This window comes from Phasianus colchicus, chromosome 3 (assembly GCF_987193195.1).
Source record: "Phasianus colchicus chromosome 3, bPhaCol1.hap1.1, whole genome shotgun sequence".
In the NCBI taxonomy this organism is placed as follows: domain Eukaryota; kingdom Metazoa; phylum Chordata; class Aves; order Galliformes; family Phasianidae; genus Phasianus; species Phasianus colchicus.
Window position 1 is genome coordinate 30,118,854 of NC_143438.1, and position 144,179 is coordinate 30,263,032.

At 39.2% G+C, this 144,179-nt stretch overlaps 3 protein-coding genes and 1 long non-coding RNA gene across 7 annotated transcripts in view; 2 read left to right on the top strand and 2 right to left on the bottom strand.

Annotated features, from left to right (window-relative positions):
- The first annotated feature begins 9,738 nt into the window (after positions 1 to 9,738).
- On the top strand, positions 9,739 to 52,815 carry RPRD1A (regulation of nuclear pre-mRNA domain containing 1A). Of its 2 annotated transcripts, XM_090137201.1 has the most exons (8): positions 9,739 to 10,249; positions 21,803 to 21,932; positions 22,611 to 22,717; positions 22,800 to 22,894; positions 24,218 to 24,344; positions 24,442 to 24,617; positions 47,749 to 47,916; positions 50,577 to 52,804. In XM_090137201.1, exons 1-7 carry the CDS (start codon positions 10,099 to 10,101, stop codon positions 47,896 to 47,898), a joined length of 936 nt encoding a protein of 311 aa, XP_089993327.1. In that variant the 5' UTR covers positions 9,739 to 10,098; the 3' UTR covers positions 47,899 to 47,916; positions 50,577 to 52,804. The 2 variants fall into 2 exon arrangements, with proteins under 2 accessions (XP_089993327.1, XP_031445014.1); XM_031589154.2 differs by having other exon boundaries at positions 9,740 to 10,249; positions 47,749 to 52,815.
- Positions 52,816 to 54,181: 1,366 nt separating this feature from the next.
- Positions 54,182 to 61,050, bottom strand: RMP24 (ribonuclease MRP subunit p24). 3 transcript variants are annotated; one of them, XM_090137202.1, is made up of 5 exons: positions 60,920 to 61,050; positions 60,646 to 60,839; positions 59,287 to 59,486; positions 56,298 to 56,506; positions 54,182 to 55,900 (listed from the first exon to the last, which is right to left on the bottom strand). In XM_090137202.1, exons 1-5 carry the CDS (start codon positions 60,988 to 60,990, stop codon positions 55,747 to 55,749), a joined length of 828 nt encoding a protein of 275 aa, XP_089993328.1. In that variant the 5' UTR covers positions 60,991 to 61,050; the 3' UTR covers positions 54,182 to 55,746. The 3 variants fall into 3 exon arrangements, with proteins under 3 accessions (XP_089993328.1, XP_089993329.1, XP_031445013.2); XM_090137203.1 differs by having other exon boundaries at positions 60,934 to 61,029; XM_031589153.2 differs by having other exon boundaries at positions 54,183 to 55,900; positions 60,817 to 60,839.
- A 55,379-nt stretch (positions 61,051 to 116,429) lies between these two features.
- LOC149918490 (uncharacterized) lies at positions 116,430 to 123,235 on the bottom strand. The gene is made up of 4 exons (XM_090137204.1): positions 123,165 to 123,235; positions 119,564 to 119,656; positions 118,786 to 118,900; positions 116,430 to 116,585 (listed from the first exon to the last, which is right to left on the bottom strand). The coding sequence occupies exons 1-4, from the start codon at positions 123,222 to 123,224 to the stop codon at positions 116,518 to 116,520; spliced, it is 336 nt and encodes a 111-aa protein (XP_089993330.1). The 5' UTR covers positions 123,225 to 123,235; the 3' UTR covers positions 116,430 to 116,517.
- An 11,593-nt stretch (positions 123,236 to 134,828) lies between these two features.
- The window catches only part of LOC149918491 (uncharacterized), a 24,150-nt gene continuing 14,799 nt past the window's right edge, over positions 134,829 to 144,179 (top strand). Inside the window, exon 1 of the long non-coding RNA XR_016465058.1 lies at positions 134,829 to 134,890. This is a non-coding gene — a long non-coding RNA (uncharacterized LOC149918491). The remainder of the gene's footprint in view (positions 134,891 to 144,179) is intronic.

Here is a 144,179-nt window from a genome sequence, read left to right on the forward strand (position 1 = left end):
TCTACTAGGCAGTATTACTGCACCATTGGCAGGTCAAGGGAAGTGATTCTTGCCCTTTGCTTGGCACTTGTGAGACTATGCCTGGAGATGTGCCTGTCCTTGTCTTCTTCTGTACTGACATAAAAGCAAAAGTCTGAGAAAATCTCATGAAGGGACATGAGAGTGGTTCAGGTGACATGCAAAGAAAGGCCAAGGAATTGAGTTTTTTTGGCTTGATGAAAAGGTTACAGAAGGATCTAATTTCAGTATTCAGTTACGACATAAACGAGCTCTACACTTTTTCTGAGGGTGTACAGGGACTGCCTGAAAGGTTGTAAATGAGTTGTAGCTAATGAACAAGATAGGAATGAAAATTTATCTGCCATTTCTAAACCACTACTGACATCTAGTTTCCAAGAAAAATATTAGCAGTTATGTTAGCACTGAAACTTAGAAAATAGATCAGACTATTTACAATGCTACAAATTCAGTTATTTGAATGATCTGGATAGAAAAGTCCCAAATCCATAGATTTTGGTAATAAAAATATGTGCATTTAATTCCATTCCACATTTGAGAATGTGTCTTCTCACTGGAAAGCACTGACATCATATCATCTCAGACATTTCTATGTCTGTGTCTGTGCTGTCAAGCTAAATCATGAATTGCTCATTAAGGGCTGACTTCTTGATTGTCCAAGCATATTAACATGCACTCATGTGACCTTATGGGTGCTGGCTCCTTAAATAGGAAATCTTGGACTTGATTTGGCAGGTGCTGATTCATGTTTAAGTCTTACTCTCTCAGACAAGTGATATGTAATTGGTCTAACTTCATAGAATCATAGAATGGCTTGGGTTGGAAGGAACTATAACGATCACCTAGTTCCAACACCCCTGCTGTAGGCAGGGTTGCTGCCCACTAGATCAGGCTGCCCAGGGCTATAGCAAACCCAGTCTTTAACACCTCCAAGGCTGGGGTATCTACAGCATCTCTGGACATTTTGTTCCAGTGCCTCACCACCCACTGAGGAAAATATTTCACCCTTTTAGTTTAAAGCCACTCACCCTTGTCCTATCACTATCAGATTGTGTAAAAAGTTTGTCTCCCCTGTTTAAAAGCTTTCTCCATGGCTACAATAAGGCCTCCCTGGAGCCTTCTCTCCTTCAAGCTAAATAAACCCAACCCCTTCAACCTTTCTTCATAGGTGAAGTACTCCAGCCCTTTGATCATTTTCATGGACTTCCTCTGGATCTACTCCAACAGCTCCACATCTTTCTTGTACTGGGGGTCTCAAGTCTGGATGGAGAACTCCAGATAAAGCCTCACAAGGGCAGAATAGAGGGGGGCAATGACCCTCCCCTCCCTACTGACCACCCCTCTTTTGATGCAGCCCAGGATACTGTTGGCTTTCTGGGCTGCAAGAGCACAGTGCTGGCTCATGTCCAGCTTTTTGTCCATCAAGATCAGAGTCCTTCTCTGCAGGGCTGCTCTCAGTGAGTTCTGCCAATCTGTTCTCTCACATCTGGGATTGCTTCAATCCAAGTGTAACTTCTTTTACTTGAATTTGTTGAACCTCATTATTTAACCTCATTATTTTTTTGTGGGCCCACTTTTCAAGCCTCTGGATGGCATCTCTTCTTTCTATCGTATAAGCTGCACCACTCAGCTTGCTGTCATCAGCCAGCTTGCTTGAGCTGCTCTGCTTTGCAGTGTTCCAAAGATGCTGGAGTGCTACAAAAGACTTTGAGTCTCCTTCCCCTCACACTGGCTCCAGTTCTGACCAGACATCAGTGCCAAGGAAGATATGACACAGCACACTGTCTCTGTCAGCCGGAAAATGGGAAATGTCAGATGCCTTCAGGCAGCCAGTTTCCCAGAATTGCTACAGCACCCTCCCTTTCATACCCTGCTTTCAAACTTTTCTGCCTCCCGCCCATTACTTCACAAGAAAAAATGAAAGTCCCTCTTTCATAGAGATGAGGGGCATTTTCTCTAAATGGGCAGCAGCTGTGGTCAGATGTGACAGGATGGGAGAACTATCCAGTGATGAAGCATATTGTGGCCTGGACCAACACCAGATAATGTCAGCATGAGTGTTCACCACATTATAAGCTGTACAAGTCTGAATAAACACAGACTTTTTATTGCATTTATAGCTGACTCCGATACAGAACTGGTTTTTCATTACCACTCTGAGACGATGTTTTGAGTCAGATATGACAAAATGATACCACAGAGAACAAGTACAGCTGATGACCATACCACTAACAACTATGAGTAAAACTGAGACACGTTAGAGTCATGTTGCTGAGGATATTGCAAAAGCAACCCAAGAACTCTGTATCTCGCACAGGCTTCCTTCCTGCATACCCTTTCCTTATTTATTGTTCTTTGCTCAAAGAGCAGGCTCAGAAAGACAGTTTTAGGATGAACAGATAAATATCCCTGGGAAACAGCCATCTATCAACCACAGGTGTGCTTTTATTGCAAGGAAGACAGGAGCTGGCAGGCGATTTCATCCATGGACCCCCAGGCATTTGGGGAAAGTGTGACTACTGAAGTCATTGATATTTTTGGCAGCGTAACTGATGATTGGCATGTAGAATATATGGGTGATGGCTCTTCACACCTACATAGTAGACGCTAGTAGCAGACTTTACTATCTCTGCCTACTCATTGTTCAGTACAAAGTTGGGGTTAAGCATCCCCCAGAAGAAAAAATGTCTTCTCTTTTTGGTATGAGACTGGAAAAAATGTTTAGCCCTCTGCCAGGTGGTACGCCTTCGCCTATTACAGAAGATGCAGCTCATTCTCAGGTGAATGCAGAGCCTATTGTTCAAAGTATCACTGACCTTCTGAGCAAGCTGCATTTTGTGGAAATGGCTCTGTGTGGTCACTGATCATCTAGGATAAACAGGTTCTCATTTACAGTGACTACTGAAGGACCACACTGACATACAAGTTAATCTGAGGTGCTTAAATGATAGGAGAGTAACCTTGTATAGCTGGACAACCTATCATGCTATTTGGATTCAAATGAAGCCAGACAAGTAACATAAACCCTGCAGTGTTGATTTGTACTTAAGTGTGTGAAAGTACAAACCAAGTTGTACATGTACATCACTCAGCAAATGCGAATAGCACGGTATGTAGACACAGCCTAGAGCACTACTCCACAGTCCTGTGCAGGGTCATTTATGAGATCAGACAAGTCTGGACAAGGGTTTATCCAGCCGGGTCTTGAAAATCTGCAAGAATAGAAACCACACAACCTTATTGGGCAAACTGATCAACTGACTGACCACGGTGAGGGAAGGGCAAAAAAAAAGAAGCTTTTCTATATATTTCTAGTTAGAATCTTCAATTTCAGTTTATGATCATTGTCTGACAGCCTCTCGTCGTGCATATCCATGAAAAGCCTGGTTCCATTTTCTCAGTAATCTCTTTGTAAGTACTGGAAAGTTGCCATTAGGTTCCCCCCAAAGCCTTATCCAAGTCTAGTTCCCTCAGTCTCTCCTTTTGGGTTCTGTGCTCTAACCATCATAGCAGCCTCCTGCTGGACTTGCTCAAGTTTGCAAACATTTTTCCTGAACTAGGGGAGATCAAAACTGAATGCATTACTCTAGATGTGGTTTGATGAGTGCCAAGTAAAGGTGAATAAGCTCTTCTCTCAACCCTCTGGCTACAGTATGCTGGCAGTTACCATATTCAAAAACCATGAGCTGAGCATACAGAATAACGAAAAAAAAAATACAGTGTTTACTTCCTACAGCTGAATGATCTCAGAGCAATGTGTCCTCTGCTGGGTCACAAATGTGAACTAGCCCATTCCTTTTTATTTAAAATAAAACTTAAATTTGCATTTTCCAAAATTTCAAAGAACATTCTACACCTACTATCTCAATACATCATTAAGTTTTCCTTTTGTTTGCAAAGATAGCACTATTTATTGTTAGGAATGTGCTTTATTACTGTGACTAAGAGCTATATATACTCTAGGGCACATATTAATGATCCATTAATATATTGCTCAGACGTTTAAAATTACTCAGCCTAATGTTTCATGCCTTCCTGCACACCTGAGTTAATACATACCCTGAAGTGCTTTCTTGCCGAGTTACAGCACTCTCTTTTCTAAGGAAAACTGGGACTTGACTGCACCCATATATTAATCACAGTGTATGTTTTCATAGTATGACTTCACTTAGAAGTGTAATGATGAAGATGCTGGATCTACATAGCTGTTCTGGCTGAATGCCTGACACAGGAAACAGGGAAGGTTTTCAGCAGATGTCTTTACATCTCCACCACAGAGAGCTAAAGAAATAATAGAAATGCTAGGGATAAATTTTTTGATTGTGCAATCTATCTTACTGTATAAAAAATGGGAATCCCTTGCTGGACCATATATACGTATCTCTGTAAGTGGTTGCTGTTAATCTCTTCAGCAACAAATAACTGCTGCATTTCATAAATTACATTAAAAGGTGAAGTGCTTTGTGGCAGGAACTCATTATTCACCCCAAGATTTTTGGCTCCAGTGGGCAGCTCCTGTAGCTGACTTGAATGGGCTTCTTCCTTCTATTTAAGCTTTCTTTTGTTCTCTGACTGCAGGACTTCAAGTTGATTCTCTCCCTTTATTTCTCCAGTTTCTGTCAGGGATTTACCTTCTTGTTATACAGTTAACAAATATGTTTGATGTTTCTGAAGGAATGACTCAGATGAATCACCATCACTCAATCAGGAATTACTTTACAGCTATGTTTCAGAGTCTTCACTTTTTGTTCCTTTGTCTATCCTTACTGGGATATGCAACCAGGATGGTTTCCATAGATTTAGGATGGAGGTGCACAAGCATACTGTAACAGACAGAAAAGTATTTAAAGTGTGAAACTCCAGAAACTGTTATACTGAGATATATTAAAGACCCTGGATGTTCTGAATGCTCAGAACAGTAAAACAGAACTAGTAAGTCTGTGATATATTTTTAAGATCCAGGCAGCAGCAACTGGTGTGCTGACTGACACAAATTCTCAGGCAGGAAACAAGATTAGAGAAAGCCCATTCCTCCTTTAAAATCACCATATCTCCTGAATGGGACAATTTGAGAGAAAAAAAAAGCTACAAAAAGATAAAAATGACAAAACACCTCATACAGGGCAAGGTATGTTCTCTGTTCTGAAGCAAGATCTGGTTTCAGTTTATGTTTATAGCAAGGAGTCACCAGGCAGAAGAGGAAAGTATTGAATAAGTGTCTGGACCATCTTAAATTTGTACACGGCTGATCAACTATGTCTCCTAAACAACTATACACAGATTGTTTTACTGCTCTATGTAATGAAGTCAAATAAGGGTTCCTAAATAATTCCAGTGAAGCACAGAATATTCCCAAAGCTAAATAAATCATCCAGGACTTCAAGATAAAATGGCTTATAAAGGTGATAGCTGTCTGGGGGGAATACCTGAGTGGAGTGCCCTCAAGGAAGCAATCAAAGTTAAAATTGATTCTGAAACTAAGACATGTTCATATCATCAAACCATGAAATGAGATACTTGGGCTCTGTGAACAGCAAAGTAGTCAGGTGGTATCCATATTTATTTTATATAGCATATATTTATGGAATGCAGTGGTACAGCGCTGCTCTATAGAGCAATCTCATGGAATCCTCCAGACTTCACTGGAGCTCAATGACTTCAGCTGCATCTTCCAAAAGAAGATCACAGAATCACAGAACCACAGAATGGCCAGGGTTGGAAGGGACCTCAAGGACCATGAATCTCCAACCTCCCTGCCACATGCAGGGCCACCAACCTCCTCATGTAATGCTAGACCAAAGATGATTGATTGATTGATTGATTGATATAGCATAACCTGGTTTGGATCAGCTAAATTGTGCTAAAAAAAATCTTGACAAAAGGATGTGCACGCATTATAAAATTCAAAAGACAGATTATGAACAAAGGCAAACAGAAAAGTCTGCCCCAGGTATAGGCAAAGTACTATTCCAAGTAATATGTGCAAATGGAGTGTCTGAGGCGTGCCAGGCTCTCTCTGCCATGGGACAGAAGGGAAGAAGTGAAAAGACAGCTGGGACAGAGAGCCTGCAGAAGAAAATTTGTTAATTCCCACTGCTAAAAGAATAGAAGAAGTGGTGCCTGCTGCTTTGTGAGGGGCCCTCTGCTTCTTCAGCAGCACCACAGAACACTCAAGGGCAGGCTATTTTTGTGATAGTGGCAGAAGTACTGCAGGTAACTGGGCTATGACCATTTTGTTGCTCTGGGCACTCTTTCAACCAATGCAAACTGCATTCTTTGCCCAGTCCTTCAGCTTCGTCTGGCTTCCCTATCTTCATCCTGCAATCTAATTCTTCCTTTTCTTTTCAGCTTCAGAGAAAAACACTTTAACCCATATTACCTTATCTTTTAGTTTTCTACCTTTAAAAAACACTTGTTGATAAGTCTTGGGGCAGTTTCATTTTGATCATGGCTCCAAGAGTATCGAGAGCTAAGCCCAGCCACATTTCCTGAAGGGCAAATCCAAGGAATAGAGATCAGTGTTCTGATGATAAACTGAGGTGATTTGGGCAGATGATGTGCACAAGTACAGGCTTGTGCCTGGGAATGATTGCTTTTGGGAGAGTACTCTAGCACAGTCAAGACATTATGTGTCCCAGCATCTTGGCAAAGCAAACTCTTCTCTTTGAACTGACTGGATGACTGAAATGCTCAGGTATTTGGAAAACAAACAAACAAAGAAAAAACAAGATGCAGTGATGTGGACTGGTACTTTTTCGATTCTTTTATTTTTTTCCACAATGCACCATCAGCTCTCCTAGTGCTTTAACACTCCCTGTGATTCTCTCAAGGTAACAGAACTCAAAACTTAGATGTCCTTGGGTGAGAGAAAATGAAAAACATAAAATCTACTTCATTTAGAAATAAAACAATTACTAACTATAGTTATGTTATTATATTATATATATATAATATATATCTAAATAATACAATATCTGTATCTTAGTGTGAATAAGTTTTATTTATAAATAGCACATTCTGTGAGGATGCAGTAGAGCCTCTAGGTAGCTTCAGTCTGAAAGTTAATTACAGCTTTGAAGTATCTGGAGATTTCAGTTCTCTTGTTCTACAAAAATATCAACTAAGTAATTTTTCCACAGCCATTATCTTAAACTTGCATTGGATTCACCCCACAAGGAGCAGGAGAACACAGCTGGCTACCACCAATCCATGGTGATCAAACAAAAGGGAAACAGAGCATAATTTTATTCTTAGGAACAGAGGAAATGTGTTTTTACAGTTTGAACACAGGAATGGGTGAAAGAAAACATCTATTTGCAAGTCTGCCCCTGTGGACACAGGTGAACTTTCCAAAGGCAGGTGAATAATTCATGCACTGTTTCTGAATTAAAGCTGAGATTTTCAAAACTCCACAGCAAACCAACCTGTGAATACTGCCTGTCTGAGATTCACTTTACTTTGTGTAAATCTCATGGTAAATTTCCATGCACTGAGTGGATAAGCATGGCTTTCAAAATTAGATTACTGATGCAAGCATTTATGATTACAAATTTAATATGTGCTATAAAGATTTATGAGGAAACTAAAATCTCAGTTTTGCTGTACAGTACAAGTTATATTATGAACAGATTATAAATCACTCCCTTCGCATTTAAATATATTCATTCACAGAATAAATATCTATCTCTGGGGATTCATTCCTGTTTGTTTTTTCTTATCTTTCCTGCTTTAACTTCTAAATTTTACAGTTTGTTGCCAAGCACTTTTTAAACCAGTCTTGTAGGTGAGAAAAATGCTTCTTGTTCCACAGTCATCCAAACGTTTTCCCATTAATGTCAGAATACGTGCCTCTCAAAAGCCATATTTGAATGATAGGTACTAAATTACCATTCATATTTCATTTTTCTAATGCATGCACTTCTGTTTGCTCTGTACTGATTTTACTTCACTGGCCAGTTCTACTTGACCAGAGTGTCCTCTGCTGTACATTCCAAAAATAGCAGTGTATTAGAATTTCTTCCATTCTTGGTGATCAAAATGAAGTAAACTGAGAGAAAATGAGGCTAATTGGAGATCTCTAAAGATCATCACTTACCTTTCTCTCTCAAGCACATTTCTTTAAAATTCCTTCTAGTTACCACAGATACATCTATTTTTTTGTGAACAGAATTCACGTGAAAACCTCCTAACATTCCCCATTCACCATTCACAAATGTTTAATTTTTTTGTTGTTTGAAATGGAATATTTCACCAAGAACGAGTATTAGGAAAAAGTAATCATCTGGGACATCGTCTGAATGTTAGACATGAGATATAGAGAAAATTTTGTTAAATTTTAAAGTATGGGGTTTTTTTGTTTGTTTTTTAACTAGCTTTCTGCTGTTTAGTGATGACAAACTGGATGTGTGAAAGGAACATTCTGTTTAAAGAGTGGATGTCCCAATAGTAAGTTATATGCACGTTAAACATGTATGAGCTTAAATGCATTACTGCTCTTTCTGAGAAGAAATCTTTCCTAATATCCAACCTGAACCTCTCCTGGTGCAACTTAAGGCCATTACCTCTCGTTCCATCACTGTTAACAGGGAGAAGAGCCTGACCCCCACCTCACACCTCATCACAACCTCCCATCAGGTTATTGTAGAGAGTGGTAAGGTCTCCCCTGAGCCTCCTCTTCTCCAGACTCAACAATCCCAGTTCCCTCAGCAGCTCCCCATAAGACATGCTCCAGACTCTTCAGAGCTTCATTGCCCTTATCTGGACATGCTCCAGGGCCTCAATATCTTCCTTGTAGTGAAGGGTCCAAAGCTGAGCACAGTAATCAAGGTGCAGCTCACCAGTCAAGAGTACAGAGGGATGATCACTTCCCTGCTCCTGCTGGCAACACTGTTTCTGATACAAGCTAGGATGTAATTGGTATTCTTGGCCACATGGAAACAACGGTTCCATTGGAACCTGGAAACAGCTGGCTCACATTCAGCTGGCTGTTGACTAACACCCCAGATCCTTTTCCCCCAGATAGCTTTCCAACTGCTCTGCCCCAAGCCTGTTGCAATGCATGGGATCATTATGGCTGAAGTGCAGGACTCGGCACTTGGTCTTGTTAAAGCTCACACATTTGGACTCAGCCCATTGATCCAGCCTGTCCAAATCCCTGTTGGGCCTTCCTACACTCAGGCAAATCAACGCTTCCTCCCAACCTGGTATCACCCCACATACTGACTAAGGGTGCACTCAAACTCCTTGTCCATGTCATCAATAAAGATATTAGACAGGACTGGCCCCAATACCAACCCCCCAGTGGAACACCACTAGTGATTGGTTGTCCGCTGCGTTTGGATAGTGGAATCCCATCAGAAGACAGTTAATGCCAGAGACTTATACAAACAAAATAAAACAGCACACACACAAGAAAGAAGCCACAAAATTTTAAAGAGTGAGGCCAGACTGATTTGTGAAGGCTGCAGTGCAAACACGTAATGCTATGCACCCTGAAGAGCTTCTTAACCTGCGAGGGGAAAGCAGCTGGTATGCCTGGGGTGCCTCGGGCCTTATTCGTGTCAGTTTTTTGTTATTTCCCAGAACCACAAGAAGACCCTCCCAACTTTTTTTTTTTTCTTCTTTGCTTTCCACACGTCACAGCCCTCAGGCCTTGTCAGAGCATCCCTCTAAAAGAGACACTCGGCCAGGAAAGAAACCCAGCCCCGCCGGAGAAAGCGAACGCCCGGGGGGAGCGGTGGTCGCGCACCGAAGCTGCGCGAAACGCACCGTCGGCCATCGCGCTCCGAGAGGGGCGGGAACCGCACAGCGCCCACCCCCATCAGCCGCCTTTCGGGCCTCTGCCGGAAGTGAGGGAAGAAGGAGAAGGGAGGCGGAGCCGGGCGGCTCTCCGGGAGGTTCGTTCGCCGCCATTTTGCAGCGCCGGCCCGTTGGACCGCGCGGAAGTGGCGGCCGGCGAGGCGGGAAGGGACGGGGCTCGGCCGGCTCCTCCCCCGCTGGGGCGGAGAGGCGGGGACTGAGCGGGGCCGGGCCGCGCCGCAGCCGCGCTGGTGGGGGTGGCAGGGCCGAGCGGGGCTCGGAATGTCGGCGTTCTCGGAGGCGGCGCTGGAGCGGAAGCTGTCGGAGCTCAGCAACTCGCAGCAGAGCGTGCAGACCCTGAGCCTGTGGCTCATCCATCACCGCAAGCACTCGGCGCTCATCGTCAGCGTGTGGGAACGGGAGCTGCGGAAAGGTGAGGCTCCGCTGCGGGGTGGGGCCTCCCCCGGGGAGGCGGCTGTGGAAGGAGCGGCCCGGCCTCGGGGCGCGGCTGCCTGGGGAGGGGGTCGGGCTGCGTGGGCCCTCGAGCCCGGGATGGAGGCAGGGGGAGAGAAAGGGCGGGCCCGGGAGTCTGGGAGAGCGGAGCTGCAGGGGCGGGTGCGAGCCCCGGGGTGTCAGAGTGCTGGGAGGTGCTGTTCCTCTCTTTTTTCCTCCCCTCCCTCTCCTCCTCCCTCCCTCCCTCGGCGAGTTGTTTCTTAGGAGGCCGATGGTTGGCTTCCTCCTCTTACAGAGCGATAGAAGGCAGTGAGAAAAGGGAAAAAAGGTGGTATGCGAGGGCTTTAAATACTGGTAGTTAAGGTTCTTCCAAGATGCCAGGTCTTGGGTAGTCTTTCATCATTAATAACGCTGGTAACTACTATCTCTTTGTCCCCTTACGCCAGCAACTATTCATGTCGGGCAGATGAAGATGGATGTAGCAGTTTAATGTGTCCTAAAGGATACTTTATTGCCAGGTGGATAGTATTGATGCTAACCTAATAGGCGTGTTTATTTCTTTTAACTGTATTAAATATTTGGTGTCCAGCGTGCAGCCTTAGTTACTTAAATGGTTTTCCTTTTAACAGCAAAGAGCTTTGAGTTCTTTCTGAGGTTGAAATGAAAAAATGGCATGGGAGGCCATTGACCCTCCTAGAAAATAACTTTATCTTGATTCCTTTAAATATAAGTAAGTCACTTGCAAGGAATTTGCCTGGCTTTAGAAAATGTTACTGTCTTCAAATAGCTCCCTTTGGATTCTGTTATTATATAGGTCTTTAAGGGGAAAAGTAAGTGGATAGGTTTTCAAGTGAAGAGGAAAAATAAAGCAAAGTCACTATAGAACTTAAGGAAGAGAAACTACTACCTTAGTTTCGAGTGTCTAAGAGGGCTGATTGACCCGCAGAAATGATGTGCATTAGAATACAAAGAGTGGCTGGTTCATCATTACTTCTCATTTAGAGCACATAACTTCATAACAAACTAACTGAACTGCCCTTAAAATAATATCTTGACTATGCAGCAGTACTTAACTTTGGAATATAGTATGGAAATAGATTCCTGTCAGTTCTGTAGGTTTTCAGATGGCTACTGTATTTTTATTTAAAATAGGCTTTTCTGATGAAATGTTGCTTTTTTGAGGTTTTAAGCCTGCTTTTTTTTTTTTCTGTCATGTTATGGATATCTTAATCCATAAATTGGATTGAGTCTGTTACAAATGAATTCCTGAAAAGAAATGCATATTTGCTGGTATATTTCATCTTATAGAGGGGAAAAAAAAAACAAACATTTTCAGTGTATGGCTCTTTGGAAGTATTTTCTTCATGTTCTGTAATAAATGAATGGCTCTTACATTTTCAAGGGGGTCTAGAGAAACAGTTTCAATGTCTGGTGCTCTAAAAGATATCAAAAAGGTGCCTTAAACTAATTGGCATTCAGCTAGAGGTTTCATTGTTTGTCTTGATAGTATGCACAGTACTAGCTCATAAAATGCTCAGCTCTCAACTTCAGTATTAGTATATTTTTCCTGTTACACTATTTGTGTGATTGGAGAAACAAAATGCTCAAAACATGACTAAATGCTTAGAGATGTCATTAAGAGGCAAAGATAATGATCTTCTTAAAGCAAAGTATTCCCGTGAGCTCTTTTCTTAGCTTTCAGTATCTGGCTTCTACTTCTAAGTCTGTTTTGAAGATGTAGGTCAAGAGCTTCAGAGACACGTAGCTGCTATGAGGGCTGCTCCAAAAGCAGTGCCTCCAGTTGCATTATGTTGGCCCACAATGTCAGAGGTGGATGTTGATAGTATGGCAGTAGAGGTTGAACCTTTCCACCAATATTCTGTTAAACTTTATTGCTGTGTGACACATGGCAGCAGAGGGACAGTCTGAAAAAATGGTGTCTGAAATGGAAGTGCATGAAGCAAAGACTTATCCTTGTGTTCTTCCATGTAGACAGAATTGCACCTACTGACATACTGCTGAACATTGATGGAGACCAACCAGTAGGTGTGAGCACAGTGAGGCAGGGGGTGGTACATTTCAGCAGTGGCAACAGTGATGTGAAAGACAAGCCACACACAGCTGTCACAGCACAAAATGAAGAGCATCTTGATTAGCTCATCCATGCAAATCAGCAGATTACGACCAGGGAACTGGAATATCAGCTTCAATGTGTTAGAGGTGGCCATATTGGAATATTGTGAAGCTTGTGTCTGGTGGGTCCTGTGAATGCTCAGTTTCCTAGATTGCATCATCAGTGGTGAGGTCATGTGGTGTCACCTCCGTGAGCTGGAGTCAAAATGGCAATCGATGGTGACGCATGAATTCCACATCAAAGAAAAAGTTCAAGATGCAGCTCTTAGCAGGTAAAGTGATTTGTACCATTTTTGGGGGGATAGGAAAGATGTGATCCTTTTGGATTTCATGGAACCTGGACAAACTATCAACTCTGACTGCTACATTGTGATGCTATTTAAGGGGGAAGACACCAACTTCTAGAGTCTGGCCAGAGGAGAAGACAACCTTTTACTTGCAACCAGTTTGAAGACTGTGGAGCATGTTGCCAGTCTTGGCTGGACTGTCCTGTCACACCCACTATATCATCTGGATTTGGTGCCTTCTGACCTGCATCTATTTGGGCTAATGAAACTTGGGTTGCATATGGAGAACATTCCTAGCAATGACACCATCATAGCAGCTGTAAAACAGTGGGTCACCTCCACTGGTGCAGATTTTTACAAGTGTGGCACACTTTGCTGGCAAAAGTGCATAGCTAATGGTGATGGCTGTGTTGAAAAATAGTGTTTTGTAGCTGAAAGTTTTCTCTGTCAGTTACTGTGTTTTATCTATCTGTTGCAGTTAATAAAATAAATAGGAGGCATTACTTTTGAAGCAACCTACATATAGTTATTTTTATCTTCCCTTTGCTGTAGTGTCATTCAGTTTTTGCTGCTTCAAAGCACAATTTTTCTCATGATTTCTTTGGAAACTAGCCCTCAGGGGTGTGTGAAAAGCATGTCATAACCTAACTCTGGCAGGAGAAAGCTCCTTTCAAGGTCCTGGTCATCTTCTGTGTCATTAGGCTGTATGTAAAGTGCTTCTTTCATATGTTGCTCTGTCAACTCGTGAAGCTAGCTTGGCTAAAGCATCACGAAGTTGAGTGCTGGCAGTGATGCCATGAGTAATTTTGATGCTCCTGACTTGCCCATTCTTCAAATCATAGAAATGTGATTTCTGTCCTATCAGAGTAAATCGGGCTCTATTTGGGGAATGTGAACACAAATAATTGGTATTGTCTGTCACTATTGCTAGCCTGTTTTTTTCCTGGATGTAGAAGTTAGATCTTGCCTTTTTGGAATTTTATTTCCTTCAGTTGTGTCACCTTTTTTTAAATTATTGCTCCCTTCTCCAGACCTTTCTTCAAGTCTGTCTCCTTTCAGGCTGGAGAAAGATTATGCTACAGTATTGCACAGTTGACTGTGTTGAACAGAATACAGTGCATTTCTTATTTTTTCCAGATGCTTTCATTTTGGTTAAAAGTCCTTGTTTCAGATGAGATTGCTTGAACTTCTTTAAGGTATTCATTCAAACAAGTACTAGGTTCATCATTCTTTCATTCCTAAACATTTGGTGCTAATTTTTTTACTTTCAAAATAGTTGCTGCCTTTACATCATGTTGCAGTGGAGGTGAAGAGAGAGCATTTCTAATGTGCATGTAACTTAGGCAACGCAGATGCTGGGCAACATAAAACTGTAGTTTCTTTCTGTTTACCTGGATACTTGATAATCTTCAGGCCCTGTTCTAGGGTGTCTTCACAGGTCTGTACAACTTCCTATAGAAGTTTTATGTATTTATTTACTGGCTGTTTGTGTTCTACAGAAATATTGGTAACTGTGGATTGTCAGAGACTCCTAGTAACTTTTGCAAGAATATGCAAGTAAAGGATCTTCATTAAATTATAGATAGAAGAAATCATAGAATCATAGAATTGCTCAGGTTGGAAAAGACCTTAAAGGTCATCAAGTCCAACCACAACCTAACCATACTACCCTAACTCTAATACCCCTCCACTAAATCATGTCCCTGAGCACCACATCCAAACAAAACACATGCAGGGATGGTGACTCAACCACCTCCCTGGGGAGCCTATTCCAGTGCTTAACAACCCTTTCTGTAAAGAAGTTTTTCCTGATGTCCAATCTGAAGTTACCGTGGCACAACTTGAGGCCACTCCTCATCCTGTCACCAGTGAGAAGGGACCAACCCCGCTCTTGCTGTACGCAATTTTCAGATACTTGAAGAGAGCAGTAAGGCCTCCCCTCAGCCTCCTCTTCCCCAGTTTCTAAGGCCTTAATGTAGGAGGTGGGGCATACTGTTTAATGGCTGACTTCTAATGTATGCTAATGAAAGTAACTTTGTCACTTTAGAATGAAGCTGTGGCAGAGCTGCTGCCCAGCCTGAGATATTAAGTACTCCTGATTCTTCATCTGCTCAGAACTACTCAGGTGTGACTGTGGGTACAGTGTGTTTTAGCACAGGCGTGCCCAACCTTCTTGCTTCCCTGGACCATATTGAATGAAGAGAATTAGGCTGCATATGAAATATATGATATAATTAATGTATATAATGTATATGGTTGGACTGGATGATCTTGGTGTTTCTGTGATTGTGTGATACAAGTAACAGAACTTTCAGTTTTTGTATTTATTATTAAAAGATAACAAAAAAAAGGGCAACAAAAAACATAAAACCTGGTGAGTTGGACATGCATATTTTAGTGTGTATAGTGTTTTTTTCTTTTCAGTTATGCAATATACTAGCTGTCTTATTTTTGTGGTTAATGGAGGATTGATCCTTTAGTTCATTGATGAATAAAATAATAAGAGTATGCACCAAATGTGTTTGACTTTAATTACAACTGTTACAACAAAGATTTTTCCTATTTTGACAGAAAGCAGGGGTCTTTAGTGACAACAGAGTAGCTTGTTTTCTTCTCTGCTAGTGGTTAAACTTTTTGTTTAATTTTTGTTAGAGGTTTCATGCACCATGTGGCTTTCCTGTGCTCAAGATGTAACAAAAACAGTAATTTATTTCTAAATAGGTAAATTCCTTAATGGAAAGCTAGTGCCCATGCAAATGGTACTGAGGATAGTATCCCAACTTTAGGCTTTTGGCTGTTAGCACTGGATTACTCTGATCATGAGTCTGAATTGTTCTGAATTTCATTTTTGATTTATGTAGTAAACATATTGATGAGGATACTTTTTCAGTACTGCATTTCTGACATGTCTTACTGATGTCAAAATCTATTATGCAGTTTGGATTTCTATTCTAGATTAATTTTGTCCCCTATACCTCACCACCCCCACTGTAAAAGATTTTTTTTCCTTATGTCCAACCTAAATCTACCCTCTTTTAAGCTCGAAGTCGTCTCTCCTTGTTCTGTCACCACAGACCCTGCTGAAGAGTGTGTCCTCTTCTTTCCTGTGGCCCTCCCTTTAGATATTGAAAGGCCAGTATCTTGACAGTTGAATTTAGTTGAGTCTTAAGCTTGCTTATTAGTTAAGTTGGACTAGTTAATTAATCATAATGTGAATACATCAACCAAAACTGAAATGTAAATAATGGGCCCATTAAAACTGTAGATGTTATGTGCTCTTAAAGGGATTGTCTTACAGGCTGTTGTTTAACTACATAGGGCAATGCACATAGACTACTGTTGTTTAAGCCTGCAGCTACTGATTGCCTGCTGAAAAAACTCCTGGGAACATTTTTAAGGTTCTTCTGAGTGGGAGACTAAGACTTTTTCTTTGTATTTGCAGATCAGATATATTTTCTTGCATCGATCTGTTCTTTCCAGATTTCAGGATTCTTGGCACCTGTAGATGTTTGGTTGTATGTTTTTTTTTTTTTTTTTTTTAATGGAAACTTCAATTCCATAATTCAGTATCAGGTTTCAAGGGAGTGGTAAGCACTTTTTCAGTATGCTCTCTCTTGTGCTTGTGGAAATTGCTAAAGGTTTGACTTTGGAGGAAACACCCATGGTGCTGCTTATTTCATGCTCCAGTTAGTTGCATTTAATACCTTCTTTACTGTAAATTCATTTTCTTTTAGCTTTTCTAAGTCCAGTTATGTCACTCGATATTTACATCCTAATGATTTCTTAATAGATTTGTTGCATATTGTCCTTAATTTCACATTCAGATATCTGTTTTCTGAAAGCCTGACATGGCATCTCTTAGATCAGTCAGTCTCAGAAATGATGCTGAAATTCCATATTAACAACTGATTTCTTGTTTTGGCTGTCACCTCTTTCACAACCTGATCTTTGTCTTCACTGCAAAGCTTATCCAGGTTCTAAGAACTATTGTATATCTTCTTTGAGACAGCTGCAGCTTATGCTGGTACATAAGGTTATATTTTTAGCATTTGAACAGTAGGTAAAAGGATAGTCAAGTTTGTTATGCTCAAGCTCTTTTATATATGTGTGATGAAGTCATTCAGTGATATAAGAAGCAAATATTTTTGCTTATTTCTAATTTTTATTTTTGTATTTGTCTGCAGCTGCTGCTGGGATGTATGCTTATGTTTGGACCCTCGCTCGTTCTAGCTGTTGGCTTTGATGCAGTGTATTTTTCTGAATCTTGTATCTGTTGTGGCAGTTGCTCAATGCTCCAGAAAACTGTAAGGTAGACATTGTCCCAGCCAGGCAGTGAAGGAGTTAATTTGGTTCTTATGTTCACGCAACTCAAGGTACACAAAGTGCTACAGGATGTTTCTCCAGAATAACTGTGTTGGAATGGTTTATTTGGTTTGTGACTGACTCCCTTGCGTCCCTTTGGTAATTGGATGCTGGTGGCCTCTTTCCCAGCTATGGCTGTAGGCTGTTTCCTTTCACTATTAGCCTTCAAACCCAAAACTAGATATCTGGGCCATCAAACCTTGGACTTGCATTGTGTAGGTAATATCCACTTAGAAAAGAAGGACAATGATTCTCACACCTTGATCACGTTCAACAGGAGAATTAGATGACTCTGCAGTATTGCACAGTTGCTTTAACGTGTTCATGATAGAAGGTTAATGAATTTTCAGTTTATGTGCTGATCTTGTAACAGCACTTCTGTGGGTTACCTTATCTTTAAATGTTCTTTTCTGATGATGGCCTCTTGAATTACTTTTTACAGATGTGCTTTCAATCATGGCTCCAGAAAGTGCTGCCCTTAGTCAGCTTGCTTGAATACACGGGTTAGTTCACAGTGAGCTTGCACTCAAGTTTCAGTGCTGTTTAACTTGAAAAGATAAGCTGGTACAAAAAGCTTGAATGCTTGTCAGGTATGTAGAAAGATGTCATTCACGCTCTCATGCAAAGATATGAAGCATGTTATGACACAGGAAATGACCTGATATTGTTATACTGTGCTATATATCTGTAGACTAACATAATTAAAAAAAAAATTGAATGAAATTCTTATCTAAAACCATATTAGAGGACTTCAGTAAAAAAAAAAAATGCGGTTAGAGCTGTTAATTGGTGTGGGTTTTTAACTAACTGCTGCTCTTTATTTCAAAACCTCTTGTTAAATATTATTTTCAGTTGAGGTCAGTTGACATAGCAAAACCATTAACATTTTCAGATGGGTCAATGGTCCATTAACTTGTAATGCATTTTAAGTGAAAATCTGTGCTGCCTGCGTGCTTTTTTTGTGTGTGTGTTTCTTCTGATATGTCTGGGGTGGCAAATAACTCATGGATGTACTGGAAGGAGTCCAGCAGAGTGCTATCAAGATGATCAGGGGAGTGAACACCTGTCCTAGGAGTAGAGGGTGAGGGAGTTGGGACTGTTCAGGTTGAGGAGAGGAGCCTTGGAGAATTACGTCAGTGTCTAAAAGGCCTAAAGGGGCTGGTGCAGGGAAGGTGGAGCCAGGCTCTTTTAAGTGGTGTCCAGCACCAGGAAAAGAGACAGTGGGAACAAACTGAAACACAGGAGGTTCCCTCTGAGCATGAGGCACTTCTGTGCTGTATGGGTAAAATAGCATTGGCACAGGTTCCCCAGAGAGACTGTAGATTCTCCTCCTTGAAGATTTTCAGAAGCAGCCTGGACATGGGCCTGATCACTGTGCTCTGGATAGCCCTGCTGGAGCAGAGGTTGGAGCAGGTGGACCCAGAGGGCCCTGCCAACCTCAGCCATGCTGTGAGTCTCTGAAGTATCTTTCAGTTCTAGGGAGGTAGGGGTAAAACAGCATGAAACAGATGGGCCTGTTTCTAGTCATCTTCATGGGAACTCAATTTCCAGTGCCGGAAGGTAAACCTGGAGAAGACAAATAAGTGTAATTATTGATTACCAGAGTTAACCTTAGTGAACATGACCACCATACTGCCTTACCGGGTAAAGTTCTTCCAAGAGTACTAAAGTTTCTTGCACTGAAGTGATGGCTCTTCGGCATCACAGTTCTCCAAGTACTGTGGGCTCAAGCATGCAATGTCAGGGGATCTGTGTTGGACTGGAAGAGAGCCAGAAGATCCTAAGCAAGATTAAGAAGTATGCGTTCCTAAGAGGCATAGATCATCCAAAGTTAAGACTTGGTAATGAATGCTAAGTCTCTCCAGGGTGGCTGCCTTATTATCTTAGTTGCAGGTGAAATACCATGAGTATCTGCAGAGTATTCAGTGCAATTAAGTGTAAAGTATGTTTTTGAAGCAGGCTTGATTTCTGCTGCCAGGTGTTTACCCTCATAAGTGTCATTATGGATGCTTTAAGAGAAATCTGTTTAGTATGGCCCTTATACCAACCAGCACAATGGGTCTGTTAAAAGATTTCAGAATCTGGTACTTCTGAGAGCTGCTTTGGTGTCTGTGGAAGAGGCAACGTGTTAAATCTGAGGTAAGTAGGAGAGTTATGTGACCACTGCACAGTTTCTGAAAATTGGAATCAGTCCAACCTGGATTCATAATAATTTAATGTTTGCAGACTGTGCTGTTAGTGTACCAATGACTCTATGGGCTAGTTACTTTTAGCACTGTATAGTCTAGTATTACATACCATGCAGATTCTTCTTTAGCCTAAGATCGTACACAGCTTTCTTTCATTTCCTTTTAAGAGTGCTTTTTTCTACTAACCTTGCCTGGCACCGAGGACACTTCTTCTTGTTTAAATATGCAAACTGCTCTGTGATCCATCTTGGTATATCAAATCCCAGGGTGTAAAGTTATCATCACTGTTGCTGAAGAGAGATGCTTTAATCAGATTTTTTCAGAATAGGTCTGGTCTGGGATTTAATTTTGTATTTCAGGCTTCAGTAGTTAATTTGCTGTCATGGTAGCAATAGAACGCCTTGTTTTTCTCAGCTGAGAGTTGTCAACCCCATTTGCTAAAGATTACGTTGCATATTTGTGTGTGAGGAAGAGTGATGGTAGGTCAGTATGTAACTGCTGAAGATGTAGAAGTTAAAAGGAACCGTTCTAGAGATAGGTATACATTTTAAGCCTCCAGTTTTGCACATAGCATTCTTATAACAGGAGGAATTAAATTTTACTTTGCAATACTTTTTATGAACGTAAAGGTGAAATTCATAAAGGCTGGGTTTCTAACCAAAGCCAGAGCAGGCTTAACCGTGTTTTAAGGATCTTTGTTTATTTAATATATATTTGTTACAATTAAGCAGCAGAGGAAGACTGAAAAAGTAATACCAGAGGAAACAAGCTTGAAAGTGAAATTGAGTTTTAGCATGCAAACACTGTGCACTGGTCTGCTTATTGTGGAGAATAGACAAAGTATGGTCTTTGTGAGATTGCAGCCATTTGATTTCAAAGCACTGCATACATCTCCAGTCTTTCTTTGGTGACTCAGGTGATTTGGTTACTTGCTGAAGGCAAGAAAGGTGAGATCTGTCACAAATAAGTTGCATCACTGAGGACTGAAACATCATTTTTCTATGAAAGGGGCAGACAAGGTGCTAACCTTCCTGCAGTTCAGAGCTTGTAGTATGTGGTGAGCTATCTCCAATTAGAATTGTAGCCCTAATTCTTAGTTCCTTTGAGAAACTGGGGGGACTGGGGTCAGCTCTAAGTAGTGATTTATTTTGTTGCAGCCACGAGATAAACTGTGTTTTCTAAGACTCCCTTTTTGAATAGTTAAAATCTTTCTACATGTAAACTGTGATTTACCTGCAACATAGGTAAAAGGTGTATTAGTGTATTTCCAGATAGCTGCTTTTTTTACCTTAATACAGTTTTTTTCACTTTATCCAAATTTCTATTTTCTTGGACAGACATGTCCAACAAGTGTATAGGAAACAATCAATATTCCAAGCAGAAATCCCTCACAGGAGTCTTGCTGTAGTGCAGAATTCCACTTAGAATGGAATTATCTCAGCATTGATTTTGTGTATGTGTGTAAAATGGGTGGTTCTCTGGTTTGTTTGAGAGATTGGAATGGAAACTAACAAAATAAAATTGTCCTGGGAACTGGAGTTTAAAAATTTCTAGGTTGTTTTTTATAACTGTGCTTGAAAGGGTAGAAACTATTAAATCTTTTCCTTCTTCAAGAGAAACTACATTTTAAAGAGAGAGCGTGTATACTGAGGTTGTGTGATAGTTACAGATATTGAAGAGTTTTCTGTTATTAACACAAGATTAGAAGTATTGAAATAAGAGTTGCAGCTCTGAGGAAATCCATAAACTCATGAAAACTAGATTACGTGTGATGGTAAGTTAAAATAACTGAGTAAAAATGGAAAATACATGCATGAAGTGGAAGCTTTCATTCTATTGCAGATTGATGAGATAGGGGTGACATGCTTGAAGTACTTGAAAAGAGAGCTACAGTAGTCGGAAAGCAATTTTTGAAAATGTTTTCATGAGGTTACAGTTGCATGCACATAAATGTTTTAGTGATCAGGCAGTGAGTAGAGTATCAAAGTAGCATGGAGAACTTGATTAAAAATTGACTATTCAGTTTGCTCAAACATGAAAATAAGGAATTGTCATATAAGGCTGAGTGAAGTTCAAACCAGAAAAGTGTTGTTCAGGTGAATGATAGTGGACCTGTACAGCTCCTTGTTAGAGGGCTTCAGTGGGAGTAAGAAACTCATGTGTCTCAAAGGTGAGCTGAAGTTCTTGGAAGAAATTGATGAAGGCTTCCAAATAGTCCGTGTACATCAGGCTCAGGAAAACACCTGAAAGCCTGAAGAACACTTTTTTTTATATACTTGCTTCTGGAAATAGAGATAGAGGGAACTTGTGTCACAAAGGAGGAAGAATCTGAGCTAACAGTTGCACAGAGATCTTGGTCATACACTAGTTCTTTTTTTCTTCTGCACATTTATAAATATAAAATTGAAATGAAATATCGTGATAATGAGAATAGGAAGAAGACCATTTAATTTGGCTTTTGCATTTATATAGCAATGGAAGAACAGATGTTCTGGATAAACTGGTGTTTCTAATTATGTATTACTAATATTCCGTTTTATTTATTGTTCTCTTTTTCATTAGCAAAACCAAATAGGAAGCTGACATTCCTGTACTTGGCCAATGATGTCATACAGAACAGCAAAAGGAAAGGACCGGAATTTACAAAAGACTTTGCTCCAGTAATAGTGGAGGCTTTTAAGCATGTTTCAAGGTAGAGTATGCTGTTATGTGCAGTGCCCTTCATTGTATTTTGGCAGATTAGTTCTCGGTTCAACCATCTGACCCAGGTAGTCCTTGTCTGCTAGTGCTGTACTTGGAAGTCTCATTAATATTACTAGTGTTCTTTTGATCTTGAGTAGTCTTAATGCTGTTAGATAAAGTTATGTAGTAAACTCATCTGTGTTCAATCATTTTTCCCTCAGGAAACTTAGAAGTGCTTTATTTTAAGGTTTTTTATCTGCAATTATATGCTACAGCAATCTGGTATGTCTCATTACTGGTGTTCGTGATGTGTTTTTTTCAGCTGACTATTCTTGTTGTATTAGAACAATGGAGAACTTTGGTACAGAATTATTTTCATATGGTGCTCTAGAGCAGTTCATCAAAAAAGAAGTGCAGCTTTTGTGTAATGGGAATATAGACATAGAATGGATTGAACAAACTAAAATAGAAACGGGATTGGGCACTCAGTTTTTGTTGCTGTTAATGCACTTGCTGAAACGCCTTGAATTGGTCTTTTCTGTAAACTGTGGCTTTGATATTTTCTGACGTTATTGAACTTCTCATACTTTAAGGCATACCAAGATCCTTCTGTGAAAGATAATCATACTGTAGTGCAATTGTGATGTATTTTCACCTCATGTTCATTTTTCTTTTTTTCTTGTTACAGTGAGTCTGATGAAAGTTGTAAAAAGCACCTTGGCCGAGTGCTCTCTATCTGGGAAGAAAGGTCTGTTTATGAAAATGATGTATTAGAACAACTTAGGCAAGCTTTGTGTAAGTATTTTGTTTATATATGAAAATTCAGCATCTTGTTTGAGGAGTCAGAGAAATCAAATTTCAGTTTGTTTTCATTTAGATGGAGACAGAAAGGTGAAGAAGCGTACATATGAACAGATAAAAGTTGATGAAAATAACTGTTCACCTCGAAGTTCTCCTACTGACCCTCCACAGGTAAAACAACATTTATAAAATTCTGGTTTTGCATATGGTTTTGTAGATAATTTTTCAAGTGCCCTTATTTTTGGATGGCCTCTGCTTTTCTTTTGAATAACTTCTATGGAGAGAGATGACCACACCCTTTTCTTTAGTGCAAGTGGCTGAACAACATCCCAGTAGCATACGAGATTTCTCCAGTCTATGCTCAACTGTGTTTTATGACCTGTATTAGCTTTGTAAGGAGAAACTGCTGTGATTTTTACCTGTCCATGCAACCTTGAGGTAAAATGAATCTTACTGGCTACATCAGTTTGTTTCCTGACGATACCTCTTGCTGGAAATCTTCGTTCTTCTGTGGAAGTGGTAGCTTAACATTTACATTGATTTTTTTGTTTAGGACTATAAAGGAACTATTGGCTCTGCAACACCTTCTAACATTGAAGTTTCTGAAAAGTAATGAAAAAATTCATCTGTCATTTGCTATCTCTTTGTGAGGTGTAATCCACCAAAGGTGGTGGACTATGTTTAACTTCAAGCCTCATGAAACTTCTTTCTTGAAGTATCTCAGGTTACAGGTTAAGACACTGAACATGCTGTAACTTCAGTAAGATTGACACAAAAACAAAGAAAATGTATGAACTATATACCCTGCTCTGCCCATTTTAGAATTTTAGCATTAGCTTTGATAGTGTTTTAGGTTCTCTTTTGATTTCTGGTGTGGTAATAAGTAACACATGTAACTGGAATAAGATTTATAGCATTTACCAATGAAATATCTTTCAGTGTTGCAGTCATGATGCTTGAGTAAGGCAAAATAGAAACAAACCTTGCTCTGACTTTTAGAATTTGTGGTGTTTTTTTGGTTTTTTTTTTTTGTGCTACTGTCCCATTTCAAAAGGTTTTTGTTACAGCAAGGAATGACTCCTGAAATAATCATGATTTAGTATGTTTCTATGTAACAGCTTACTTCCAAAGGAAGTGCATTGGTCTAGTGTGGACTAATGAGACAAAAGTACAAGAAAATAGTTTAAAAAATGTGTATAAAATGAAGGGTACTGTAAAATAATAATTACTGTCAAAAATAGAATATAAGTAGTCCTATGCTAAGGACTTCAATGAAAAATCTGTTTTAGGAAGGTGATCTATAAAACTAAGGAATACTGCAACATTTGTCCAAAGTTTTTTTGTCTGAGAGGGAATAGAGTGTTGATATGGTGCTGATATCATAAATGCTTTTAAAAACACCATTAAATTGATTCCATAACCTTGTTGTGAAATGCTGTTTTATAGTAGGATTTCTTTATTTAAACGAGTCTTCAATCTTGCATGCTTTTTCAGACCATGGATCTCATTAGAGCATTGCAAGAACTAGAAAATGCTGCTTCTGGGGATGCAGCAGTTCATCAGAGGATAGCTTCTTTGCCCATAGAGGTCCAAGATGTGTCCCTGTTAGACAGGATAACAGGTGAGGGTTGGGGGTCCAGTAACTGAAATGCTCTTATGCAAACTCAGTGAGATAGGATGAAGTCATGCTTTACCTGTTTCTCTCTGCTTGCTTTTAGACAAGGAATCTGGAGAGCAACTTTCCAAAATGGTAGACGATGCATGTATGTTGCTGGCGGATTACAATGGCAGGTTGGCAGCTGAAATAGATGATAGGAAACAGCTAACTCGAATGTTGTCAGACTTTCTACGATGTCAAAAAGAATTTCTTGCAGAGAAGGAACATAAGCTGGAAGTGCGTATTGTTTTGTTTTAGTCCGTTCTTTTGATAAAGCTTGATCTTGCAAATGTTTTTAGCTTGCCTAAACAACTTTTCTCTTCAAAGGTAAATACCAGCTAGATCTTTGTTTCCAGCACTTTCTTAACAAGATTTCTTTGGTTCTCACATTCTAACTCTATTAAATCAGAAGAACAGTAGGTAATATTACAGTTGTGATCATTTCAGTGTTTGTCTTTGTTTTTTAGCATGTTCAGTCTGTGTGATAAGTAAAGGCTTAGTTTTATTTGTGCAGACAGGAAGTCTTATCTTTAGCAGAATGAACTTAATTCTTCACAGAATACAATTTTTCTTGTTCTTCTCATTGTTGTAGGTTTTAACTACGTATTATAGGCTTAATTTCCTTTTTGTGAAGAGGATTGATCTTTCTGATAATTCCGTGTTTGTGAAGTTGCTTACAGAATAAGAATTGAATTACTGGTTTCAACATAACTTTTTAACCTGACTCAAAGATACATTAGTAAAACACTTCTGAGCATCAATTACAGCTGTCTGTCAGCATTTTCAGCTGTAGGGGGCAGTAGAATGGGACAAATAATTAATAAAAGAAGGGTAAAGATTGAAGAGATCAACGTGAATGGATGATCTACTAAGTTATTCCAGTGCTTACTGTTATCAGTCACCAGTTTTCCTTACCTACTGCATAATAACTGCCAAGACTGCTGGTGAATTTTACACCTTTCAGAAATAGATCATAATTTCATGTCTGTTCCTTCCCTAATCCATTATCTGAAATTTGAGATGTAGGTTCAAGCCCTAACCAACCTATTTGGATGTTACAGCAGTAAAATTGAAACTGCATCATTTTGCACGGGGAGGAGGTAGCTGTACAGTTGCAGTATCCTATCCTGTAACCGTAGCATATGCATGTAGTCCTTATGTGGTACACAAATTAATTGCTTTTCAGGTCTCGTGTAACAGGCCTATCGTAAAAGATTTCTTCACATTGTGGTTTCTTTACTGTTTTGTAACATCATAACTTGAACACAAGTTTTGTAGCGTCTTGGTTCAGATGCATCGCAAACAGTATTTTCCTGAAGTTGTCTTTCCTAGAGTACTGTTTCCTGACCTTTGCTCTTGTGCCTCACAGAAAAGCAATTGATGAAGGTTTTTCCTGTCAGCTTCACTGTATTTATCCTTACCTGAGGGAAGAATATCAACCAACTTCATGTAAGATAGATGTTATGCATGATAGTTTTGATTGCAGTAGCAAATATCCAGCTGGTCAACGGAACCTGAAAGAACAGGAAACCTTAAGCTTTTCATCACCTGCTCTATCTTCCATGTGTGTATATAATGTGTTTGAAGGACATAGTCCCACTGTAGTACTTTGGGAACAATCATCTTCTTTTTGTAGATTGTTACTTGCAATTACACCTATATATACAGGCTACTGATTTAGTGAATTGCTTGAAAGGTAGTGACTTTAGTCCTTCAGACAAGTTGATACTTCTGTGGAAGCCAACGTTTGATTAATCAAGAATTGCAAATGGAGTGCAGCTTTGAACATGTTTCACTCTTGTTGGAAGTTTTCAACAAATATAAAATGGTTTAACTTCCCAATATTGCTAGGTCAGTGAGTTCATTTAAGAAAAGTAGCTTTAAGAAAAGTAGCTGTAGTTCATAACTAGTACCCGTGCTGTCGTGGTCTTCAAACTCAGTTGCTTGGCTGAATTATTTAAATAGCTAAAGAATCTCATTTTAATACAGCACACTTCCAGTTTTGGACTGGTTTCAGTGGCCTTTCCTTACAAAGGGGGAGACAGTAGACTACAATGTCTTTTTTTTAACAAATGAAATGCTAGGGTGTTGAGGTATACTCTAAGAATGTTTTTAGACTGATCATTGTGGTATAAATACAAGTGACTAAAAAAAAAACACCTGTGAAAAGATAGTGTTATCTCAAGGTGCTAATAAAAGAGCTGAGAGACAGGAAAAACACAACAAATCTTAGGAATCGAACTTCTAAACTTGTGTTGAGGTAAGTGAAGTGACTTCTTTTATACTCGCTACCAGTAGTGCCTTTTTGTTTGTGAACTGCAGGCTGATTAACATTCTGAAGCTTTGAAATGCAAAATCGACATGTCTTCATGATAATGTCCATAGTCAGTGGACTGAATTTCTCTTTTTATGTTCTCTTTAAAGAGTGGATATTTTCTGGTGTAAATATCAATTGCCTGCAGCTAGATGTGTTCATTTTATCAAGCAAGGACTGTATTTTTGCAGTCTTAGGAAGCACCATACCTCATACCGAGCCTTATTTTTTGGCTTGAGATGTGAAATAGCACTGGAAAAAGGGCTTGTTGTCTAGTTGTTTGAGAACATATTTCCTGAACTGTATGTTTCTAGACTTTGACTTCCAAGTTTAATTTCTGGTAAAATTCATTTTCTAGACAAGGATAGTTCTTTTGTTAGTCTTCTGACTATTGACATTCTTTTGAGCATAAAATGCTTTCTGGGTAGTAACATAGGAAGAAATTTAATTCTTGATGAATTAGTATTATCCATCTGTCAGTATTTTTGAAATCCTACCCAATTGCTGTGTCCAACACCCAGTTGTGTTTACAAACAAGTGGTTATATTATTTTTGATTTCTAGAAATGTCACCTGCTGTTGACCTGGTTTAAAAATTAGTATTAGCATTTCCAGAGAACTTTCACTGTCTTAAAACTATGGACTAGAGCTTTTTAGACCTAAATTTGCAGGTCTTTTTGTTAATGTTCTGAAGCAAATTTACAGGTAAGTAACTTGTAATAACCGAACTTTGCATGAATACAGGAAATTTTGACAACAAATAAATACATGGACTGTCATTTCTGCATCAAAATTTAACCATACTGCTTAGTAGGTGAATTTCATAAAACTACTGTGGGTAAGTAGTATTGTTTTTAACTCTTAAGTCATTTTTCTTTAACATCTGTCTAGCTTCTGTTGCAGGTGGTGGCCATGGACCTATCTTCTAATGATGTCACCATCCCTTAGTATACACATCCTGCTACAAATAAATTTAAGAATCAAAATCTTGTATTGTCTGTTGTTTTTGGAAACTAAAGGGGAGGAATTCTTTAACTGCTCATACTAAACCTCTGTTATTGTCATCTATCTTCTCACAAACATTACTGAATTTGTACCTGATCACAAACAATACTGAATTTAGGCGTGAGATGGCTCTGATGAATACTATCCATTCTTTTTTCTTGAAGACCAAAGCTTTCACATGGTTGTTCCTAAAATTTGGAAGTTTGGTTAAATCGTTTGAAGTTCCAGATGCAAAAATCTGAGTGTCGCTTGTGTTGAAATCACCTTTACCCAAAGTGAAGTGCTGTGAAAACGGGACTTTCAGACTTCAGCTTTTTAACCTACACCTTTACTTACTGGACTTAGTTGAACATCAGAAGTAAGTGATGGATATAGAACTTATCCATTGCAATCACAGTAAAGAACTTTCATTTTATTGTTGGAAATTATTTTGTATGTAGCAGAAAAGGTGTATTTTACAATTGCTCTTATGCCCCTTCTGGAAACTCCCCCATATTTAGGATTCTTCTAAAGAGATTCTTCCCCTTTTTGTAAGATTTTTTTTTTTAAACTAAATAAAAAGAAGGTTCAGGGTACTGTAGTTTTATCTGGAAACTTGTGTAAGATTTATAGACAGGTGTTATTATTCCTGAACTTAAAAATGGAAATTTTTGCAGAAAGAGTCTGTAAGAATTTTTTTTTCGGATCTTTGAGGACTAATATTTCTTATTTTTTACTTGTTTGATTCACTCCTCCCTTTCTGCCTCCTTGTTGAGCCCCTGTACTGCCCCTATTGCTTTTCCCTAGTATTTGAACAGAAGTGTTTATTAGTCCATCGATCTCACTGAAGCCTGGGAAGGAGCTATACCAAACTTATGTCTAGGTGCCCTCATTTCCATGTGGTAAAGATTGTCCTATAGACATTCTGAATGTAACATGGCCTTAGAAATACAAGCTGACAGGAGGTCCACTTGATTTACTGTTGCTTTGGTTTTGCATTTTCTACAATCTCATTGATTACAGAGTAGATAGACTCTTACTAAATTTCAAATAAAATCTTTGATAATGCAGAATCTTTTATGACTTACCAGCAAGCATTAGCAGAAGGTAACACTTTTTTTCTAAAAAAAAAAAAAAGAAAAAAAAAGCCACCTCTTCTCTTTTACTGTTTAGAAATACAACATTGCTACACTTAGCATATCCTGGATGACCTAGTTTTGTTTTGTTGTTGTTGTTTTTTTTTTTTTTACATAAGGTTTGTAGCTGTTTACACCTTAAATTTGGAAATATTCTTCTCACAAAATCCAAGTTGTTATGGATGAAGTGCTCTGCTGGGAGGCCTCTGTGTTTCAGCAGATTATATTTGATTAAGATGTCTGCTTTTCTTTTCTTGCATTCCTTATTTTATACGTAAACAATATTCACATCCTTACATTTACACATCTGTTTATAATTGTGGTTACTTAGCATATAATATGCTCAATGCATTTTTATTTCACAATTGAGCTTTATAGCTCAGTATAACTTATCTATAACTTGTCTTCTTGGGAAATTTAATTTTGTCGTTGAATTTTATGGGTAAAATGTAGCTTTGGAGTCAAAAGATTTCTTTTGCTCTGTACATTTCCAGGTTAATGGCGAAGAACATTAAGCTAAGAATTTAAGGATATGAGTGGTGTATTATAACAGGCCTTTGGTTTTCAGGCTTTTTTTTTTCTTAGTGCAAGACTGTTCTACTGATTTTTTTTCTACTATGGCTTTAGTTAACAGTAGGGGCATCAAAGGATCTTGTGCTTTCTTTTTTTTTTTTTTTTCCTCATACTTACTTAGTATCTTTTGTATATAAGCTTGTTTCTGTCTGTGTTAAGTGAACTTAGAATGCCATGTTTAGTCATGTACTGTTCAAATCCACTTGGAATAATTGGGTTTAATTCCTAAACCTTGCAGTTGGGCAGCTGATGTGTTCCGCTGTCCTTTGGTTGAAGGTGAGGAAGGCTGATTTTTAGCATGAATTCTACACTGCTTTTTGTTTTAGGGTGGAATCTCTGCAGCATTGTAGGTGATCTGTAAATTCCTAACTGTGGCAGAACTGCAGTAACTTGAGTTAATCTTGAATTAGAACTGAACTGTGCTGTAACTGTTATTAATAGTGCAATGATTACAGAGCTATTAGTTGAGAAATATTAGGAATTTATCAAGATTTATCCATACTAAACAGGACTGTTTTGAGTATTCTAGATCATCTGATACTTTCTTGGAAACAAGTCTTTGTGTAAGTAGTGATAGACAGACATTGTTCTCTGTTGTGGTCTGTTTTGATGTTTTCAATCATATTCATTTCTGTTCAGGGTTAAAGCTCAAGGAATTTAATCTGGCTTAACGCTTTCAGTTCAGGATTGTACATGATTTCTGCAGAAAGAGATAAGTTATTCTTGAGTGGGGGAGAATGGGACGTTGGACTCCTTTGTAGTTAAAAATAAATAAATAAATAATAAAGCAGAGAGGCTTCATCAGACTTTCTTTGCTTGATGTTGGCCTGCACAATAGTCTTCACTATAATTTATTTGTTTTATCTTTTGAGGAATGTTTTTAGCCGTGATCCATCAGGAGAAGATTGTAGATGAAGGATCTCTAATAAACAGATTCACTTTATTCTAGTTCTCTTTATAGGCTGTACAAAATGAAATTGGATTTAGAAACAGACTTTTGTGTTTAGAGATTTGTGTAGACCAGTTCCTGTTTGAGATGCTTCAAAGTTCCTGCTTGAGATGTAACATAAATGTCTTGAAGTTCTAGTCATCTTAAAGTTTAACTAAACAATGCAAGTCCTTTACTGAATATAGCCACTGATGTTCGGAGAAAAATAAAATCCAGTGAGCTCATTGGCTTGTATTACCGGAAGGTGATTGGAAAGAGTTCAGCAATTGCTACAGTATCCAAAGTTTACTTGAAGTTAAAATATTTGAACGAAATGGTTTAAAGCAAGATAGACACATTCCTTATCTGTGGAAGAAGTAGCTAAGCATGTTTACAAAATTGTTAACTCATTTTTGTTTTGAATGTAGTTGTATGTTTCCATAAGCATTTTATGCCTCTACCAAAAAGTGGCAGGATACAGTTGAAGAAGTGAAGTTTTGTAGAACTGATTTGTGGGATTGGAGTGGAGAACAGCAGCTCTTAAGTCAAATACAACAAAGTCAAGTTTGTCGGTGATTTTGTTTTCTTTGCTGTACCTATTTTATGAGAATAGTATTTATTTGTATCAGTTCTTATGGCAAGCCTACAAGTGCTCTGTGCTTGTCTAATGAGTGTCAATATATTTTATAGTGACTAGCAATTGGAGTCTCAGACACATGGTACATAATTTCCCAGTTTGTATCTAAAGGAGTGTTAGACTTCAGAGTTCTTTATTCTCAGCACAACAGAAGCATTTGAAGACTTCTGCTTTCTCAGTTAATTTACCAGTGATTTGAGTAAAGATCCTGGCTTTTCAAACAGATTGGGCAAGTTTTAGATTATACTTTGATCATTCCTGTAAAATAAGGATAACCTTTTACTGCAGTTCATCATGTTTTAAGGCATTGCTTATCACATTATTCCAAAATCAAAGTACCTTAAATGATAAAAATGTTATAACTTTTGTATTCAGGAAACTTTTATTTAATCCATTTACTATTTGTGAAGAGTGGATTTTTTTTTTTAAATGTCACTCTGCAGCCTACCCTTAACTGTTCATTTAACGAAAAACAAAGTAAAAGTACACAGATACTTATGATCTGGGGTATCTTTTGAATTCTTCTCTATAAACCTACAGGGGAAAGATACTGGTTGTATCTAGGTGAGACTTGCTGCTGTTAACGAGTCCTTTAGACTCGTTAGTCCTGGCTGTTGTAAGCCAAAACCAAAATGATTTAATCTATTTGTCATCTTCAGGATAACAGGTTTTACAGGTATGTAATGGATTATTTTTTATGCAAACAAACATCTGAGAGAATTGGAAAGTGATGATGGAATAATCGATGCAATATGCTTTATCTAGAAGTACTTCTTGAGTTTTTGAAGGACAGCTGGAAACTGGACAATGACTTTTGGGTGATTTCTTCAGTAGATGTTCTTTGCATTGATCAGGCACATTGCTTTGCTGAAAGAATCTGGATTTAAGAAGCATTGAAACTCTAGCACCTATTTTTGTCAGCACTGATCACGTTGTGCTTTTTTTTTTAGTAAAGGTGTAGTCTTAATTAGAGGTCTTAATTTTGTTGCTTTTCACTAGAACCTGAATGGAATGGACAGAAATACCGTTCAGGTTCAAATAAACTTAATTTTACAGATCAAAACCATCACATTTATACGTCTAAGTGTACCTGTGCCATTTTACTTAAGAACCAGAACTGACTATATGTGAATTTTAAGGAGAGCTTGAAGAGTAATACTGATAAAGTGGGTCAATTCACGGAGCATTAAGCCAAGAAAGCCAGCTGAGAGACAATGAAAACTGTTAAGGAAAACCATGATTCCCTTGACTTGGCTGCTGCTGGAAGAAATCAATTTCTTAAAATGTGCTCTATGTCTCTGTTAAAGCATGTAGGTGAAATAGCATTTTGGAGAATCTTCCATTTCATCTTGTCAGTAGCTTCTGGAGTTTAAGATTGGCTTTAGTTGAGGATAGTTTAAAAACTCCAGCACTCACTATAACTTTTTCTTGAAGCTGAATCCTTACACTTTGCACTGTGTAACCAAATGTTAAAATACCAGTTTCAGTAGCAGTGAGGAAACAGTGTAATAATCCACGTTTGTTGCCCAGATTTGTGTCTCAGCTTAATAGCTATGGAAAGGAGATGAGAAGTTCTGCCATAGGAGTGCTTTTTTTCACTTGGTAGGGTTGTAAAGTGATCCTTTCACTTTCCTTAAAGTTTAATTCCAGACCAATATAAAGAAGAAAAAAACCCTTACTTCTGCATTTAGATTAAAACAGTTGATGTTTTTCAGTTCTGACAAAAGAATAGTGAGTTAGTCTGCTTTGGAGTTGTTAAAGCTTTTCCCCTGTCAAAATCTGGAAAGCTGTGGACTAAAAATGGTGGAAGTGAAAAGTAGAATACAGGGAAACAACTTATGATGACATATAAATTCTGTAAAGGATAGTAATAGAAGTCTGTATGGTGTCTTGGAGTTACATTCTGGTATGTAGTATGAAAATGTATCTCCAGGGTAAAAAATGCAGTAAGTTGACTCGTAGAGAGAACAAAACTTTTTTTTTCTAACATTTCCGGGCTGGTGCTGGCAGTGATTAGTGGAAAAAGGGAGCATGTTGCAATTACGGTAGGTTTGTTAGTATTGTTTTTATCTGGCTTCTCAGGAGAATGAAACTAAAGCAGTCATGCTATCAATCCACCATCTCTTCTTTTATTGGCCTGGGAAACAAATTTAAAAGTAACTTATTTCCTTAGGTTTGGTAGATTTATTTTTGTAAGTGGATACCAAAGTACTATTTTAATAGTGTTTTTCCTTCTATCTGCTGTCCAGTCATTGTGTGAAGCTTGGAACCAGCCATAAGCTCCACTACTTCATGCCAAAACAATGAATTGTGGGATATAGAAGACATTAGGGGTATTAGGATGGGGAGGGAAGAGTTGGAACGGGCACACTGTCTGGGAGTTATGCTGAGATAGAAAGCTGAGCTAACTGGTATGGGATTGGGAGGATTAGCTGCTTATTTTTAGGAATCAAACACCATCATTGTTCACTAAACAGTTTTCTACCCCATGCTGTCCCATTTTGAATAGTGCTACTGAGGGTGAAAATATTTGCATGTGATAATAGAGCTGAAAAAGAAAATACTTCTCTAAAATTGTTAGTCGGAAGAGACTGTTTTGAGCTTCTCTGCTCAACTTTGCTAGCTGCTTTATCTTTGCTAGCTTTGCTTCATTATTAGATGAAATCTTGTTTTTGCAAAAGCACCTTTCTAATTAATTTTTGTCATCTGTGAAATGGACCTCTTGACGTGTTCTCAGTGTTTTTGGTAACTTAAAAGTAAGTTATCAATTCAAACTGATATAAAAAACTGTTCACGTAGTTACCAAGTACACTGATCTGTCAGGAAAATGAAGAAAAATCTGCTATCGTTCCTTTCTCCAAATGAAGAAGAGCTTCAGTATTTGTAATAGGTTCTTACATACTTAAATATCTGGAACACTTTACTATTGAAATATTAAGGAAATTTTAATGACTTGTTCCTTGCAGTATTACACCACCCACCCATTTTAACTCCCCCCCCCCAGAAAAACAGCAACAAGAATTCAAAACAAAGTAAACACAAAAAAGCTTTTTACAGAGGAGGAAGAAAATTGGCTTCTTAGGTAGAAAATTTAGTGAAGAACATGAGCCATATGTTTTACATTTTTGTTAGCAAACAAAACAAGGACTTTGAAGACATAAATTAACATTGGCAACATTATCTGTTGCTAGAAATTCAGAATAGTTTCTTGGTGCAGATGTGATCGGTTATCTGCACAGGATTTGTTTGCCATGGCTGCAGCTTTGTAAGTGAGGAAACAGTTTTGAAGTTGTGAGGCATCATGTGCAGTGGTTTTAAAGTCCTGCTGCATGCAGTGTTTGGCTGTGGAAAACATGTAATGGCTACTTTGTTAGTCATTACATTGTGTAAGAAAGAGTGTCAAATTTTTGAAGATATGAACTGGAAAGCATTAGTATGTGGTTGGGTTTTAAGTTCACCATTGAAAAGATTTTTGAAGTAACTTCTGAAAGCAGTGCATTAGCACTATGTAAAAAACAGCAGCAGAACAACAAGAAGGTTGGAGAAGGAAGATATACATCTGACTGTTACAGCTCAAGTACATGCTTTCTCTAGTTGTTCAGATGTTAGACTCTTAGTACCCTTCTCCATTCCTAATTACATTATGTTCTTGTTTAATCCTTTCTTTCTCTTAAATCACTAACTTTCAGATAAGATTCGTTTTATTCTGGTCCAAAGGTTAATTTTTGTAGTTGTTCAAGAGTTCTGCCTATAAATGAGTTATTGAATTGTTTGTGAAGTTTTGAGCTACTACTAACTTATTTAAATTGAGCATTTGAGTTATCCTGATGTGATAAATGTATAAGCCCTTCAGATTATGAAGACAGGTTAAAGCAGAAGATCTAATAGACGATAAGTTTTACACTGTAATGCTGCAAACAACATTTTAATGTAACTTAAGTCTAGGCTGCTAGTAAGCACAGTAGGAGGAATTATTCTGCAAGGACAAAAAATAAAAATTCAGTAGTTTTCCACATCACATCCTAATTCTCTACTTGTGGTTTGTCCCATTGTTATTTCTTTTTTCCTCTAGTCACTTTATTTTCTCACCGTACTGTGGTCAGTAAGAAAATGCTGAGCATCTCCTCTTCCTTCACCCTTCCCATCTTGGCTTCGGTTGTCTTCATACATACCAGGACTCAACTGTGAAGCTGAATCAGATGCTGCTTGTTGCTTAAGGGATCACAGGATCAAGATGAAATCTGGTTTAAGTTTTTCAGATATTCTAGAAGCATCATACAGTCTCCCATTTAAAGTAGCCTGTTTTCAGATGGAGATGGAGATGATTAACATCCATCAGCCTTTATGATCTGTGGTTGGAAAGTGATGGTCATCTCTAACATCAGCGTATTTAATAGTAAAGCAAGCTGTGACATCATTAGGCCAACTTCATTCATGAGTGCTTCGCCCACCAGATTCTATGAATCATTTGATTATATATATAAAAAAGCCACAGATTTTTATTTTAACAGATAGTTAATGGGAAACTTCTGGCCACATCTTTATAGTTTTTCATTTGTTTATGACTACATAATAACCAGTATAAGGAATGGATGCTGCATTTACGAGTAAATCACCTCTCCCTTTTCTCCCATTTTCTACTTTCTATCCTAGGAAAACTTTATATTTTTGATGACAGAGGGGATGGCTTTATTTTTTTGTTTGTTTGTTTTTAGAGGAATATATTTAAGCAACCTTTGTTTTGATAGAGAAACTGCCACTGTCATAGTGTTACATACACTATTTAGCAAAAGCAATTTAGAAAGCCAGATCTTTCTTGTGCTTGCTCTTTCAGGCCACTTAGTGAAACAAGTGTCATTTCCAGTAGAGAAACCCATCATTTAGTATAGAAAGATACTAGGTACAAATCCTATGGAGAGAACTAAACTTTGTGTACATATATTAACTTGCTCTCACCTATAACACAGCTATAGTGTTATTTGAAGATGCAGGAGTGGCAAGTCCCGGTTTAAAATGTTCTTATCTGTGGAAGAAACCAGATGTTCTTGCTAAGCCAATTCATTTCAAAGCCTTTTTACCCCTAGGCTGAAAGACAGTGGAATAAAGTGCAAACACAGAGCATAAAGTACAGTCACTGTGCATACTGGGTTGTTCCTGGGGGACCTGTACAAACTGGCCATGCTCCACCATCTGAGAAGCTACTGCAATTTTATCCAGTGCATGTCTGCTTCTTTTTCAGACATGTTATATTCAGGAACTTTTATTTCCTCATTTTCTCCATTTCTTTCTGTGCCATAATGTTATCTTAGAACACAGATGGCAGGAAAAGGTTTAGTGGGGCTAAGGTACTTTCCAGAAAGTAATCTTTAACTCTCTACTCCTTTGTTTTGGTTTCCTGACTCTTCTGCAATTAATATGGACTGTCAGTGAATTCTCTTAGTGCAGTAGGAGGAGGTCATCCTTCTGCCACTGAAAATGCAACAGATGGTTTTTTCTGCAGGCATTTTATACTGTCCTTTGAATTTCTGAAAACAAAGAACCTTTATAATTTGTTGTTGGTTTTTTTCCTCCTGGATGATTCATGTCTTCTGCCTTGTGCTGAGAAAAACATCAAAGTTAATTTTGTGGAATACAGATCTTCCTTTATTCCCAGCCCCCAGTACATTAGAATTGTTATTTTTAATACTAATTCTTAAGTCCTGCAGGAAACCTGTATTATCAGGCTAATCAGTGCTTGTAGGTTTGGACTCCAGAGTCTCATGCAACTGTTTTCAAGCCAGGTAGTTGAAAATTATTGTTTTGCTGTGCAAAACAAAATGATTATTTTTCAAATTCTAAGTTTCAAGATAAAGAAGCTTATTGTCACTGTGCTGACTAGGAGTATCTCATTTATTTCATTCCCATCTTCTGTGCCCTCTGCTTACACATGTATAACTTGGCAGATATCCTAATCCCGAATCCTTGAAGCCATGCTGGAAAGCAGCCACTGTAGTCAGTGAAAATTAATGTTCTTTTCATGCAACATGCTCGGAGAGCATAGTGCACAGCAGCGGTTGTAGGTTATAACTTTATGCTTCTGTTCAACATTAAGCAATAATTCTGAGGCCTGCATGGGTATTGCCAGATGCAAGCTGTAAAACAGTGCTGATGACTTTAACTTCAGTTTTGGAGTTACCTGTGAGTCATCTCTGTGATTCATCATCTTCTGATGTCTGAAAAACTAACAATTGGTTTAGACAGTAATTTAAAAATACCAGAAATTTACAGTAGCTGCTGTTAAAAAGCAGAAGTAATAAAGACTGAGATGTACAATGTAGGTTTTAGCTATCTTCAGTTATAAAATGTTCAAGCACCGCATTAACTTCATTTGTTGCATCTGGCAAAGACTTAGCATTTAAATATGTACATTCTTTTTAATTTCTAAAAAACAATTGTACTATGGGTGAGAACAGTACTGTGCTGGTCTGACAGATCTGTGAGATCTGAACTTACATTAAAACTGTTTCCATATGAGACACCTCTGCACTGTCTACAAAATATTCAACATCAAAAATGAGTTCTCTCAAGCTGTTGCATGCAAAATCATTTGCTTGCTCAAGCACACTGCCTCCTTTTTCATGGCACATGTTGGTTCAATGACACTTTCTTGTGGTATTCTGTTAATCTAGCAGAAATATGCTCTGCACTGTTGCTGTTTTCAACATAGACATTAAAGACTACTGGGAAAGGTATTTGGTTTGATTTTAGCCCTGTTGTCTTGAATCTTTTCTGCAAAAACAGCAAGTTGCTTTCCGTGAACAGTGGCAGAAGTGTGTTTGTGTAGCTGTAGCTGGTCCTTTTTAGCTGCAAGGGATGGGCAGTATGCCCTCTCAATGCCAGCAGCAGCTGTGTGCCCTCAGGCTGCACTGGACTTGCTGAGTTTTTGCAGTGCTGGGGACTGAACTGAGCTCCCCATAGTGATTGAGGCCTCACCAGGCCTGCTCACCCCTTCTGCTCACTGTGCCTGTCTCGCTTAGTTTTCCACTCTCAGGTGGTTTCACAGGGTGCCAGTAGAGAAATCACCTTTTGCTTTACAAAGTGAGATCTCCCAAAATCGTTTTTTAATATATGGTGTCATATATATACAGTCATTCTTTAAGGCTGCATCTCTTGCTTCGGTACAAGACTTTGTATTTTATTGTAGATAATTATTAAATCATTTACCATGTATGTACTTCGGATTTAGAGCTGTTTGTTATCCTGTATCTCTTCAACTACACATGGCCCTTTGCATGACGGTTACAGTGCAGAGTGAAAGCGAGGTGGCATACCCATGCTTGATACTCAAGCCCTGTACCTCAGAGCAGGCTGAAAAAGATACCCAGAACACATATGTGCTGTTCTTCATAAGCAGTTTCTCTGTGCCTCAACTGATTTCATCCGACAGACCACAAATGATAGAATGTGTTCTGGCAGGCTGGTTTTGCAGTGCCCTAGAGCCTCCCAGGGCAGCATGTGGCACAGAAGCCAGTGCTTATAGCTCTTGTCCAAAACGTGGCCTCAGGATCAGACCTGCTAGTTTTGTTCTCTTCATCATCAGTAATCATCTGCTGGCAGTTTCCCAGTCATTGGATGTGAGACTTAGTTTATTATTATTTTTTTTATTTTTCTTTCTAATTTATTTATTTTATTTCTTATCACATATTCATGGAATATCTGGAGGTGTGTTCTTAAGGTCAGGGCAGGCTTAATTAGCTAAAGTGTAAGTAGAGAAGAAATGAATGAGTATTTAACAAAATCTGAAATTGTCCTACAACACATGTATTCAATTTGTTTTCTACTCAGTTTGCCAGAGTGGTAAGCCTATTCTGCAGCAAGAGTATGGCTTATATTGCTATTTCAGTTCTTATTTTATCTGGGAATTTCAAGCTTGCCAGAGAAATGAGACAAATGTAATTATTTGTTTTCTAGTCTGAATTTCAAATCTGATAAAACCCACATACTTGCCTACTTTCCTAAGGTATTGTAAGGAAAAACACAGTTTAGAGAATTTTTAGTTCTTATTTTAGTATGTAGAAATGGAAGTAGAGCCAAAGATCTTCTGGAACATTTAATACAAATGAAAATAGTGTCAGGTTTGTGAGACTGAATTTTCTATGAATAAGAGAGAAATTTGGATTGTCTGTCATGCAAAAAAAAAATCTAGAGTAGAATACTAGGTAACTTGCATACTATATGCAAGAAATACTTGGAAAATCGAGGAATTTAAGATATTTGCTACTTTTTGTAACTCATTTTTTTTGAGCACCATCAAAATCAAGAGTCAAAAGTACATACAGGAAAGGAGCTGATTAAAATATTTCAGAGTTCAGATTATTTTATTACTACCTACTGAATAATCATAAATTGCAGTTAATAGAATCTATCAGAAGGATCAGAATTTTGAAACCTTTTAATGATTCTTCCCTGTTTCTCTCCATTCCAAAATTACATTTATTACAAATGGGATGTAAATGGAAAGAACTAGAGTACCTTTTCCAGTATTTGCATTTTTCCTTTGGGAAACATCTGTTGATTTACTTGGATTTTATTTGCAGGTTTCTTAGCAATATTGTACTTAATTAACTATGCTCTCCAGGTGATCTGATCCTCAAAGGTTACTTCATCTGTGCTTGGTTAAAAACCCAGACCTATAAAACAAAACCCATAAGTATCTTAGAGCTTTTATATGAGCAAGGGCAATCATTTTAAAGACCTTTTTAGTGAAGTACCGGTGGTTGGGATGGATGAAAGATGTTTTAATGAGCTAAGGCAGCAGAGATAGAAATGATCACTAACCTTCAGTGCATGTTTACTTCCATTACTAGATCACAGAAAGATGTGCATTAGTGACATTATCTCTGCTTGTCGGCTTTGGAGAAGAAAATAGGAAAATAGTTCATAATGGAAAAGAAAGCAGTGTAAATAATTGTCCTTGTTTTATTTGATGTTGTTTATTTGTTCTTTGTCCTGCTTTCTGATGGTACTTTTTCTTCTCTGATTGCTTATGATTTCTACCATGGCAATCTCTTTCTACAACCTCTTTATTATAAAATAAAAATATAGTGATTTGACTAATTCAGAATTGGGCTAATAATGGGGAAAAAAAAAAAAAAAAAGAAAAGAAAAGAGAGAGAGAGAGTGAACATGCCAAATTTGCTGCCTGATTATTATTATTTTTTTCCTCATAGGAGATTTAATTTTCAAGTTTTCTTGTAACTGCTCTGTGTTCTCAATTGATATCACTTCCCTTATGCACAGCTTTCTTATATGTATGTCAGGATACCCACTGTTGGTGTGTTGTACCCTTAATCCAGCACTATCTTTCTTAACACTCCCATACCCATCACTGAGCACTGGATTTGAAGCATCTATTTCACACTCATAAAAATAGAAACAAAATTACATTGCAGTTTGTCTTACACAGGCAATTATTGTCATTAGTCATGTAAGCTACAGTTTCATTTCTCAAGTGATGCTGAGCACTTTCAACTACCATTAAAGTAAATCAGACTTGGGAATACTCATCTTTCATCTGCAACTAAATCTTCCTTAGATTCCATATCTACAAAATGGATATCCATCGACCTACTTAATGAAATTGTGCAATGAATTGACAAGTATGATATGAAACTGTCTAGCTGATCAAATCTACTGGGGTACAATCATTGGATGATCCCATGGTATTTCATGGTTTATTTTGAGATCCACTCTTTAAAATCACTAAGAAATAGCCACACGCTCTTCAGATTGCGTAAGGATAGCTTATGAAATGAGAAAATAAGTGGAAGATGAAAATAAGTAGTTTGCAGAGCTTGTTCCAAATGCCTTTAGACCAGTGTACACAGTTAGACCTGGTCAGTAGTATTTGGCCCAATTGTAGCAGAAAGTTGAGGTCTTCCACCTGTACTTTCCACTTGAAATATGATGAATTTTACATTGCAAGTCAGTAGAACGCTTTTGATTCAAATATTTTTCATACCTCTTTTTCTTTTTTGCCTACACAAATTTACAAATGTATACTATGTACAGTAAATATTTGAGCCTGAAGACTTCACACAGTTGTTCCTAAATACATTAAATACATTGCTAAGGACATGTTTTTTTTTCCAATAGACCGTAAAATTTTCTCATGCATAGATTCCTTTGAAGTTGAACCCTGATATACTATAATTTTAATTTCTTTCAGAGTATTTGTGAATAGATGAAACTTTAGGAAGTTATCTTGAAGCCTGAGGCCACTTCATTTTTTATTTTATCATTTTCAGAACTTTTCTGTTTTATCCCTTGTGTGTCCTTACCAGAGTATCAGCTTGAATATTTGAGCTCAGTTGCACTGAACTGTACTGAAGTGCCTGATTCCTTGCTATCAGAAGTTCTTCAGAACTTTGTTCAATTAAACAAGATTTTAAGCTTACAAATTCAGAGTAATTTAAACATCTCTTGGAACTGTGTACCTTCAAGTTTATTATAATGGTTATATTTTTAACCAGGTAAAAATCCCATATTGGATGATAATACAAGAAAACAAATTTAACTTCAAGCAGGTATCCTGAGGAACGTATCTGTCATTCTCAAATGTTTTCAATCCTGTAACAGATTCTCTAATTTAGTTGGTAAATGGTAATTTATTTTATTACTATGGACCTTTTATGATTGAATGTAAATATAAACCAAGTAGACCTAGTAATAATGCTTGTAAGTAAGCCTACAAGTCCCTGTTTTCTTCAACTTTCCCAAAAACTGACAAACTTTTGCTAACAAGGTTTACAAGGATAAAGCTTAAGATGAGTTTGTAATGAAACAACCATTAAAAATGACCTTTCCTTTGAGATGACATTATTAATGTTCTTTCTCAAAGTATAATGGAGTGAGGAAACTGTTCTTTTTGTCAGGGGCAGCCATTTTATTATGCAAATAAAAATCAGTGTGGATTTAATGAAATTACAAGCCATTGGAAAAAAAATCTTACTTTTAATATGTTTATCAGTGACTTTTTAGACATTATTGACTTCCACAAAGAGCTTTCTTACTAGAGAGTTTTTTTGTAGCTTGAGCAAGAGAGGACTTCTCCTGTGATTGCAGCTGTAGAGTGCTAGTCTCTAGGCTGGCCATGGACCAAAGATGTGGTATGAGAACAGAGAATTTCTTCCTTAGGTCAGTAGTTCTGTGAGTCTGAGTAACAGGGAAGAGAACAAGAGCCTCTAGAGCCTGGCACTGGGAGCCACAGATTAAGAAGGAATCAGGACTAGAGTTACATTGAAGAATGGAATAGGGTACAGAGCCTGGCCATGGAAGAAAAAAGATCAGCTCACTGAGAAGAGGGGGAGTGACTGACCGAGAAAACAAAGCATCATGACAAAGCATCATCTGATGTAGATACTATGTAGGCAGAGAACAGACAGGCTGAATAAAGGATTGTGGAGAAATACATGGAACTGGAACCAGAAGCAGCCAAGCCTGCAGACCAAGTGGTAAGTGCAGACCAAGACTGGAGAGGGAGGAATTCACGTATAGGAGGAGAATACAGGCATAACAGTGGATAAGAGAGGCATTGAACAGCCTTGTTGGACAGAGATTTGTTCAGTGAAGAGTGCTTGGGGAACAGGGATAGAGACTAGGAGTAAAGACTGGAGTAAGTGAGGTCAGACCCAAGGCTAGGCTGGAAGGAGATGAACAAAGAAGTTGTATTTTGAAGGAGTGGGAAGAACAGTTTGTGACCACTCTGAAGGCCTTTGTGTTTTTGGTACTTACCCTTCAGATGGGAAATATCTTGGTAAAATGTGTAGCTTGAAGATCTGTAGTGTATTCATTTGTCATCAAAAGTTGCTTAATGCAGCCCCTGAGATGGTCACTGAATTAGCTTGTGTGTTTCAGACTTCTGAGTTCATTGTTTCTTGTTGCTTCATTTGCAAACAAGCCGAGGAGTCTATAATATTTTAAGTTAATTTTTAAAATTTGCTTTGAAGTGTTAAATTCTTGGCAATTTAAATTATTAAAAAACCCCTAGATACTGCAAATTAGAGGATGCATTACCAGCTCAAATACATTTCCTGAAGAACAAATTGTGTTTTGTAATGGTGAAGTATGCCTTTAGGAAACCTATAAGAATATTAGTAAATCTGTACAGAGCAGAATTTGGATATCGTACTTAAGACAATACATAGAATGCCATGAGATGACTAAAGCAGTCACTGCTGCTCATTGTTTGAGTGCTATTTATTTTGCACCAAATGTGGTAAGGCCTGATGGCAAACTGATGTGGATGGCAAACTGGCAAGTGGAAGCTTACTTCCAGAAATCTGTTTTGAGCTAACAGGCAGTGGTTATGGTAATGGAAGATTATCCAAGACAGTCCTATGTGATTTTTTTAAATGTTAGCTTGCGTATGGTGGATACAGATTTATTCAGACTCTGTTCAGTGCTTTAAATTATGTTATTTTAGTATATTGTAAATCCTTAACAAATAAGCTGAGCTTTTAATCATACTGGTGTGTGATGTGAGTCATGTCATGTTTTTAAGGACAGCACAGAATTTAGCTGTGCTCTTATATTTTCTGGAGTGATAGCAAGTCTTACCTGGCACCTCTAAGTCTAGTTGTGCTTTCTTGCACAAAAAAGCCCCAACTAGGTGTGACATTAACTTAAACATAACTGCTGTGTGTCTGAACCCTAACATTGAGATATCAGGATGTACTTGCCTTTGTCTGAACCTTTGCAGGTTGTTAGCAATGCACACAGCCTTTGTTCTGTGGTACAAGGCCTATGTCTGCACCTGAGTTTGAGAGGTTGGAACTGGCCTTGAAAGTCAGTGGTCTCAAACCAATGTACCCACCACCACAGAAGCATATGTATTCTCATGCCCAAAACTTTTGATAACTTTTTAGCCTGTTTAGGTTTGTTTTTTGCCCTTTGTGTTATGAGTGTTGATTTGCACCTTACCTGTTGTGTTTTTTCACTTGTTTGTTTTTTCCTATGACCAGTAAGAGTGCAGATTAACTATCTGTGTTTTCTTTGGATCTTTAATTCCTTCTTTGGAGTCAGGCATGGTGAGGTTTTTAGTTTGTTTGCTTTTCTTTCCCTTTTAATGTATTTGCTACCACACAAATTGGTATTTTGATGCACACAGTAGCAGTTGTGATCAGATGGGAGATCAGGGTCATTTTAATGTTGAGAAGGGAACACATTGCCATTACGTTCCAAGTAGCACATCTTTAGCTGAAGCACATCTGTAAGGTAATTGCAGAAACTCTAGATTAAGGTCTGTTTCAACCTATTTCAGTTGGCCTTCCCACGTTTTTATTTTTCATAATGTTAGTAGTATCTAATTAATCTAAAATTACTTGGCTTTCTTGCTTGCTTTTTGCTTTTTTTTTTTTTTTTTTTTTCTCTCAGTAGAGAAATGCTGTTAGTCTACATGTTGGATCCGTATATTCTTAGCATTAGATTCACAAAATATCCGTATTTAATGCTGTCAAGTAATGGAGACTGTAGGAATCTGTGGAATTCCAATTAGCAAAACAAGTTGTTCTCATTATCACATTAATTTATTTTATGATTGGAAGTACCACAGATTATTACTTGAAAGTAAGCTTAGCTTAGGCCACTGAAGAAATTGAAGATAATTTAATTGTATACACCAAGTTGTCCGTATATCCTAAGAATAAAATTGTCCATAGACAGCCAGTGATGGAAAATATGCACTGTAGCAGAAGAAAACATTCTGCTTCTGTTTGTCCTTGACTGTTTGAAGTAAATAGCTTGAATCTTGCCTCATTCACATAGAGGTAATTTGAAGTATATGTTGAAGTCAACATAATGAAAATGAAACTGAAGTTCTCCATGAGGATTTCTGTAGCTAGGAGTATGGGTAAATTGTTGCTCAGTTGTATAGCATTCAGCATTTTCATTGGAACAGTTGTATCAAAAGAACCCTACTTATTCTCATTCCTCGTCTTCTGCTTCAATTGCCAAGACAAGCTCTCAGCAGATATATTTAGGAATATGGATTTATATACACATGCATAATATTATTATACAAACATAAGGCTTGTATTTGCAACTGGTACTTATGTTGAGTACTTAATGCTTTCTCACAGTCCAGGACTATATCAGCAAACTTCAAATTATATAAGCAAACTCTTTCTGAATTGATTAATGATTTTATCTAGAGTTTAACTCTGCAAAGCAGCCCCTTCAAAAATAATTCAAAACTACTAGGTCATGCTTTTAAAATTATCCCTCTTTTGAACCTGCTCTTCACTCATGAAAACTGGTCATCTTCAGTGATTTCTAGAATAGCTTTGGAAGGGCAAGGAAAAAATGTGCCTTGGAGGAGGTGAATAATATTTCTACCCCAGGGAGAAATTCTCATATAAATGTAATTTGTAGTCACAGATCTGACATATGGCTTGCATTACCAGAATTGTATTAAAGTTGTACTTAATAGCTTTTTGGTACATTAGTAATGTAGTGAAATCTAAAGCCCTATTTATTTTTTTATATATTCTGGTCTTGTATTATTGCTGTGTCTTTGACCAAGGTTTCTCAATGGTCTCTATTTCTAGGAAGGCACAACGAGTGTATTTTGACTCCCTGGAAGCGTGTATTGCTAAAGGTGTTAGCCAGGGAAGTGTGTAAGGGTTAGTACACAGGAGGACTGAATTAATGACAGGAATCTGCCATCAGTAATATCGATGGAGCTGATATTCACTAGGCAGTAGGTCTTAGGTGAAATTTACATGGAAAATGCTGGATGTCAGAAATGTGATGTTACTATGAAATAATTTATTATTGGCAAAAGGCAAGTTTAATGGAGTCGAGCAACCAGTAATCTAATTTAAGGCACATTTCAGGTTTGTAGTAAAATCCTGAGAGAATATAGCTGCTAAGTTTGATTGGTGCATATTTGCCAAGCATCATGCTTTGAACTTACAGAGGGGTGCTAATTTGCTGCTTCCCAGTTCTGTGTGGAAAGAGTGTACTCAGTCGAGATTCAGCGGAATCAGGCAGCACTCACAGGAATTATTTTATAGCTAATGTTTTATTATTATTATTGTTGTGTTTTTTTTTTTTACTAATTTTAAGCTTATTGAGCTTATTTGATTCTGCACAGAGTTTCACTCATCTTCTCTCTACTGCAGGATATCTTTCTCAGCTGAGCCCAGTGAAGTATTCATTGCCTTTGAGTATGACTGTATGAGGGCACAGTGTCAGGATACAGTCCTTTATATCCACCGCCACTTGGTGAAATCACTTACACCAGTGAGGATGTTTTGGATAAATGAGAACAAGTAATTGTTTTCCTAGGAAAAATATACTTGCAATTGTAAGGTTCTTTTTTATCATCTGCATCATGAAAGAACACTGTTTTGCCTTGTATACAGTCACCAAACGTTTAAAGTTCTGCAGGCTGTGCATCTTTGTTATTTTCATTGTGTTTAATAACCCATAGGACTGATCTGTATGTAATTACTAAATTTTAAACCTTTGTTCTTTCTATGTGGAGTTTTAATTTTATTTTCTGTTTATTTTAAGAAGTGCATTACATTCTCATTAAGAATTTAAGATTTTTTGCGGTTCTACTACTGCCCTTGGGAAGGGGCCACACAGCCACGTAGAGCAGCAAACTTTCTATTCATGTGTATTGGAGCTTGTCCAGGAATTTGGTTGTGCTCTATTATGTAACATTTGTACTTCTATATGGGGTTCTACACTACCAAAAGGACTTTTTCTATTCTTTCTTTTTATTTCAGTCTATTAACAGTGTAGACAAATGTTTAAATTTGTGTTTAACTATTTCTTATTATTCCCAGCTATTCCCTAACTGCAGCAAAATTTGCAAGCAGATTAGAAAGCACCTACATTTCGTATGTTATGAAATACGGTGTATTTTCATGCTTTGCTTGCTAATGCTTAGTGTCTCCAGTGAAAAATGTTTCCAGGTCTTTCAAGTGTAAATGATCCTATAAACAGCAATCTGATCTTCTTACACTTTGGAATAACTGTTTTTATTTTATGCGTGCTGCTGTTCTTCTCCATAATGTCTAGTGTAGGTAAGCACAAGCTATATTAAAGTGCACTGCTTTGCAGTGTTAGATACTTTATCTTGAATAATGTTGTTTCATGTAACAAGTGCCTATCGTGTATGAATTACAAGTGGTTTGGTCTGTGTTTCAATACAGTGTGAAGTCCTCAATCTCCAATTCATGAAGTTTCTGAAAATTCAGGGCTAGATTCATAAAGTCAATGAAACAATATGATATTTATTATGAATGTTAATACCAAATATTTATGAATGGTCGGATTGGTGGGGCTTGTCATGGTCAGATGGTATTTGGTGTCTTTGGTTTTTTCATCAGTACAAAGTGAAAGTAACTTCTTTGACATCAGTGAGTTTATCCTCCCATACTCTGTGAGCATTAGTAGAATATGTATGTGTTTTAACTATCCTTAATGGAGTTTCTAAGAATAATCCCATTCTAGTTGCATGGAAAGATGTGTAATTGGGTTAATTAGGATTGTTTTCCTTGTTTAATGTTTATGAACTTACAATATTCAAAGTGAAAAAAAATCCCATAGTTACCCTCCCGAAGTCAGATGACAGAGCTGATGACTCCACCTCCAAAGTAATCCAGTTTTCTGTGTTCTCTCCTATTTAGAGATATTGAGTCATCTAACTTGCTTAAGGAATGCTTTAATTTGGATACTGGCAAAGGCAATAAAAACAAGGGATTGTATTTGTAGATGAATCTCTTGATGAATTCTTTTACATTACAGGAATACAAACGCAAGCTAGCCAGAGTGTCCCAAGTACGGAAAGAACTCAGAACACGCATCCAGAACCTGCCTGACCTCTCTCGACTTCCCAACGTCACGGGCAGCCACGTGCACCTACCATTTGCAGGAGACATCTACAGTGATGACTGATTGCAGGAATACCCTTCCGTAACCTCTACTTTTCTGTGAAATGAGGGGTAGGTCAGACTGATTGGTACTCTTGTAGTATTATTTTTGTATATTGTTGGAGAGTGTCAGTAAAAATACTCTAATAATTTATTAAAAAATGATTTAAAAAGCTGATTTGTTTACTATTTTATTGGCAAATGAACATGAGGGTACATTTATAGAAAGTGGCATCTGCATCTATTATATTAAAGAATGGGTAACTATCTTATCTTTTGTACAGATTTTGGTTGGGTGCCCTGTAAAAAAAAAAAAAAAGAAAGAAAAAAAAAAAAAAACTTGCTAAGATTTTTTCCTATGTACCCTATATTTAGTGTAGATCAACATGTAATCAGAGCATACTTCTAACTTGAAACGTTTCAGTTGCTAGTGAGGGAGTGAAACATGGAAACCACAAGCTTATGTTTGCAAGATTAATGCAATTTAAAATTAAACCTTAAATAATAATAATACCTTAAAATAAGTCAGGTGGTTTATTTTGATGTAAATTTTAGTAACCAATTTTCCATTGGAAAATATTAATCATGTTACACCGAGTAGATCTTTAAATGACTCAAAATGTTGCAGTGTGTTAGTACCATTTAAAAGTCAGCTAAAGAAACTATACAACTGACCATTTTAATTAGATTTCAAAATTGGAACTTTTCTTTTTACAGCTGCTTAGTTTCTAAATTGGGGGACCATTCAATTATACTCCAATCCCTTTCTGGAACACCTGTCTCGGACTAAAAAGGTTAATTCCAGAAATGTGAAGCCATTTTACAACTTCAATTAAATTGGAAGGTCATTCTGTGAACTATCCCAATTGTTAAATGCCCATTACTAAATCTGATGATGCTGTATACCATTTATACATGCAGCAGCACTGCACAGCCAAGTGGTAAGCTGTATGGAAGCTCTAGGCCCAGCCGCCCTCTTCCACTGAGAAACCCCAGGGTCAGCAGAGGCTCCACCTCTCCAGCAAATATTTCTAGATCTTGATGGTCTTTTCTCACAGGGAAGAGAGGAGATGGTTCAGGCCAGTGTTTGAGTTGAACCATGGAAAATTATTGCAGAGTGTGTTTTTTAAAACAACAAACACAACCAGCCAACCTTTTTCCTGTCACAAATGTGTTACTCATCAATAGGCACTCAAGCTTGTGAAAATTCCTTGTTTCCGTATGATGCACCAGCTTTTAACTTCACTTAAGAATCCAAAGATATAGACAGGCATGTAGAGGATTGACAGGAAGTTTACATTTTTCAGTCATCTGGAATTAGACACTTAGTTGTTGAGGAATGATTCAAAAAATGCCTACCTGTATACTTTGGCATTTAGATGACCTTAAAAACCTAGTCTGCAAGTGTTTTGAGTTTGATGGATCATCTGAGTATTCATTAATAACATTTTGTGCATGGATTTGCTCATTTGCATCAGCTGAGTTCAGAGTTCACAGGCTTATCATTCCCTTCTATATGAAAGCAAATTTTAAAAAGTAATCTATTTTTCATTTTCAAAAACTGCAACAATTCAGAATAGTGATGAATTAGATTTCAATTAAATAAGAAAAAAAAGGAAAAACAAAAAACCAAAAAAACCAACAAGCTCTTGACCAAGCATTCCAGAGCACGCAATGTAAGAATATTAATGTCATCACAAATTCTAACTGCTGACAAGAAGGAATGCTGAACATAGCTCATGTGGGCTCACTGATTGTCCAAAATTTGTAAGTTAATTATCGTTAATCCAGAAGTGTTTCTTTAGCTTAGATCTAATATGTGAAATTAAGTAACACTTATTGCCATCTTTTCAGCTTACATTTATGCTGAGAAAATGAACATGCAGATAATATTTATGCAGTTTTAATATTTTTGTGCAGTTTGTTAAAACCGAGCTTGTAACTTTTAGAAATCTGTGTATGTGCATTACAGCTGTGGTTCAAGTTCAGCTTTGCTAAAGATCAGCATTGAATTTATCACAAGTATTAAAATAATATAACCCACTAAGAACTATAAAACAAATAATAGAACAGGAAGGATAAATAGCGAGTTCACTGTTGAATCCCATCTGTGGAAACTGTTTGTATCCAGAGGTGATGACAGGTGTGGTGCCATGGCTTGCTACAGCCCATTGAAGGATCTAAGTCATGGATACTCAAAACCACAGGGAATATATTAAGCTATCTATTCTAATGAACCACTTTGAAGGGGAAATTGGTACTGTCTGAAATAGCTATGAGTAAAACATAAATTGGTGAAAAGTCAGCATTTGGGAAATTTTCTGTATTTTTTTTGTTGTTGTTGTTGAAAATGAATTTCACACCATTTCTGCTTATAATCACAATCATATTCCATATCTTTTTAAGAGTATGTTGATTATTTTCCATTCCAAAGCTGACTTCCAAAGCTTCACAGGAATACAAAGGCAATTATGACTTTTAAGTAAGATTCAGCTGTCTTAATTGTTAGATTCTTTTTCTCAGCCTCCCAAACAGACTTTGTTTCATCTGTGGGAACTCTTACGATAGTCATAGCTGGGGCTTCAAATTAAATTGAAAAAAACAGACTTATTTACTGAATGACTTCTTGAAGTTTGAAGTCTTGGAAAGACCTGAAAGTTGCTGTTCTGCCTTCAAGGTTTTTCCTTAACTTGTAAATCTTAGATTCTTGGAGGCAGAACTTTTTCTATTTGATGTTCCATGGAGGGATCCTTAGCTGTCTTTCCCACTCCTCTGTATGAAGCACTGCGCATCACACCAGGACTCCTACTACCTTAATTAAAATATAATGAAATAGAATGCTGAATTTCCTTGACTTCTCAAGAGAATTTAAAAAGCTACAACACTTACTTCACTAGGTTTGTTTTGCTGTTTGTAGTGTTATCTTTGTAATAATGTTGCTTATCTAAAGATAATGCAGAACTGACAAAAGAATTAGGAAAAATCTCTACTTTTTTTCTCATTGTATATAAGTTTTAATTTTGAAAGAGTGTTATTTTATGTACATATTTTTTCTTTATTTTACTGCATTAATTGTTTACTTCAAGGAGTATTTCATAGTTGTTCTTTTGGAAATTATCCCTCAAAATTTGTTTGGAAAAGAGGACTTACCAAAGGTAAATGTCACTCTTACAGCAGGTGTCTTATGTTAGTGGCTGAATGGTATGTTGTTGGTTTTTTTTTTTATTATTATTTCTACGGGAAAGGCATTGTGTATCAACTAGTTAGAAGATTTATACTGTAACTGCAATAGTATAGTAGGAAATAACATGTTATGATACAAATGCAGCCCTGTAGTATCAAAGGATACCTCCAAATTCTCAGGTTCCAAAGCTTATTGTGTATACTTCTGACATCTCAGGAAGAAAAGAGGCTGGGTGGGGAAAGTGAGTGCCTAGAAGCTAAAAGGGGAAGAAAATGCCTGAGTAGGAATGAGAAGCAAAATAAATGTCAGTGCTTGTCAAAAATGGAAATCATAGTGTGAAACTGAGCAGCACAGTGTTTTTTACCTGTTGATGGATTATACAATGGAACTACTCTGGGAGTGTTACCACACTGTGAAACATGCTCATCTCTTCTAATGTGGTATGACTCTGCCCACACCAGAATGCCCACCCTACAAAAGGCACAAATATGAAATGTCTGAACATGTTTCATTTAATAATAAATCCTAATAATCAGATTATTTGCTTCACTATATTGCACTTTCATTGAGCATTCTTTGAAAAAAAAGCAAAGACAATCCTGCAGCTCTTTGCCGTGTGAGAATGCTCACCTTGGAGGTCACTGGGACTGCTTGCGTATTCTAGTGTTTGCAGGTTCAAGCTGTATTTTTGCAAAATGTTTTGACTACCAAGAACATTACCCCACTTCTCTTAGAAGTAAATGTGAAACCCTTAATTATAACAATTATGGTTCTTAGAAACTGTGTTTCATTGCTCCTTTTGAAAATTAAAGTATATACTGAGGTAACATTAGCTTGTCCCTCTCACTCAGTTAATGTTTGTGGTAATACATTGAAGCACCTTGGCTAATCCCTATGAACACAAGCCAAATTTCATGCTTATTGTGTATTTTATGTGAGTAGTCTTCTGAATGTCAAACAGAGATATTTCATTATATTAAATATACATTCCTGTTTTTCTGAAGTTTTAAAAGATAATATTTTAGGATTTTAGAAACAAATATTCTCTCCCTTGCCAGTGGCAGCTCAGCCTGGTCATTTAGTGATTGCCCCAATCACTGTCTAGGATGCAGTAGTCCTCTGCACAGATGAACACAGAGATCACACGTAGGCTTGATCTGCCCTCTGCAGAGGAGCTCTCTATCAACCTTCTGAAATGTGAGCAAATAGATTCATGTTTTTTCTTCTTTGGAAAGATTGGTGAAATAGGAAACCGGCACATCTAAAATTTGGCTGCTACGTTTATAAATATTTAGGGCCAGTTCTGCTCATTGCTCATGCATATAATAACAGTGACTATTCCTGCAAGCAAAGAAAGAAGATTCAAATGTAATGTCTAAATAAAATGGAATATATATATTTTTTTCATAAATGACCAGTTTTGTCTCAACTCCTATTTCAGTGTGTCGTTCATCTTAAGTAGATCTCTTCCATCATGTTATTTAGAAATCTAATTCTGATTTCATCTTTACAACATTTAAAGTATCCTACTAAGCATGATTTTGTGGGAATTTGCAGAAGTTCAATAGCACTCTTGTTACTTGTTTGCAACAGAAATAGACACGTTTGTTAAAACCTAACCAGAAAAGTTTGATATGTAAAGATGTTTCATTATTGTGTTCTTCTGACAGATTGTGTAATCCTTGTGTAATTTATGTCCTTAAAATAACACCTGTATCTATGCTTTCATATTTAATACAATAAAACATTGTTGTAAAATATCTTTGAAATCACTGTTTATTTTCTTGCCTATTCAAACTCATTTTATGTAGTGGCAATTCTGCTGCCTATACTTAAGAGGAAACCATAGTGATGCTGAGGAAATAATTAATATTAACTTTGAAGGTCATTACTCTCAGTATTTTTATTTTGTACAATAAGCTGAAAATTTTCAATGAGAAGAAGTAATATATTAAGAAGTCTGGGATCCTATTTCTAAAACTGCAATTATTTTAAAAAGAAATACTGCTGATAGACCATCTAGCTTGGTCAAACTTTGTCTCTTTGAAGTGGGGACTGGGTGTGAGGTTCTATTTGTGCTATGACAGTTTGAGATTCCCAATATATAAAAATGGGAAAATGACTCAAAATGATGTTCCAAAATAAATAAGCTTCAGTTGAGGTGTTTATATCAAGCCACATTTTGTAACATTTTCACTATGTGGTATTATCATGCTTCTAGTATCAAAGATAACTGTATACCCAAAGGTGTATGCCAAATTCTGAACCTTCTTGGTTTTGCTTTACAAAGTCTTGGTAAAATGGTGGTCTCACTGAAATCAGTGTCGTTTCCTCTCTGTAGAGATGTTCTTCCAGCTGTGCATACATAAATGATTAACGCTGCATAGCAGGCATTTAATGGAGGCTCAGTAATAGTCTGTTGCAGCCAACAATTAACCTTCAGTGTTTCAAGTGCAGAAATGTAATATACTCTGATGTGAACACGAGATGGATGTCTGTACATATGTATATATATACACAATGAATGTGTTATATGGGTAATAGTATGCTTATGTACACCACATATGTAGGTATGTTTTCCAATATGTGGATTCTGTGGTAGCCCAGGAACAGAAAAAAAAAATTCATTAGACACTTAAAATAACACAAAAAGCACTTCAGATGATAGAGAACATCAAAACAGTTTCTGTCCAGTATTTTGAAATGTATTTGTAAAATAAGGAATGGCATGTACTTTACCATGGGAAAAAAAAAAAATGAAGTAAGAAAAAAGTAAGCTTGTTATCTTGTAATACTGACTCCTTATAAGAATGCATTTGAACTTTTATGACTACTGTGATTGTCACATAGATATGACTCAGAGCATGTAGGGGAACTAACAGTTGTGCCTTGAACTGGTGACAGCACCTGGTGAAGGAGTGTGGCTGGCCTGGGGGGGAAAAGCCGACTTGTTTGCACCTGTGTTCCCCATGTGAGCAGAAGGGGTGGAGCCACCCTGGGCTCACATAAGGATCAGCCATGGAGGGGAGAGCTACTCTAGGATCTGGACTGCTTCCTGAGCAGAACAGCCACTTCAGTGTTGGGTGAGTTCCATTCTTCTTTGTGTATGCGTCTGTTGGCCTACCCACAAATACTTTGCCTGGTATCCCTAAGATACCTAGATCCCTAAGAATTATCAGAAGCAATTTTGCTTCTTCATAAGCAGAATAGAGCATACAGAAATACACCTGCTGTGAATAATACCTGAAGCTTGGTGCCTGACATCCACCTTATCCCTTCTTGGGGATGTGTACTAAAGATTAATTCAAATGGTGCTGTGGACAGATCACCATTACTAGTAGGACCATGTTAGCTGTGACATCAGAGTGGGTCTTCCTTGCTTTTATCCAAAATCTATTGTATTGGCTAGAAAAAAAAAAAGTGGTTTATGCACTCTAAGACCATTCAGTGTTGCATAAAAGGCACGGTAAGAAGGGACAGTTAGCAGATACACTTCAAAGATGTACTCCTGATTTGACCTGAAACAGCATCCTATAGTAGAGCAGATAGACGGATACCCACACATCTTTGCTTAAGCCTTACAGAAAGCAGAACAGTAGTTTAAGTCATGTGCACAATAAAAAACAAAAATTTATTTACGAGATCTATTTTACAAACACTTTTTTTTCTTTGGAAATACAAATTCTCCATCAACAAGATGGAGATATTTTTATACAGGACTGGATTATAAACATAGTAACAATGGATGGATTAATGTGAAGCTCTTAGCTGCAAAAGATGCTAACTTGTCTGTGTTTTGATCTAGGAATTGAGTTACTTTGATCCTACAATTAAGTAAGAAACCCACTGATGTGAACCTTTCAGAACTACTGTATAACAGCATAGGAAATTCAGAAAGGTCACATACTGATCTTTGAGACTGTCAGTAAAATTTGCAACATGCTATTCTCCCCTGCCAAGAATTGCTTTTAAGTCTGCCAATATACTTGCTCGTTATATTTCTCAAATAGCGCTCCCTGAATCCTAAATACTTAAAGGAAATAATTGAAAATAATAATTAAGAAAAAAAATCCACAGAACTTTAAAACGAAGAACCGAAGTGTTTTTAACTAATTGAGTCTTTTTTTCAGAGGGGAAACCATAAGCACAACCATAAGGCTGTAAAATCACTCCTGAATAGTGACTTTTTATTGTCCTTTCTCCTCTCTGTGCAGAACCGAACACATAGAATTAGACAGTGGAGGCTGCTTTAACCTTGACAATCTTCTACTCACATCATAATGTTTTAGTACAAGGCGCTGACTGCTGTGCAAGGCAAACCTACTTTTTCAGACAAAAGTTCAGAAAGCAGTGACTGTGAAGCCTACTGCCTGGCAACACTGAAAGATATAAGACAGTCTCTCCTTAGCTGTTTTTAGAAGAGACAAAAACAACCCATTTTGGTAGCATCAGAGCAGTCAGAAAGGAAACGTCCTGCATTTTTCATGACCATGCTACTCTCATAGCAGTAACAGTTTAGTGTGGAGCTGTGAGTAGGTAAGGAGAATAACCTGCAGCACAGTGCAGCCTTAGCAGGCTCTGTGTTCCCCACCTGGAAGTCCAAATCACAGAGAACATTCATAAGAAAATCACCAGTCATTTATTAAAATCGGAATAGTATTTACTGCTGTAATTATTATTACTCTGAAACTAAAGTAAAGTCAGGAAGGCTTTCAAATCCACCTTCTGGATTTTCTCTTTTTCTTCTAGGTTAAGCATCCGTTTTAGCTTAGTAAAGTGAAATTTGGAGTTTCGGGGAGTCCTGGAAATGGAACTGGTTGTCGCCTGTCCAGATACACAAGTTCTGAAAAAATTAAGACACAAATATCTTACAAGGTGAGAAATTGTAATTAATATTGAGTAGCTATGAAAGTGGATAAATGTAGTATTAAGTTAATTTTTTGAATGTAAATAGTGTATTTTCATATGAAGGCGAGCAGTTGGAAGTATAATTTTCTTATGCAAATTTTAAGCTGGACCTTTTACATTAATGACAAAAACACAGTTGAGCATTCTTGTGGTCACTTTTTATCAGAATCCTTAAGAACTGTGAAGTCAAAATGGATTTCCTTAACAGACATCTAGTTATCAATTAAAAGTTTAAGTGACAGACATACAATCAGTACATTACTTCCTTTCCCAACAAGATGTATAACATTCTACTCAGTCAGGAACCAGTTAGAATAGAGAGAAACAGTTACCTGGAGAGTGATGAAGGAGTGTTCCCTTTGGATCCCAACCTACTGCAGCTTGCAGGTGTCATTTTGTTTGCAGACTGGATTTTTACATCTGGTGTCTTCAGGCTGGATTCAATAGTTGGAGTGCCTGAGTTATGGATCTTGGTAGCCAGAAAATCCCTGCTTTTACCATAATGTCTTGTTGTTTTGTTGCATGAGTTACAAGTAACAAGCTATGGAAAAAATAAAGTATCAATCACTCTACCAGTCTTTTCCCTTTTATTTTTCAAAGCCATTGTAAGAATTATTCAAACTGTTCTCCAATTATCAGAACATATTTGCTAAAGTGAATACAGAGATATTTAAAAGACACTATTTATACTTAATGTTTTCATTCAGACTTCCCAAGCCAAACACATCCCATAGATTTATCTAGAGATTACTCTAATTCCTCAGGAGACCCTTAACTCTGAATGTAACGTAGTGCAGAACAAAAAACAAAACAACACAAAGCACAATACATCCAGTTCAGGTGCTATCTTAAATATATATTAGTGGTATTCACATTTTGCTGAAAAATGATATATAAATTGATCAAAACTTATTGGTGTGTTCTGCCTCTACTGAAGTTCTATTACACACTCTCCAAAATCTCGAGATAAAATATTTAACTTACTGAACTCTCAAAAATAGACATCTATAACTAGTAACAGCAGGAGGAGGCTTTCTAATAATGCAAAAATACTTCTTACAATAAATAGGAAGCTTTATCCATTTTGCATGTTTACTATAAGGACCCTCCAGCAGCACAGCGTGTAGCAGAGGTGCAGCAGAACAGATAACATCAGAGAGTCTCAGACTGCCAGACATTCCTAATATTGCCTACTACCATGGCAACCCCTCTTATTAAGGAACATGGGAGTAATACATTCCGGCAAGTTTTTGAGGCACAGAGTTACACTGACTGAAAAACACTAGATGTTTCTGAATGATTACGAAGAATTCAATGTAAAAATGCCCAAGTGAAGTTTTCAGGTAAGTGTTTTGAGGATGTCTATACTGTCAGACTAACAAACTAAAAAAAGAGAGTTAATCAACTAATACACCTCAGGTCTGATGTATTTTTAGCTCTCCTGAAATTCAGGGAAGAAAAAAACCAACACAGCATCTCATGTTCATTTAATACTCTATGGAATATAAATGGAGGTGAGTGCCTAACAGTGCAGGAATCAGCAGGATACCATAGCAGAGCACAGCTGCTTTGCACTTCCTAAACAGCACATACAGTTAACTCCAGAAAGGTATCATAAGCACAACCTGTGATACTGTTGCTTGGATTAATTCTCAGTCATACTTGAATTCTCATTTTCACAAGGCTCAGGTATAAGATTACAGGGATCTACATTGCTAATTTTGAAAGCTGTCAGTATCTGACAGTATTTTAAATACTTAATACCAGAAAAATTTAAATCATAATTCACAGCACAAATGCAAACAGAACTGAGCAGAACACAAGTGCAGCAAATTGTAATTAACTCCCAAGATTAGAATATTACCCGGTGTTTAAACTGTCCCTATTTAAAACTGAATCTTAAACTACTCATATGAATGCATAACGCATCCTAAGAATCTCTCCAGTTACAGAATAAATTTAAGAGCCCACAATAATTCCTTAGGATGCTGTTCATCAACTGTCTAAAGAGAGAGATCTGAATGCACACTAAACATTTGTGATCTTGTAGCGAAGAAATAAAGCAAAGCTTTCAGTTCCTCGATAACCTTTATCTCGCTCTTTTTGCTGGTCAACCATGATGTAAAATTTGGAAAGAGTAGCACTAAGGGTGCCTATCTGAAGTGCCCTTTTAGCCACAAGACCTGGTGACATCTATGGTATTTCCTCAGTTTGTGTTAATGACTCTTTAGTAACTTTTGATGTAGCAAATTTTACTCCCTAAACCCACAGGCTCTCTTCAAAGAAAATGCCAAATGTGCCACAGCAGGGTGCTGCCTTGTTTAGTAAGACATCCATTCACAAATTATTTAAACAACATTAAATGCATGTTACCATTCTTCAAAGCATTTACAGCTTATAATCTTCAGTAATTTTAGGAAAAAGAACTGAACCTCCACAAGCAACATTAACTACTTTAAATTCTATATGTGGTTTAGTTTTGAAAGACCTATACATTTTAATATCCAGCCAAACTTAAAAAATTCTTTGTGTTTAAAATGTAACAATGATCTTTTGTAGGCATGATTGCTACATAAATAAGATAAATGATGCCAAGCTTGTACACTGAGCATGAGTGATAAAACTGAAAAAAACTGACAATCTGTCACTTAAGCCCTTCTTCAGAGCTGAAACAAAGGCAATAAACATCAAAGTACATCACTCTGGCAAAACCAGCCTTGCTTCAGTCAATGGCATGTTCTTCTCAGGTACATTTTGGGGGGATTCTTAGGAACAGATTTCTAAGAATTCTAATAATTCAGCATCTGCACTGCTTTATTGAGACTCTACATCTATTGGAGTTGCACGGCCCCAATTTTACTATATAAATAGGAAAAATAAATACAAAATCAACAGTCATAAATCTGCCACTTCTGCAAAGTTATGCAAATGATACAGTAGCTGATAGTTAAAATGCTGGAGCTTCCAAGGAAGAAATCATTGAATTTTCAGCAAGATTTCAAGACATCTGCACAAAGATCACAAGAAATACGTTTGCGTAGATTCTCTGATGAAAAGGGAGGAAGATGGGAGAGAGAAGAAAATAAAAGATTTCTACTTTTATCATTGTCCCCTTGATCTACTGTAGAGGGTAGACTTCAAACATTTTGATTGTGAACATGAACAGAAGTTATTCCAAAAGGAAAAGAAAAATTACGTGCTTGTGAAAAAAGAAATACATGTGAGTTCCACTTCTAAGAGAAAAATTTTCATATCTTCTTTTTTATGCAACTAAAAGGTTTCAAGGAAATCTCTAATACGTGGCAGTTTAAATACCCTTACCAGAACACTTTTGGAGTCCCTGTACTTTTTCAAAAGCTTTAGCTGTTTCATATTGAGTTTGTAGTTCTTTGCCTCTCGTTTAAGAATTTTCTCTATCTGAGGGGTCACTTTCATCTTTGGCTTGAGCCGCACCCGGTAGCTGTCAGGAACCAGGAACTGGAAGCAGTAAGGACATATTCTCTCTTTTCCAAATTGTTCATCTACAGATAAGCAAAGTTAAAAGAGTAAAACTCAAGTAATTATGTTCTGTAGACAAACATTAAAAAGGGTACACTTTCATTTTAACAGTTCCTAAGTAGTTGTGTTTTTACTATATTTTTCATCTGGAACGTGAAGACGTGCTGAGCATGAGTAAGTTTTAACAAAGTTCTAAACCACAGCCTCCCCTGTGAGGACAGGCTGAGAGAGCTGGGACTTTTCAGCCTGGTAAAGACCTTTTTATGAGGGCATGTAGTGAGACAATGATGTGAAATGGTTTTAAACTGGCAGAGGGTAGATTTAGACTAGATGTCAGCAAGAAATTCTTTACTGTGAGGGTGGTGAGGCACTGGAGCAAGTTGCCCAGTGAGGTTGTGGATGCCCCCTCCCTGGAAGCATTGAAGGCCAGGCTGGATGGGGCTTTGAGCAATTTGGTCTAGAGGGAGGTGTCCCTCTGCAGGGGATTGGAATTAGATGATCTTAAAGGTTCCTTCCAACCCAAACCATTCTGTGATTGTATGAATTCATGTTAAGTCTGTGCACTGCAGAAGTTCACACAAGAAATAACAGTACATTATACTGGAAAAATGCAATCCTCTTCTAAAAGTCTTCAGTGACAGAAACTCGTAACTCCGCATGGAGCTCCCGAGGGCACTTTTTTTTTGTCTGATCAGTGACACCAAGCCTTGTGAAGCATTCTGCCTCTTTCACAGAATCATCTGACTTGGAAGATAACTTTAAAGGCCATCTGGTCCAACTCTCCCGCAAAGAACAGGGACATCTCCAGCAGATCAGGATGCTCAGAGCCCCATCCATCCTGACCTTGAGTGTCTCCAGGCATGGGCATCCACCACCTCTCCGGGCAACCTGTGCCAGCACTTTGCTATCTTTATTGTAAAGAAATAAAATTTCATTATATTCTCTAAACCTCCCTTCTTTTAGTTTGAAACCCTTTTCCCTTTTCCTATGGCAACAGACCGTGCTAAAGAGTCTGTCCCCTGTTTTCCTACAGCCCCAAGTGCAAGAAAGTGATAGTACCTCAGATTGGGTTGAAAACACACTAATAATAATAATAATCCAGACTGTTAAATCTGAGGAGTGTGTTGCTGCACCTGCCTCAGCATTTCCTGCTGCCAGAGCTGCACTCAAGCAACAAAACACCTGGAATTCTCTGCATAGCAAGCGCATCATTCCTAACGCAGGCCCTGAATGTGCTGTGAGGGCAGAGCAGAAGCGATGGGAATACGGGGAAAAGGGGGAAGTCAGTCCCCATCCTCAAAGCTACGCTTGCGCCGTCCGCACACCGCCGTCTGGCCCGAGCCCCACACTCGCCTCGGCAGCTGCTCAGCGTCCACCTGTGGGGAAAACACACTGTCAGGCCGGCTCCGCCCGCCCCACTTCCCGTCGCGAACCCCAGCCCGCCCCGGCCGCTCACAGCAGGAACCGCGCCTGGCCCGGGCAGGTGCCCGCCAGCTGCCTCGCGGCCGCCTCCAAGAAGCGCGGCATCACGCCGCCCGCCCCGCCGGAAGCCGATGCCCGGCAGCTCCGGCGGCGCGCTGTGCAGCGCTCCGGTGAGCCTGGCGGATACCGCGGCTGCAGCTTCCTGGTTCCGGGGCAGAAGCGGCGGGCTGCACGGCCTAAGCCGGGGTTTAAAACGCATTAAAAAGCATTAAAACGCTTTGGCTTTTCCGTGTTTGATGTGTGCTTTATTAATTCCCTCGGCCCCGTTCATTTGCCAGACAAGCTTTTTCTTTGATCTGTTGGTAATGGTGCTCACTTAGGCATTCATCTGAGCAGGCTTCTTCAGTATACTACCGAGGAATGTGAATAAAAATAATTATTTCTTATTTTCCAACACGGAGTAGCTGAGGGCTTCAGAAAAGGGGAGAAAAAAGAATTCTCTGTGCTTTCTTTCAGAGGAGAGCTTTACAGTACAGTCAATAACTCTGGAGTTGGTGATGAAATGTTCATAATGATGACAATTAGAGCCCCTGCTGGCTTTATTTTTGATTTAATATAAAATTTGGGATGGACTTTTTCACATTACTTCCACTACTTGTTCAACTTGGAGAAGAGAAGGCTGTGAGGAAACCTCATTGCAGCCTTCCAGTATTTAAAAGGGGATTATAAACAGGAGGAGAATCGACTTGTTTCTTGGGTAGATAGTGATAGGACAAGGGGGAATGGTTTTAAGCTCGAGGAGGGAAGGTTTAGACTGGATGTCAGGGGGAAGTTCTTTACAGAGAGAGTGGTAAGGTGCTAGAACAGGCTGCCCAGAGAGGCTGTGGATGCTCCATTCCTAGAGGTGTTCAAGGCCAGATTGGATGGGGCCATGGGCAGCCTGGTCTGGTACCAGATCTAGAGGTTGGTGGCCCAGGGGAGTTGAAACCTGATGATCCTTGAGGTCCTTTCGAATCCAAGCTGTTCTATGCTTATGTGTTTTTTGTCACAGAGTTGATGACAGTTTCAGTGTCCTGACTTTCCTGAGTCACAGAGCGGGAATGCCTCATAAGACCTGTGTAAAACCAAACCTTCATCAGCCAACAGATCTTGGGCAAATAAAATACACCAAATTAATAGAAATGGGGGGAAATTGGAAAAAAAAAAAAAAAAAAAAAAAAAGTCTTTTTGGAAAATCAAAAATAATAGCATCACTTGGTTCAGGTGCTGCCTGCCTTGGCTAACAAGCACTGTGCCACAATAGTTAAGCACAGACTGATACAACACAAAGGGTTCATTTGTATATCTTTTTCTGTACCTGCTCTTGCCCTCTTCTTATCCTTCCTTTTGCTTCCCCTCTGTCTCTTCCAGTCTCTCTGAAACACAAATAAATTTTATTTTTCTGCTCATCCAACTGGGCTCAGCCATTCCCTTTCTCCCTCTAGTTCTCTCTGTGTTATAGATGATCTTTGTTGTAAAAGCAGTGCAAACAGCATCTCCCAGTGCCATCCCCATTCTTGTGTTGCTTGTCCTAATGCATGCCTCATGAGATGGAAACCACGTTCCTCGCATTAGGTGTAATGCTGAATGTGCTACATCAATAACGCTGGAACCAGGGGGCAATAGCAATGGACAGCTCAGGGGCTCTCTCTGGGTCTGATCCTGCACAACTCCCTCCAGAAGTCAGTATTTCTGTGCACCCAGTGCTGCCAGGGCCACATCTTTAAATTCCTCAGCTCCCTTCTGAAGTATTAGTGGAATCAGAGGGGAGAATTCACCCACATCTCAAGGCAGGCTCAATTCATCTCTACTTTATCCTGGCTTGTCATCACCAAAAGCACATTAGCAGACCTATGCAGTTAACTACTTCCTGCTGTTGTTTGGTGTTCTGTAGTTAGCACGGCAGACTGTCAAGCTGTAAATCTTGCCCGGTGTTCTGTAACAGAGAAAAAAACAGAATGATTTGTGTTGACTTTGGGATGTCGTGCATCATTATTGATCGGAGGGAGGCAGTGAGAAAAGCATGCCGTCTATTTGTTGCTCGCCGCTCGTCCCGGAAGGTGGTGGTAGCTGGTAGTCAGTAGAGGGCAATAGAGAAATACGGTTCGTGGTACCTAAAGGATTTGAAACAGTGATTATGTGTTTACAAAAAAAAAAAAAGGAAAAAAAAAGAAAGAAAGAAAAAGAAGAAGAGCCGGGAGGATAGGTTGTTCAGTTTACTACTGGAGACCTGACTGTGACAAAGCATCGGGAAAACATTTTTAAGGGAGGAAGGAATTGCTGCGGCAGCATCTCCGAGTCTCTCCTTTTTCTCCTCAGAGTTACATAGGATAACTTGGCCAGAACTTACTGATGACTGCACGGTCAGCGGAGCTCGGAATGGGAAATGCAGGAAGGCACTCTTTGGCAGGAGCAGAAGAGGAGGCATTTCAAAGATCCTGCAGGTGACCGAGGTGAGCAAACTAACAGCTTCTCTTTGAGTGAGACCATAGGTGTTCAGTCAGCCGTGTAAAGTCATGAGCAAATGGAGTAATTGACATTATGAGAGAATTTTGCTTTTTATGGCACGCTGGTATAAGACTCGTTTTATCTTGGAAAAAAGCAGATAGTGATGCTTCGGGGATAAGCACTTTTGAGCATATGTTATTTTGCTTAAACTGGTGGCTTGTTCTGTGTGTAACATTTTTTATTAGCACTGTTTGAAACACGGTTATCATTTTACAGTGTTTGTGGACTATACTTCCTAGATTCTAGCTTGTAGGGAAATACATAAAGGATAATACGAGACTATTTTTGTTCCTTTTAGAGGGGATTTTTAATAAGCTTTTGGAAAAATGTGACTTGGAGATTTAGATAAATTTATTAAGAGATTTTGAATGCATGGTGAGAATGCTCTCAGATTTTCCAAAGGCTATATTGTCAGAAGGATACTGAGAAGTGATAGCAAAGACTATAGCAGTAACAAAAAGAGTTAATCCACAGAAATAAGCAGGCTAATGGAAGGTCTGGGAGGCAGGAAAAAAAAACAAGCAACTAAATTAAGAATTAAGCATATGAAATACTTTTCTGTTGCCAAGATCTCAGCTGGTGTCACCATAACACTTGGAAATTATCCTCAGGATGCTAGGAGCCATTAAAGCAGCACAGATTATCAGAGGATAAACTTCCACTTCGGCTGCCACTGGTACCAGAAGTGACCAATAAGAAACATGTGAGAAATGAAAGATGAAGAATTGGAGCATTGACATTCTGGGGATATCACAGAGCAAGTGCAAGGGTATGTAGAGGTCAGTCAGACAGTACCCATCTGAAATAAGGCAGGATGATAAATAAAAGAGGTAAATCATATTTTAAAAACATACTATGAGCTTCAAAAAGCTAATTAAGGGAAATACTATCTTCTGTTCTTCCTGAACCAGAATTTATTTTGTAAGTGTCGGGATAGGTAAGGAAATGACACAATGATTTGTCTGTGTTTTGTGTGTCAAAATGTGTAAAAGATTAACATGTTGATTGTTTGTTTATTCATTGTTTAGAATGTAGCTTCCTTAGAGCATGTGCCTGAGGCAAGGGAAAGATAACATATATAGAACTTGTCACTATTTTCTGTGGGTTGGCAACATCCATCTGACAGGGGAGGGACTCAATGAATATCATAATCCCCTCTGTTTTGAAACCTACAAGTTCAAACTCCAGTCTCCATTTTTTTCTTTTCTTATTCCATTTCCAGTGCTCTAGATTTTCTTGTGAACCTACATATATGTTCTCTGGAAAGATAATAGAAATTAGCAGTGGTCTTGAGCAAAAACCCCAGAGAGAAGGATAACTGCAGTTTGAGGAAATCCATACTTGTGTACCAACCCCTCTTTAAAGTAGTCTGTGATGGGAGTGATTAGTTCCTGATCTAAAATGACAAGCTGTGGGACAACAAACATTCTCTTACAGGTGATACCTATTTTCAGCATAATTAACAAAATTGCCTGGTGGTGGTTGCTGAAGAGTTTTCTCTTGGGTTGTTTCATAACAGTTGTGACCAAAGGAATTCTTATAGTGGGGAGCCACATGGATCGGTGGCTGGGATTGAAAAATGGGAGATGATATTGCTTTTTTGTGTGACTTTATGGTATGTGTGAGGCCTTTTTCAGATCAGCTTATGAAGTGGTAGAAGGGGTGCCATGCCCACACTAAGGACCAGGCCTTGAATGGCAGGCAGGATGTGCAAGGAGCCTTGGTGTATGGAAGTCATGGGACAGACCATGGTCTGAATGCAGTGTCTTCCATGATGTAAAAAAAGTAAAAGATGCACCTTTGTCAGTTCTGCGTGAGACTTCTTGTTACCTTGAGGGATAAGAAATTACTTCTTCATCTTCATTTACAAAATAGTTGTCTGAAAGAGTTGACATTTCAAGCAGAAGTTCCACTTGCAAGAAAAGGTGTTGCTAATTAATATGTTAATTATCATGCTAGCCTGTTTGCTTAATGAGACATGAAATGGTCCCTACTGTTAGGAACGTCACTGTGCACAGGAATTTGTCCCAAGCTCTCCGGGTCATTTAGTGCTGTGCTGCAGAACAACCCAAGGCTGCTACTTCAGCCTTTTGCCAAAATAGGAACACTTTATTTTCTGATGAGTCATCTGGGTTTCACTCAGATCCTGTAAGATTCCACCACCCTGTTCTTCCTTGCTGTGTAGTCCAGTCCCTTCCCTAGAGGCCTGCTTTCCTGGCCAAGAGATTGATGGTATTCTCTCTAGCAACTGTTGGCTCCCTTCCTTAATTAATCTTGAGGGGACTGCTGATGAAAGATATGGGGCATTTCCCCTCTTACTGGAGTAGGGCATGCAGCATTCCTGGCCTGCAGTATGGCAGAGCAGTGCTGGCAACTGAGCTGAAGTTTGCCACACACTGTGCTAAATGCTACCTGCTTAGAGTCAGATAGGGAACTAGGTCAACCAAAAGGAGCAGCTGTAGGCGTTTTGCAAATTGGCTGTATTTACTGATGAACACCACAGAAGAACTACCTGTTTCAGGAGAAAAGTCTTCCTATCTTGTGGTTGTTTTTTTGTTATTTTTTTCCTTCTGGTGCAGGATGGGAAGAAGGGAAGTCTTTATTTTTAATTTTTTTTCACCTTAAGTTTGTTTCCTTTTTATTGTGAGTCACTTGTTCTAAGGTGGCACAAGTTTGAGCAGGAGGCTGGATCAGACAGCCTCTAGATGTTTCCATCCTTAACCTGTAATTTTCAACACTCGTGCTGTAATTTCTGACTCTTCCTGACTACACATTGCCAAGGAGAGGGAAAAAAAAGAGGTATTTTATGGTCTTTTTTCCTGAGTAATATTTTATTTATTTAAAAGTGAACATGAGGTAACAAAAACCAGGTACTTCAAATAAATAGCTGTGCCATATAATAGCTATGTATGGCAGTCAGGTCTAGGTGTTTGTACATTTTTTCAGAAAACTCTCGTTTTCATGGTGATTAAAAGAAATGTTATTATGCAGAAATTTAGTCAGCTGAGGAATAAACAGTTAGAAGGCTATGTTCCCTACTGCAATAGAAAAATGGCTTTCACACCTATTTATAGCATTCAGAGTTGGTTTAATATCTGAGAAGCTGCCATCGGTGCTTGTTCTTCCAGTTTTATTCTTGGAGAGTCGGATAGCAAAATAGGATGGAACATTTACTGCTAAAGTATGTGAAGCATTCTGAACTTGAAAGATTCCTAGCAGTTTTCGTGTAATCAGTTTTGTCTGAGTTCATTCAAATTTAAACTATTTGCCCAGCTGACATCCTTGATTCATCATCCTAGCTGAGACGAGATCTTCAAGCCATTTACAAAATCTAAACAAACCTATGTTCCATTAGCTTCAATCATAAAGGTGATAAATATGCAGAAAATTTAAATCTTTAGAGATGACAAAGATGGATATAGGTTAGACACAAGGAAGGTAACAGAGAGTATCGAACTGATGCTTTGAGTGAACTTTAAACCAGAGTTTCACAGCCAAATGCGAGTGGGTGATGCATTGCTCCTTATTTCCTCCAAAGCTGCTGCTGAGGCACAGTGGTAGCACAGCATATTTTATCTGTATTGGAAAGACAGCACATGGGTCTTCATTGCTATTAATGTGGCACCACCACCCAAACTTATTCCTCTCTTAAAGGAAAAACTAAAATGAGAAGGATGTAACTACTTCATGAGCCTGAAGCATCTAAAGAGGAAGAACTCCACATGATAGTAATTCAATCAGTCTCTGCAGTATTAGTGTCCTGACTGCTGATGGAATATGTCTTCAGTGAGGCCTGTAAGGCAGCCGTATAGTTCTCATGGAAAGGAGCTCACCTTTCTAAGTTGGCCTGCATGCAGTGCCCTTATCCTTACTGTGTTCCTCTAAAGTTTGTCCAGAAAACAAAACAGCAAGGGATAGATGGTGCAATTTTGTCTACAGCCTCAGAGCTCTCTGCTTCAGCATCCCAAGTCAGAAGTAGTCCTATGCACACACATTAATCAAAAACTGCCATTGGAGTTGTCATTAACTTAACACATGGGGAGGGGCTGATTCAATCTCAGTCTTCCTCAGAAGGCTCATAGCCATATGTTTTTATGTGTTCTTTTTATTATTACTAGATAAGGCTAAGAGCAGTATTCATGTATGGTCTGCATCAAACTCCTGAAAAGTCTGATCCTTTTTGCCCACTGTGAGGAAAGTATCTGTTTTCCTTCTTTTGAAAGGTCATTTTAAAGTGACCTGCCTGATGGCGTGATAGGAATAACCGGTTTGACAAACATACTTAGTTTGTGTAAATGAAAATTATTTTTTTCCTTACTATGTCCTTAAGCAATGTTTTTTCTGATGAAAACATTTGTTTTATTGGTCGCAGTCTTCCTCCTAAGCTAGTCTGATAGCTCTGCATCCCTTAGAACTGTTTGGAAAAATAAAGCTGCTTATCATAAGAGAATAAGTAAAAGAAAGCACGATGGAAAGCCTAAAGGAATAAAGGTCCAGATAGAGATACACTCACAGGTCCATTTGTCAGAGTGCCTGGTGGCTCTCTGCTGCTCTTCCGTTTGCTCTGCTGGTTAATCATTTGCTTGAGTGCCCAGGTACCATGGTGAGGGACACAACACCAGTGCCACAGACTCAGCATGCAGCATATTCATTAAAACATTATTTTTGAAAGGAAACCCAAAATAAACACAGCTTATGAAAATCCTCAGCATAGCAAACACTGCAGTTTACTTTCCTCTCTGACAATACAGATTAACATCTTAGCATATAGACTTCTTGCTCCCATTTTTTGTTTTTCTTTCTGCTGTTGATATTCACAGCTTTCCATGAAAATGTAAGTAGTCTGAAAGGCTTCAAACTTCTTCCATGTGTCAGGTATAGTACTTTTGTGCATTGGCCTTTCTGTGTAGCTATTCTGATATTTGTTCTGTTGCCATCAGTATTCAAATCAGAGAAAGAGCCTTGAAATAAGAGCTGAAAACATCTTTGGTGTATTAAACACCAAGAGTTAGCTAGTGAGACCTATGTGAAACAAGGGGTATAAAGATCTTACTTTGAAAGTCCCAGCTAGCAACTAAAATGAGTGATGGAATGCCAACTGACCAACTCTTCTTCCTTCTCCAAATATGAAACCTTCTGTCTGAAGAGCTCCAATGAAGCATCTCTTCTGTAGATCTTATCCTCTCACAGACCTCTGTTGCTTCTGTTTCTTTTTATAGAGCCATGCTATTTATAGCTCTGTTTGAATATTTATGGTGGCCACCACTGGAAAGTTAGTACTGAGCAATAGTTTCCTACAGAGAACGTTATGCATTAGCATCCCTCCAAGATAACTGCATAAAATATAAAAACAAATTTACATCTTTATCATGATTACCTTATGAGTTTTCTCCTGCTTCTGATATTTTGCTCACTTGCTTCACTTTTCTCTGAATGCTGGTGCATGGAGCAGGTTGAACTGGCAATGTGTGAGCCTCCAGCATGTAACATGCCCAGGAGACAGACTGAGCGATAGAGGAAGGAACCAGAGATACATGTAAGGTATGCATCGACTGGAGCTGGGCAATTGTTCCTCAGACTCTATGATCATAAAAGCTAGCTTTAATTTTTGTTGCAGCTCTCAGGAAATGGGAAGGACTTCCTTTCTCTTCTCTATTTCCCTTCCATGATAAAAAAGTGCCAAACATTTTGTTCAGGCCTATCTTACCATCTGCTCTGTCAGCAATTAGCTCACCAATCGGTGTGGGCCAAGTTCTGTTAATATCTAGCAAAAGCACACAGAAAAGCTCAAAACTCAGACAGTAAGGCAGAGAAGTTGATTCTGTTTGTCTGCCTGACATGGGGTAGGAAGAGCCTGTGATGCACCACTTGCCTACAATTGGAGACATAAACAGTTTGCCATTTGAGTCAACCATCTTAGAGATACCAACACCAAAAGACTACAGTAAAGGCAATCCCCATATCTCCATCCTTCTGCCGTATAAAAGCTTTCCACTTTGGCACAACGCTTCAACTTTCTATGGATCCACAGATTATTATAAACCCTACTGGTGCAGGAACTCTGTTCTGGTCTAGCATTTTACTGGAGAGAAAAAATAGCCCTTGAGGAAAGCAGAGGATAATCATTGCTTGTATTCTGTGTTTCTGCAGGCTCCAGGAGCCTGAAGGTAGAATCACTTCCCTCTCCTAATAGAAAATTGGGCCAGACTGCACAGGAAGGCACCAAACAAGTTGCACGGTAATACTGTAGGGTATCAAAGTAATAACACCTTAACAATTCTGGTGCTTGTAGTATGATTTCAAAACTGAGCTTTGGTATCAGAATCAGCAGACTACTGCTACTGTGATGACAATTGTCTACAGTGCAGTTTTCCTAAAAAAGGCTTTTGTTGCTGTGATGTTGCCAGCCATACAGGCACTCCTTCCTGCCACCCACATCTTTTCCATTGTTCTGATGTAATTTCTTTGGTGTTTCTTTGCATCAAATCTGAGGGGTATTCAGTGATGCTCACAGGTACAGTTCAATTAATTCCCTCACCCTTTCCTTCTGGAAGGTGTTCCATTTTTGAGAACCACTTTAGGAACACCTGCAAGTTAAGCCTGGATAAAGGTGTCTCTTCCTGCCAGCAGATTTGTGCACTCATATTTTCCATGGCCTATTATCTGGAACTTGGCAGGCCTTTGCAATCTTTCCTAGGTATACAGTTCTCAGTTAATCACCATTATTTTGTGGGCTGAAGTGAAAATAAGCCTGAACTGAGAATGCTGAGCTGAACTCAAATCCAGACTTCTCCAAGCCCAGAGCTGGGAGTTTTAATTTGGCCCTTAATGGGCTATGATCCAGTTACAGAATTAGGTTTTGAGCCAGAAGGACATCTAAGTTCTGTGACATTCATATAAATATGCCAGCTTTGTGTTCATCATGTGTTTACAGCCTGCTATTCTTTTCTAACTAGTGGCATTTTCCTTTTCAGCTACAGTGAGAGAAGCCATATTTTTTTTACCATTGATGTTACTTTGATACCATATGATGGTGACAAAATCTGAAGATGTAAAAGCACAGTAAACACTCAGATACAACTATCCGATGTGATGAATGGAGAAAGTGTTTATATCGGTTCAAACATTTGTTATTCACTTTTCCATCCTCAAACAGTAGTTTCAGCTTAAGACAGTAGGCCCAAATCAAGCTGAGTTTAAGTTTTCCAAATGCCTTGTTAACAGGCATTGATACACCTGCAATTAAGCAGATAAATAAAGGAAAAAATAAACAGATAAAGAAAGGAAAACAGTAACCTGGGCTAGAGCTGAAAGAGTCAATAAAGAACTAAGAAAATTAGCTTCAACAATGCTGAAGTTGCATTTAATTTTTCAGTTTCTTTTCTGTTTGCCAGTTCTCTAAATAAGTGCAAAAAAAAAAACCCAAAATCAAACCAAACCAAACCAAACCAAAACAAAAAAACAACCACCCAACCAACCAAACAAAAAAAACATATAAAATGTATTTTAAAGATGAATATAAGGATTAGAGCATGTAATACTAACTTTGGAAAACTGCAACTCTATTTCTGACATCATTTTTAACCACATCATTTGTGGTTAAGAGAAAACTGCATTATTTTTGTGGATTGCTGGAAAAATAGATGTGATTCTCACTTGATCCATTCTCATCCTGACAGGCTGACTTGGAAATTTTTAGTTTCAAAGAATGTAAATATGTCTGAGTGAGTTTATACGGGGCAGATGGATTTTCAGGAAAACGCATCCAATTTGATAGACTTCCAGAAAAAAAAACTCACAAAACTGGCAGAAGACAAAGTACCTTTGTGTGAATGTTTGCTAGTCCCACTGAAGTTGATGCTACTTTGGGAACTGTCTTCAGTTGAGATCAAGGTTTTGGTTATAAGCTTGTGTGAGTGTTGCAAATGAAGGTACTGATCATTAAAGCTGTGTCAGCTTCTCAGCAATGAACTGATGTTCTTTTTGGCTTAAGTTCAATGTTCTTTGAACAAGGAGCCTTGATTTACATTAAGTGTTTCTCAGCTATTCTTGTGGGGATATTAAGTTGCTGTCTTGTTTCTGTTTGTGAAGCCACCAAAGAAATAAGCAAAAAGGAAAGGAAAAAAAAAAAGGGAAAAAAAAAAACCAAACAAACAAACCCAACAACCAACCAACCAACCAAGCCAAAAAACACAGGTGTAAGTCTGGTGGCTGCTGTTGAATGTGTTTGTCCTTCCCTCTTGCAGCTGCAAAACCCACAGCTTTGCAGGTGGGTCATCCTTATAGCTCTCTTTCAGACTGTTAACAATCTTGCTTCACTGATCGGCCAACAACTGTATCCTAAACTGTGCTTGCACTTGTTTCCTCTTCCTTGGGAATAAACAGTTATGTCTGAAAAGGGAATTGACAAAAGCCAAAGTTCCACGCCCAACCTAGCCCAGTGATATGAATGAAATCACATTTTCTTGATGCTTGTGGAATGAAAGTGGCAGCTGTTACCATGGAAATCGTCAATTTCTGAAAGAAGTTTTGAGGAGGCAGAATATCACCACTAATCTAAGAGTCTGCAGTCAAGACAAAAGGTTAAAGTTGGAGATGCACTAATTAGGAGATAGCTGTGTCCCTGTTAATGTGAGGATGGATACAAAGGAATTCTGTTTAGTAAAATGCTGTTGTCCTGCCTAATCACTGGAATCTATTGTTTTGGATACAGAACACTGATTAGATTAATCCTCAGTACAAATCTGCTAATTTGTGTTAAAATAGGGTAATGGGTAAAATAGGTACTATATGCTGGGAAGATTCTTTTAAACACTTTGTTAAAAAACAAACAAACAAACAACTTTTTAAGGGTTAAGTGTTCTCATCCCCTTTTTAAATACGTTTTCCTAGGCTTTGTTCTATATTTTGCAAGCAATTATGTCTTCTCTGTCCTTTTCTCTGTCCTCAACACATTTTCTGAGGTGCTGAAATTACTATGGTTCTTCAGATTTCTCCTTAAATGTGCTAAAATTGTTATCAGCAAACAGAGAAAAGGCTTTGTTATTTCCGCTGCGCTTCCTCTGTTGATTGACTGTGCCATGACAAAGTGAATAATATAGTAAAATCATCATCGACAAACAGGAATTTTTTGAGCTAGATTCTCTCTGTTTTTACCAAGTACCAAATATTCCCTGTCTTCAGAATGGCTGCATTTCTCCACAAGAGCTAAAAGTATGGCAACACACTACTTTTAATTTTCCCAGCTTTAGAGCACTAAAATGCCATCTGAGGAACTGTTAAAGCATCTAATAAAAAATTTAAAATAATTCCACAATTTGCCCTGGATTATTTCACAAAAGGCTTAATTATTCTTCATTAAAACTCCTGTTGATTAAATTTGTGTGAGCTCTAGCTATTCAAATAGTCTTGGGCCCAGCGTTCTTCTATTTATTTATTTTCACTTACAAGTAGCCTGTATTATTGCAAAAGCCTTTATCTGTGTAATTAGTTTTACATGGATTTCTTAATGAAGACAGTACGTGGAAATGGAATATAGTAAATGTTGTTAGATATGTCAAAATGACACCAGCAGCATCTCAAGACAGTAAACATATTGCCATGACATTATCTTTGGAAGAGTTAAGGGACGTTCTGTGACTTATGGATACAGACAATGCATCTAGACAGTTATAAAGAGCGTCATTCTCATAACATGTGATATTTCCAACTAAATATCAAGCTCCAGATTGAAGGCTGTAGTTTTGCTCTAGCTCTTCAAGTTTGAAGACTGTTGGAGAAACTCATAGCCATATTGCCAGGCACCTTCTTTATGGCCTAAATGAATTTATGGCTTGTATACTGCTATTTTTCTTTCCCATGCTATCGCTACTCTTTATATTGAATTGCACTTTTCTCAGTTGTATTTATCCTCCTCAAACCATTTCTGGGCAGTAATTACTTTCTTTGCATTTGTATTGCTGAACAACTATGAACTAAGAAACTTGGCTCTGTTAGCATCTTTGGATGGAGTATCACGATTCACTCACTCATTTTAGAAGCTCTCTTCTGCATTGTTCTCCATCTGAGATCATCTTTCTTGAATGTGTGTAAGATTTCAGATGTGGTATGACCACACTTTGGACATTATCAGTAATGTCTCTTAGGTTCTATTGAAAGTCTTCCTCCTCATGTCTAAAAGTCCCACTTGCCTTTGTCACAAAAGCATCATGTTACCCATTTAATCATCCTCATTTGTTCTACCTGTTCATCTCCTCACTTGCAATTGAACTTTCTGCACATGGCTCTCCTGATTGCCTCATTTCTATGGCTCTCATCTTCAAGTTGTTTTATTTGTGTAGTTTCACTACTCTTCTGCACTGGGAGTACAAGAGTACCCAGGTACAAGGGCTCCTGGATCTCAAAGATTGACATCTGTGAAAGGACAGCAGAGAAACCCCAGGATGAATCCTGAAGATCCTCACTGCTAGACCTTCATGTATTTTATTTGATGTATCCCTTTTTTAATAGCACTTACTTGTTATTTCTTCTCTTTTAGCTGTTTTATAATCACCAAGTAAGTCTCTTCCTTAGTCTTCAGATTCTTTAGTAGTGTCTAACTGTATCATATCTAATGTTGTGGACAGCCCTGCCCACAACAAAGGAGATGAAACTGGAGGACTGTTAAGGTTCCTTCTAAGTCAAGCCATTCTATGATTCTCTGAAAACGTGTTTTAAGGCCTTGCATACTGCTGAGGTCAAATGTAATAACTTGTCATGTTCAGTCTGCTGCCTTCACAGAATCACAGAATTGCCAGGGTTGGAGCCTTCTCTCATTTTTCTTGCAATTTCTCTTTCAATGTAAAGAAACTATATTTACTGTTTTTCAGTTTCACTCCCAATGTGATGATGCTATTAAAGATATATGCCACTGGATCAGCACTACCTGTGTCAGAATTTTTTAGAACTCATGGTCAATGGTCATAGAATCACAGAATGGCTGGTGTTGGAAAGGACCTCAAGGATCATGAAGCTCCAACCCCCCTGCCGCAGGCAGGGCTGTCAACCTCCCCACTTAATACTAGAACAGGCTGCCCAGGGCCCCATCCAACCTGGCCTTGAACATCTTCAGGGATGGGGCATCCACAGCCAGCCTTTCTGGTCAGAAGTTTAACCACACTGCAAGCTTGGTGCATTTTACTTTTCAAATTACGTTTCTATGTTAGCTGTGGTGATTTCTATTTGCATACCCACATCTATTCACCTTATTTTTGTCTTAAAATCCAACTTAATCCTTTTTATTGAAAGCTATGGAGAAATACTTATTCAGAGCCTTTCCTTATCTTGTGTTTAGCATCTGCTCCATCTTTCCTCCATAGCAGCACAGCATTTTTCCTTGTCTTTTTTATTTAACTTACTGAGAGCCTTTTAATATTTGTTTTCATATCCTTTGTGAGATCTAACTCAGTTAGGTTCTTGGCAGTTCAAACTTTATCTTTGTACTTCCCGACCTCTCAGATGTTTTTAGCTTGTGGAAAGTACCTTTGGCATTCTGTACGGACTCTACTTATTTCCAGTACCTTCTTTTTGACACAGTTATTCAATGAGGTTATGTGTGGGATCTCTTTGCATAAGGTCCTGCTAGCTGCTGGCAGACACTTTGTAAAAGCTACTTGTTCAATTTACTGTCTCTTTTCTCAATAACAATATAGACATAATGAGAAATCTTAAATGTCCTTTTTATTGCCCTTTTACAATGTGAGTGCAGTTCTTAAGTTCATATGCCAACCTTGCTTCTCTCTTACATAAATAATCCTACTAATGTCATAATTAAAACTATGGAGGTTATTTGTGTGAGAAAAAAAGGTCTACATTCCTCCAAAAGTACCTTCACCAGGTGCAGTATTTTCACACAGTGATGACTTTTTCAGCTGAACTGCAAAAGCTGTCAAAGAAGTGCACATGCAGTATCAAAAGAAGAGCAGAATATTTGGAAAGGTGAGGCTGATGGGAAACAGTTCCACCAATGGATGCAGAGAGTCTTCGAAGTATTTAGTATTTCTCTAATAGCCTTGTTTTACATTTATATTATTAGATTTTCTTCTAGCATTCTGGTGATTTCCAAATGTACAATTACTGTACTGAGTGCTCAGGAAAGCAGTCTTTAGCAGAACTTAATTGTTATATGGAAAAAGATCACAAAATCAAATCATGGATGGGGTGAGAAGAGTCCTCTGCAGCTCATCTGGCACAACCCTTGCTCCAGCAGGATCACCCAGAGCAGTTGCCCAGGCTTATGTCCAGACGGCTTTTGAAGATCTCCAAGGAGATCTTCAAAACTCCACAGCCTCTGGGCAGCTTGTGCCAGTGCTCTGTCACACACACAGCACAGAAGTCAGTGGGTGGTCTCCTGTGTTCCAGTTTGTGCCTGTGGCCTCATGAATTGGCACTGGGCATTACTGAAGAGTGCCTCACTGTTTTCATTGAATACTCCCTTTAGGTATAGACATTAATAAGGTAACTATTTATTACTTGGAGTTTTGTTAAGTCTCAAGATATGTCATTGCTGAGTTTCATGAACACTGGAAAAGCATAATTAGCAGCAGACTCTGCACCAAAAATCTTGAAGTTGAAACAGTTAAAACACATCTAGGACTAAAGAGAGCAAACGTTTTTTACAGTCACTGTAAAATGTGGGAGATGAGCTAAAGTCACCCATGTAGGGCATGACCAGCAGCTGAACTCTGTCTCCTTGTTTTCTCAATCTCCCAATTGCAGGAAGTTTTTTTTCCCAGTTTTGTCCACAATAATCATTAACAGGAGTAGGAAATTTCAGCATAGTTCTGGAGATGAAAAGAGACAAAATTTCATTTGTTTTCCTACTGTTTCTCTTACTTTAATAATCTGTCACAGTATGACAAAGTAGTTGGTAGGAGGAGAAAGCATGGTATGTACTCCGTTGATGATACATTGCATTATTTAGCCACTCCTGTAGAGGAGCATATATTAGCTATTAATCAGTAACTGTGAAAAGACAGCAGATGGGTAAAAACCTGATTTGGCTGTTAATTTACAAATTTTGAGTATAGGTATAAAACAAACAAGGAAGTAGATGACAATGCTGAAAATATTTTTTGCTGCATACAAAGCTTCCTTTTGCTATATTGAGCATGGGATTATAAGTAATATTATACACAATTTTGAGAAGATATTAAGAAGTTTCAATACATCTACATTTTCAGATTAGCTGGTGAGCTTTGCAACTGTGACCTGAATTATGACTCTCCTGCGGTTTCTATTTATAAATTCTTTTTCCACTACAAATAAATTATGAAACACATTTAAAGTCATGAGTTAATGAAAAAAAAAAATCAAAAGTATAATGGGCACAGCTGTTTGGGATAGTGTCATTTTGTGCTGTCATAATAACAAAACCCACTAAATCTCTTCCTTGCATAAATGTATCCTACTTCCTCAGCATCTCAGTGAATAAAATGTATCTGGTCTGTCACTCCTGTGTGGATCAGTAAATATCAGGAGAGATTAGTGAAGAATCTGTATGTGATTCAGTGCTTACCATATTGTCAGCTTCTCAGGAAAGCAGGATCCTGGGTCATAGAAAATAAAAGGAAATAGAACTTTGTATTCATTGAAGAGTGTTATCTTGTGTATGAATAACACTATTGCTTATTCTCTGGCAGCAAAACTACCAAGAACACTGTAAAAAGATTTTCATACTGTATTTACCATAAAAACCAAATCTCATAGAAGTGCTCACATAAGTGTTGTATTTAAAGGGTTTTGAAGAACTTTTTTTCAAGATTTAGGCCAGAGGTATCTACACAGTTGTCACATACTGGCTCTGCTGTAGCTACCACAAATCTTGTGCTCAGAAATTCATCTCCACAGGAAAAAAAAAAATAATAATTTTACCACTGGAAGTCAAAGAATTGTCTAGATTGGAAGACCTTAAAGACCACCAATTTCAACAATCAGCCTGACATTCTGAGTCCCATCGCTGTATGGGAACTGTTGAGTCACAGCCTGAACCACTGATTGATTAACACAGGAAAGGACTGAGTCAGTAGTGGGAGCACAGGTGAAAGCAATTCAACTGTGTGACCTCCTAGACCCCATTTAAGGGCTGACTGCTATTGGGGAAGGATCTCCAGAAAGAGATCCTTCTCTGTGGAGTCTTTTTTGTGAACCTAGGTCTTTGGATACAGGTGAGCATTCCTTTCCTGTTTGTTTCTTTTCCCATTTTCACCACAATAATCTTTCCAGCTGAAACACATCACTGAAACCTATCCCTAGTGCTGCATCCACACATCCCTCCTGGAACGGGGGCTACACCACATCCCTGAGCAGCCTGTTCCAATGCTTGACCACCCTCTCTGTACAGAAATTCTGCCTAACGTCCCATCTAAACCTCCTGTGGCACAGTTTGTGACTGTTAGCTTGCCTCCTTTCACTTGTCACCTGAGAAAAAGAGAACAATGCCCTTCTTGTTGCAACTTCCTTTCATGTTGTAGGGAGCAATAAGGCCTCCCTTCGTCTTTCTCCTAACTAAACAACCTCAGTTTCCTCATTAGTATTATTTTCTAGTCCCTTTGCCAGCTTATTATTCTTCTCTGCACACAATCTTTGGAGGGAGGGGCCCAAACTCAACACAGCATTTGAGGTGCAGTCTCACTCACAGTGTCTGCACAGTGAGGCATGTACTCGTGCTGTGGAGCTTTTCAGGAAAACAATTCAACCACAACAGGTACATGCTCTCTGTTAATAGCCTGTTAGGGTGATGGGTATTGATTAAAAATCCAGAGATATAAACCTGGTTTAATTTTCGAAAACGTGAAATACACAGATCATTAGTTGAAGAGCCATGTAATTTTTCTCAGTGTTTACTTCTTACAAATAATGTATATTTTCAGCTTATGTTGATTTTTCTTAGCTGGGGAGAAAGAGCTGCGATACAAATAATGTGGTGTAGGTATTTACTCAGCAGACCATCCAAAATGACCTGATTAAGGTGAAAATTTTTCATTGCAGCAGCTTTCTATTGGTGCATTAGAGGATTTGTGGTGAAAGATGTTCTTTTCGCAGATTTATTTTAATAAGAAACAAAAAGCACCATCTAAACCCAAATATTTAACCATGAAATCACATTCTTTTTAATTCCAAAATGCTCCATAATGCCTACTGAGATGCTTCTGGCTCCTCTTCTATTCAGGGTCCTGTTTTCCTATCTGGACTTAATCTCCTGTGACCTGCCACCTATCTCAGCTTTATGGCTATGGACATAACCTCATCTCTGATGAATTGAGGAAAATACAGTCTAATAATGTAGCTACTCGGGGGAATGAGAATATGAATCACTCAAACTTTAATATCTGCGAGGGCCAAAAGTTTGTATTCAAATCTCCCCTGGAAAATTCTTCTCTGCTAAGGGGAAAAAAAAATCAGAAATATTTTTAATTATTTCTAGACATGTAGATCTCATTTACTTTTGTATAAATACAGTGACTTCCATTAAATTAGCTTAGAATTTTATCTGCGCATAAACCTAGCGATGTGTGTGAAAGGCTTAGTCTGAGGTTTGTGTAGAAGTGACTTCATCTGGTATGATGAAGGGGGGGTAACGGGGTGCTCAGACTGTACTGGAGCTGTTGGTATGCTTAACCAATACTGTGTTTGTATGGAGAAGTTTTTTGTTGATGGCTTTATTAATCCTTTTTCCCAGTTGATAGCATTTTAGACAAAGCATTTTTTACACATGAGTTGTGCATGTGGCATGGCCTGTGCAACTGAAATCTGTGAACTAGTGTCAGCTTGACATCAATTACTGTCTGAGGCTCTAGGATAGGTATCTTTAAGCATCAAACAAGAAGTTGTATTTCAAAGCCTTGAAACCAGCAGCAAGTCTGAATGCTCTCCAATTTGGATAGAATATTCTCAGTTCAGATTGCTTAATCAATGCTCTGACTTCACTTAATCGGCATACAATAATATAAAAATAAAGCTTCTCTGTTTAAAAAATTGCTTGTCATTTCCAGTCTGGCTGCAAAGGTCTGCACAGTCATGTCTGCCGATCTGCTAAATCTTTATGCCTCCTCCTCTTTGGAGAATCATTAAGTTTAGAAGAAGTCTAAGCCTCTCCAGGGCTTGTTTTAAAACATGTCAAAACTGTTGGACAGCAGCTTGTTAAAAACTTCTATATTATGGATCATTCTGATTGACTGGCCATAAATTAATGCCAGTTCTGTTGTTGTTATTTTTAACACATGTTGCAAAGATACTTATATGTCATAACTGAGCCTTTAAGTGTGGGCTGGCACAGGTACTTAATGCATGTAAGCTCTTCTATTTTTCTTTTTATTAACCTGCACTCTTCTATATAATCTTATAATAATTAGAAATCTGAATAACTATTCTTCGGAGTAACTATAAGACATTAAGAAGCTGATTTTCAGATAGGCTATTCACCCATATTTTCATTGGCTTTACCTCAACAGTGTCACTGCTTCTTAATCTTACGTTGGTTCAGGGTACACCACAGCCCTGCAGTTAACACACAGACCTGTAAGAGGCTGTTAACTACCAGCCAGCACTGTACACCAATGCTTCAGACCAAATCACTTTGACATTTGCTTGTATCCACACAGAGAGTAAAGGATGAGAGTGCCCTAAACTCATCATGAATCTATCGAAGCACTTTACCGGAAGCTAGTGCTTAAACCATGGAGGTGGCCACATGCATCCCATCATGCCTTTGTGTTTTGTCTTCTTTAAGATGGTGACCTAGTTCTTTACAGAGGGAGTGGTGAGGTGCTGGAACAGGCTGCCCAGAGAGGTTGTGGATGCCCCGTCCCTGGAGGTGTTCAAGGCCAGACTGGATGGGGCCCTGGGCAGCCTGGTCTAGCATTAAATGAGGAGGTTGGTGGCTCTGCATGTGGCAGGCGGGTTGGAGATTCATGGTCCTTAAGGTCCCTTTCAACCCTGGCCATTCTGTGACCTGTGATTTGGAGAAGGTATGGGACAGTTTCAGCGCACATGACTTCTTTCGAAGAGGCAGATAGACACAACACATAGGAAACCATGGTGCTAGAATTCACCCGAGCTCAAACATGAGAATCGCTTATTCTTTTGGTGGGCACAGGGAACAGGAGGTAGAGAAGAGGGGAGCAATCCCCCTGTATTTCAGGGTCATTATTTCCCGTCAGGGAGAAAGGGGGGAACTGTTCTGGTCCACAGGAAGAGCTTTTCTTTCTCTTCCTTTGTATGCGCCAACTGAGTGTGTGAGTCGTCTTTCCTCTCATTCCCTTCCCTGTTACACCGCAAAGATGGGCTAACCCCTTCGTTTATAACTTGTTTGTCAGAGCTCAGGAGTAAGGATGCAAACTAAGTTCTGTCAGAATATGACTTGATATTTTATTAACATCAGAAAGAATTGTACCCTAGTGTCTGAAGACAGATTTTAGGCATTTTTTTTAAGTCTGTGGTCCAAGTTAAGCCAGTTTTTTGTCCTACCAATTCACAGGGAAGAATGACATATCTATTTTCTGTCTTGTATGCTATAAATACGATTTGAGTCTATTACATTTATTATACTTTGAACTTTAAGTATTTCCTGCAATTTCCAGGAGGACTTCATTTAAAAAAAAAAAAAAAAAAAAAAATCTACTGGACAAGAATTATATGCAGAGATGATTTGGCAATTTATTCAGAGTAATGGAGAAAGTCCAAAGGAAAAGAAAAATCATAGTCTACTTGGAACAATTTTTAAGGAAGAAAAAATAGGAGGAAAATCATCAGGAAAAAAATAACATATAATTCACTTTAATATAATTCAGGATTGACAGATTTTGAACATTTCTTAATCTGACTTGCTGGCAGTGATCTGCTGCCAGAATAAATAAATTTCAGGAAGTGCCAAGACTGCTCAGCCATTTACTGTGATATCACTCCTACATAAGGAATTTGTATCACCAACTTTATTCAAATATCTCCTCTATTATGGTGAGTATTTAAGATGCATGATTTTCTGTGTCAGGAGTTCTAGAAAATAAGAATGAGGTGAGTTCTGGAAGGTCCAACTCCAGTCCTAGATCTTGCTGGCAGAAATAGAATTTTAGCATAGGCGTGTTAAACATATGTAAGGCTCTGGATTAATTTCAGTTGTCAGTATCTGTAGCTTGTATTTTTCTCATTTCTATGAAGTGGACATTTGCAGAGTGTGTAAAATCTTTCTACTCGTCTTATTACCTGACATTCATTTTTTTAATTGTTGCACCTGTATTTGCGACTTCCAAATCAATGTCAGTCACTTTCAATCATTCAAAAAAGAGCCCCTCATCCAATTTCAAAAGCAAACAAACAAAAATCCATTGATAATTCCAACAACTAGGCTTTGGAGTAGAGACCTAATTAGTTCTTATTGAGCTTGATCCAAGGTTCAATGAAGTAATTTGGAGACTTTCAATTAAAGTTAATTGACTTTAGAACAAAGTTCTTTCTCAAGCACATTGATTTTGCAGTATTGGGTTGCAAACAGTCACCCTATCATCTATCAGCAGTGTTACCCACAGATATTATGCTCTGTTCTGTTTCATACTGTTTGTGGGAATGCTGTTGCCTAAGTTGGTGATGCCCCTGTGGCCATATAGAAGGCATGGAAAAAACTTTATGTGCTGGGTACCAATTTACGTGGCAGTCACCAAGGCCTGCAGGTTTCACTCCTTCTGGCTTCACTGCAGAGTTTTCATCAGAAGTGTCAACATTAACAAGATTTTAAACTGCAGGCGAATATAGAACATCATTTGATCCTGGCAAAGAACTGTTTGCCTCAGCACTTGTGGGATAATGTAGAGTAAGCAGCAAATCATTGATGAATTTGTAATGCAACACCAGTCCCAGGAGTGCTCAGGCAAAATTGCTGCAAAGAAGAAGGAAAGACACCAAAAGTGATTAAATGCAGAGATAGATTCAGACCTTGGGAGACCTCCAGGGAGATTCCTTTAAAAAAAAAAAAAAAAAAAAAAAAAAAAAGTAAGATAAAGGAAAAAAAAAAAAAGAAAATGAGGTACAGAGTGATGTGCTTAACTCTTTCAATCTGTCCATTCTGTCTTGGTAAAAACCATCAGGAGACAACAAGTGATGCATGTTTATGGAACCTTAACTGGTCTGGAATTGCCCTTGTAGTTACTCTAATTTTAGGTGTGGTACTGTGACTATGGGTTGTCCATTCTTTAAGTGAAACTTTTGTACACCATGTCAGGCCATTAACTCTCATCACTGTTAAATGCCTAATTTGCTTTTGCTGACACAGAGATAATTAGTAAACATATGCTAAAATTTGTGTTCATAGAGCTAGGTATTTAATCTATATTGGTACATTTAAAAATGCAGCAAATTCACTAACAATATTCACCAGTACTAAATGGAGATTAGAGACCTTCAGTGGAGTTGCTTTATTGTCATAGTGGTACAACACATCTATCAACATGGACATTTGGTCCTCACAATAACATTTCAGGGAATGAGTGGAGGCATTGGTACTTGAAGTGTCTGTGTTCATTTTCCATCTTTACTACATATTTGCTCTATAAGCATGAGTCTCTCATGGACCAGACATAAAAAGGCTGACAATGCTTTTCTTGCATGCCCTGGCTACTTGAACAGTCTGCTTTGTGATGTGGTCTCCTGATATATTTCTGTACCTGGGAAGTAGTGCTCCAGTTCCATTTGGTGTCCCAGGCTACTTAAAGTAACAAATTTAAGTTGGTTTCAGATAATGACATCAAGATTAAAAAAAAAACTCTCCCTATTGCATTAGCAATCCCCAGAGTATTCCACTCCCTTTGTAAATTTATTTTAGAGACTAAGCAAGGTTATGCTGCAATATAAAATACAGTGATCTGTTTAGATAAAGGTAGTTGCAAAGCTCTGTCTAACGTTTGCATAAAGTTGAGATTAGAGAGTACATTCCACCTACTGATAGCAAAATTACTGAGTCTATGTACCAAAAATAAATCCTCACTTAAGGGAAACAAAGCAGCTTCTAAGTGATCATTCTGAAAATTTCAGTGTCATTTGAAGTCATTTCTGTTGAATGTTTTGTGCTTGAAATGTTATATCCTACTCTTTCTTAAATATGCTTCTCTATTTTTTTTAAAGTAAGATGCCTTTTACTTTGCTGCTGTTGTAGTCTTGGAGGTAGATAGGGATGGTTGTTATTCTTTTATGATATGCAGCAGTGGGGATGTCACTTCAGACTACATTGGCCCAAAATGCTGTAAGAGTCTTTAGCTCCATCATTATATCCAGGCCAGTGGACCTTTAAAAGAATTTTAGCCTCCGAAGTACCATCAGAAAAGTGGAGGGCAGCATAGATGGGCAAAGAAGCCCATATGTGGGCAGTGAATCCCCTGCCTGTTTTGTGGCAAATAGGTACCACACAGCTTTTCAAATCTGTAGTAAAGCACATGCTGAAGGGGTTAGGCAGGAAAGGAGAGCCTACTTTTTTCCTCCAATTCACAAAATAAAAGAAGTTATCTCTTGGGCATAACCTTAGTAAAAGGCAATGCCTTGCTGACAGAGAAACATATTTAGCACTATGATTTGTTGGGAGTGTTTGTACTTTTTTCCTGAGAAATACATTTAGCCTCTTGATAACACTAGATGATAGTATTCTGCCCTGTGGGCAGATGTGCACGTAATAGATGGTGCCTAAGGCATATCTGCCCACATTTGGTGGACTCTCTTTTGTTAACGTGACTGGATAGTTTAGTTTTATTACATTAACTGTTGAGAACAATCTCTCCTTAGTGTCAGAAATTAATATGTTATTTGTAGTCATGCAGATTTTAGGTATGCACCACTTGCAATAACAGTAATGATTTTTTAAATGTATGGTAAAAATAATGTGTCACTTCTCCTTGTTGTTGAAGATGCTTTAAAATTGGTGGACTGGTCATACTTATTTCAAAAGAATCTATTTTTTACTGTTGTTTCAAATGATGTAAATTCAAGGAAGATGAATTTGGCTGGAAATTGCTTTTGCTTGTTTTGAATGCCTCTGCATATTTGATGACTCTTGCTCTGTACTGTCAGCTGAGATTGATATGAGGTCATTTTCCTTGAAGTTTTGTTGTTAAGGCTCCAGATCAATACAGATGTTGTTGTTTGCATGTATTCAGGTACATGAGTAGTCCTTCTGAAGTCTGTTGGAAAAATCCTGACTCCATTGTTGTCAGTGCTAAAACTCCCACTTATGCTGGTGAGGCCAAGCTGACCGCATTTTTCAGTGGAACAGTTTTGCAGAAGGGGAAGGAAATTATTTTGGGTTTATTTGTTGTTTTTTTCATTGAATTGAGGGTAGTCTGTATTTTAAGGTTTTGTAACAGATGTGGTGCAAGTAGCTATGGAGAACTGTCAGAAATAATTATTTCAGTTTTGTAAGAGCAATCTGGTTTAATAATGCCAGCTCTATATTTTGTCCTGTCTATTTTTACATTATGTATTAATGATAACTATATTACTTTGTTGACATGAAATGTCATCTGTAGTGGCTTCAATAACATTTAGATACAATTCATATAAAGCTTCTTACTACATCAAACTAAAACCAATCAATCATATAAAAAATTAATTGACTTATCATTATCAGAATGCTGTTGTTTTAGATTCCTGAATCTATTTTCTTCAAGACACTCGTTTAATAGGAAATTCTGAAGCAGTAGAATTCTTTCTGACATGGAGCATGATCAAATTTTGAAGGGTCAGGATTTTCTGCACAACAAAAATTTCTGACTATCTCTAAATGCAGCCAGTTCTTAACTCAGTGTATCTTTACCAATGTAGTGGAAAGCTGTGCACTAAAATGCTATGCAAATTTGGAGCTTAGTGGTCTATTCTTGTTATTCTTGATCAAAATGATATGAACATATGATCATACTGCTGGTCAAATATATTGTGCCCCATATCTCAATTTTATTTTTTTTTTTTTTCAGAAGATAATGGCTGTTTTTATGGTTGCTTTTACTCAGACACTCCTCCTCATTTCTGGTGACAAGATTTTTTTAAAATAGAATCCGAGCTTTTGTACAAAATAGCATGTTTATTTTATCCTCCTCCTGCCCTCAGAAAATGATTTCATGACACACAGTCGCAAATAAGTCATAGTTTTAGTACTAAAAGCTTTTGCGTGAGACTGATGTGCAATGCAGCTTCTTTTCTTTATTCTTTTATTTGCTCCTATTTATTTCTTTATTTTTTTGGTAGTCTTAAGTTCTTGGCAGACTATAATATACCCACAACATCTCTTTATCCACTTGACTGTTAACTTTACCTACAGAACCACAATGTTTGTTTTAATTTCACTTTAATGGCGATTGACTGGGATCATCTCTGACTTTACATTATTTTATACAAATATAATGCCCTTGGGTTAAGTGGAATGCATGTTGGTTTATCCTTGTGGCTGCAAAAAAAAAAAAAATGATTTTTGGACATGTAATTGCATATTGAAAACGTTAAACCTTTGGGTAATATAAATACCTGACTGGTGATAATATCCTCAGAAGGTTTCTTTCCTATAATATCTGCATTACAAAAAGTTTTGTTCACAGAGTCATGCAAGCCATTTGTTTGAACAGGGCTGACTGTGGTATAGTAACTATTCCCAGCTGTTTGATGGGAACCTTTCTTATACAAGCTAAGTGACAAGTAGAAATGTAAGCCCTCTTTTACTCTCGTATTGGACCTTGAAAATCTACTAAGATCAGGTAGGACAAAGGAGGTCAAGGACAGGCAGGACATAAAAAATAATATTTAAATGCATCACAAGCAGAAGCAAACATAGTGAGTTTTGCATTTAAATGAAATTTTATATACTCACAGGAAGCATCATCTAGTGGTTAAAGTATAGAACTGGGAGCTGAGCAATGCTGCTTCTATTCTTGGCCACAGTGCTGCAGATTTTGTTCCAAATAGGGAAGAGCAGAGGTCAAAAATATACCTATATAAAAGAGCTTTCCATTTTTAATAATAGCATGAGATAAGGCCATATCCTGGAGCATTAAAGAGAATAAGAACTTTGATTTTAGATTTTTATGAAAACCAGCTCAGAATTTCAAAAAAGGGACAGATCAGAGTTAGATGAAAATGGGTATGAGAGGAAAGTAATATTCATTTTGAAATTATGTGAACAGAGGTATGTAAGTATAGTATGGGGTCAGCAAATATAGAAAGAATGACAGGTAGCAATGGCACAATAATTAGTTAAGAGATCATAAAATGTGTCCATCTCATAAACGCATGAGACTTCAGTAGCAGTGCAACATGGGATGTTAGATGCCTCTTTCTATATGGGTATAAAATTACTTATAGAGAGAGATTTGTGCAAAGTTCATAGTAAAATTTATGGCGTTCACAGGATTTGTGCTTGCTACTGAATGGGAATGAATTCAGACAAATTCATACCCAAATTGTGCTCAGCTGCACAGGTAACATATGCATGTGAAGCTGCCACATGAAAGAATTAATTTCAGCTGAGACAAGTTGGAAAGTTTGCAATTAAGCAGATCCGTAGGCCTCATTTGCTATCTCCTAGTACACCTTCATGCCATCACCAGGTTCTCCACATACCTGCAGTGTTCAGGATCTTATCGAACAGTTTAGCTGTTAATTTACAGAGCCCAAATTAATCTCCTAGATTTCCCCTCTGTTAAAGCCAACTGCTCTGCATTCTAAATTCTGAATTAGAAGCTGAAGGTACTTGGATGTGCTGTAGGTGAAGATGTATGGTATGTAGGCGCGGAACAACTTGTCTCTAAAAGGAACATCAGATGTAGCTTAAGTTTCTAATTTTAAGGACATCGATGTGTGCTTTAAGTCTTGGTCCTCTACAAGCCCAGCATGTCTTGCACTTCAGGTGTGTTAGGATTTCAGACTTAGAAATGAATGCCTCATCTGCAGGATACAACATAAGAGACATTCTTTGAGCATGGTGTTGACACTCTCTTTCTGATCTAAAGGCATTTGTCCAGTAGGGAGATCCTGTTTCAAATCCCACGTCTGTCTGAGTAGATATGAACTTGCTTGCATTTTCTACCTTGCACAAGAGCAGCTTAAAGACCAAGTTATAGAGTAAATTTTGAGAAGAGGAAATGGGCCAAAGTTTGGGCTTTCTTTTCCTTAGTTAAAGCTGTTCCAATTTCTATGAAGCAATTAAACGCTCATTGGATTGAAGAGAGATGGAGAGAGAAAGGAAGTGTGTGAATGAATGAACTGCACCAAGGAGTGGAGGACATAGTGTCAAATACCTTCAGACTTCTGAAGGATTGGAAGCCTAGATCTCAAGTGAGAGTTCCAAGTATGTTGGAGGGGATCTTGTGGCTTAATGGCTTAAGTGTCCATCTTCAGGAGAGCATTTGTAACTATGAATTCCAAGAGAAGTGGCAGCTGCAGCTCAGAATAGTAGCTGTCCTAGGGAACAGGGGGAGAAAAAGTCACTTCTGTCTCCAGCACCACCACTTGGCCAGCCTCAGCAGGTTGCCTTTCCGTATGTCACATTCTGAGGCACCTAATTGTCCTCATGCAATATTATAATATAATAACACATCAGTATCCAAGTCAGAATAGGGATGCTGAAGCATCAAAGTATCAAGGAATGTGTGGCTTTCTGAGGATATAGGCCATTATACTTTTTACATCAAGAAATGCAGTGACATCTGTAAACTTCTTTGTGAAGCTATTTAAAATCTCTGAATGAAAAATGAAATGGCAGTAGTTCTCCAATTCAGAATGGATTAAAAAGAGAGGCAAGGTTTTAGGGGAGAGATTATCTTTTATTAGATCATCAGCTATATTTGAAGAAGCAGGACAGTTTTCAGGAATGAATCCCTCTCCATTGTAATCATGATCACTGTTCATTACCACAAGATATTGCAAAAAAACCCTCAAACTGCTAGTTGTCTGTATCTTTCTATCACTTTCTCATTTTATTGCAGAAGTTGTTTTTCTCATGCTACAGCAGGGAGTTTGGGTTTTTTGTTTGTTTGTTTTCTGATTTTATGATTATTCTAGTTAATCATTTTGCCTGAAGTACAAATTTCAGAAGCTGGACTATGCTACCTTTACAGCTCCGGAGACTTCCCTGCAGCAGCAGAATACCCATCTGCCTTCTTCCATCTGGTTTCCACTTCTGCCTCTGCCACCCAAAGGCACAAACACAGAGAGACAAGCCCAGCATTTTGCAGCTTAGCATTCATACAAGTATGGAGTGTATTAAATGATAAAATATTTAATAGTTAATTATTGTATTTTAAAAAATAGGGCTCTAAGAACAGCTGATGCATGTTGTATTGAAGTTAAGGTACCCCACGGCATTTGGGCTAAAAAAAGTTAGTTCCTTGAGGGTTAAAAAGAGGAGGGAAGTTAAGGACTTCTTAATTGTGTGTTTCTACAATTACAGTTGTTTTTTGGTGGGATGTTTATCTGCAGTTTCTGTCTCTATGCCCATTCTCCTGCTCTTCTCTGACTTCAGTGTTTATAGTTAAGCATCCATCAATTTCTGCAAGTGTTCTGCAGAGAGACCGAACCATTCACTTTCTGTTTTCTCTTTAAAATCTTCACTGACTTTCAGAATTCAAGTGTGGAAATACGTTAATTAGAAAGCAAAGTTGAGCAAAAAAAAAAAAAAAAAAGTGAGATTTCATTGAGGTTTGGCTATAGCGACCATATACAGTAAAGTGAAAACTCTACTAAAAGATGTCCCCAGGACCCAGTCCAGTTTTACATCTATCCAAATTCAGGCAGTTCTGACAGAAGCTTTTGTCTCAGGCTGTGTCCTCAGCTGGGGTTCAGCTACTGAAATGCTAATGTACCTGTGTATTTTTTTTGTTTTAAACAATTTTCTTAAATTTTTGTTAAAAAAATTTTATTGTTTTCAGCAAGTCTCTTCACAGACCCAAGAGTTCATGAATATACTGGTTCTATCCATATGAATCTAAACTGTGACAAGCTAACACCTGTACCTTCTGCTATGAGCTCAATGAGATAGTTATGGAGTAAAGCATTATTCGCATATGTGAACAATAGTAATTACACCTTAGCCTTTTGTTTTCCCCTTTTCTTCCTGATCCTTCTCTTAAATATATAAAATATAAAGGTTGCTTCACATAACTTTATAGGGTTGAACAGAAAATTATGAATTGTGAAGAGGCAACTTGAAAACTACCAGTGAGAATAACAGGGTATCAAAAGTCAATTAGTTGGAAGGCATTGGGATTTTGGGAAGAAAGTATAATAGTACCACATGATAGCTCCATTATAAAACTATAGATTCTCTGCAGAGCAATGTTAATGAGCTCCTTTAAAACTTCAAGGAAGGTAACAGCAGTCTAGACTCACTTGCTGCCTTAGTCTAATTTAGGCATACCTTGATGTTTCTACAGTCTCTTGATGCTGACTAATGGAGGAAACTTCATAGCCCACTAAATGTGCAGCTGAGTTTACAAAATGTATCAAATTGAATAATAATTAATAAAAGCCTAAGTATATCACAAAATGAGATAGATTACAAAATATAATTCAGTAAAGCAAAATAACACAAAATGCAAATAAGTAAAAATAAAGTGAAATATTACATTTAAGGGTGGAAGATACTGAAACATTAACATATTACATCTGTTTGTTTCTTTTAGAAATTACTAAATTGAAGTTTTAGGAGTTGAGGCAAAATGTATCGGCTCCCAAGTCTTTCACATGAGCAAGATGTTGTTTATTCTACTATCAGTAAATTCATTACGAAGAAGCATGAATACACAAAATTTCCTGGTAATACTGAGTGTTCTGAGCTCAGGTGGTGCAGGGGGCTCCACTGATGACACTCATTCTTCCGCCTCTACTCCATTCAGATATACTGCTACATGTTACCAGGACATATTAAAATGTAGCACATTTCTTAAAAGCTATTCAATTCCTTCTCATTTCTGTAGGTGCATGAAAAATGCTTTTGTTGACTCAGGCATTGATAAAGTAATAGCAATTTCTGCAAGCTTAACTATTCAACTTCATTATTTCTTTGGAGAAATTTTATGGAACTGGGCAGGGAAAGTGAAATTGAGGAAAATGTATTGCAGTTTACAGTTAAAAGAACTTGGTAATTAGCATAGAATAAGAAAGAAAAAAACATAACAGAACACTCCTGTGTATAGATACTGGCAAGCTTTTTTTAATTTTTATTTTTTAATAGAAATGTTCCTTTCTTTCCCTTTGCAGAGGATTTCAGTGAGCAGCCCATAGCCCTCTGATAGACTTACCTCTGTTCCTAAGACACCTGTAGAACCTTGCTAAGAAAATAGACTCTGTTGTGAGTAAGGAGCTGCAAGAAAAAAATGCTGAAAACTAATGCTATATGCTAGTACTTCTACTACTTTAGCATTTTTTTTGATATCATAGTTAGGCTTCTAAGGACCTACCTTAAACATTATGAAGTCAATAGGAAAACTGCTTATGACTTCCAGAGCCTTAGGATCAGCACTTTAGTCTGTTGGATTTTGTCTCTTTTAGTTTTTTTTATTGTATGAAATGTGTATAAGATGCTTGAATGGCAAGAACTGGAGTTTCCTAATGTGGTCATTCAGCAGACAAGAAGCACTGGAAACTGGGACTTCTGAGTGCTGTTGCTGTGCTTTTCCATTGACTGGCTGTATGACTTTTGCACACTGGCTTCTGCTGGAAGCTCCAGCTTTCTTGTTGCTAATCTATTGTTAAGAGTTTGAAAATAAATATGTGAAATCAATTCCTTTTCCTCCTGTACCCAGCAACTGCAAAATTTCAAATTAAGTATCTTTGGGGGTACTGAAATAATGCTTGAAGGCAGCAAAGTAGGAATTTCTAGGCCTGCAGGCAGATCTGCCTTGTCCAGAAAGAGAAAAAAGAATTGCATGCGAGGGTACATTCACAAAAGCATTTTTCCGTAGAATAATATATTCTTTCAAGTACAATAGAATGTAGAATAATTCTGCTGAAGACAACACTATTACTGCAGGAGAAAAGCTAAGCGTGGCTCGTGAAGAGCAGAGATCTTTCCTATTTTCCCTTATGGAAACTGTCATTCACAAGAAGACACAGGGAAGAAAAAGGAGCAATGTTAAGGAAAAAAGAAGGTATAGGAGTGGGAGGCTGCCATGGTGATGACCAACCTTCCACTGCTTTAAGTCCTTAAGTGTATTACACTCTATATTCTGGATTTAATTATGGTGCTGGAGTGTAATGCTAATAACACTGCACAGTTTTATCTCCTCTCTCTGTCTGATGTACATCTAATTAAAATAGGCATTAATTAATATGTGCTGAACTTTAGGTGATTAAAGTATTATAAATAATATATTATAATTTATAGCACATGGATCATTGTAAAACAGTTTAAATTAATGTCACCAACTAAGATGTGACAATTCTTGAATGCATTGCCTGGCAGGGAGCAGAGCAGTGTAAAGTGACCGCCTACATCTCCATGTCCCAGCACCCAGTAAGAGGTCAGTTTAGCTGCCAGTCCCTGCTTCCTTCTCAAGCCATCTGCTCTATGTAAGATGCAGGTTTTGACCAAGACGTTTTTTATGCCTTTGTGCTTTTAGTTCTCTAATTATCCCACAGCATCAATGTCCTTTTGTTCTGGGTGATACATGGGAGATAATTAATTGAATATTGAAATCGTTTTTATTAACTTTCACAGTGGCTTATGTAAGTTTTATCTTTGCATCCATACAATAGTTATGATTAAGGATGTACACTGTCAGCGAACTAGATCTCTTGGTCTTGAGTACCTATTTAGAGGATAAATCAAATGGGCACTAAATATGGTTGTGAATAAAATATGTTAGTATTAGGTCTATGCAAGAGCCAAGTCTACCTTACTGTTAAATAGAGAAAGTCATGGTCAAAGCAGACAGACTTTTAAATGATCAGCACGGTGTGCTACCCTTACATACACCTCTGGGATGACAATGTCTTCTCTTTCACACTCCTGCTGAGAGGATGAGGCTCACCTCCATGCCAGGAGTAATCTCCTTCTGATCTCCTTCAGGTGAATTATTATACCGGACTGTCCTTTAGCTTTCAGGAAAAGAGTTCAAGATCTGCTTTCAAAATGATTTCTCTGTTCTGGCCTTCCACACCCATGCCTTCCATACACACAGTAAAAGCTTTCTGTTAGACAGGACTCAAATCAAATACTCTGGCTACTCAGAGTTTTGTGAATCTACATCCAGTTTTCTGGACTGCTGTTGGGTAGTGATTCCTTCTTAGAATCACCATGGCAGCAATACTTAACTCATTCTGGTAAAAATAAATAATAATCATAAAAAGCTTTTTAGACACTTTGTCTATGAAGCACCATGCCAATAGAAAAAGAAGATAAATTTTGTAATTTATTTCATGACAACACAAAATTGGAAGCCTGCAATCAGTGGGAAGTAAAAGCCTTCGAACATAAAGCTACTAGGTGATAAGTTAAAATTACTGGTTGTCACATCTATCCACTGCTTTTATCCATAACTGTTCTGTTCCCTGTGTAAAAGTATGGCTTTATTAGTGTCCACTGGGGGCCTTTAGACAACATAAAGACCTCGGGGTTCCCAAGTTAATGACTGGTATTAATTACCAACAACGTACAAATTTCCAAAATCACATACCAGTTGCTGTGTTTTATCTGAGGTGTACTAAAATTCCAGTCTCTTACCTCAGCTTCATGTACTAAATGTTCCTCTAAGACAAGGCAACTTACAGGTGCCTCGGATAGATGGATTTCTGTTTGGCTGCTACAAGGGTCAGAGTTTTTGCAGTAAAATGGGCCTCTATACAGACTTCAAGGGGGGAAAAATGGAGCCGTTGCTTCGTTTATCCTCCTCTCTGAATTGCACTGTCATTCCAAATGTTGCAGTAATTAAGGAACAGGTTGGTTAATCGTTATATAAAGAGTAAGGAACAAAGATACAACTTTCTAGCCTTCTTCCTGATCTAGCAGTACCTATCTGTATTTTCTTCTGTTTGGAATCTAGCTTGTCTCTGTATTCCTCTTCCTGAGCCCTGCTTTAGTGCTGCGTTCACACAACCACCCATTCCTTGGAAGGTTTGAGACAGTCATTGGTCCCATCTCCCTGATGGCAACCCAATAGTTTGGTCCATGTTGCAGACACTCCAGGCTTTCCCCTCTGAAATATCTCATGCTGGGGGTCTATGTTCTATAAATACCCATCACTGTCTACTTCACCATTACTCTTCAAGTGCTTACGAGTTACCAGTTGTACACAGGACAATATTTATGGCCAATGGGCTACTGTTACTTCTCACTAGCTAGGGCTGTCTCATTCTGTTCTTCTCACAAGAGGAAGAGGACTTGTAAAACTCCTTGCCAAAAGGCATGATAGATGCAAAAATTTTCAAAGGACTGACTGAAGCTCTTAAAAATAAATAAATCCTCTGGGTGTTACTAAATACGTAAAAACCATAATCAAATAAGAAAGATCATGGGCTAAAATCATTAAAGGCAGACAGAAGCAAAAAAGCAATTTTGATATATGGCTCTCCTGTTTTTACTGCTCCGTAAGCATTCACTTTTGGCCATGCTTTCTGGTTTTTTGTGTGTGGTTTTTTTTGTTTTGTTTTTTTGTTTTTTTTAATTTAATTAACTTTTGGCACTAGAACGAAAGAGGAGAAAACAGTGTTCAGGTATCTCTCAATGTCAATTCTATAAAGCAGGGTGAGACAAAGGCCTCCTTGCTTTACTCAAGTGGGCAGACCTTTGGTCTAACCCACTGTGATCACTCTTATATTATGCATTTACTTATTTAAAATGGGAATCAAAATCAGTGTGCCTAGCAATCTATGATCTTTTTTATTGCTTTCCTTGTAATGCAACTAAAGTAGTTACAAACCCAATATTAAAACAGTGGCACCTGAGACAAAAAAACAACTCAAGTTTTACCCCAAGTGTTTCTTAACTGACGAGCTCTGTTGAGATGTGAGCTGGAGTAGATCAATGACATCTTGAACCATAGTGTTATCTTGAACAGTAGTATTTTCAATGAGAAGAGGGTGCAGCAGGCCCCAGTACATCTTTTACAAAGAATTTTGTGATCGTTTCCTTGTGATTTATTCAATGGCGCAGTACGAGAGATACTACTACAGGTTTTAGGTATTTTGTCCAGTGCCTTTTCTACTGGTAGAAATTTAATGGAATCATTTTCTGCCTTCTTGAGGTACCAGAGGCTATATTGATCTTTCTCTTATAAATGCTGTTATTATGGTTTTCAATACCTCCCTGCTTATAAGAAGACAAGGACATTTGTTGTAGAGCTTGTTTCTGTATATGCTTTGTAAATGAGCATAATTTTGAGAAATGGAGATTGCTTTTCTTTTTTACTGAGGTTTCAGTTAGAAAAACAGTATTTACAGGAGGAAGAATTTTTGAACATTTGAAACGCAGAGAAGTTTTTTATTCAATAGTTAATATTGCCTTTATCTGCATTCTTTTATGTTGAACTACAAAGGTGATCTATCCGTCTGAATACTAGAACAGCTACAAGGTCTAATTTTACCTGAGTATGGTCTCTTAAGGAGGACTACAAATTCTCATTTACTGAATGCTACTGTTTTCTTTATTGTAATCCTTTTAGTTGTTGTTTATACAGATACTCTGCTTTACAAAATTCCTGGACTTCTAACTTATCCCACCTCTATAAGCAGTATGTTCCAGGCTGAATATGAAGACTTCCCCAGATGGAATGGCAAATGACTTCAGTAATGCCATTTTATACCCAAATCCTCAAAGGTTATTTAAGCAGATATTCTCTTGTTGAAGCTGACTGGGCATTGGTGCTTGGTGGATCTTAGCCCTGCTGCACCAAAGTGCTGGCAAAATCTGAAGATTTATGACTCATCACCAGTACCCTGACAAGGGCCAGTTCTCAGCACTGCATTCCCCTGCTGTACCCACAACCTGCAGGCAATGATAGTTGTCACGTGCTGTGTTTCATGCAGCCCAGACTCCTGTGAATGTCTCATAGAAAAACATCAGTTATTCTCCCTTCCTTTCTCTTATGTGTGCACAGTTGTGAAACTTATCCAGCTCTGTCCTGAAGCTAGAAAATGTCCAATGCTCCAAGTTCGTATCACACTCCACAGAAACTTCTCTGCTGTCTCTCATCCAACTCAGCTGTCAGTGCTGTCTCCAGCCTTCGATCTAAAGCGTGGCCTATGCCAAACCAAGCATTTTTAGACTGCTTTAATCAGCACATGCAGTCTTTAATTTAATATCCAATTGAATTAAAATGGGACCAGCTCTAGTCTAGATTTACTCAGAGACATTTTACGCAGATGGCATAGCCAGTCTGTATAAATGCACGACTGATTAATCTAAGCTTTTTTTAATTAACCTGTGTCCAAAATCCAACCAAAAGGTTTTTCTCTTCGCTGTTGCTCTTTATACTAGCAACACTGTAGATGAACTAGTGACATGTGTAGCAAACAAAGACTATATTGTCAAATGATTCTTGTAAGGAATGCGCAGTCTCAGTTTCTTTGTTTTTCAATTCCTTTTTCCTCCCGCAGTGCTACCTATAGGAACCTTCTGTTTTATTGTCTGTTCATTTCATTGAAAACATGGTGCCCTTAATGTGGCCCAGAATTTGAGGTTTTCACCCAATGCACCCGTAGACTTAGGAAAATGTGAAAAGCATTAAACAAAATTCAAGAAATCCATTGGGTGTCTTTGATCTATTTACATTACGTTGAAAGCATTGTTTCCAGAGTGCGTACAAGGGTGATGTCCTTTGCCTCCTTCTCACCTCGTTTTACACGGCTGCCTCAGAGGCAGGCATGGGACGATGGGATGGGCATGAGCAAGCTGTGAAAATCATGCCCTAATGTGCTGGCCTAGCTAGGGCAAGTGTTCTGGAGGGCATTTCCCAGATGTATCAGTGAGCATACTTTCAAGCTTGCACCCTGAAGAGTAGATACCTTTAATTTTGAGAATATTTAAGCTTTAAGGCTGCCCTAAGCAGACACTGTAGCCATGGACTGTGTAACCTTGGACTAGTTACTTACTCTTTGTGCATTACTTCTTCTGCAGCTATCTGCAAAAATACTAAGAATTATTGAAGAATTATTGGATTATACTGAAGTATATGACGTGTTCAAATACTGCACCTCAATAGTCTGAACTTCAAACAAATGAATATCAACCCCCCGTATGTTATTCCTTCTCTATTTTAATGCTTTTTTTCTTTGAGAGGACTGGATAATAGAAGGTTGTTTGGATGGACAGGATGGTAGCACAGTCTTTTACATTCTTCAGAACGGAGAAGGGCATACTTATGCACTTTTGAATTCAGAAGGACTTTGCGTAAAAATTTCACTGAATTATAAAATAATTGAATACATGAAGAATAGAAAAGAATGGTTCTCTGGCAACCAGTTTACTCATACTACATCTTCCTTTGTCTTTCACTACTAAGGAAATGCAATTAAAAAGGATACATGTGCTGAGCTGACAGGTACCAGACACATCCAGTTTGCCGTAATGTTGCTAGCAAGTCATTCTGTAAGCAAAAGTTATCAGCAGGTGTGTTGTTCTTAAGTATATCCATCAGTACATGGGTAAACACACAGCCACAGCCTGAGATGTAGCTGTGCTGCTTCAATGGAAGAAGAGACTGGGAACATGTACACACTAGACCCCCCTTCTTGGCAGGACATTTCCAGCTGATACTCATTTCACACTCCTAATCACACTTTCCAGGCTGGTGAACAAAACAGAGCATAGAGAATGGAGTAATTTTTTTTCCCTCTCCTCTCTTTTTTCCTTCTTTGTGAATTTCTTGAAGAAAAGAGGCTGTGGTCTCAAGTTTTGGAATGAATCCAACTATCAAAGTTCAGTGGTGTAGTGGCAACTAACTGCTTTAATTCAGTTTAAAGTTAGAGTAATTTAGCAAGAAAGGAATATATCGCAAAAAGCTATTCAATCCCACACATACATTAGACAGCAAATGGACTGTATGTTATTATTATATCATTTCAAATTTCTGTCAGTTGTGTGGTGGGAACAATTTTTTCATACAGAGTGTTTAATTCTGGAAGTAATAGTTAGTGCACAGTACTGGGAGGAAGTAGCAGTGGACAAAACCACCTGCAGAGTTGCAAATTTAGAGCTACCCTATAAATCCATCACTGGCTCCATTATTCACCATATTTCAATTACAAACCACAGGTATTACTGATGGGAGCTTACCAGTGGGTATGGAAATTGGTTTCTGGGGAGGTGAAGTTTACAGGCTTTATTTGTTCTGCTGGTCCCAAGACCAGCTGGGAGGAGCTGTGCATGGCTGACAGCACCTCTGAGGCTTGATTCATACTGCAGTGCAGCCCACTGGGCATGCTGTGTCTAACACTGTCTCCTGGCATCTTCTGACAACCAGCTTAAAATCTGCAGAGGAATTTAACATACATCAGCAGATACCCAGTTCTGGCTTTATATTCTTATTTATATTCTTATTTTCATTGTGAATTCTGCCCCACATTTTGTGTATAACAGAATAGAAGCTAGTAAGCAGCAGCACCTGCAGACATAATACATCCCCAGTAGCTGCTCAGCTCTCAAGGAAACAATATGCAGAACCACATCTGCAGCCCTTGGAGACATTTGTCTGAGGGTCACTGAATCAGCAAAAAGTAGCACTAGATGAGATTTCTATGTCAGTCCACAGGTATATCTGCAAGCGTTCCTTCAGTGTTATTTTGTTTAATTAGGTCAGTTCTAGCAACACTTACTTAACTGTGTTTTGAAAGTGCCTAAAAGCAGCATTAGGAAGGTGTGAAGTGTCTACGAGCAGAAAGCAGGTGGTGGTACGTGAGTTTATTTCTTTAGAAAGAAACTTCAAGTCATGTCTGTATAAGAAATGTTTCCAAAATTGCAGCCTGCCATAAGAATGACAGCTTCCCTATGTCGTCACCCCACACGAACAAGGGTTATGTTGGTAGGTGGGTGAGCCCAGTGGCAGCAGGCCCATGTGTGTGGCTTCATAGCCAGGAATGAGGCTGGCCAAGCAGGACCAGGCCTTGAGGAGAGAGCACAGTCCAGCCAAACACAGCTTGTGCCAGTGGCTCTGCTCCCACATTTGGTGCTGGTCCTGAGGCACTCATAGCAGCGTGTTGGGTGCTGAAGTGCAAGGCCAGCTTCCGCTTCATTTCCTCGATGTAAGAGCTCATACCTGTCTTAGTTTTGGTTTTGTCTGTGGAGATGAGCTATCCAAGCAGAATAGCAACATACTGCAGCTTCCTCATAGCATAACGAAGGCCTTCTTGGACTGCATCAGATTTGTTACTAAATGTTGCTAGAGCAGAAATTGGCACAAAAAACCATCACTCCACCCTTCTGTGCTCATGCAATAGCTATGAATATGTTTGATTCATGCATTCTGTGCATATTGCTTTGAGGATGGAGAGTAAGCAAATGATCTGTAGACATTCAGACTTTCTTTGTAGGATGATGCAGAATTTGGACAGATTCTCCAGATACATAGTGGCCAGGATGATTGAATCTATCCAGCATAACAACAGTAAGAGATATCATAAGGATATGATGCAAACATTCTCAGCTCAGTGATGATGGCTGTCAGTAGAAGCCCCAAAATAAACATTTGATTTGTTGAGACTGTAGGCTTTTTTTGGGCCTGTTTCCAGAACTCAACATGTATAGTGAATATAGTCAAACAACCTGAAAGACTTTGCAAAGTCATGATGTATGTATGAATCAATGGTAAAAAATGTGAAGGCTGACAGAAGACAAAATTAGAATGCTTGGAAATTCATAATGAATACAGAAAAAAATATTCTTTACCAGAAGGGAATGCATCTAAATCAGCATAGGAAATAGCAGTAGCCTTTAGTATTTTGTCTGGTGGTGCAATACCAGTGTAAAAGTGTGTAAAGCATAACAACTCATCCATGGCAGTGGCAGGGTGTTTCCATACTAGACTTACATTCTGCAGTAGGAGCAAGACATAGTATCTCCCAACTTACTGTTGGACCACAACTCTGAAGTAACCTCAGTATTCAGCAAGATACACTGAGTATGAACCTGTAGAGAAGATGCTTAAAATAAAGGTCAGATGAGACACTTAACCTAAAGCTGCAAGTACCATTGAAATAATTGCTAGCTCCTTAACCTTTCAAGAAAAAATTAGCTGAACTGCAGAAAATGAAGGATTGAAAAATGAGGTGGCAGGGAGGGAGAGAAAACTGGGAAGAAAAAGATGCTTTTAATTTGCAACCTGCTCTCTTCATCAGAATTACTTTAGGATAATCAGGCAGATGCGGATGTTTCCTCGAAGGTAATGCTTGAGTGGTGAAAGTAAAATGCAATGGTTGGATAAAACACGCTTGCAAATTTGACAGGTTACATTATCTTTTATTGACACCAGAACAGAACTGCCAGACTCTGGAGGCTTTATTTTTGCATCAGCCTCTTTTTTTTTCTATGACATCTGCCATCTTTAGAAATTAAACAAACTTTTTATTGTAGAGTTTTAGCAGATTATCGCAAACAGACTTGACTGCTTCTTGGTAAATTTTGTGATATATGATGTGCCTCTGACTTTAATCTGCATTTTTTTTTTCTTTTTTTCTTTTTTTTTCCTGTACAATCATTCAAAATAATTTATGAAATTCACTCTGTGTTATAATGTAACTTTGATCTGGGGAGACAATACCAGGGCAAAATAAAAGAAGATGGATTATAGTTCCTACATTAATAGACTTGCACCAAAAAAAAAAAAAAAAAAAAAAAGCCTTACACTTTATGAAATGAGAAAGATAAGAACATGAATTAATAATGCTTTAACAGCAGTGGCACAAAATCCTTGAACAGTAATGATCCAAAACTACTCCTATTGATTTAAAATCTATATTTAAGACAGTTAGGCCTAGAAGTACCCCCTTCAGTCACATCAGATATAGATTTTCAATTTACAGGATTGTTTTAAATCTCAGTCTTTAATTCAGAAAATACTCTACAAAGCTCTTCATGTTCCAAAGTAAATTCCTTTCCTTTCATTCTCACACGTTATGCTAGTTAAAGTTTAAGAGTCACCACTGATACGTGGCTGTGTATACCTACGTCAAAGCCAAGTTGGATATCAGGAAAAGGTTCTTCACTAGAGACTGGTCAGGCACTGGTACAGGTTTCCCATGGAAGTGGTCATGGCACTGAGCTTGCCAGAGTTCAAGGAGCATCTGGACGATACTCTCAGTCATATGGTCTAATTTTTGGGTGGTCCTGTGTGGAGCCAGGAGCTGGATTCAACAATCCTTGGGGATCCCTTCCAACTTGAGATTTTTATAGTCCTATGATTCTATGAAAGCAGAGTTGCCACCTGTTCTGCAGGACTTGTCCTAGACTGCATGGTTATAAGGCTTCGGTGCCTGGAATGAGGGAAATCCCACAGTCAATACAGATTAGAGAATGATTGTGCTCATGGAGAGCTAAGGTTACCAAGAGACGAATTGTGCCTGAGGTGATGCATACCTATTGAGTACAACAAGAACTTGTGTTCATGCTAGTCATAAATGTCTTGCTAATAATAAACAGAGATTGATGTTCTTAAAAATAAAGTTAGACAATTCTTCACTTTATATTGCAGTAGCAGCAATAAGAGAATTGATTATTGCTTCCTTGCATTTCAAAGCAGTTCTTGAAGACTTTGCTGGAAGTTTGCACTGTTCATTCAAAGGGAAATGATTAGAGCCTGCAGCTTCATTAATGTGCTAATATGTAATTAGTACAGTGTCACCTTAAACACCCAATTAATTCACAGTGGATAGGTAAATTGTAGTGTGTACTCACATTTATTTTTCTGCAAAATGACTGAAATTTTTAATGTGCCCTAGTGAGACTGTCCTCTCTCAAGAGTAAGATGAACTAGTGTGGAACAGATGTGAAATTTAATTAGAAGAACAAAAGGGCATTTGTCACAAATCCAAAAAATGCAGCAAAGATTGGGGTTGGGAAAGAAAATTGATTTCAAGAGTGGCAAAAAATGTCTCCCTTAACAAATAATAGTAATGGGCAGAGAAGGCAGTATACAGATCCAAAGAGAAGTGCTATTTTACATTTAATGGCTTCAAGATGAAGACAGATCACTCTGGCTGAAGTTCAAATTCACATTCGGTGGCTTGAGCATAGCTGTGATGTGTTTCTGGAACTGGAAAATAAACTCTTTCCCATCTTGGGTCCAGACACATCACTAAATTCTAAGGGTGGTTTTGGTGGTGAAAGGCAGAGTTACTCTGAGATCTCCTCCTATAAGTGCTTTTGATTTGTTTGCAGGATCTGGAATGCCAGCTCTCACCCCAGGGCAAGGATCAGTTAGATATCTCTGTAGCCATTTGAATACTTAAATCTGTTCTTGCTCCTTAAGCAAACCACAGAGGTAATGACATTCTGGCTAATGGTATCTCCCCTAATTGTTCCAGAATGGCTCACTGTGAAGAGTATGTGGACCAGCTCAGGTGAGAGGCCAAAGTTCAGTGATGGTTCATGGCAGCAAGCCACACCAGCCTTCCATTATCTGGGTAGAGGGAGTGAAAGAAATAACATGCGAGAGGCGATATGCAGACTTCCCCCTCGCTCTCCATCCCATCAGTATTCATCAAGACTCAGAGTTTATAGCCATGGCGTGAAAGATGATTGTCCTGTCAAACCAGGGAAATGAATCCTGAAGAATGAGCAGGTTTCCCATTTATCAATAAATTGACTTACCCCGTTGGTAGTATAAAACAAGGATGCTTTCTATAGAGCAGGTTGCAGTACAGTGCATCCTGCTCTGTATTTGAGATGTCTCACATCGCAGACAACCAGATTGTTCCAGAGAGGCTTGTGAACTCAGAGTAACTTCTGGAAATGCCTTCAGTGAGCAAAAATGAGGAGACACAAAAGAAGGAAATATAGACTAATTAAGCAGAATCTTTTCTAACCCGAATGATTTTCATGCTTTTTCCACAGGGCATCAGCAAATCTTTAAGGACGCAATTTCAGCTCTAACCTTGAATTTCCTTGCTGTAATAGGGATGGAGTGAATCTTTTAGCTTCATCTGAACATAATTTTTCTGTAAAAAGCAGATTAATTCTGGGTCCCAAGTTTCTAGTACTCCATGTTTTGATTTCATTTTAGTGCCTATATAGGCACAGCTTAGGGAATTGGTTAGACAGATGGAGCTTGGCATGATTTTTTTTTTTCACGCTGAATGTAAAAATGATATTTTTTGTTCTTCTATGCAGCTGAGATAAGAAAGGCAGGTGGCTGGAAATAATTCTAGATAAATTATATCATTAATTGTAAAACTCTTAGAATACATCAAGGAAAAAAAAGGGGGGGGGGAGTCTTCAAGTTGCAATCTAATGGCTGTGAAACAGTGAAAACTGTTGTTACTGCATTAGTCATTAGACAACCTTAAGAGCCTTGCTGTTGTCAAGAATATTGACGACATTCCTTTTGATGCCCTCATCTGGAAAGATCTTTTAATTCATAGCTTTATCGTTTGCCTAATCTGGGCTGAGACTGGTTGAACTGTACTTTATGCCATAAAAGATAAGTCTGTAAATGAACAAAGTTGATAGCTGAGAGTTTTATTTGAAGTAGATAGGAAAGTGAAAAAAAAATTAAAAATCTTTTGAACAGAAGTTCAACATTTTAGAGCAAACAGCTTATGTAATTTACTAAATTCTATTAATGTGAGTACTTATCGTCAGAGTGCCTGAACAGCCATTCTGTGGGTCACCTTCATAAAAATAGCAGCTAAGCGCACTTCATTTCCTCTCCTGCTTCTTTTCTAGTTTGTTTGGAGAAGCAAAACCAAACAAAGTAGCAAAGTATAAAAGTGATATGTAGAGTTGGGGACAAAAAAGCAATAAATCTGCCAAAGATATTTTGAACAGAGATAGCAATAATCTTGTCTTGTATACCTGGCTCCAAATTGCTGATCTTTATTGTAATGCACAGCAATGTACTGTACTGGGTTGACATTTATAAAAAAAAAAGTCTTTTCAAGCTCTGCCTCTTACAGCATTTCAGCTGGGAATGAATTGTAAGTCCATAAGGAAAAGAAGACGTACAAGTAAATACTGTTCTCATAAGAAATTCAACAACAGCTCTGAATATTTTCGTTAGCATCAATTTATGACTTGAGTTGAGCAAGCAGTAAAAAAAAAAACATGCTGTCCTGTGAATATTCTCTTAGATTCATAAGCAAATTTCATTTTTTTTGAAACAATTCAGGCAATTGTTTTCTGTGGCTATTTGGCATGAAGCTTTATTAGCAGTAGCTATTCTCCCCAATGCCCATTTTAAATTCAAAAGTTTGAATGCTTACCAAAAGTAATTTCTCGAGCTGCATATCCACAGTGTCAATTAGTTAATTAGACAACTAACTTAATCAGGAATAAATCTTACATGACTTAAATAATTAAGAAATGCAGTTTGATTTGCAAATATTCACAACTCCTTGCGAGTGATCTGCAAACCTGGAATTATTAATTATAAAGGCATTCATAAACAACTCTGCATAACAAATTTGGAAATGTTGTGATCCGTGTAAGGGCAATTTGCAAACAAGAAACAAAAGACAGAATTTGTTTATACATGATTAGTAGATAATTATTTGCTTAGCTTTATTTATCATCGGAAGAAGAGGCACTGGTAAAGTTGCTGAAGAAGTGCTCTCAGTTTTTTAGTTGTAGAGATCGTGCTGGGAAGGCAGTGGTGTTTGTCATGGTGCTCATGTGGCTTAATGGAGGTCAGCTAAATGGCAGCTTTTAACTCTAGGCCTGAACTTGACCTTTCTGCCCTATGCTGGCAGCTACTTGGGTGGTTTTTCCATTCGCAGTGTTGATAGTAGAAGTTGCACACTGTGTTATCTGCTTGCTGTCCACAAGCACCTGATTTCCATTCTTCTCTGCTTCTGTTTCACAGATGACACGTAGGTTGAATTCAAAAGTGCAGGAAAAGAGCTCTGCCTGCAAAAGGAGCCTGCACTCTGGAGGGTTTGCTCTAAACTATTGTGAGACCTCCGGCTACAACACAGGACATGGGAGCTTTTCTGAACCCTCGTGTCTTGTGTTGCAGCCAGAGGGGCACATCTTTTCAACTGAGTCTGAGACAAGTAGAAGAAACCATCATGAAAGAGGTGGAAAGAGAGACTGAGAAACAGGTGCGGGACTTCACTGAACATCTGAGAGAAGCAGACTCAGGAATATGATCCATGGCATTAGCTTATGGAGCTCTCAAATCCAGAGGAGATGTCAGATTTCTGCCAGTTCTTGCATGCAGATTGAGAGATCTGAATCAGGTAGTAAAAGTTACTGCGCTTATAATACCACTGGCATTGGTCTTTTTTTTTTTTTTTTTTGTGCTTTCTGCAAATTTGACTAGAATCACTGAATTAAATTCTAGATGCTTTGCAAGTATTTAATGATCTGCCCATTTGAGACTCAGCGCTTTCGTTCCTGTTTTTCAGCAGCTGTGAGCATGAACTTTTAGGAGGAATAGAATTAAGCAGCCTCAAGTACTTTGAGGAGAGGACATGCCTATGATTAACACTGACATTTTTTGTTTGTCACTTGGAAAAAATTTTCCCTTCTTCAAGATCTGACTTCAGGGTGAACCCCAGTTTGAGAAGGTGCTCATGAACCCTGGAGGGAATGCATGAACCCTTTGGTTTCACTTAACTTTGCATTTGCCAGTACAGTGCATGCCAGTCTGTTCCATCTAATCAATTATTTAAAAAGTATACTCAGCTGAAATTTTCCTTTTTAATTCTTCATTAGGCTGGATAAACTAGTATATAAGCTTAAATATCTGCATTTAAAAAAAAATGTATGTCCCACTGAAATGCCTATAAGGTGACTTTGGATTTGTATTTAAGTTGTTGAAATGGATGATTAAAAATGCCCTAGTTCTAACCCTCCAATTTTCTACATCTTGTAGAAACTGAAAATTTATGTCTCATCATTTGGCAGCAACCATGGTTGAGTTTTTGGTATAAGGTCTGAAAAGTTTAGATTATGTTTCCAAACTGCCAATGAACTTTCAGGTGCTGTCCTGTTCTGTATTCATGGATTTCACTGGCAGTACACACAAAATATGTCTCTTCTCAAAGGATTAAAATCTTTCAGTGGAACCTGATTCTTGGGTCTCGTCACAAGAATGATTGTTTTTGAAGATTCTCTTACCTGATAAAGGTTATGTTTTGGTACTCAGATTTAGATTGCTGTTTCCCATGAGCAAAAGTAATATATATATGTATATATATATGTATATGTATATATGTATATATATATATATATATATATATGAAAGGTAAATAAATATTCTCACCTTCACTTCTGTGATCAGGCTCAGTTTCCTGCACAGTCTATGCAGCTATCATTTAAATGAGAGAGAGAATTTTCATTTAGCAAGCATCCTTCTGACTCAGTGCTGCTGACTTAGTTTTCAGTGCCATTTACTGTACTCTCTGTCTCCTCCTGATCTTTGGTGCCAGTCACAGGAAAGTATTTGCAAAGTAATCCCTGGGAGATAGATGCTCCAGAGCCATCCACTGCCCCACTGGGTTGAAAAGCCCATTAGTCACCCCTCCCTAACCTCCCCATTTTTCAATCCCGGGAACATAAAAACTGATATTTGAAAACTCTCTCTAGAGAATCTCAGCCTTTCAGTACTCCCAAATACAAGTCAGGGTCAGATGTTTTCTGAGGGAAAAGGGAGTGAGGAAAACTACCCAGTCAAAGGTGCCTCGGAGCAGAGAAAGTTTCAAGAGAAAGCTTTTGGATAGAATCTTGGAAGTCTGGCTACAGATCTCTGCAGTTCTACTGGTTTCATAGAGCTACACCAGCTTACTCTAGGCTAAGCATTTCACCCATGATTTTCCTGTTTTTAAAGTATCCTGTGTGGGCTAGCAAAAATTCCAAGAGTTTCTAAACTACTCACATTCAAGGATGTAGGTTGGAGGTGGGGAGGAGTTCAGTCTTCTGTATTCAGAATCTTTCCTTCCTATTGCATACATGATGCTTTGCACTAGAAACATAAAGCAAATTGTTTGTCAGAAAAATTACGTTGATACTATGGGAAAGGGAATTTTTTCTCTGATATCTAGCAGTTCAATTGTACTAGTAGAGGAGATTTTTGCAAGCAGTTAGCCATCAGACTGTAGTCAAACCCCTAGTTTAAAGGAACAAAAAACAGTAGTTAAGTATAGTTTAATTTTTTTTTTTCCAGGAAGTATTGTTATTATAAACTATAATTAGTGGTTTTAACCCAGCAGTATTTCATTTCTCTTAAAGGAAAAACAGGTTCCTAGCTGTGCATCTTTGTTAGAGCTGTCAGTGTCTGTATTCATAAAAGGAAAAGAGCTGTGATCGAAAATAGGTAATTTCTTGACAGTTTAGGTGCACACCATGCCAATCAGGAAAGCCTAGGCCTCCTAATGATATTAAAATAACAGAAAATGGAATTTTGTCAAACATTCAGGTATTTTTCAGAGGACTCATTTGCTCAAGTGAGAAGTTTATTTGTTGGTGATGGCTGAATACTTAATTACAGTAGCTGTGCTAAATATCACTGCTGGCGCTTGAGATATATTTAGATTCAGCTCCCTCTGTCTCAGAAAACACAGCAATTAAAATGCAGCACTGTAACTTAATGTAACTGATAATAGGTATAGGGCCAAGGAAGGCTTGAGATGTTGCCAAATGTGCTATGGAAACTATAGATGAAGCATGAAAATGGTGGGAACTTTTTCTGCCTCTGTAAGTTGAAGTCCTTACTTCACTCCATCAATGCAGGACACAGCAACACGGGGATTTTCAAGCCAATCTAGAGACATCAGGTGTCTTTGACAGCAGTGGTCATGACAGCATTAGTCTTACTGCCTATAAGCTACCTGCTTCACAAGGCTCACCTCAATCAACAAACTGAAGCTTAGTCCTCAAAGGACCTATGGCATTCCTTTAAAAGGCTCTCTTCTCTCGCTTGCCCTTCCACATCGGATACACACAATCATTGTATCCTGAACCAGATCGTGGGATTCCCAACTGGCCTGGCTTCTTGCACCACTCAGCAGAAATTGACACAGTCCTCATAGCTCTTCCTGTAAGGGCTCTGGTTCCCTCTTATGTTCCCAGATGGTGACAGAGGAGAACACACCATGTGGAGCACTAAATCACAGAATCACAGAATTGTAGGGGTTGGAAGGGACCTCCAGAGATCATTGAGTCCAATCCCCCTGCCAAAGCAGGTTCCCTACACCAGGTCGCACAGGTAGGCGTCCAGGCGGGTCTTGAATATCTCCAGAGAAGGAGACTCCACCACCTCTCTGGGCAGCCTGTTCCAGTGCTCCGTCACCCTCACCATACAGAAGTTCTTGTACACATTTGTGCAGAATTTCCTATGCTCCAGTTTTCGGCCGTTTCCCCTTGTCCTGTCTCCACATACCGCTGAAAAGAGTCCGGCCTCGCCACTCTGCCCCCCACACCTTAGATATTTATAGACCTGGATCAGGTCTCCTCTCAGTCTTCTCTTCACAAGGCTAAACAGACCCAGATCACTCAGCCTTTCCTCATAGGAGAGATGCTCCAGGCCCTTCACCATCTTTGTGGCCTTCCGCTGGACTCTTTCCAAGAGATCCCTGTCTTTTTTGTACTGGGGAGCCCAGAACTGGACACAGTACTCCAGATGAGGCCTTACCAGGGCAGAGTAGAGGGGGAGGATCACCTCCCTCGACCTGCTGGCCATGCTCTTTTTAATGCACCCCAGAATGCCATTGGCCCTCTTGGCCACAAGGGCACACTGCTGGCTCATGGCCAGCCTGTCGTGCACCAGGACACCCAGGTCCCTCTCCACAGAGTTCCTCAAATCTAAAAAGCTCATCCCAACCATGCCAGAACCTCAAGCTGTTGAACCCATTTAAGGCTTGGATCATAAGACAGTCCCAGAAGAGAGCACATAGCAGAATGCAAGCCCTGATGCATCAATCGTGGCTGTATTTTTAACGCTGTTACGTCATGTGAGGAAAATCAGGCACAGCACATCTTGAAGGACAAAGTGGGAAGGCTTGGCATATACTATTTAACTTTGCTGGAGGAGACTTGAATTGTGACATGTAGAAAAAAGCCTTCATTTTTACGGGCTCTGGACTTCCCAGGAGTTGCATTAACCTTGAAAAAGAGATGTAATAAAGAAGTATCCTCGTCCTCATTTAAGCACTACTTATGCTTTGCAAGTCACACACAGTTCACTGAAAGAGTTTCTCTGTCACTCTTCAAATGGTGAACTTATTGATTGTCAGTGTTCCACAGCGACAGTATGAAGAACTGACTTACCCTAGTGATCCATAAAGCAGTGGCAGTGGATATGTTCGCCCAGCCAGTGAGTTGCTTGGAAAACAGAGAGGTTGGCCATATTTGCAAGCGGATTCATCCTGTGATCACTTCGTAGAGAGTGCTAACAAGAGTGGCAATTTATTCGTACCACAAAAAAATATTCTTATCTTTCTTTCACAGCACCATTCTTAAAAGCTCCTTTCTTTCAGCCTGTTTTTAAATTGAATTATTGTATGTATGTTGTACATGTCTTTATTTTCACTGAGAATTTAATTGACTAAAACCTCATTTTCAACTGAAAAAGATGGATTTGCTGGAAGCATAATAATCCATGCACCATTAGGCTTGGTTACAGTCAGGAAGGAGCAGTAAAAATGTCACCTCTTAGCTCAGGTCAGCTTCCTGAGAAGATCACAGGTGGTGTTTGTTCACTATACTGAATAAAATAAATCTTATTTCTCTCAGCTGTGAGAACAATGCAGTTAATGGAGAGCGGGGTGGGCTTCAGGTGGCATCCTATATACTCAGCAGAGATGAATTTTATCCTTTAATGAAGAATAGCTTTCAGTAACCATAATACAGGGGAAACATCCACTAAGAGCCCTGGGTGAACTTCCAGTATCCAGGAAAAAAAAGGTGTCTTGCAAAGTAAGCCAATACAGAAGGGAACCATGAGCATGGGTACCTGTCAGGGTCCTTGGGTGAGCAGGGTCATCCCATGATGTTCTCCCTGTAGAAAAAGCAAGCAGCAGCAGGAATATGACAGGGATTTCCTCTGTGGTGCCAATGGTGCATCTTTCCCTTGCCACTGCAGTGCCAGGGAAGAACTGGATGAGAAATGCCAAAGGGATACTGTGGGTCATGCAGCATGGCTGGAGCAGGAGGGAGACGTGCCTCCTTCCCAGTTTGTGCATCTACCAAGGTGCTCTTTCGGTATTGTCTTTATGATTGTTTCAGATGCCTTTGATCATCATCATCTGATGCAGGAACATGAAACCACACTCTCTACTATAATTAGAGAAAGTGATAGAGTTATTTTGAATTCTGAAGCTGTGACATTCAAGAAAAGTTAGGAAAAGAGAGTGATGCAGAAAAGGAGAGAAGAACGTTGCAGGTGTATATGGGTATAGTCTCCGATTTACTAAGAGGGAAGAACTACACATTCGGGATATGATGCTATGGAGACCTGTTATCCTCATGTTCATCCTGATCAACTACATCAACTTCTGCTGTTAGTAGTGGGTCCATGACCCATTCCTGTTAGCAATGGGTCATGAAACTTTGTCCCACAGCTTTGCCACATGAGCTACTTCGTTTTTCAAAATTGTAGCAAACCAACAAGCTGAATTTGAATTCATTCACAAAACCAGCTCAGTTTACTGGGCTGCCTCTTCCTCCCACATGGGCAGCATGGTATTTCACACCGGCTTGTTCAGGTAGTACTGTGATTCAGCATACACAGTTGGATCTTGATAGCAAACACTGTAAAAGGCAAATGCATCTGCTTCCACTGTACTAGCAGGGAAGGAGCAAAGAGAAGGAAAGGCACAAGTAGGGGTAGTGTGCATCCATCAGACGATGAACGAGCAGCACCCAGAACAGATGGAGATCGCTTTCAACACTCTGACAGGGCAAGCTTCTCTATTCCCACACATGGCATTCAGTTACAGCGATGACTTACGGCATCCTGCAGAAGCATCCAATCCAGCTGGCAGGAGGCTCCCAGCTTTCCATGGTGTCAGCCTCCCTGACACAAGTCCCTTTGTGCTGCCTGGGTTTGTGCCAGGAAGGAAGGAAGCGGTAGGATTCCCACCCAGCCCTCCAGCTGCATCCCTAATCTCATCACACTCCTTTTTTTGCCATGCACTGGCTCATGGCAGCCCAGCTAGGTAATAAGCAAAGGATCAACAGGGGCATGTTCCTCCTCCTGTCCTTCCTGCGTACCACAGAGCATAGCTCTGTCACCCACCATAGCCTGCTCCCCTCTTCTGCTGGAGCGAGAAGCAGGAGAGGAAAGAGGATGAATTGGATCAGCTGCCAACGGGCACATTCCAAAGCCCTGCTCTCCACGGAGCTCCTCTGCCATCTGCCAGGGGTGGGAGCTGCACAGATGCTGGGGAGACTGAGCTTAGTGAAAAGAGCTACCTTCAGAAGGTTTGGGGGGAATTTAAACTCTGTCTCTACCAGATTGTCAGCGATGTGGCCACCACTGTTCTAATCTCTCTCTTTTGCTTGGTTCTGTCAGTTATATATTAAAAAAAAAAAAATTAAAATCTCTTCCTTCCTTGGCCTTGTATGGGCTTTGTCCACAGCAAGAGGCCAATGCTGAAGAAGTGCCAGATGCATGCTGGCTCTTTTGCTCTAAATTCAGTGGTGAGCTCCATTATAAGCAAGGTAATAGGGCAAAGCATTTTAACACCCAGCCATGTGTACACTGCTGCGCAGGCCAGCTTATATAGAAAGGGTCAACTATAGTCAGGGCTAAGAAATTGCCTACAAATGATTTAAAGGGGTAGTCAGTAACTTGTGCTTTGTGCTGACTCCTTCTATGCCTCAGATCCATCCACACATATTAAAAGAGCTGAATCACTGTGGTATAAATAGACTCGCTACGTATTTTTACTCCCTGAAAATAATTTCAAACCAAACATGCCTACTCTATTCGCTTTGAATTACTGTTCCTAAGAAAAGAGAAAAAGACATTTTCTATCTCCTTCTAGTTTCCCTATTATTAGTCTCACTGTTAAAAGCCTTGAATATTAGCCTTTGGGATGCAAACCTGCTCTCATTTAAGTCAATGTGAGTTTTATCATTGACTTAATTGGAAGTGAGATTGAGCCACTGGGCATGTGAGTGGCTTTGTGTAGAGTTGGAAACAAAATAATAAAGGAGGATGAGGCACACTGTAGTTTTTTTCATCTGAGCAATAACCCATCTTTGCCCAGCCTGCCTATAGCGATGCTAAAAGGCAATCCTGGTTTGAAAGGAAGTGCTCATAATATTATAGCTTAATTAGTTTATGGGAGAAAAATGCTAAAGGGGATAGGAGCTCCCGTTGCTATGTACTTTACCATTGCCACACTGACTACCGTTGTCTGCTTGATGCTACCTATCAGGAATCTTTTCCCTGATCCACTGCAGGCTGCCCGGGTCTCTGTGCTCCCTCTTCAAGCCCGGGCTCTAGTTTAATGACAGTCATGCTGGGTACATCTGAAAGCACAGGAAACATTTCTTTCCTGTGTATCTAATTTGCCCATTATTAACATTATCCCCAATCTTTTAAGTAGCTGATTATTAAGCAAAGAAATAGCAATGAAGCAAGGAAAGAATGTGATAGGGATATTTACTGAGTGGGAAGCAGAGATAAAATTAGATTTCTTTAAGCTGTGTAGTACAGTTATTAGGAAGATAGGCTAATTTTTCAAGGAGCTGTCACTTAAATAACTTCATCTTATTATTCACGCTGAGGTATTTACTACAGAAATTCTTTCCCCCAGGTCATTGCTTTTTTCCAGTGGCAGAAGTTGGGAACTCAACAATTGTTTGCATGCCCGAATAATGCAATGCTGTCTTGTGGTAATGCAAACAGTAGATTATAAAAGGACATGTTTTAAAAACACTCTGCTGGTTCTAGTGAAATTGTTTGTTTGGCCTCTTTTAGCATTTTCACCATCTCTTCCCATGTTTTCAATCCATTACTCTTAGCAGAGACAGCAGTAAATTCTTCCTGCCCCTTTATTTGTTCTTAATGCAGCTTCTCTTCTGCCTTTTCTAAGCGTATTGAGCAGCTCCATTGTTAACCCTACCAACTGTTAATAGTACCCAGCATCTCTGCCACCACAGAGCTGAAAGCTTTTTTCTTTTGGTATCATGCTTTTTTCTCCCAATGCTGTTCTGTTGCTCCCACCTCAGTGTTGCGTATAAATTACTCAGCCTGACTTTTAGGCTAACCTATGAACTCCTACAAGTATGCATAGCTCTTATTATGGACTAAATTTTCCAATCTATTAACTGTCTCAAACTGTGGCTCGCCAGACCCACAGGTAAGTTCCCAGATACTGCTTGGCAAAAAAATTCCTCTTTTGCTTCTTCCAACACAGTGCTTCCAACTCTAACCCTCTGCTTTGCTTTGCTTTACAAGGCTGTCTCAGTATCTATTCCTCAACTCAGCTTGGAGGCACATCACCCCAAGCACTCCTTCTGAGGCTTTTAGGGAATCTGGAGAGTTCTGCATAAACTCATACAGCTTTTCATTGCAGATTCAACTACCTGAACCCCAAGGGGGCTGTAAATCTACTAAAAATGAGGGACTTAGTGGAGAACAGGCTATTGCTTTTATATCAGAAAATATAATAAAGGGATCAAGCAGGGAAAAATAAATTTATACATTTATCGTATCTCCATTATTCACAATGTTATCTCTTGCTGCTGGTGGATGGCCAATAAAAGGGGTCCTTCCATTTTTAGAAGGGACACTTTATAATCATCAGAAAAACAGCACACTTTGCAGAGCTGTGCTGAGTTGTGTTTGGCTTCCCATAGAACATGTGGTATAATTTGAGCACAGGAAACCAAAATATGTTTAAATTATGAAGTCCTTCAAAAATGACTAAAACTTGGGAGCCTTGCTGAAGTTGTAAATCCATGTGTTCTCAAGGTGCCTCCAGGTAAAGCAGCAAATACATACTGTTAGTTCCAAGTAGTTATTACCAGCTGATCTTCAGCATTGGTGAGTGGTGTCTGTTCCTCTAGAGAAGTTTTGGGTGGTTAGGGCTACCAGAGATTTCATTAAATAAAAAGAAAAAAAAGTGTGCTTGTTTTAAATTAGAAGGATGTGAACTTCAAGGGGACCAAAATGTGTACTTAAAACATGGACTCTCTTCTAGTATGGGAGGGGTAGCCTAGAGAAGCTCTCTGATCAACTACTGAGGCTATTATCTTCAAAACAGCAAGTTATGGGGAAAAAAATAAAATCTATATCTGAAGTGATCACTTTGATTCATGAAAATAGGTATAAAAAAATGATGAGGACACTGAGATAAGACAAAAAATGATGAATATGACTGGTTGAGACTGGGCTGGGATGTGGTATATTTTTGAAAATTCCAGGAACAGAACAAGATAAAATATGTTTATTTGGAGATGTATTTCTCTTTGAAACTTCAGACTATGGAGAAATTTAGTATCATGAAGGCACTTATTTTTAAGGATGGTATAGAGCTTGTGAAGGGCTAACACTGACAGGGCAATGCGCTGCTGAAGTATGTAAAGCTCTTCAGTAGCAGAGCTCTGCCACCAACTGCAGCTCTAATTCTATGTATGTTCTCCTATTTTCATCTCTCTTCTCTCATTTTTCTCTTATTTTTTTTCTCCTTCCTCTTCTTTCAAATAAAGAAAACAGATGTTCTTTTTATTAATGCTGATAGGTGAGGCAACAAATTTTGAACTTGCCTGGTAAATTTGCATGGCAGGTTCACAAGACCATCAGACTGGTCTTGTGCTTCTTGAAAGCATCTGTTTTTAAAAACACTTGTAATAGAAATGACATTGTAAACAAGACAAGCAAACCTAACAAGCAAGTGAAGCTTTTCAGGATCACGTTTCATTCAATAATACACATCAGCATTCAGCAAGTTGTTTTCATAACCTGAATTGAAAGAAGCATTGCTCTTCTTCTAGCAATAAACATGACATTGCTCTTTTAGAAGAAAAGAAAACTTGAGAATAGGAAATTATAACTTTGGAGCACAGAACCAGGCAGGAAAACTACAGTGGAGACACTGAATTAAGGCAGAGTGTTTTGAAAACATCTTTCAAATTGTTTTTTGTCTCTCTTTGTGACCTTGACCAGTTCCTTCAGGTTTCTTCTGCCATGGTACACGTGACTGCAGGACAGCAGGCAAACTTCCTTCTCTATCATGTGATTTGAGTTTTTCCAGTCTCCAACACATGTAAACGAACACACCCATGCTTCTGGCTGAGCACACTGCATGTTTTTTGGGGATTAGCAGACATGGACCAGTGGTTTTGGCAGCTGTGCATCCTCTTCATCTTTCTTCTCCTCCATCTAGCCCTTGAGGTGCCATGTTTGCTGTGGGTTTCTTTCCAAAGTCCCACATTTCACTTTGTGTCTCTACACAGCCCCTTCAAAGCCAGATTTTCAAATCTGTGAGCTTAGCTATTCTGCCTTTGTCCCAGCTGGCTGTAAAATGCAATCAGTAAATATTTACCCTGCTGAGCACATTGTGAGGCCTGGGGACTGGCTCTGCAGTACCTGATGTGACGTGAAAGGCTAGGAAAGTCTGATAAGGAGGTGAGCTTTACACAAATTAACTCTCAGATTAATTGTTCTACTTTCTAAAAAATGTTATGTGAGGGCACACAATGCCTGGAGGGCTCTAATCTCCTTTTTGGGGCTGTATTAGTTAGATGGAGCTATGCACAGCAATCCATCAGAGGGCACATACACTGCTGGTGAGGCCGGATGATCCTCCCTACTTATTTATGCTCTACAAAGTGTAAATTTCAGAAATGAATAGCTGAACTACTCTATATGCAGCAATACTTTGCCCAAGGCCGAATTCTTTTTTCCATCTATCTGCTTTCTCCATTGGATCATGCCCACATGCTGCTGTTTCAGTTCCTAACCTAGCAATTACCCAGCTACATGCATGCAACAAGCACACTCAACACAACTCCCTTCCCGTAGAGTTGAAGGAAACTCAGGTGTCTTTTTCCCTTATCAAATCAATCCTTTGCACATTATCCTGTAATTCTTTTTCTTCATGATTGAATTGCAGCCATTTATAACAATAAAGGAATATCCTTTTAAACTCATCTTTCCCTCTTGACAGACTGCAATTCTTTTAGCCTCCCTCCCTCCCTCCCTCCCTCCCTCCCTCCCTCCCTCCCTCCCTCCCTCCCTCCCTCCCTTCCTTCCTTCCTTCCTTCCTTCCTTCCTTCCTTCCTTCCTTCCTTCCTTCCTTCCTTCCTTCCTTCCTTCCTTCCTTCCTTCCTTCCTTCCTTCCTTCCTTCCTTCCTTCCTTCCTTCCTTCCTTCCCTAATTTGCCAGGGGCTCTGTGAATAATCTGTTGGATTGAGTGTCTTCCTTTTGGGTCCCTTCCTGTTCAAGTGTAAAAGACAGAGAGGCTGCAAGAGCAGTTCTCAGCATAAATCCCTCCCCCACTGAAAAGTTGTCACCCACCTCTTTACCTCTGGACATGAAAAAGAAAGAAAAGGACTAATGTGTGGTAGAATGCTGCCTTGTGGTGTCTGGCAATCGGACATGCTAATGTTTCTTTAATTAAGAAATAGCTGAAAAGATAAAGGACTTGCTAACTTGCTTCTCTTGCCATCCACATGCCTGCAGTAAAGTAAAAGTTGCCGCTGAGTGGGAAAATAAAGCTGGCACAGGCAGAAAGCTGCACAGAAGCAGGGATCAATCTCCTCCCATGGACGTGTAGGTGAAACTCAGTCAGGAGAAAGCTCTCAGGATATGCTGGATACCAGCCTGGGTGGGAGAAACCAGAAGACCAAGAGTGTTACCTGATGGAGCTGGGGCAGAGGTGGTGTCCAGACCATAAGAGGTGAGGCCCAAACCATGGGAGCGCCTCCCAAAGGCTCTGCTTCAAACACAAAGCCAAGAGTGCTCCTTGGGTCCCACTAAGTCTCCATTATCTTTGTCTGAAGGGGAATTTTTCATCACAAAAAGGTGCCTCTTGTTGCACTTTCTTCTTTCTTCCTGGAATAAAGAGGTGAGAGGAGTCAGTACAGTCCTAGGCAGAATCCATTCTCTTGTGGCCATGTGGGGGACTGGGGCTGCACCCGGTGCACTGGGGTTCACTTGGTTTTGCACTGGGTACTTGTGCTTGGGTTGGTGGGGTGATGGTTGAACTTGGTGGTCTTGAACATCTTTTCCAGCTTTGATGATTGTATGGTTCTATGGCATGGTTAGTGGGCATAATGTGGATAGGTTGATGGTTGGACTTGGTGATCTTGCAGGTCTTTTCCAACCTTAATGATTCTATGGTTCTGTGACTCTATAGACAGTGGCACCTGGTGTGATCAAGATCTGCTTTATGGGCAGTGGAGTTCTAGCTATCTTGTTTAGACCAGTATTCTAAAAAGTTAATTGAACATAGTTAAAAACTACTGTTTTATCTCCTGAGTATAACAGAATCTCAACAAATTATGAAGACTTAATAGAGAGTAACTTGGAGGCTTGTAAAGCTACCTGTGAATTTGGGTGATCAATCTCATCTTGGAAAATGTAACAATAAAACAAACAAACACACACCAGAGATAAAATGGAAAAGGAAAGCTTTACATTTAAACAAAAGCCATGTAGCCTTCTCAGGCATAGGACTAACTGATTTAAAAGTACCTTTAGGAATTTAAATATTACTTAGTCTGGTTCATATTCAACCTAGTTAAAATACTTATTTCAGGGAAAGAAAACATTTAAGGAAGGAAATAAAATGAAGCTCTTTCTTTCTTTTCTTTTTTTTTTTTTTTTTTTATCTCTTTCATTAGGAAGAAGGGCCCTTGGAAAAAACTACTTTCCTCTCACTCTCTCCTTTTCTACCACCCTCATCTGTAGCAGAAGCATTTGCTGTGACACAGATGACAATGCATACACAGGAGTCTGGTTTAAGCAAGTGAGATATCTAGACAAATTGCTTTTTCTTACTGATGATGAAAAAAAAACCCAACATTAACATTATTATTTAATGCATTCTACACAGAAGAAAATATGATTTTACAGCAAATTGCTATTGTATTTCCATGCTACACTCCTGGTTTTATTCTGTGTCTTTATTTGACACAGCCACTTCCTATTCTAATCTACTTTGAAATAGAACTTCCTAAGACAGATTTATTATAGGTATGATGGTAGCAGACTTTAAAAGGAAGACACAGGTAATCTTCAGAGATGACACAAACTTTCAAAACTATCAAATGTCTCCTTGAATGAAAGATTAAAGTGAGGTTGGTTTTACTGGAATTTTCTGTAAATGACCAAATTAACTTTGACACTGTCTGGAGGGACAGAGAGGCATGGGGTTTTCATTTGCAGTTACGAAGTCTGGGGCCAGCTACAGCTTGGAGTTTAACTGGGAAGATGAATGTTTCTGACTTTGGATACAGACAATATTTCTATAGACATAAACTATTATTTTTCATCTGAAAACCTTTACAGGCAGAGTTTGGAGGCTTTGGCTGTTTCTCAAAAGTTTCTGAGTGCTACATAAATAAAGCTCACCAAAGGAAAACGCTGTGTTGTGGTGTTCTGCAGATGGCTTGTGGGGCTGCAGAGAGGATTTGGGACACATCAATCACACTGGTTAATGGGAGGAAAGGGCTGACATGTGAAGAAATAACTCTGGGAAGATTCAGGCTTCATCTTCTCTACACCCTCCCAGTAGTCAGGAATTAGGCCTATCCCTGAACCTTCTCTCCTTAATGCTGACCACAGGAGATCTCTCAAACCACTTTTTTGCGTCACTCCCTTAAACACCCTGTGCAAGGCCCACACACATCAGTATCTTTGCTGTACTGGGGAGACCAGAAGTGGATGCAGGAGTCCACCTGTAGTCACAAAGGTACCAAATATGAATTTTTTTTTACTCAAAAAAAATAAATATATATATATATATATATATATATAACAATAATAATTATTATTGCTATTTTTTGCCCAGTCTTGGGAAGAACTCCTAACAAAGTATCTTTAATGGGCCTTAATGCTGCACTCCAGCAATTCTTCCTGGCAGATCTGAAGTCTTCTGCTTCTCCAAAGGAACAGCTCTCTCTTAGAACCATAGAATCATAGAACTGTTGAGGTTGGAAAAGATCATTAAGATCATCTAGTCCAAATATCAACCTTCTTGGATTAATCTGCTGCTGCTCTTTGTGTGCCACAGTGGAGGAACTGTCTTTACCTTCCAGCACCTGTTGGGTGGACTTCTCATCTTCAGGCTGAGACATACTTGACTCTAGGACCCAAAGGACAGAGTGGCTCTCTGAGGGAGGCCTGATGTCATCTTGATGCAACAGCTGCAAAGAAACCAAGTCCACCTTTGCTTACTTCCTTGGGAATCCATGTGGAAGGGATGCCACATCTCCCCAAGGGGCAGGGATAGGAGATGGTCATCGTCTAGGCAAGCCTTCAAGATGCTGCATGAAGGCCACGGGTGTTCTTCCTCCTCCACTTCTTTGTGGAACTCCTCCACCTCTTTGATTCTGAGAACCTATTATCTTTTTTCCCATGTAAAGATGGACAATAGTCGTTCCAGGTCCTCTTTCTTCCAACCATGGCTGGCAATTGTCAGAGGCCAGGAAGCTTTGCAAGTGGTAGGCTGGACACAGGGGGAGTTTATAGGCCCAGAACAAAGAGTGTGGCAGTGGTGGTCATTGTGACATTAGGAAGCCACTGTGATGGTCAGAGTAGTGTTGAGTGGTCTGAAAGATGCCCTTTATGGAAGGCTGGAAGATGGCTGGAGGAGCTGAGGGCCCTTTTCCCAGGATGGCTTCTCCATGCCATTTGGCTTGCCACAGAAAAAGGCTACCTGTCAGGCATAGGGACAGCCCTCCACCTCTGCTCCTGTGCTCTGTCCTCCATCTGCCTCTTCATCCCACGTTTGGAGTCTGTTACCACAAGATGGTAGCAATAGTATTTCTGGACTGTAAGAGATCTGCCTTTACCCTGCTGCCACTGACCTGGTTTCCTGCAAGTGATGCAGCTCCATAACACACCTCCAGGCCTGGAGAGTCCCAATGGCCCTTCAGTTGACTGCCATGTCCATGTCCAGGCTGTGAAGATCAGGATAATTTTTGGATTAAGCAAAACCTGCACTGGTCCCAGGATCTGTCTCTTTAAGCCACCTTAGCATGGACTAGAGTTGTACCTTCCCTCCTCTCTGAAATATAGACATCTCTGTGTGCCTGTATAGAACACGTCCATACATGCTTCAGAAAGGGAAATCATCTTGTCCCATTTCTAGCAGGGATTAAATCACAGCATCGAATTAAATCACAAGAAGTATCCAAGAGTCCAATGTTTTCTGTCTTTCCCACTTTTGTACTCTTCCGCAAAATCAAAGCTGTATATGAAAGACAGGCTACCAGGAACCTCAAGAGGTACCTCCAGAGAAAGCACAATCCTCATTTTCTAGTGCTTTCCATTTTTTGGTAAGGTTTGTGATGTGTGATTTTTCCCTAAAGCCCTAGTTCTCTGAGTCATACAGTTCACTGAGAATTGTTTTCTCAAATGTTAATTTCTAGAAAAAAAGCTTGAAGACATGACTAGAATCCTAATTTTATAAGAGAAGCAGAAAGAAAAAAAGTTGAAGTTATTGTTTTTAAGCAGTCTCTAGGTATTTAAGCTAAGATTGAGATTTTCTGAGGTCTAGCGTGTGATTTTTAAAGAGTAGCGATGACAAAAATGCATTACAATTATTCAGCACAGCATAATGATACTTCTACAACCATCACTTTCCTTTCTGCTTTTCATCTCCTTCCTCCTTGAGTCATTACAGCCTCCATCTGTCTGGCCTCTCATATTTTCCTCTCGTCTCACCCTTCTCTTTCCAGCTCCTGTGAGCTCCCAGCCAGCATCAACATCTGCAAGGCTTTCATCCCTTGGTCCCCTTGTCACATCCCCTCCATTGGCATGTCACTTTCTCATGCCATTCTCCTGGTGGAGACATTTTCTAATTGAGTGCTGCTTAATGAGAAAGATGAAGTAATGCAATTGGAGGCGACAGCCACAGTCAGGTGTTTCTACCAGAGCAAGAGCTAACTTGCAGCTACTATGCCTGAAGTCAACGGAAAAGCTGAACTCCCCTGGAAGGCAATTCAAAGCAGAAAACAAGCTTCATGCTCCCTCTTTTCCACCGAAGGTGGGTTAGGACAAAGCAAAAGTTCCTCTTTCTGGTTAATCCCCCCTTGCTTTTCTTAACATATTTCTTTGTTGGATTAAATGTGGCTCAGCGTGGGAGTTGACCTGAACAACTGCTGACAAATGAGTACAAAAAGCTACACCTGGGTGGAACAATTGCAGGGAATGCTGTTGTACAGCTCTATGGGCTTGTTTGGCTCTGAGCAAAGGAGGACTGGCAGCAAAGAGTGACAGCTTTATTTGTACACCAGTTTCAGGTATAAACAACAACTGCTTTATGCAAAACCTTCTGTCCATAAAGCTCTTATTCTGCTCATGGAACCGCTGAGAAATTACCAAACCCTCGTCAGGTGCAGATGTTGTTTATTTCTCTAAAGATATATATATGTATTTACTTTTGATGACTTACTTTTGCTACCAGCAGCTATCACCAACATCTGCTTGAAATAACTCTTATGGCCTGCTTTTCTCCCCTGTGCTGTGTTGCCATTCCTATTGAAATTCCGTGTAACCACGGGCTGTGTCAGCTTGTGGCACTGGGCTAGCTGTGAATTGAGCATGAAAATGTGCACAAGCAAGCAACAGGCACACATACTATCAGGTGCAACTATAAAGCAGAAGGAGCTCTGTATGCTGCCAGTGCAGGAGAGCCCTGCTGGCACTCAGGCTGAATGCTGAGATGTCACTGAGGCAAGATGCTGGCCTTCTGCCAGGATTCCAGGAGTTTCTAGGGCAGGTTAGACCAGGAGACTTGATTTCCCATGGGAAATTTACCCCTTACAGCATGCTAAATCTCCCCCTACCACTGCCTCCCAAACCTCTCCTGTGCAGCTTTTGCGAATCTCTCTAAGCCCAAAGCATCAGGACATATGGGCACCACTGGACTTAATGGGGCTATTAAAGAGAAGAGGAGTTTGCATTTCTTTTTTGCATGCAAAAAGGGTCACTGAAAACCAATAAGGCCTTCTTATGTCAGCCTGAACCTAAATCAACCATTTAGAGTACTTGTGACCCTCTCAAAAATGCAGCTTGCCACCTGGGCCATTTCCACGAGCATCCAGGACTCACAGAGATCTTCATTTCCAGTGAAAAGCACTTGGCTCCTGAAACACAGATGCAGAGCTGTTTGGAGATCTACCTTGGAGCAAAATGCAAGAAGCCCAGGAAAAAGGTCCTCACTCCTCTGCAGAAGTGCTTCCAAGCTTACAGGCATTTCCAAGGGACACTGGCCCACATCATGCATCACAACACATCCCAGGTACAAGGGGCTTCTTCTAAACCACAACAGTTAAGCTATGCTAAGTGCCAATGTGGGTGAGGAGTGAGCGCCCCATTCTCTTCTGTCACTTCTGCGAAGGTGGAGGTGATCTCCAGCAGAATGGATGGGCAGGGGAAAATAGAATCATACATCACCATGCCCTTAAGGCAAGGGAGCAGCAGGCAAAGCCCTATGTGTCTCTGAGATTGAAGCTTAAAGTACTTTACAGCCTTTGGGAAACAACTTTCAAGATGCTGATGGCAAATTTTATAGGTAGGCTTTAAATTCTCATTCTGTTAATGAGAGAATACAGGTAAAAGGGGTGTGATTATCCCCTCTGTTGTAAAATATACCAACAAACATATAACATGTCCCCAAACTAAAATGACAGAGTCTTGTATGGACCTTGAGGGACATTGGCATTACCTTCTGCTTCCTGTGGCACAAATACAGAGCTCAATGGGCTCAGACTTTCCATTGTCCTAACAAAAAGTTAATGCTGAAAATGTGCCTTTTAAAAACATTTGTAATTGGCAGCTCCTGCCAAGTATTAGGAGGCCAGTAAAATCTCTCTACATAAACTGTGTTGTAATTAACATGATTTGTTTAATGTCACCTTGTCTGGCTGTCGGAGAAACTGTCTCAAAATGTAAAAACACCACATTTTTCAGTTGAGAGAATGGAATTCTGGCTGCACCAAGACATTTTTATTTCTCTCTTCCATTTTACAATGGCCTTTACAAATCTCTCAGGCTGGTGAACCCAAGCAAAGTTAATCAAGAATTCTCTGATGACAAAAATCACAGCCGTGATACATAGTAATAACAGGCATTACATTTTTTCTTAATAAAGGTAATATACTTATAATAACAGATGCTACATTCAGCCCAGCAACAACACATTAAAAACATCCCCATACTCTAAAAAGACTTGGCTGGTGTGCAAATAAATTATTTTAGAGGAAAGCAATAGAAAAAGGGACAGGAGAATGAAAAGTATTGGAAAGAAACAGATGTCCTTTAGAGACAACTCCGGATGTATTATCTTAGGGGAAACAAGATCTCTGCAGTTGTTTAAAAGCCAAGAGAGAGAGAAACTGAATGTGAGGAGAGAGAGAGAGCTGTTGCCTACAGGCTTTTTGGTACCAAGATCTGGGGACTCACCATGGTCCTGAGGGTACATGGCAGCAGCCTGTCCATCCTGCTCTCTTCTCTGGGCAGCATCTTCTCTGCAAAGCCACTTTGGAGGAATATATCCTGTCTCAGTGACAGCTGAAGAAATAGTAAATAGTAGCAGCAGGGATGTCTCTTTCCAACCTCAAGAAATCTATAGGACCAGCAGGGTGGGGGTTGTTGTAAAAACTGGGATTTTATGTTTTATAACCAGCCATGATCATATGGGTAAGCATATCTTTATTAGTCATAGAAAAATTTAAAAGACTTTGGATCCTGCTGAGTCCCTCACTGCAGTCTCCTCACATACTGGTTATACGAGCAGACTGAAGGAAAAGCACGCCCTCTGCTTTCACCCCTTACTTCAGCTGCTTTCTCTCCAGGTGGGAGCAGACACTTGTGAGTGAAGTTACATGTCAGGGGCTGACCAACCCTCTTGGTGTTCCTCAGACCTTGTTGGTGTCCCTCTGCTGCACACCCCAGGCCAAAATGTCAGCACAAGTTTGTTTTGCTCTAAACAGCTCAGTGAGACAGGCGGCAGTGACAACTTTACCACCAGGTGTCAATGAGGAGAGTAGTAGGAAAGCAACCAGGGAAAGTAGTCAAGGTGCTGATAAGACTGGAGTAATTATTACTAGGAAGCCCAGACTCGAATGTAATTCCATTATTTTCCATCGGTGCCCAGAAAAAGTACATAAGGTCTTATATCCACCTGGGTGCAGCAACCTGATAAAATGACAGTAGCCTTCCCGTCCTGTGAATGTCATCAGGAGCTGTAGAAACATAAAGAAGAAAAACACAAAAGCAGGAGCCTTTTCAAGCCTGAGATATGCCTCGGGGTGAGAAAGGTGCAGAAGGAGAACTGAATGCCCGGCTCAACACCAGCATTTTTCAACCTTAATCTTTCTTCCAAATGTTCTACTTTTATTCCTACTAATTGAACAAACGTTTTAAAATTCACAACATAAACTAAATCTGATTAAATCTAACTTGACTCGTATGATATAGCACTGCAGCTAGAATGCAGTTGGAAAAATGCATTATGCTAGGACAAATAAGTATGGTTAACTTCAATAAGAGCAGAGATAAATTGCTTTTTGCGTGAGATGTGCAATTTTACCTCAGTACTGCTTTAATCAAAGTAAAATATAATAAAGGGAGGGGGAAAAAACTTCACAATGTAACATTTTCTCTACTAACCACTCAGTGAAACTCAAGTTCAAGCTACTAAATAAAGCCAAGTCTGTACCTTAGCTTTCCTTGGTTAGCACATGTACCTTTAAGACAATATCCAGCAATAAATTGTAACAAATACAGATAGTCAATGCCCATAAAACCTATCCATCAGAAATTTATCTCCACTGATTGGAAGGGGAAGAATGAAATTAAGTACAGATATTTGAATGTAGTCTGTGGTCTTACATCAGTACTTTCACAGCCAAGTAGAAAACAAAGTAAATTAAGCATAGCTAATAAACAGGATAGGAAGTATTACCTTTGCATTTGCAGGAAAGGAATCTAGCCCTTTGCTCTTTGGTGGTCCATAGCTGCTTTTATATGTACAAATGCTGGGTGCTCCAAATTTCTGCTTATAGCCCTCTGAGATCTATCTTCTAAGCTGGAGGGAAACTAATACATGTTTGGGGTTTTTTGTTTGTTTGTTTTGCCAGCTTTGGTATGCTGCTGCCATTCCCTGCTTTCCCACTGCAGATTCCTGGCTGGGGAAGAACAGACTCACATACAGGCCTTTTCTCATAGGCTGGTGTAAGGGACACATCAAGTTGTACCATCATCTAGATCACTCCAAGCCAGAGGACGGTGTAGCTGTGATGCACTACAGCTCAGCACGGGTGCTGGGTAAAGGGCTGATCTTTGGTTACTCAGAACCACTGTGGGAAGGCCAGGAAAACACTGACAACATCTGCCAATAAAGCTTCAAAATGGTCTCGTACTCATATCCTTCTGCAGGAATGTACCTCATGGCAGGTAATCTGTGGGTACGCATAGTCTCCAAGGGGACAGACACCTGCTTATATTAAAGGTGGATGACACACCCGACATATGCTTCCTTACTCACTATGAGGCTGGAGAAGAGTTTTCCAGCTCCAGAGCAGCATCTTTTTAGAAACTTCCTCTTTAGCTTGCCACATGGATACCATAATCAGTCAGTGTAACTCTAGAAGAGAAAACAACGCTGGAGGCTTGGAGTCATCAAACTTTGAGCTGATGAATCATCGGGCTGCAGGCTTCTGATAAAAAAAATAAAAATAAATAAATTAAAGAAGACCTACACTGCTTAGGCTTGAGGAAAATGAGTGAAGTTTTGTGACACAGGTCATGATCCACAACACGCTGCCTCCAGGCTGACTGATTGCATAAGGAGAGCTGAACTTACTCAGATCTGAACAGGAACAAAGGTTGTACAAGGATCAGAGGTGCCTGCTGAACACCACCATGGTCACTGTATCCTTTCTGGCCCCCAACTCCTGGTACAACTGAAGAAGGGCACCAGAGGGCATAGGAAGGCACGGTGGGGGGTGGTGTTTCAACCCCCAGTTCTGGATGGATTTACGTGGCAACACCATGGGACATATAGCAACATGGACGGCCATCAAAAATGTATTGAAAAATAAAGGATAGCTCTCCATCACACAGTGTCACATGCAAAAAAAAAAAAAAAAGAATTAAAGCAAATATATAAAGACTGGAGCTTCGTTAAATATCCATTAGCTGCAAAGATGAGAGTTTTTTAGACAGAGGGCAGTCTGGATAGTTTAGCACCAAGGACCTCATGCAGTCATTTCCCAGAACACATAAGGGGTTTGCTGTCTCATCACTCAGCAGAGTTTTTACTGATTTTAAAGCCGAAAACATTTTAGCCCAGATTTTATGTCAGGTTTGTATCTTCTTGGGAGCAAGAGAAGGAAGTACATAACACCCTCTGGTCTCTTCAAGTACAGAACTGTTTACGCAAAAGCTAATTCTGATGTGATGGAAAGGTTCCATGTGCTCTCAGCAACATGTGTTAGGGTCCAGCGCTACCTCATGCTGTGACAGTCCTTCCCTAAACCCCTCCCAGTAACACTCCACAACACTGATATCACTCACTCCTAACAAGGGACTGGCAGCAATGGATGGTTACCTGGGTCACCTACACTGGGGCAATCCCCTCAAGATGCAGAGGACCTGCCACAATTTTTGGCACAGTTTGTTTGTCCTGGGGTCACCAGGATTACAGAGTTAGCCCTGGACACTCTGCGGAGTCCTTTCCACCACAATGAGATAGAATTTAGCAAAGGGTCAGGTGGGGTCTGATGTGCCTGCCATGGTGCAGAAGAAGGATGCTTGGACTCATTTTAGGTAACAGCTCCTCAAAAATGTGGTGAATCTGATAAAGTCTGGTGAATAAGTCTTAGTTGCAGCAGGAAATCTGCAAATGCTTTTGGCCCTTGCTTTTATTTAATTCTAAAAAAGCCTTTGGATGGCTGAGAAGTGGTGTATGGTTTCTCACTCTTCACTGTTGCAAAGAGTGAGAATAGTGTTCATTGAATGGAAGTAAGCAAGCACAGATATGGTAGGGACTTGGACTGTCACATTCCTTCAACTCTTTTTTGAATGCTGTCTAAAGGAGTGAAGCATATTCATCTACCTCCATGTGAAATTTGGCAAATCTTCAGAAAAGATTTCTTGTGCCTACTGTATAAGTTTAAGTTTCAATCCACTACATTCAGAAACCCCTCGAGTCTGGTAGGTCTTGAGTGCAGACATAGATGTTCCCTCCCATATAACACTCCTCCAATCCCTCCTTCCTTCAGCAAAGGATCTATCACTGCTGTCTCTTGAGTATCAACCTAGGTTTTCTGCTCCATGTTTGCAGCTGTGGTTTTAATCACATCTTTCTTGTTAGTTTGAGAAAACATCATTGCTGCTTCCCAACCCCTCAGTTTTATGAATGCACAAGTATGTTTGTTGCACAGAGCCTTACAAGTGATGGGATTTAAATGGAAGCATTTTACCCAGCCAGAGCAGAACATACCTTTTCTTGACTGCACACATATCACTGCCTTAAAAATGCAATACTTCATGTAATTTTGATTCTGTCAGTAAAGTCTCCATGGAAAATGTCATCTGGGCTTGGCTGTGATACATTGATTAAAAATGTCCAGTGTAAAGAAGGCAAGGAAAACAAAGCAAGAAAAACTCAAGTCTCTGAATGAAAGCCTATATTCTCGAGAGGAAATGAGCACTGTGTGGAATGCAAACATTTTCAGCTTGTGGGAGATAGATACTGTGTAATTTCTGGATTACCTGATCTTAATAATTCAATTTTTAGTAGATATAGTCAGATGCCCACAGTCTGAAACGACAACAGTAAAAATAGATGACTCACCTCAAGCTGCCTATTACCAAGTCTTTGCTGCTGTCCCCAAACAGGTTAAGCTATGCCAGTGGTAAAATGACTTACAAAATTTCCCTGGTGAAGGCAGGCTTGAAGAAGAAAAGAGTCTATTGCAATTCGTGTAAGTGAAAAACTCATGACATTAAGTTGCTCCCTGGAGCCACTGCTAAATGAATAATGCATAAGCAGTGTCATTGACCCTCCCTTCCCTTAACTCAAGCACAAGAAAAAACCACCAGCAGTGGAAGGTGTCATTCAGTCTGGTGTGAAACTACCCAACAGGATGAGTCCTGGGCCAAAAGAGGTATCTGCTGCTGCTTTGTATGCGGATTACTTTCCCCATGACCACTCACTCCCCTCTAAATTTTTTCTGCTCTGTGGATTTACACACTGAAAATATGCAAAAGGGAAGGAGTATAAACTCTGCCTTCGTGGTATCACTGGCTTGCATATTGCAGCTCAGCAATCATGGACAGCATCCAGCACTAACGCTCAAAGAGAGCTGCCGTATTTATGACATATCCAGCCTTGCAAGAGCATGAAGGCTGGCAAGCAGTGATTGAAGCAGAACTGAATGAAATATATAATACGAAGAGGACAACAATTGAATGTCTTTGAGGCTGAATCCCTGAATAAATGAGGTTTATGCAGTCCTGTTTGTCTAGGTGAGGGTGCCTGCAATAGGATGTTTCCTCCACACAGCCCACACCAGAGTTTGATCCTGCTGACCTATGGTCAATGGCTTCTGGTAGAAGTGGAAGCAACTCACTCTTTCTATTTTTGATGGAAACAGATGTCACTGTCTCATGGGTGGAAAGGCTCATAAACTCACTCTGTTAGACATCAGGCTATCATCAGAAGAGCACATGGGCCTCTGAAAACCACACCCACATGTTCTGCAGCACACAGTAACTTCTGTCCATGATTTACACTGACTTTTGCCAGTCTGACAAAATATCTATGTATATTTCAGTGCATTTGCCAGCTTAAAAAAAAACCAACTCTATACATTACTGATGCGCCAGCTGCCTGGAAAGAGGTCCCTGTGAGCAGACATGGATTCCAATTCTGTCACCCATTGGTTTCTCCAAAACTAAGTGCAGATGCAGCTGCTCCTTCAAAGGAGACAGGCGACAGGCTACCATCATCCTGCTCAGGGCTTGATGAGGGAGTTGCTCACCTGGGTCATGCGGAACACTGTTCTCCATTTGACACTGTGTGCATGACTTCTTCTGAATTACATCAGTGGAATGGGATCTTGAATTTTTTTTCAAGATCTAAAATTGTGTATGTATCACAGTGACATTTTTTCTATTACAAAGACCCACATATATGCTAATTTCTGCAGTAGGCAAAGAAATACATACCAATGAATGGAATGATATAAAAGAGAGTCAATTACCTGTGTTTATAAGCAGTGTGATTACGGTGAAGCAGTGGTAAGTGGATATTCACTGCATGTTGTTGAAAAGGATGACAGCGTTCACGCTTTCGCATCCTTCTTTATAACATAAAAAAGAAGAGGGGACAATTTTCAGCAAAGTGGCTGATATCCAACGCCTCCATTGAGAGGAGGCTGTGAGCACACTGTTTGATGTTCAGAGGTGAAAGAGCACTAGCAGCTTGCATTTCATCACTTTGAAAATCAGATCACTTGCTCAGGGGATGCTGTGATTGATAATGCCAGAACTTGCTACAGAAATGTCCGTGCTCACACGTCTGTGAAGAATGTCTAGAACAGTAGTCCAGGACTAGGAAAGATGTTTTGGCCTACAGTGCATCTGAACAAAGCGAAGCTCACATCAGGACACCGATTATTTCAGGTCTATGGAATTGAAAAAAGACCTCTCTCCCCATTCACAGCATCAGCTTTCACTCAGAAAACCTCCCATACAGTAAAAACTTTTGACTTGATTGCAGCTGCTAACGCAAGATTAAACGTACGACCAATGTGTAAACTGAGATCCCTTTGAATTTGAAGAAAGCCTGGAGCAATGATTCAAAACAACGTGAACTTTCAACTTGAGCTCACTCAGGGCTCTGGGCTCCTCAGCTGTGAATCTGTGTTTTTTCAAGCTTTTTTTATTTTTTTGCTATGGGCTTCATTATTTTGCAGAAGCCAGGTCTTTCTGCCCTGCAGGGATCTATCTATCACTGCTGACTCTCTGTGACTTCTCCACATGGAAGAAGTAATTGGATTGTACTTTCTGCACGCTGCCAGGACAGCAGGGAAACCCAGAGCTGCAGGCTGGGGAACCAAGGGTCTAGAGGGTAGGGAAGTATCTGATGCCTAAAAAATCTAAATGCCAGAGTCTAACCACAAGGTCGTCCCTTTCTTTCTACAAAAGAGCTGGGATGTGCTGAACTGTGCTCGCCAGAGACTGCAGTGGAACTTGGGAAGATCCTCGAAGCCACCGAAATAATCCCTATTGAAAAGGGAGTACAATACAGAGACATCACTGCAAAGGGGCCCTGCCACAGTGTGGAGGTTTCCATATGCTACCCCATAGTTGGGGTATGGGATTATGCAGCCCTTCAGACCAACAAGGAGAATCTAGTTATTTCATAAATTTCATAAATTTCATAAATTTCAGGACAGGGCTGCACAGTGTTACCATGTTCCTTGCCTGCTTTGAGGAAGGGGTTGAGATTGCTAAGACTGTGCTGCAAACCTTTCAGAGGCCAGTAGGTTTGTTCTTCTTTAAATGAATGCCTGTTGTTGCCAGCCCTCTACTGGCTGTAGTGTCCTAGTGTTCCACCTTCATCACCTTAGACCCAAACTTAAAAAAGAAGCTCTTTGGTCCTTGAAGTGTTGCTCGCAGCTATATGAAAGGAATTGTTCCCTTCTGGGAGCACTACTCCAAGCAGCCCTACCAAGCTCAACAGCCAAAATCCTGATCTTCACCAGAGCCTGAGAGTGTGCACATGCATAGTGCATACGCGCACCTGCGTGCATTTCCACACACTCATTTATTCTCATGACGAGAAGCTTAAAGGCCAGTTTTGAAACCCTAGCTGAAACACTATGGCTGAAACACTTTGTCCTGCTGGTCTTTTTTAGACCAGTTCCTACTTGCTCTGACCTACACAAAGAGATTCACAGACCTGAACTGACTGTCACCAAAAGACATGATAACAGGATGTGTCTCCTCTGTTCTGGACCTCTGCTATCACTCCTTCTGCCACTGCAGAGACTGAAGAGTGTGGCCCAAGCTGTCACATAGGCCTGCCCCATGTTGGACTTCTATGAGGACTTCTCTGCACAGTGACTGTACTACACCAGAATGAAATCCCAGCATTTGTGCTCAGGAGTAGCAGAAAGATTTCTTATGCAGGTTAATTTGTGCTTTTCTCCTAAATAAATAATTGTGTCAACCTTGACTGGGATAACAGCACTGACTGACAGGGAAGAAAACTCTCAGCTCTTTTTTCCCACTCACTAAGAACACAAATCTGCATGATGAGCCAAACTCATCTGTTGCAAAGCTTATTTGTTATATGTGAAACAGCTAGAGCAGCAAAAAGAAGCTGTTCCTGGAATTTAAGAGGAAAAAGATTGTTCTTTGCAGCAGTGAAATGCAAGCATCGTTCCACTCAGCAGACTAAAATTCACATTAAAATATGACAGTTGCAAAATGTGGGAGAGAACTATCAATTCAGGATTTTTTAAGCAGTCCTGGAGCATGCAAGCTGATATTTTCAAATAATAATGGAGAATCTACAGTGTTCTGAGTTGTCAGCATTTCTGAGGGGGCAGATTCAAAGATCTGTCTCCCAAACTCTCTCTGAAGAGATGAACAAACAGCCCAGCTCAGGGTGCTGTACTTACAGAGTGGGTGAGTTCTTCTCTTTTTTTTTTTTTATGTTTTTCTAAGCAATTCCATAATTTAAAAGTTGCTGTGATGGAAAAGCAAAATTACACAATACCATACAGAACTCTCCAATGAGTAGTGTGAGTTGGCACATTTGTATATGTTGCAATTTAAGGCATGGCTAAAAAAATTTCTCTTACTCAGAGAGAAAATCCTCAGAAAGAGGATGTATGGTAATGAATATCATTGAGAAATGATCAGTACTGAGCAGACAGAAGTAGCATTTAAACCATTACTAGGAAGATGCTGGACATCAAAGAAATAAAATTGATCTTCCTGCCTTCCATCCTAAACATCGCTGCTCCAAGACAAGCCCCCCTTTCTCTGTGCTGACAGCTGCACGATGTTTCTTGTCCTCATCTACATATACTGCACACCATCTTTGTGACTCACTCATCTGAGCTGTTGTCAAAGTTTGGGGTCAATAGGAACACAACTGTGAGGGGGCAGTGATGCTGTGAAATGCACTGAAACCAAATAAAGTTGGACCTGAAATGTGTGAGCAGCTGCAGACACTGGAATTCCTGTACACGGTATGGCTGAGGCCAAACTTGGCATCATAACAAAACATGAGTCTAAAAAAAAAACCTGTCTTTAACTCCCAAGAGGCTTGTTTCTTCTAAGCCTCTTGACAGTTGTTAGAGAGTAGCTCTGCCACAGGAGAAACCATACGAAATATAGTGTGCTGGAGTAAATGCAAGAGGTAGTGTTGGGAAAAAAAACTACAAGTGTTTTGCTTGCTCTCTGAATACAACCCTACTTCTGCAAGAGGTAGTGGATGCCATATCTGAGGGTATTTGACCCTTTAGTTTTGTGGTTCCCTCACTTTTCCACACTCTCTTTAGCAGCTGTCTTGCTGCTAACCATTATTAACCAAGCCCAACCGTTTTCTGAAGCTCCATGTTTGCCTTGAGGCATGCTAGAATTTGAGCCAGCCCCAGAGAAGCTGATTAGCAGTAACCTCTCCTATCCCTCAGGAGTACCATCTTCTCCAAAGGAAGGGAACTAGGAGACCTTTATTTACACCACATAATCTGTTTCAGTGTTGATAATTTGTATAGCGAATCTTGATTTTGCTGTACTTTCAGTCAGGCAGTAAGATGCAGCCAGAGAGGACATGGCCAACTTTCATCTGCCCAACTTATAACCCTGTCCTGTAGTAACATCCTATAGTTAGTGGCATCTGGTAGGGCTTGCCTTGTCAAGCCAGGCTGGCAAAACCAAAGCCATACTGCTAAGCACTGCTACTAGGGTACAAGAAGGATAAGATGTCTGAGTGGTTTTGCATCATCACAGAGCAAGTGACTCTACCTGCAGAACGTGGGTCTCACTTGCTATGGGACAAGGATAGAAACAGCAGTCCCAGCACCAGTGAGCAATGCCTTTCTCTAATGACTCTTACTGCTACTTACCCCAATGGGAGATCTGCACAAGTAAGAGCTAGACTTGGAACCACTACAAAAATGGAGGTGGCCTGGGAAGCTTGCATGCTTCCAAGAAACCACGGAACAGCTCTTGCTGACTGTAGCAGCCAGCACTGTGCTGCATGACTGGCATTTAAAACATGATCAACATTCAAGGTTGTAAGCCCGCACCATTTCATTTTAAAATTAAAGTCATTTTCTGAGTAATAGGAACACATTCGCATTTGGAAACCATAGAGCACTTAGCTTCTTTTTCAATTTCAGTGCTAGAAAAAGGAAAGGAACAAAGTGCCAGGAAATATTGTTTCTTGGCTAAACTCTTGTAGATGAAGTTTCAGTCCAGAGTGGATTTTTTGTGTGACTCAGTAGTAAATGTCTGAACAAAGACCTCTATGATATAGTGGCAATTCTATAAAAAGCATTTAACTCTAGCTGTGCTGGAGGTAGCTTAGAAAACTTCTTGAATCTTTTCTTTCTCTTTCACAGCAGCACTTGCAAATGGATTGAAACCTTCCTCAGGGATTTCTGAACAACGTGGGTAAAAAATATAAGTGCTTTGTAGTCTCAATGGGAAGACTTAGTATCAGGGAGAGGAGATAATTTGAATTACTTAAAGCAATCATGCTTTTGAAAGCTTTACTTTACTCCTGTGAAAAGTAGTCTGTAGCAAAATTACCCTCCAAAAGGCTTCTTTGCATGCTCCCCTAATGAACTTCTGATTTACAAGTAGATTGTAGATATGACTTCCCTCTCACACGGTATGTTTCTTCCACTTATTAAAGGCAGATTTCCATGTTGGGAGAAACATTATGTTGTGTGAATGGCTGTTGTGGAAGAACTATTGCAAATATCACCATTTGTAACACTTCTGCTCTTCCACTCAGAAACTCCATATTTTGCTCTTCCATGGAGAAGAGGATATTGTGTTTGGTGCATTATCAAGCCTAAAGCATTGTTAAGATTGACTGGAACTAATCACTAAAATACGCCTTTTTAGTTTGGAACAGTTGTGAATCTTCGTCACAGGAAAAGTACTGCCTACTTCAAAATCTGTTTTGTTTCTATTTTTTTTTTTCTTCTCCCAAAACTTAGACCTAGGCTTGTCTGCCTCTCTCATCCACATACTCATTAAAATCATCAGAACTAAGGGTGTGAGAAGGATGGGGCCTCAAGTGTCCAACAGTGAAAAGATGGTGGTGCAAGGCTCAAAAGCAAAACAGATCAAATTTCAGACAAAGTTGGGAAAACTGCTGAATCTCCATAGGCATCCAACACCAGTCCCATCAAGGTAGACATGAAACTGTCTCATCGCTCAGATACCTCTCCCTCACTGCTGAGGATTTTAACCACAACACATCCCATCTTTGATTATCAAGGTAAGGCTGGGATGTCAGTGTGATAACAGTCTAATTTTTATTTACTTTCCACAAATAGTTAGCTATTCTTGCCATTCTGGCTTTTATTTTAGGTTTAGTTTTTGTTCTTTTTTTTCCCATGAAAGCTATCACACTCCCTGAAGGCATTCAAGGCCAGGCTGGATGTGGCTCTGGGCAGCCTGGTCTAGTGGTTGGTGACCCTGCCCACAGCAGGGGGGTTGAAACTAGATGATCTTTGATGTCCTTTTCAACCCAGGCCATTCTATGATTCTATGACATTCAAATATCTATGGTAAAACTACTTAGGGTAGTGTTTTCATACTATACAGGTCTCTGAGCTGGAATGAGTAGTTTTTTGAAAGATAACGCTGAAAGAAAGGGATGTCATATACTTGTTGTTGCTTAGAAAACTGGCCCATCACCCAATGCTGTTATTCAACAAAGCTACCTTGAGTTACAAGATGGAATAAAAGTTGCTTTAAAAAAAACAAATGAAATCAACTTGTGCTTCAAGGCATTAACAGGCTTTGTAAAAGGATGTGATAGGAATAATATCCCCTTCTGACACATTACTTTCTAATTACAGATTATGGAACTGCTTGTATCTTTCTCTGATGGGTCTAATGCTGTCACCTTTAAATACTAGGTAAGTGATTTTTTTTTTTTTTTAATAGATTCTTCATTTTTTTTCAGTAGCTGTTAAGGGCATTTTACACAGGTCACTTGCAATGTAGAGACCAAAAACTTATTTCCTCAATCATATTTCACTACCATATTAAAGACAGCCTGCAGATGCCCAGGGACCCATGCAGCACATGATGAAAACCATGAGATGATTCAGATCAAGAAGCAGATCCTACCTAGCGGTCTTCTAACACCTGATGCCTTAAAATCGAAGCTGGATATATTTATTATTATTTTTGTTCAGAAAACATAATTTAGCTAGCAAACGTGAGGATGAGGAAGGAACTTACATGTCTGTAGCAAGTCTGATGTGCAGCATGTTTATAATGTTTAATTCTTGCTTGAAAATCAATGAATATAGACTTTTTTCATGTTTCTATGAAAATAAAGACAAATGCCTACAGCTACACTGGCAAACAATGTGCAGACTTCTCCTGGGAACTACCTGCAAAGAACACCCACACCTACCAGTAGATTGTTCCCAGCACCACGTCCCCTATGTGTATCATGAAGGAATTTTCTCCTTCCCTGCTCAGGTGAGGGCTTTTAATGATCACCTCCCACTTACTGCACAATAGTTCCATTGCTAAGTGACTCAGTACTTCTTCATACCATTTGAGTTTGACGGCACATACATGTAATGAGGAAACCTTTCTTTCCTGGGGGAAATTAAGAAAACAATACATTATTTCACTCAGTAACTCAACTAAATCCAATATGGGTTCATTCTTTTAGAAAGAGTGTTTATCTAATTCTGCAAAATTAAAATATGAAAGGGAAAATGCCAATAATACTGACTTTGTTCACATTATGAGTCTTAGTTCTTTTATACCATTCTCCCTCCACTGATGATTTTATTTGTTGAAAGGGGACATGAAGATAAAGTTGCAGAAGGATTAATTCACATCACAACTTCTATAAATTACTATCACTAATGTATGTATGCATATGAAATAAAACCTCAGAAATGTACTTATTTATTTGTCTTTCTGATTTCTTCTGTGAACTCTGATTTCAAGTTTTTCTTTTAGCATTTCCTTTAGCATCTTAGCATATTTGCTAAACACACTGCATGCCCAGAAAAAGGTGCCATAACAGCACAGGAGCCTTGGCTGTACCCTGTGGCTTTAAGAGACGTAGAACAAATATTATTTGGAAATCTCTCTGGTGCTGGGCCCTGCTGGCAGGTGCTGAACTCAGCGGATCAGAGCCCTGTATCTTGCTTGGGGTTCTTAGCAGAGGGACCCATAGCAAGCAGGACCAAAGTGTGCATTGATTCCCTGCCTCCACATTGTGGCTGGCTGCTCAGAAAGCATTGATTGACTGGGAGAGTATGGAAGAGGAAATCCACTGAGAGCTGCCAAATGCACCGTGAGCCAGCCCAACCTGGGGCTCATGTGAGCCACAAATGGCTGCACAGAAGAGAGGAGAAATACTGCTCATATTGACTCCCCCCATGCTCCTTGCAGCACCAGCCTTTGGGCACAGGCACCAGCCCTCTGTACCTCTCCATGCTTCTATCTGCTGCTGGAAGGAGGTGGGGGCTTGAGGCCTCCCTGGAGGAGGCTGCAGCACAAGAATATTGACCAGGCTCATGGCTGCCCACGTTTAATTACCAGAACACATTTTCCTAAGTGCCTAAATGGTTCAAAATGGTGAGTTCTGCCCGCCAAGCTCAAGTGACTTGCACATATTGGAAAACTGCTTCCAAATAGCTGTCTCTCTCTCTCTGTGTATTTTCAATTATGCGAGAATATAACATAAGCATCATTCAAGCAGCTGAGAAATGCACAACTTCAAACTTCTACAAAAATGCACAATTCCTTGCAATACCTCTGGCCCCTCTTTTTCTGATAGAAAACCAAATTTCTTTGCTAATTCTCAGATGTTAGTGAAACGGTAATCCTTTTTCCCTGTAAACACATCATGCTAGATGGATGGACTGCAACAAAGTGAGTTACATGTTGCATTTAAAGGCAAGTATCACCTTTTAAAATTTGCTGGTCTGTTGAAACCTGGCAAAACAATAAGGTGAGCTCAGCTCTGTGCCCAGTACAACTCCTTACCACCTCTCTTCCCTCCAGGCTGCCAGAAGCACCTGCTATGATGTGCACCAAATGCTGAGCAATAACCAAAAAGTACTCTGTTTCCTGTGGAAATGAAACAAGCTCTATTGAGAAAAGTAGTTTTCAGAAGCTTTCAGGAAACTGTAGGCACACTTCCACAGAGGCCAGCTTTAAGCAGCATCAGTCAATACATGTGAAACATGGACCTCTGCAGTTCTGAAGAGGCAGCTCCAGTCACCTTGTGCCAGAGCTCCCTGGGGCTACCTTGCCTTGCATCTCAGTTACCCAAACAACAAGCACTGACATGAAACAAGCTTTATCAAAATGCAGCCTCTAGGTCATCCTGTGCAGTTTTGACCTACAGTTCTCCATTTGTTCTCCAGCCACTCTGTTGTTTTCTGCTGGTTTATCTTTCTTTCTTTCTTTTTTTTTTTTTTTTTTCCCATGCTGTTACCTCCTGCTTGGGCTGCAGCTGACTAACCTCTCATGAGGAAAAGTATGGATTTTTCAAGGTTGTGGTGAGCTGGTATTATAAGTAATTGCTATATTATCTCATACGGAAAAGGCTCCTGTCTGCTCAGGACCTTCCCAGTTGAATATCTTCATCCCATTCTCCTCTGGGACTTGGAGGTGGCATAAGCTATCAGGCTTCTTCACACAAGGCTGGTACCATCTGGCCAATGCCATGGGTGATAAGGGCAAAGGATACTTCTTATAACATATACCTCCAGGGTTGTTCTTGGACTTTTTGACCTCTATATGATTTTGAGTCTGTCTATGATACCTTACAAATAAATGACCATCCTGGTGATACTGGTGTGTGGAGGATTCCTGTGAGGATGGTGCAGGTCCTGATAAAAGGCTGCTCTGACTTTGTGGGGCTTGGGATCATCATGTCCTGTCTATATTTGGACTGAAAATTGAGAGGTTTTAGAAAGGTCAGGCAGACACAAACACAATCTTGCCTTCATCTTTGTGTCATGTATCTTTGTGCACAGCTGGTAATCACAAACTTAGCCCTAAACTTCGAGTCGTGCTGCTAAAGCTGTTGCCTTCTAAACTGTTTGCACATAAGATTTCATGCAGTGTATCAGGTCTAACATGTCTGTAATCTGTCTTCTGTCTCCCTCTGATCCAGGGTGTCTGTCAGACAGACCTCTGATTCATTACTCAAGCTCCTACCATGTTTCCTCACTGTTCTGCCTCAAATCAAAGCTGCATCATCTTTCCCATTACACCCCTGGCTCCCTAAATAGCTACAGCTGCTCCTGTTGCAGCTCTGCCCACCTCCGTGCAGCTGGGGCAGTGAGATGCTGTGCCTGTGCACTGCCCTGTTGGTACGAGTAAATCAAGTGGGTCTGGGCTGCTGCACTGCCAGCCCTTTTTTTTTTTTTTTTTTTTTTTTTTTGGTGTTTTTTTTCTTTTTTTTTCTGGTCTGACAGTTTGCCACGGGCACTTTAGCTTGGCCTAAGGATATGCTCTGCAGCTCTGCTCTGGCAAGCCTGTCTACCACTTGTTCAACCCGTGTTGGATAAATAACAGCAGGTCTTTGCTGCAAACACTAGTTGTCTATTAAAGAAAAATGCTGGAAGAGAGGACAGGAATCTCTTGCAGTGCTCATCATGTGCAGCAACTTACAGCTACCGATGCAGCCTCCCTCCTGGGCTATAAAGTCTTCGCAGGCAGACACTGGAGTGGTGCTTTATGGCCTTTAGAGCATGCTGCTCAAAACATGGGCTGCCGACTGCTGCCCAAGGGGCCTGCCAAATGCACTGCTTGATACAAAGCCTGCCGAGCATGCCACCAGTGCCAGGCAGGCCCTGCTCCTTGTTGGGGACACACAGGTCCCTGTGCCAGGTGTTTGGCTACCTGCAAGCACTCAGCAGGGGCTTCCTCATGGCACTGCCTGATTTCTCCAGGGCTGGATCTGTTTCTCTCAACAATTTCACTTGCAAGCTGGAGTCCCCCAAGCAGCACCGTTTTTAATTAGGGGCTCTGTAATATCTCCTAAGATGCACGTTTCGTCAGAGATCTTACATCTGAAGCATAAGGCTCTATTACCCCTTATTTTTCTTCTTGGTTTGGAGCACAATTACTGTGTCCCTTTACAATCTTATTCTGTCCAGGTCAATCTTCCAGAAACTTTCTCAATGGTTCAATTGTTCCAAGGACTATTTTGAAAATAATCTCTCTCAGGTCACTTTTTGCCCTCCTTGTGCAGCCTGCTCCTTGTTTAGACAGTAACAAGTTTTAATTCCTCTTTTCCTCACTGCCTACCTATTGATTGTCTTCTTCCCTCTGCGAAGCCATGCTTACACAGAGACATGGAACCAGCTGTCAGAGCCCCGCCAGCCTGAGTCTCGTCTGCCTGGAACAGAGCGTACAGCGCAGAAACATTTGGGTTAAACCGCTTAAAAGCAAATTTAGCCATCCTAATGGAGCACTAATGGTACTGATGTTAATGAGAGGGAAATTCTGTGAGGGCCTGCAGCACACATCCCTCACTTACTGACGGCAAATGGGAAGCTTTTAAAGGTGGGCTCTGTCCTAATATCGTCTGTTGGAAAGGACTCGATGTTCCATAAAGTCCATGTTATTGCTCTGAAAGACTAAATGAGGGAGCGCGCTACTAACTGGAGTGCTTGTGAAGATTAAATCTGTGTTTAAGGGGATTGAAATCTTTTAATGCAAAATTCAACAGCTAGAAATTTTACACCAACTACTACTTAATTAAAATTATTAAGGTTTCAAAGAGTGTAAGTTGGGATAGACCGTGAAAAAATTTGGTCTTAAATGCGTAATTAAAATATAATTATATTGGAAGAAAGTCATTACTGATGTTGTACCTCAAGTGCATATCTAATATGCTATCAGGAGAAAAGGTTTATGCTTTTGGGCCACCAGCTGTATAAGATATAGAAGAGGTAGTCATAGAGATAATAGAGATAGAGGTAATAGAGATAAAGAGATATTAGCAAGATCATCTAGGTAGGTAGTAACAGTCCTTTTACAGCCTAATCCTCGGGCTACATTCAGTGAGGGATCTGCTTTGTCTCAGATCAAGATGTGCACTTTGGCAAGTTTTCCTTTGACCTATTTAATTGTTTCTCAGCTCTCTGCCTGGGACTGTCAGCAAAGGAAGCACCTCTCAAGCAGTGTCAGACATTTCTGGATGAGGGGAACATTAGCACTAAAAAAACTCATTTGCTCGTATCTGAGAACCATTTAACAAAGATATTTAAAGAGCCTGATGCCACCTGGTTAAAACCAAGGAAGGAGCAATTCTCTTGGCCCCCGCAACAGTCAGTATCACCCAGAATTATGGTATTAGTGTTAATGCACAGTTGTGCCTTTGCAGGGTTCTTTTTAACCTTATTCAGATGGCACCCTTTTTAAAAAATTTTTTAAAAAAAGAAAAATATGACATTCCACACAGTTCACAAAACCTGAAGCCCAATCAAGTTTCACCAGTCTTGTAGTCACTGAAAGAACAGACAGTGAGACTAAGGAAAACATTCTCAAAAGACGTTTTAGGAGGAAAGATAGAAGTGTAAAATAGAAGCCACTTTGTAGTCTCTGGAGGCTGAACGTCCCTTTGTTTGTTTGTTTGTTTGTTTTGGTGTTGTTCTTGTTGACTGTACTAAGGTTTGGGCCTGGTTCATGAAGATCTTTCATAATAAGTAACAGGTAGGTCAAAGATGCAAAGTTCACAGTCCCACTGGGAGCAGATCTTTTTCAAAGGTTCAGACTCATAGATTAGATTTGAATGATCTGGGACATCTGGATGCAACCTTGAATTCAAATGGCATCAAAAGGATTTACTTGTAAGCTTTTGATTTAACCTTGTCTCTTCACACAACTTTCTGAGTTTTTGAAATGTGATTTTTACAAATACAATGAGCCTTGTAAAAGAAATGTGGAAGAGCAAATGTGAATCCCTAGGCTGCTCAGTGTCCCTTTTGATACAGTACAAAAACAGTGTAAGTAGCCTAATGTTTTAATGAACAGAAATATATTCCTGGCAAAGAAGTGAATTTAGCACTTAGTGAAATGTGCTCTACTGAACTGGTGACATTAGGTTCATAGTCAAGCTTTTATTGCTAAGAAGAAATTGCGGTCACACTCTTCATATTGAAAATTTAGTTTAATAAAGTAAAATTCAGTGACAGTAATTTCTCTCTATCTCTAGATTTCCTGCAGCAGTACTTGTTAAAAGAGATAGGAAACATGCAGACCTTCAGATAGCCTTTCTCACACCAAAGACCAATGTCTTTATGGACTAATACTCAACAAGGATGTTCTCAAGCAACTTTTCATTTTTAATGCAATACAGAAGATGTGCAATTCTCAATGTTGTGGAACTGCATCATCTAAAACAGTGCACACTTTAGAGTGAAGGGGTGATTCTTTTACAACATTAGCAATATCTGTCAACAGGGCAGGACTGAAGGAAGTCAGCGTTCTGTGACTAATAGCATAAGCAGTCCCTTCCCTTAAGCAGTTTCTTTTTATCTCCCAAGGGTCTTGTAGTAACTTATACCTAAAGAAGCAGCCGTTTTATCTTCCTCAGTCTAATTAAAATACAACATCAGGCAGATGAGCAATACAATATTGCAAGTGTCCATTTGTTAACTTGTCAATCTCTGAAGGATTTCCAGTTCTGCTTGTGATTGAAGAGGCACCAGATTACTCAGCTGTAGAAACCACAGATGAAAAAAATCCCCGACTCTTGCAACCACAAAACTCATGAGGATTTTACAATCCATGGGGTGAGATTAACTAACAGAATAATACAAATGGAGTGAAAACGTGTTCCATTCACACATTTCTTAAAAGCCAAATAAATTTTCCTTATGGTGAGTTTTGCATTTTTGTAGTAGTATGAAACTTTTTTTCTTTTATGCGCTGAGGGGTAGGTGGTCAAATTTAGCAGAGAAAGTAATGGCTCAAAGTATACAGCAGAAATAGACAAGTTGCATTTTCTAATGTCTATACACTATAATTGCATGTGACTCATTCCCTACAGTTCCCATCTATGCTCCTCTCCAGCCAGATGCACTGGTAGGGCAGGCACTGTCAAGAGAGAGATTGTTGTGTCCACTTGTATGGGAACTGCTGAATCACGGCCTGAACCTCTGATTGATCACCTGAGGCAAGCAATGAGTCAGCCATGAGAACACGGGTGAAGGCAATTCACCTGTGCTGCAGGAAGGGGTGGAACCTGGCTCCACCTCTCCTGGACCCCATTTAAGAGCTGACTACCAGTAAGGAAGGATGTCTCCTGGAAATCCACTCTGCTGGAGTTTTGTAAGTGAGCCCAGGATATGGGTAAGCATCCTATCTTTTCTGCTTTGGTGTAATAGCTATGTAGCCAAGCTCTTTGGTATACCTCTTAACTATAGCATCTGTACATTCATTGATTGTACACCACTGAATGTCATAAGATGTGGGCAGAGACTGGATAGAGGTCATCCATCTAACCCCTTGTGTTTGTAAAGTTAGGAACAATGTAAGTATTTACAGACTGAAGCCTATGGCTCTGAATTTACAGGATTATGTAAATCATTTTTCTATTGATATTTTTTGTTCTCTATGTTGTTACATCTTCCATCTGGGCTTTTAATTTGTAAGCTGAGTAACTGGAATGTATGAGGGTTTTATCACCAAGAATTTCAGGGTTTGCTGTCATTTTGCATATGGGCATAAGGTAATGCCTTCTTCCTTTTTATTTTATTATTTTACTCATTAAAGGCTAAACACAAATTTGTGCATTTAAAAGCAGCACTCTGAAATTGCATGGCTATATAATCGCAACTTATCAGACCAAAAATTAAATCTAAAATTAGACATAAAAATCACAACATTACCAGTCCTGGATTTAAGGCTTATATTGCTCCAAATTTCAAGGAAAATATTTAAGAATCGATTTAAATGCTAATGAACCAGTTTGCCATAAAACTAGCAAGTAGTTACACTCAATCAGAGTAAAAGAGAAACAGTATTAGTTTTTCCTTTGTTGGCCTTCACTTGTGACATTATATACATAAATTCACAGATGTTCTGGTCTCCCAGACCACAGTATAGTAAAAAAGATACTTTCCTGAAACCAAGATGTAGTGAGCAGAAACAGAAAGCTTTCTTCCTTGCACATTTGTTAGGTCAAAATCAGGCAACATAAGCATGTATGTGAACTGCAAAATGTGTACAAGAGGGAAGGGAAGATCCATGAATGACAAGTTGAAGGAGAGTGACAAGGCTGCCCCTATGGATCTGTTGATGGAGGAAAGCTGCTCATACTGTGCCTCTGCATAGCAAAATGCACTCACCTTATCTGTTGAAGTTTCACCTAGATTTTCTGCCAGAAGAGGAAACATGATTTTGAGATGCATCCCAATCTGAAAGAGGGCAGAGGAGGAGAATTCTAACCTCTGTTAACCTATTAGGAATATAGTCTGTAAATCAGAGAAGATAAGATAGACAGGGAGACCTCTGCTCTGCTTCTGTAGGCAGTGGGAATGGTGGGACCCCATAGTCACCATCTCACAGCATCTCGGTGACTGCAACTGCCTTGGGTGGTGTTGAGGAGTGGGGACATCTGCCTCCACCACTTCCAAACTACTAGAGGCTCACTTTCATCAAGCTGATTGTTAGCAGGTTCAGAATCTAAATATTAAAAGAGAGCCTCAGAATTAAATAGGCAGAACCCTCTAGTCCTTATTCATTAAGGAAGTGTCTGGGGGCTTCTTCCCCCCCTCCACTAAAGAAGGTTCGAAAAGACAAGTTATCCTTACGAAATCTTATAAACGCCCACGAGACAATTTTGCTTTGAAGTATCAGTGTGACAGGGCAAAAGCAGAACAATTTGATACTAATGATTTCAGTCACCATCCTAATGCTTCATGTTTTAAAGATCATTTTGCAATAAAGACATCATGATTTTACAGTCGCATTAGAATAATAAACCATAGCACTTATGGAATACTTTAAAACAGAAAATAAACTGGAACAATAAATGTTTTTCTCATTTTAGAGTTGGAAAAATTGGGTCTCAAGGAGGTGACCTTGTTGTAGTGCAGTTGGGGACACCTTCTCCTCATCCCTCGTTCTGGGGCTGCATTTTTGGGTGGTACTGTCCCTTACCTGCTATTGCAGAAAAGATAACTAAAGACAACAGATGCAGGCTGA

What these genes read in the sequence shown, in the direction of transcription:
- RPRD1A (XM_090137201.1), top strand. Translation starts at nt 10,099, where the DNA reads ATGTCGGCGTTCTCGGAGGCGGCGCTGGAGCGGAAGCTGTCGGAGCTC. An exon ending in GGAACGGGAGCTGCGGAAAG is followed by an intron (nt 10,250 to 21,802) that starts GTGAGGCTCCGC and finishes CTTTTTCATTAG; the next exon opens with CAAAACCAAATAGGAAGCTG. An exon ending in AGAAGGAACATAAGCTGGAA is followed by an intron (nt 24,618 to 47,748) that starts GTGCGTATTGTT and finishes TTTACATTACAG; the next exon opens with GAATACAAACGCAAGCTAGC.
- RMP24 (XM_090137202.1), bottom strand. Translation starts at nt 60,990, where the DNA reads ATGCCGCGCTTCTTGGAGGCGGCCGCGAGGCAGCTGGCGGGCACCTGC. An exon ending in GGGACTCCAAAAGTGTTCTG is followed by an intron (nt 56,507 to 59,286) that starts GTAAGGGTATTT and finishes TTTTTTCCATAG; the next exon opens with CTTGTTACTTGTAACTCATG. An exon ending in ACTCCTTCATCACTCTCCAG is followed by an intron (nt 55,901 to 56,297) that starts GTAACTGTTTCT and finishes TAATTTTTTCAG; the next exon opens with AACTTGTGTATCTGGACAGG.
- LOC149918490 (XM_090137204.1), bottom strand. Translation starts at nt 123,224, where the DNA reads ATGCTGCCCAGAGAAGAGAGCAGGATGGACAGGCTGCTGCCATGTACC. An exon ending in CATGTACCCTCAGGACCATG is followed by an intron (nt 119,657 to 123,164) that starts GTGAGTCCCCAG and finishes TGATCTTCACAG; the next exon opens with CCTGGACATGGACATGGCAG. An exon ending in CACCCAACAGGTGCTGGAAG is followed by an intron (nt 116,586 to 118,785) that starts GTAAAGACAGTT and finishes TCTTTATTCCAG; the next exon opens with GAAGAAAGAAGAAAGTGCAA.